Genomic DNA, 144,179 nt, shown 5'->3' with positions numbered 1-144,179 from the left:
CGCTCAAAGTGACTGCATGGAGCGCTGTTCACACTGGAGGAGTCATCGTGGATTTTTTTTCGATAACGACTACAATGGACGGTGCCGGCTATAAGACCAATTAGGACTGGAGGACATTTGGTTCCAAAAGGACGGAGCGATGGCACACACTGCGCGAGCCACAACCGATATTCTGAAGGCGGCGTTTCCGGGTCGCCTCATCTCTTATTTTGGCGATTTGCACTGGCCCTCAAGATCGCCCGATTTAGTCGTTCCAGACTTTTTTGTGGGGTTTTTTGAAGTCCCAGGTTTACGTGAACAAGCTCGAGACCCTCAAGAACAACATTTGACACGACTGCAAGAATCTGTCGCCCGAAGTTCTTGCCGAAGTGATGAAAAATGCCATAAAACGAGCCCGTAAGGCAATCAATTGTGACGGCGCCCATTTGGCCGATATCATCTTTTCGACTTGACCAATAAAATTCGAAAGGTTCAAATAAAGATAATCAAAAAACAGAGTCGAAGTTTTTCATTTAGAAAAAAAATGAGAGCCAAACAACATCGGATGACTTCTTTTAGCCCACCTTGTACGTCGACATTGTGCAAACTAACAAGTGTTGCAGTCAGATACTCGCATTGTATAGACTATAGACAGACGTACGAGTTACGAGTGCCTTCTCGCGGAGAGGTGTACGTGCCGGGCGCGGCCGCTCCGGGTTGTCAAAGTTTTCAAATCAATCCGTAATGTAATAGAGGCCCCGGCGCCTTGGGACTTTCAAGAACTTTTCACGATATTTATCTAATTGTTTACGATTGTTCCAGGTTGTTCCGCTATCGGATTCAATTGTGAATTTAATGGGAGAAAATCTGAAGGCATTGGAGCAATAAACACAGAGATCGGTAAATGAATTGACGGGCCATGTCCATGCCCCATGCCCATGCCCATGCCAATGCCTCGGTGCACAGCGGCCGGTCTAGGTGCTTGAGCTTATCGTGAACAATCTGACCGCCGGACACTCCGGGTTTCATTTAAGTCGCTTTTAATTAAAATTATCTCCGCGCTACATCATTTCAGTAATTTAGATATTTCTTCAAGTCGTTTCATTTTAATTAAAAATTCTTAATCCTTGTTTTTACGCGCTCCGGGTTAAATACTTCATCATAAATGAAATTAAATTGATTGCAGCTTAGACATAGTCATCGCCGACTGGGGGCGTAATGCACGTCGCGATGTCTATGGGCTCTGGTACTCAGTACCTAGTAGCTCACTTAACGTCAAGTGGCCCACCTAAAGCAACAATAAAAAAACCTATAGAAATATGCGCCGGAGATGCCGTCATGTTCTCTGCTGGCGGTACCGGTGGTAATTCGAAGATCTGAAGAACTGTTCTATGATCTTACGAAACTTAAGGAGCTTACAATAAATATATTGAGGCGATCTACTAGGAGTAATTGGGTGTCGTCGTCCGACTTCTCGGAGGTTGAACCCGCACCTGCCAACTTTTTGGTAGTGGAAGAAGGACCAGCGGACGCTGCGTCGTCACCCGACAAAGAACGCGGACGTGGACAAGTTTTTACGGTGATCTATCGCGATCCCGCTGTCACCACCTCGATCCGGACGGGGGCCTCCCGTTGCAGAAATGCAGGTCTGATGAGGGAAGATGAGGTTGAACGAGTGACCCGCTCCCAACCCGCCAGCCTTAGACGCCAAGCACCATTACAGCCCGCGAAACCTGAGACTGCTACTTTTGGCCCACTCCAGCTTGCGAATGCAGGGCCCGGCAGGATCCGCGTCAAAAAGAAGCGAAGTGTGAACGCCGCTAGGACGGTGCAGACCCCCAAGCCCCGCCCATTACCTCCTGACCCGTCCAACATGGACAAGGCCTGGACGACGGTGGTGAGGTGGAGTCGAAGGAAGGCGCAAGCAGAGCCAACCATCGGAACAGCCCCTGCGGTCGCCTCCTCGAACAGTAGGTCGAGTGATGAACGGGAGAAAGAGAACAGGGCGCAAGACGAGGAAACCGTGCGCTAATCGTGTTAGAGCTGCTGCGGGTCGCCAAGGAAAAGAGCCTCCCTTATATGGAGGTGATGGCCCGGGCGCTCGGTAGCGTCGACGTTGGTGCCATAGGCGGAGTCCAGCTGTTGGAATATCCTGGTGCCGATTCCAGCGCGATCGCAGACAGACTGGTAGCCCGGCTCCGAGAAATCCTTCCGGACCCGGAAGTGGTGCGAATTAACAGGCCCGTCGAGCCGAGCTCAAAGTGACGGGCTAGCTCATGAAAATGTAATATTTTTATGAGACGTCCCAGGAATACGTTCTATACGTTTATCTAAAGGGCGCCGTGTTCTTACACTTGCAGGTGAGCTTGCAGTCAAGACGGCCTAGAGCCGACTGTCGCAGGGGCCAGCAACGAAGCACACGTAATAGATAGTGATTATGAATGATTATTGATCACCAGAGAGGCTCTTTTTGTTAAGCAGTTTCTTTTGATAGTTAGAGGAACCCTAAAACCAACGCGGATAAAATATTATAGAGAAAGTTGAAATTCAAAGATTTTGCCTGCGTGCGTGTGTGTGTACCCGTAAATTGAAATAGTTGGCAAAAAATATGGGATCTACATGATTAACGAGGGGAGTTAGCGTGGAGAGATGTGTTATACGCTGTTAGGATGTGAGCGGGGTTGTCTTATATGATTTAGGATAACTTGTTATAGGCAGCGGAAAATTAAAAAGATTGCGGGAAGAATTTTCTAAGAAATTTTATTTACACGTTACAATTGTGAGTGACGCATCGCGCTCTACATACTCGTATTAGAGTACATCATATAGTCATTGTTTTAATTCTGTAGTCCAGCGAGGGCGGGACACGCACACCGCGCCGAGCACGGGGCTCCAGCCGGGCCGGGCGCGCGCTCTCCGCGGACGGTCACGGTCACAAGGAGTTCTACTCCCGTGATGCGAAGCACCTCGCCCAGCAAACGCAAGCAAGCTGTGGTATATGCATCGGCGACGTCTAAGAAACCTTTTTGTATTGAATAATTACATTGTTACATCTCCCTATTCCCTGAAATTGTTTTTTTATGAGGCTGTGGCATTACTCGATGCAAGTTGGTGACCGCAGCTCATAGGGCGTGCGGAGCAATGCGTTTGAAGAAAATAATGTCTTTTTATTTTACGCTTTTTACTATGTTGACACATCCACTTATACCGCAACCGGCGTTCCAACTGTGAGTTCCACACTAAGTATATAACTATCTAGAACTGAAAACCCCGGACCCCCACGCCGCGACTTCTCCCCTGAGCAACTGTCCCTTGTAGAATTGCTGTTGATAGAGCGCATAGATACGATTTCAATATCTGATTTACGATCTTTTATCTTCATCGCGATCAAAGGTAGTTCAAGGAAGACGTACTACATTGCGTAGCGGTTCATAAAATCCCTTTGAGCCCTTGTCAAAGGAAAAACGTACAATAAAATATTTGATTTGTATGTTTGATATTGTACTTTTATTTTTCATTTGTACATTTCTTTATTTGTTGTTCTTTGTTAATTAATATAAATTGGAGAACGTTGGCGAACGCTTTGTGAGTTCATTTACCTTTATTAAAATACTATGGAAAAACTTGTAACATCATATTTTCAAAACGATATCTTTTTAATAATTGAACCACTCTTTTGAGGGTACGAGCTCTCACAAGTCAAGAAGAGTCTTACAAGTCAAGTCAAGAAGTCGTAGAACGGAGTGCAAATATGTGGTTAGTTTATTTTGGTACGTGTTTTGAATACCACTAGTTTATTTTTATTCAGTAAATAGGTTTTATTATTTTTTATTGCCTATGTGTGTGGACGAGCTCACAGCCCACCTGGTGCTAAGTGGTTACTGAAACCCATAGACATCTACAACGTAAATGCGCCACACACAGTATTACTACAAAAAATGTGATTGGGAAATGTTTAGGTTCTCCGTCTAGTGGATTTGCGTATTTAACTCGGCATGTATGAGTCTACGTGAATATGCTCACTATGTGCTCACGTGAGCACGTGCATGTGCTCGTATGCGTTTATAAATAATTAATGCATAAGCGTATGTATACGTGACGTGTAATATTGTGTGTGTGTACGAGTATGTTCATAATCAATAAAATACTGTACATACTTTAATTAATTTATTACTTTCTCAGACAATTAAAAAAATATCTGAAAATGTTCCACTGCGTAATCTACCTTCCGAAGTCTGGAAGAGATCGCCGTTAGCGATAAGCGACGAGGCCGCCCATTGTACTTTAATGTTAGAAAATTTCTGTAATTTTATTTATTGTGCTGCAAAATATTGAACAATTTTACTCTTTCTTTGAACGTCATATCTTATTTAAACATTTTTGAAAAACACATTTCTCGGCCCCTTGCGGCGTAATGGTCGGGGCCCGCAGCCACACATATACACACATACATATATTGTGTATTGGTCCTTGAAGTGGCGGACCTGTACCAAGGACCAGACTATCTGCCCGGTCGCGGTTATTTGTTGAAGCGGTGCTGATTGTGTCTAAAACAAAAACGTAAATAAACAAGCGTCGTCACCCCCGCCCTCGCCGCACCGCCGCATCGACACGCGCTGCCCTGCTCATTTGTTGTATATACAAGGTGGGCCAAAAGAAATCACCCTATTGGAAGATGCTCTTATTTTTGCAAATGGCCGCCAATGTCAAATCTGTTTTGACATTTGTGGACTAGATAGGTGTAGAATACAAGTTAGCAAACTATGGAGCTGTACACTCCCGAAGAACGCAGAATAATCGTGTCTATTTAATTGTATAGCAATTCGTGCCTCGCAATTAGCCGTCAGCCGGTCGTCCCTAAGGCGAATTTTTGTTAAAGACCTGCGCATGTTCCTATACAAAGTCTAGTCCGTGCATCAGCTGCTGGTTGTCGACCGCCAAACGCGTGTAGCCTACGCCCAAGCCATCCTCAATCTCGAGGACGAAGTGGACGATTTTTCGACCAAAATCATATTGAGCGCTGAGGTTCATTTCCACCTCAGCGGGTACGTAAACAAGCAGAACTATCGCTTTTGGGGCACAGAAGACCCACGAGTGATGCACGAGAAGCCGCTCAAAGTGACTGCATGGAGCGCTGTTCACACTGGAGGAGTCATCGTGGATTTTTTTTCGATAACGACTACAATGGACGGTGCCGGCTATAAGACCAATTAGGACTGGAGGACATTTGGTTCCAAAAGGACGGAGCGATGGCACACACTGCGCGAGCCACAACCGATATTCTGAAGGCGGCGTTTCCGGGTCGCCTCATCTCTTATTTTGGCGATTTGCACTGGCCCTCAAGATCGCCCGATTTAGTCGTTCCAGACTTTTTTGTGGGGTTTTTTGAAGTCCCAGGTTTACGTGAACAAGCTCGAGACCCTCAAGAACAACATTTGACACGACTGCAAGAATCTGTCGCCCGAAGTTCTTGCCGAAGTGATGAAAAATGCCATAAAACGAGCCCGTAAGGCAATCAATTGTGACGGCGCCCATTTGGCCGATATCATCTTTTCGACTTGACCAATAAAATTCGAAAGGTTCAAATAAAGATAATCAAAAAACAGAGTCGAAGTTTTTCATTTAGAAAAAAAATGAGAGCCAAACAACATCGGATGACTTCTTTTAGCCCACCTTGTACGTCGACATTGTGCAAACTAACAAGTGTTGCAGTCAGATACTCGCATTGTATAGACTATAGACAGACGTACGAGTTACGAGTGCCTTCTCGCGGAGAGGTGTACGTGCCGGGCGCGGCCGCTCCGGGTTGTCAAAGTTTTCAAATCAATCCGTAATGTAATAGAGGCCCCGGCGCCTTGGGACTTTCAAGAACTTTTCACGATATTTATCTAATTGTTTACGATTGTTCCAGGTTGTTCCGCTATCGGATTCAATTGTGAATTTAATGGGAGAAAATCTGAAGGCATTGGAGCAATAAACACAGAGATCGGTAAATGAATTGACGGGCCATGTCCATGCCCCATGCCCATGCCCATGCCAATGCCTCGGTGCACAGCGGCCGGTCTAGGTGCTTGAGCTTATCGTGAACAATCTGACCGCCGGACACTCCGGGTTTCATTTAAGTCGCTTTTAATTAAAATTATCTCCGCGCTACATCATTTCAGTAATTTAGATATTTCTTCAAGTCGTTTCATTTTAATTAAAAATTCTTAATCCTTGTTTTTACGCGCTCCGGGTTAAATACTTCATCATAAATGAAATTAAATTGATTGCAGCTTAGACATAGTCATCGCCGACTGGGGGCGTAATGCACGTCGCGATGTCTATGGGCTCTGGTACTCAGTACCTAGTAGCTCACTTAACGTCAAGTGGCCCACCTAAAGCAACAATAAAAAAACCTATAGAAATATGCGCCGGAGATGCCGTCATGTTCTCTGCTGGCGGTACCGGTGGTAATTCGAAGATCTGAAGAACTGTTCTATGATCTTACGAAACTTAAGGAGCTTACAATAAATATATTGAGGCGATCTACTAGGAGTAATTGGGTGTCGTCGTCCGACTTCTCGGAGGTTGAACCCGCACCTGCCAACTTTTTGGTAGTGGAAGAAGGACCAGCGGACGCTGCGTCGTCACCCGACAAAGAACGCGGACGTGGACAAGTTTTTACGGTGATCTATCGCGATCCCGCTGTCACCACCTCGATCCGGACGGGGGCCTCCCGTTGCAGAAATGCAGGTCTGATGAGGGAAGATGAGGTTGAACGAGTGACCCGCTCCCAACCCGCCAGCCTTAGACGCCAAGCACCATTACAGCCCGCGAAACCTGAGACTGCTACTTTTGGCCCACTCCAGCTTGCGAATGCAGGGCCCGGCAGGATCCGCGTCAAAAAGAAGCGAAGTGTGAACGCCGCTAGGACGGTGCAGACCCCCAAGCCCCGCCCATTACCTCCTGACCCGTCCAACATGGACAAGGCCTGGACGACGGTGGTGAGGTGGAGTCGAAGGAAGGCGCAAGCAGAGCCAACCATCGGAACAGCCCCTGCGGTCGCCTCCTCGAACAGTAGGTCGAGTGATGAACGGGAGAAAGAGAACAGGGCGCAAGACGAGGAAACCGTGCGCTAATCGTGTTAGAGCTGCTGCGGGTCGCCAAGGAAAAGAGCCTCCCTTATATGGAGGTGATGGCCCGGGCGCTCGGTAGCGTCGACGTTGGTGCCATAGGCGGAGTCCAGCTGTTGGAATATCCTGGTGCCGATTCCAGCGCGATCGCAGACAGACTGGTAGCCCGGCTCCGAGAAATCCTTCCGGACCCGGAAGTGGTGCGAATTAACAGGCCCGTCGAGCCGAGCTCAAAGTGACGGGCTAGCTCATGAAAATGTAATATTTTTATGAGACGTCCCAGGAATACGTTCTATACGTTTATCTAAAGGGCGCCGTGTTCTTACACTTGCAGGTGAGCTTGCAGTCAAGACGGCCTAGAGCCGACTGTCGCAGGGGCCAGCAACGAAGCACACGTAATAGATAGTGATTATGAATGATTATTGATCACCAGAGAGGCTCTTTTTGTTAAGCAGTTTCTTTTGATAGTTAGAGGAACCCTAAAACCAACGCGGATAAAATATTATAGAGAAAGTTGAAATTCAAAGATTTTGCCTGCGTGCGTGTGTGTGTACCCGTAAATTGAAATAGTTGGCAAAAAATATGGGATCTACATGATTAACGAGGGGAGTTAGCGTGGAGAGATGTGTTATACGCTGTTAGGATGTGAGCGGGGTTGTCTTATATGATTTAGGATAACTTGTTATAGGCAGCGGAAAATTAAAAAGATTGCGGGAAGAATTTTCTAAGAAATTTTATTTACACGTTACAATTGTGAGTGACGCATCGCGCTCTACATACTCGTATTAGAGTACATCATATAGTCATTGTTTTAATTCTGTAGTCCAGCGAGGGCGGGACACGCACACCGCGCCGAGCACGGGGCTCCAGCCGGGCCGGGCGCGCGCTCTCCGCGGACGGTCACGGTCACAAGGAGTTCTACTCCCGTGATGCGAAGCACCTCGCCCAGCAAACGCAAGCAAGCTGTGGTATATGCATCGGCGACGTCTAAGAAACCTTTTTGTATTGAATAATTACATTGTTACATCTCCCTATTCCCTGAAATTGTTTTTTTATGAGGCTGTGGCATTACTCGATGCAAGTTGGTGACCGCAGCTCATAGGGCGTGCGGAGCAATGCGTTTGAAGAAAATAATGTCTTTTTATTTTACGCTTTTTACTATGTTGACACATCCACTTATACCGCAACCGGCGTTCCAACTGTGAGTTCCACACTAAGTATATAACTATCTAGAACTGAAAACCCCGGACCCCCACGCCGCGACTTCTCCCCTGAGCAACTGTCCCTTGTAGAATTGCTGTTGATAGAGCGCATAGATACGATTTCAATATCTGATTTACGATCTTTTATCTTCATCGCGATCAAAGGTAGTTCAAGGAAGACGTACTACATTGCGTAGCGGTTCATAAAATCCCTTTGAGCCCTTGTCAAAGGAAAAACGTACAATAAAATATTTGATTTGTATGTTTGATATTGTACTTTTATTTTTCATTTGTACATTTCTTTATTTGTTGTTCTTTGTTAATTAATATAAATTGGAGAACGTTGGCGAACGCTTTGTGAGTTCATTTACCTTTATTAAAATACTATGGAAAAACTTGTAACATCATATTTTCAAAACGATATCTTTTTAATAATTGAACCACTCTTTTGAGGGTACGAGCTCTCACAAGTCAAGAAGAGTCTTACAAGTCAAGTCAAGAAGTCGTAGAACGGAGTGCAAATATGTGGTTAGTTTATTTTGGTACGTGTTTTGAATACCACTAGTTTATTTTTATTCAGTAAATAGGTTTTATTATTTTTTATTGCCTATGTGTGTGGACGAGCTCACAGCCCACCTGGTGCTAAGTGGTTACTGAAACCCATAGACATCTACAACGTAAATGCGCCACACACCTTGAGATATAAGTTCTAAGGTCTCAGTATAGTTACAACGGCTACCCCACCCTTCAAACCGAAACGCATTATTGCTTCACGGCAGAAATAGGCGGAGCGGTTGTACCTACCCGTGCGGACGCACAAGAGGTCCTACCACCAGTAATAGTGGTAGTAGATAGGTCCTTGACGAGGCTTGATGCCAACGCGACTTTAGAAGAACTCACTGCACACAGACCACTTCGGGTAGAAATAATCAAGTAGGGCAGGCAATTTGACCGAAAATTTGGGTGAGACAGTCATTATACTAGACAACTGAGACTTCGACTCAGATTCTGAAGATTTCGACCATACATCCCAAGGTGAGAGCCGCCTCTTGCGAGTCACATTGTGATGTGTGTGAGCTCCAGCAACCGCTCAGCACCAGATTAACTGAAGATTTGTTCTCAATTTGTACCAGAAATGAAAAATACATTTTTTTAATATCCGATCAGTGATTGCAAGATGATCTACGTGTTGCGAGAGAAGATCTGAAGTTGTAATGCATGGAACACGCTCTCCGAATCGAAACAATTCCCAACTATGGACACAGCGCTGGGACGACATTGAATAATTCATGGCATCACAGTGCACCACACAGGGCGGCAGTAGCTACATGTTGGTTCGCGTGAACTTCCTTACATCGTCATGAACGATGGAAGGTTCCGAACTGATCACATAGCGCTAGTTGCAGTTTAGTCTGAAGGTGTTGAGGAGTACTCGAGCATGACAGACGTCTAGACTCTTCTAGATCTTATGTAGGGAGATACTGGTAATACTAGTGCTAAGGTATCTTGTGAGTCTGCACGGGAAGGTACCAACACCCTCCCTTTTTCAGCCGTGAAGCAGTACTGCGTTTCGGTTTGAAGGGTGAGGCTGCTGTTGTACTGTAGAAACTAACACTCAAAACTCGTCGCAAGGTGAATGATGGCATTTACGTTGTTGATGTCTATGGGCTCCAGTGACCACTTAACACGAAGTGGGCCGGGAGGTCGTCCACGCTCCGCGCGATACGAGTACGCTGTCGGGACGGGCGTCCTGGGCCTCGACGATGTTAACTGTTCTTATTGCATAAAAATTAATCATATAGGACTACCGCCTGAAGAATTTCCTTCCGCCCGAGACCAAGACAATGCTTGTTCAAACTTTGGTCTTCCCCATGATCGACTATGGTGATGTGTGCTACTTTGACCTGAATGCAGATCTACTCAATAAACTTAACCGGCTTCTCAATAACTGCATTCGATTTATTTATAATCTTCGGAAATACGATCACGTATCTTCTTATCGCTCCCAACTCAAATGGCTCCCCATTCGTCAACGCCGTAGCTTGCGTGCTCTCAGTACTCTTTACTCTTTGTTGCACTCCCCAAATCCACCTGCTTATTTAACTAATTCCTTTCAATACTTAGTGTCTGACCACAGCCGAAATCTTCGTTCATCTCACAATCTTCTTCTTCTCTGTCCTCCACATAGTTCTGACTTTTTACATTCTTCATTCACAATTCAGTCTATTCTTCTATGGAATGCGCTCCCACTCAAAATAAGGTCGGCCACTACACGTGAAGCGTTTAAGACGAAGGTTCGAGAACTGTTTCTCATAGAGTTAGCAGAGTCATCTAATTGATAATATTTGTTTATACCTATATGTTTTTATATGTATATATTTATATATATATATATCTACATATTTATGTATATGTATTTATTTAAGTACTGTGTATTATGTATGTTATATATACACATAATATATGTTTAAGTAATATCCCCTTCATACTACACCTGCCAAGCTTCATCTCTGCACTCCCCTAAGGTAGACTGTTAGAGAATGCCTATGGCATTAAGTCCGCCTTTATACTTTCTAGTATAAGAAGTTATAAATAAATAAATAAATAAATAAACTACCTCCTATCATTTTTATATGTTGTTTGGAGTTGTAATGCTGACATATAAGTTACTATGGCGGCTTCTTTCTGCGAGAATAAAACGTCCAACAACCACCGGTACGTGATTAAACTTAAAGAAATATTATTTGCACTGTTAGATTGAGTGTTCCTGTACCCTCGATACGCGGTACCCTCAGTCTCTCTACTTGTGATCTCATAGTGATGCATGATAACCGAGGTCCACCCGGACGACGATGCTGAAGCACAGTGGAACACGCTCAGTACTACTTACTGCCTATCGACTCGAGTCTTCGTACGGAGCTACTGTAGCTATTGTCGGAACCGATGACAACAACATAGTAGCGGACAATGGACGAAATTATGGGGTTCGTTCTTCTTTTAGCAGAATCCAGAAAAACTTCACTATTAAGTCTATATACTTAGTCTGGCCATAAATACTGTTACAATTAAAATTAAACAAAATATTAGATTTGAATTTGGAATCTGTCATTTTTATATGATTGCTCATTGAGTTTTCTCATTTTGGCGCCAATACATTGTACAATATTTTGCGATATTAAAATGCAGTGGGGTGATAAAGAGAACCGAATCGCTGTGATTGCATTACACAAAGTAGGTATGGAGCCAAATGCAATTTTTAAAACTCGGACTTCATCAGAGCTGAAGACTGGTCGTCATCTAGTCCCGATCTTAATCCGCTCGATTATGATTTATGGTCAGTTTTAGAGAGTACGGCTTGCTCTAAACGCCATGATAATTTGGAGTCCCTAAAACAATCCGTACGATTGGCAGTGAAAAATTTTCCCATGGAAAGAGTGCGTGCTTCTATTGATAACTGGCCTCAACGTTTAAAGGACTGTATTGCAGCCAATGGAGACCACTTCGAATAAGCTTTTTATACTTTAAATTGTTTTATATTTATGTATTAAACTAACACACTGTAAAAGTAATAAATGTTATTTGCAATAGATTTTTTTTTGTTTTCCTTTGCAACAGTATTTATGGCCAGACTAAGTATATTCACTACTAAGTCTCCGCATTCCAGGGACGGGTCGGTTCCCCCGGACACGGCGTGATCCTGTCCGGTGAAGTGATGTAGTTTTTCACAGAACCAGTTCACAGAGTTGTACTCGCTCTAAATCAATAACAATCGCCGGTCCAATAGTTACGTACGATCCCAAACAACCAAACAAGCTTAATGTGTTCGCCTTGTGCGTGCGTGTGTGTGCATGTGCTTCGGTAAGTGGATAAGGCTCCTGATGTAATCGAATTTGTAAACTTGAGAAAGGTCGGAAATAAATGTTGGCTGCAGATCAGATCTGCTCAGTAAATACTCTGAAGGCTGTGTTTTATACATATAACCCGACGAGTGGAAACACAGGTCATGCGGAGCGGCTATAGCAGCCCACGAACACGACAAAGAGAGAGAGAGAGTTATAGTTTGAGTTACATGACGGTGATCCATTCACACGTGAGCGCCCTTTATTCGCTCCTCAGAACGAGGAAGGCTTTTATCCAAGACGAGGGATTAGTGTCCCTTCAACTGACGATACAAACATGATGTTCGAATACAGTGTGAGTGCTCCGCGCGCTCTGTACTCTGTAGCGAGGTCTACACGGGTAGCTACGGTATGAACATCGATGTCAGCTGTCTGTTCACAACTATTTAGAATTGATTATACCATCGTTATCGTTATCCTTATCGGTAAGAATAAATTGTGTTAACAAGAGATCGCTCGTTGAATAGAGTTCCTTTATGTATTCAGTTTTATATTTGTTGTTTGTTTCATATCTTAGACGGATAAACGGATTCACGGATCACCTGGTGTCAAGTGGATAGTGGAATCACATCGCTCGATGCGAGTGCACCGGGCGTCTTGCCCTTTAGACCGCGAAGACTCATAATTGTGTACCTGAATCAAAACAGAAACAAACATTAGAATTAAAAAGGGTTGAATATAATAAAAAATAGTATTTGTAATGCAAATAAGTTTAAAATCCCGACTCACATCTCACAGTAAACAAGACTAATGTCGTTATTTATAGTGTCTGCTCAATCGCAACGGATTTAAGCAAGTTTTGAATCCAGTATCTTAATATTTAGATATTTTACGGCTTTATCGCTTTATTTTGTGAGAAAGAGCTAGTAACCGCTACTCCACCGGTTTCACAGTACAGTCGCCGGTCAACGAGCCAGCGGCCCGTGTGGTTCTACCGCCAGATGAGTACCGGCACCAGCCCGCGCCGACAGCGCACTACCAGCTCGCTGCCTGCTGAATAGTTCATTTCAAGCCGCGATTCAAGAGGTACCTATAGCTGTGTCACTGCCCAGATAACGTGACTTATCAGTCCACAAGATCATTTAAAGTATTGTAATACATAAACAATGAAATTTTAACCTCGAACTGAAATTCCCGAGACAATAATGTAAATTCATTAAATCGAAACCCAAAACTAAGCGTGGCCGCCGGCCGGAGCACGCGATGAATATTGATGCGGTGCCGCGGTGTGGCTAGCGGTGTAGCGGTGTAGCGGTGTAGTCGTGTAGTCGTGTAGTCGTGTAGTTGTGTAGTTGTGTAGCGGGAGGAGTCCGCCGAACACAGAGCTCGGGAATAATTAATTTGTACTGCAAATGTATCACTGCGATTTGTGTATCACTAAATTCCGTTACAAATTGCACAGTCATTATAGCACGAGGCTGAGGTATCACAGCGCACAGCGCACAGCACACAGCACACATCTCACAGCGCACAGCACACAGCACACAGCACACATCTCACAGCGCACAGCACATAGCACACAGCACACATCTCACAGCGCACAGCACGCAGCACGCAGGCGTGCAACTCGTGTCGTAGTACAGCCTGATTTTTTTTTTATTGTTTATATGGGTGGACGAGCTCCCAGCCCACCTAGTGTACTGGAGCCCATAGACATATACAACGTTAATGCGCCATCCACCGCGAGATATAAGTTCTAAGGTCTCAGTATAGTTACAACGGCTACCCCGCCCTTAAAACCGAAACGCATTACTGCTTCACGACAGAAATAGGCAGGGTGGTGGTACCTACCTGCGCGGACTCACAAGAGGTCCTACCACCAGTAGAAACCACCACTAGCTACTGCCACTAGCTATAAAAACAAGACTTGCGAATAATGTACTGTAGTGAACTACAGTTGACTGACACTACCTCCATGCCTATGGGCTCCCTGAGCACTAAGCACCAGGTGGCCGTGGCACGTTGTTCATCGTTTAAATAAATAAACTAGATGATGACCGAGCATTACTCGTTTTTTTTTATTACGCCATCTTGTTGTGTCCATAGATTATACACTTAATATGGTTGTGTCGTTAAAGCAGTAAAAATAGTATTATTATTCGCCAATAGATGTCGGGAAGAGTCATAAAGTTGATTATCGATAAAGTTGATTATTGAAAACACGAATAAAATAATATTTTCTGAAAATAAATCGTAGCTAGATCGATTTATCGCCCCCGAAATCCCCTGTATACTAAATTTTATGAAAATCGTTGGAGCCGCTTCCGAGATACAGATTATATATATGTATATACAAGAATTGCTCGTTTAAAGGTATAAGATAAACAAAGTGTAGTAGTGAGTGCGACGGCGAGGGCCCGGCTGCCCTACAATAGAGCTTGTCCCTCCCAGAGCCGCAGTGTGCTGAATGTACACGGCCCTTAGCAACTCCGGGTAACTTAGTGTTTCAGCACATGTTCACATTTTTCAGTTCTATTAGACGGTCGGAGCCGGGGGAATACTGATGAGCACCCTCGTCACTCCGCAGGCGAGGAAACTAATATTCCACGCGCACTCACGCGTGTACAGGTGGCTTTTAACAATTCGTCAGCATACAGTTTGCTTCTATACTTAATTATAAAAACTGTAAAAAATAATGCCTTTTTTTACAAGTACAATTAATTTTTTTTATTGTTTGTATAGGGCATATGAGTCGTCTATTATCAAAGGTGGCAATCTGTGCATTTGGACAAAAAAAATTTATTGATATGTCAATACAGATTGATTTGAATATAATCGTCTCCTTCAAAGAATACGGTTCAAAACCTGCATTAAATAAAGGTTAATAGTTAACCTGTTATTTATCTAAGATGTCGTTCCGAAGAGTTTTGTGACTGCCAATGAAATACAAAGTCAATAATTCGTTTTTCTGATTTACCAATCATTGTCCAAAAGTCAGATTGCCGGCTTTGATAATAGACGACTCATATGGTGTCCCAAAGCTAACGCAGAATTTGAATTTGCTGTCTTTTTTACAACAAAGTATTGGCAACCCTGAAAAGAGAAAAAATTTGACTACCTATATTAGTAATTGGACAATATTTCAAAACTAGTGAAAGTTTTAAGCAAAATCATTCTTAGCGATAAAGCATATATTCACCTTGAAGGCCTTGTTAATCATCAAAATTGCCGTGGTTGGGTTTCGAGGCACTCTAGGAACAAATGCAGTCACAACGTGTCACTGTTTGGTGCGGAGTTTGTGCAGGAAATGCCTCCATCACATTAGAACATATTTTTATAAAAATGAGTCTGGCCAAGCAGCAACCGTTACTCGCAACATGATAACACAGCTCTTTCTACTGAAAGTGGATGCTCTTGATGTGTCCGATGCGTGGTGTAACAAGACGGTGCCGCTTGCCAGACAGCAATTGCAACAATTACTGCACGAGACATTTCCTTGTCATGTACATGTCATTGTTTCGGTGATGAGAACTGCCCCACTAGATCGTGTGACTTAACTCCATTAGATTTCTTCTTATCGGGTTATTTCAAGTCAAAGGTCTACTTCAACAAGTCCTCATGGAACGCTTCAAAAACGAAATTAAACCACAATTATGCCGAAAGGCCATGAATTTTTGCGACTAAGTGTGTGTGTGTGCCCGCAGAGCCATGGAGACTATTTACCCGATGTGTTATTCTATAAATAAGCATATTCTATGTACTCTAAGATTCAATAAAAAATAACAATCTAAAGAAAAAAGACACTGTTTTCTTTTTAATTCAATACTTAATGCGACACTTTTGGGACACCCTATAGGTATAGATTATCATTAACCTTTATATACTCTGCCACTATATAATATGTAAGTATCAGTTTATTTCAGACAGGCATGTTTTACCGATAAATATGTTTTCAAATATCCAAACATCAATCCTGCGTGTCACGGTGTCGACACAAGAAAACAAATTCCACAAAACAAAAAGTGCTGAAACAGCAAGTGTCCCTTACTATACTATAATTTGCTTAATGACTTTAATTACTTAAACTAAAATTTTAAAATATATGTACACATTCTGCACTAAGGCCCTAAGGTCGGGTCGTTGACTGATATTCGATACTAAGACTGTGTGGCGTCGACCTGCAACAGCACCACCTCCCTGTCCGATCCCGTGCTTGTAACTGAAAACCGCTTCAGGATCCACCGGAGAAAAGACGTCAGCGTTCTCTGAGTATTGCACCAATGTACCGCGATCGACAACCGGCAGGAGGCTCGTTTACTGGTGGTAGGGCGTAGTGTAGTTCTACTCTTTAATACTTCGACCTCATGTCTCAAGGTGGGTGACGGCATCCACGGTGCGATGTGTATGGGCTGCGGTAACCACTCAACATCAGGCGAGTCGTGAGCTGTTCCACCTGTACGCAATAAACATATATAAGAATGATTTATGAAAATTAAAATGGAACTTAAATCTTTAGGCTACTCCAACCACTCTGGCCTCTCTGGCCGCTGACGTAACTGCGCTACGCACGGTACACTACGCTCGCTCAGAGAATCAAAGCAAGCTCATAAACAATGCACAATGACGCCTTCAAACGGACGCCTTCATTATCTATGTCGCGGGTAAACTTTAAGGCGTATCAAATTTTAAAGTGCCTAGATTTTTTCAAAAGCAGTTACTTTAGAAGAAATAAAATGTTATTGTTTGCTAATTGCCGATCATAGACATAAACTATTGACTAAGATTTCACCCTCATCTTAAAATGTTCAGCAACACATAAATTTCACACTCCACTAAAACGTCACTTCCATTATGACATTCATACGAGTATATGTATATAATTGAATTATTTAATTCGTTTACACAGGTTCTCCATAAACTAATTGTAGGAAAATCACATAGACAGAATTCTAATAAAACATACGCAACATTAATCTGTAAAAAAGTGATATTAATTTTAACAAAGGAACTTTCTATTTGTCGCTCGGTTATTACACATTTTGTAAAATACTCAATTACAACATCACCTACGACATGTATAAATAAAATGCTACAGTAACGTGTGTTGTCCAAATATTTACGTGTTTAGAACGGTGATGGGCAGCTATAGCCACTTGACCTTCCTTACTAGTGAGAATTAGAAATAAACTGTATTCGTAATGAGCAATACGTAGTTTAATGATTAGGAAAACGTTGTTTGCAGCGGGATCTATCGGGAAATGTCGGAAGATGTAAGAAATCCGTGATAAGGCTCAATCGCGGACGGAATCGATTAAAGAAATGTGTCACTCTGTACAAGGATAATGACTTGTCCTGATCATCTGACTCAGTCATCGACGCAGAGCTCAATCCGCTGGGACTACAAGCCTGAAACTTTGGCAGTTCATGACTTTACTGACGTGGCCATAAAATAAGGCAGGATTTCTGGAAATTTCACCCCTATAGGGGTCAGCATAAGGAACAAACTGTTGTATGAAAGTACGTCATTTTCAACACTAGGAAGCACCAAATCTCAAATATTAGCCTTTGATTAGAAATAGATGTTTATGTTATTGTATACATATATGGTGGGGAGTGACTTAGTAGTGCAGTATTAGCGCCGCTGAGTGTTGCGCCGAGGGTGGTGGGTTCGATTCCCACACCGGGCAAACACTCGTGGGACAAACAGGTTTGTTTGTTCTTTGTCCGGATGTCTATTATCTATATACTATAGGTCCCGCAGTAGTCGAAATTCGACTATAATTAATTGGAATTGTATAATAAGTTTGTACACTATTATGATTGTCTATACTAATATTATAAAGAGAAAAAATTTGTTTGTTTGTTTGTTTCGAATAGGCTCCGAAACTACTGGACCGATTTGAAAAATTATTTTTCCATTAGAAGCCGACATTGTCCCTGATGAACATAGGCTACTTTTTTTTTTTTTTTGGTTTCATGTGTGTTTTAATGTTTCCGAAGCGAAGCGAGGGCGGGTCGCTAGTATTTTATACTTCTATAATCACAAATTTCGCCAAGGCTACACTATAAAAAAATATTAACAAAGACAAACAATATTTAATCTATTTTCAATTTAACCACAGACGTCAAGAACAAAAGTTTGACAATAAATAGTATGCATGCGTCAGTGCGTCAAATACATGGTATGTGTGTGTAATGTTTTCTTTATTGACTTAATGTATCTTTTACGCATTATTTAAAAAAATATTAGCATTGTGCAGTTCTTCTCTATATTCTCTATAAGTGAGGAAAAATTCATACTCCTCCGTCCGCGCAATTTTCGTAAAAAGGGATCCAAAGTTTTTGCTTCACGTATTAATATATAGATGTATACATTTAAAACTCATATAAGTATGTATATATAACGACGAAAGGAAGATCTTCCCTCGAGCGGTTGATATTGCTCGGTAGACCGACGGTCCGAATGTTGTTGTTCGGACTTTTATATAATTATGCACGCAAGTACCTATGTTGAAAATGTCGTAAGCGAGATTCAGGCATCTGTCAGTTATCTTGTATTGTATGATGGCTACCCGCCACAAGTATACATATCAGTCTCTAGTACCCATAACACAGATAATCCTAATTTAGGGCCGGAAGACGGTGTAATAAAAATGAAAATTACATTACGAAATTACAGCTTAGTGAACAGAAATTTATATTAATATTTTTGTAAATATTTTTTTTTTGTTTCTATCAACCATTGTATCGGTGCACCTTTGGCACCGTAGCGATCATATCTCAATAACCTTCCTGGAGAAGTTACGTGTGCGAGAACCAACAAACTTTTAAAAGCATTTTTTGGAAAAAGTTGAACTTTGTCGGCGCTATATCTGTTGATTACAGTGTATGACACAAAACGTCCAACCCTAGAAGTTAATTTCATCAAAATGTTCATGTCGGAAGCGTTGAAACCAATAACGGGTCGTGCGTGCGTTTGTAATGTCCCCGCCGCCGCGCCGCGCACCTCATTAATATCGAGAGCCATTTGTGCGGCATTACTACCGCATACGAACTCGTATTCTTATCCTGGCCAAATGATGTCCTGATGAAAAACATACAAATGTAATGAAAACAAAACACTAATCAATAAACTAATGACTTGTAATTTTTAAACTTTCACTATAATTTACAATGGATTGCAGCCATACATACACTACGTTACAAATGACCAGTATGTACAACGGCAACTAAGAATTGTGAGGCAATCTTAAACGTCGCAATATTATTATAATTAACCAAAGAGATATTTAATTTTCATTTTACTTCGAATAAAGAGGTTCATTAAAATTCAATTAAAACAGGGAATAAACGGTTTCTGTAAGCTCTCGTGAGCTTTGAAAAGCTGCATTGATCGATCTCGGGTCATCGGGTCGAAGGTGACGGCAGTTTCGGTGATGAGGGACTAATGCTGTCAATTTCAGCAGTTTTCGGAGCGCGGGGTTAACGCGGGAAGACGTGGCCTGTCAGACTTCCATTTATGTTGTGAGGTAACAGAGCTAATTAAATGTACTCCAGAATTTATTCGCACGTGAGTAATTGAATAAAACAATTAAAAAAAATGAGTATTATCGTATCAAATAATGATTAATTTTCAGAGTAGCGGACATATCATAAGCATGCTCATTGCTTTACTTCACTTCAGTCTATAGCGAAGTTTCAAGCACTTTACAATCGTTCCCGTGCTCACAGCGGACCAAGCTGCAACAATGTTCGGAGCGCGAACCCTGCGCTGTTGTATTACTCTAAAGTTCATGTTGTTTAACACCTGACTTTACATTACATATTTACATATAGTGCAAATGTGTAAGTGAGACCCTAGAAGCAGAACCTCGCCTCAACTTATAACTATTCCGATTTCCAGGAGGGGGCATGTGAGACAGATAGCAGATAGTCGTAAGTCAAGTCAAACATCGATGTGTATACAAATTGCGACAACTGCCGGCCCGTCTAGTTAGGTCGCGCGTACAAAGATGTACAAGTTTAACTCACGCAAAACAACGGTATTACTGGATTAAGAGAGACATATATCCGGCCAGGATTACGACTCGGACCCTCGCATTAATAACCTCGATAATACATACTGCAGTACTCGCGATGTTAATTGCGTCGCTTATTATAGTCTGGTCACATGTTGTTTTATGGCGACTTACACTCAATCATGTTTTTTTTTTCATAAGTGCTCGTAGACGATAATGATTCCGGAGTTGACAGCTCACACAAGCGGCGGGCAGCGTCAGCCCACCTTGGGACTTTTGCTTGAAGAGGCACACCACAAACACGGCGCTGTTTATTCCAATTCCAATATATAATATATTACTAAAGATATAATATAATGAAATAATAATAATATCTAATATATAAAATTCTCGTGTCACGGTGTGCGTGATTGAACTCCTCCAAAACGGCTCGACCGATTTTCGTGAATCTTAACGTGCATATCGGCCAGGGTGGAGAATCGGACAACATCTATTTTTCATACCGATCAACTATCAATCGATCAGTTATCCCCGCCAAGTGTCACCACTCATCCAGCAAACATCACGTAGTAGGGATGAGGACGAAGCCGGTCTCCTGTCTTACTCACTATACATTTTTCAGCCATGCTTTTTTGGTTTTATTTGTGTATCAATAGTATGTTCAGTAGGTCTGAGAATCGGCTACTATCTATTTTTCATACCCCTAAGTGATAAGGGTTGTCCACCCCAAAAATTTATATTTATTATTATTATATTTTGGATACATTTTTATTTTTTGGTTATATTGAGGTATTATGTGGTTGAATGAGGTTTTTTTTTCTACAATGGAATTTCCCTAGAAATCTTATTTAAGGCAACACAACGTTTCTCGGGTCAGCTAGTAAAGTATAATAATTCATAAATAGAGTCTGTGAAGTCCACAATGGCTGAGTTACTTTTATTTTACAAGCTCGTCTGCCTCAGTAAAGAAGAATGAAGAACCATTCTGGGCCATTCAGGACGATTCTCTTCATTACAATTTCAAAAAGTATTACATTTTCTTGAAACAGGATTATAATTAAAAATTCAGTCACGGCTGGTCCACTGCACGGCGGACGCTTCAGATTGGACATTTTAATAAAAATGCTAATGAGATGGCACTATGTGTAAGTCAGCATGCGTGCACCGACCCTCAACAGATCTGTTTTGATATGACGTGTACTACAGGAACAATCCGATGGTTTTAAGTGACAGGAAATACATTCTGTGTCTCACTGTATGGTATTGTATTTGCGGGGTTTTAAAAATCTGTCAAATTGGTAATGTGCGATCACAGCTCGAGCCACACCCAGTCTCAAACTGTTACTGGAGTACTGGACTCCTTACACGTTTCAAAATGAATACCAGTACCAACTTGACAAAAAATTTGATACCGTTTAAGTTTGATAACAATTATTTTTGTCTATTTCATCATTTTGTCCATTTCATTGAGGACTACGTACTGCCTACGTAGATACATAATGTTTGTAGGAATTGAAAAAAGAGGGACGTTCAATGGAGCAACCATAGACCGACGCTCCGATTTGTATGCAAAATTATCATGTTAATATCGTTAGCGCCATTCATTTGTCAAATAGGTTATGTGTTCTACGTTAACTAGCACAACAAATAGAATATTTTTTTTCTGGTAGTCACACGTGTCAAATGAATGACGCGCCAAATTCTAAACAACTTCGAGATTTGAAGGAAAATTTCCCTAAAAATAAATGGCGCATACGGCACGATAATAGTCTTTGTGTTTCCAAATGAGTTGTTGCCGCGAGGTAAACGGGAGGAGAGAACAAGCCGCTCCTTGCCGGTACATTGTTAGGCTTTCTCGAAATGGACTGACATCCACTCGCGAGATGTTTCGATGGTGTCTGAACACATTCCTATCTTAGTCTTGCAGAGGGATGGTCCAGTCATGCATCAGCCCAGGGCTGGGCGGGGATGCAGCTCAGGGCAGGGAAGGGATGGTACTAAAGCAACAAAGAAAAAATACAACAACAAACACACCTGAGTTTTAAATTTGAATGACGCATTGACCTCGAAGGATCAATTTCTCTCATACTATTTCCTGAAAAGTTGTACGAGCTTTATCATCCTTACCCACATTTGCTCTTCTCGGGGTACTACCTACGATATAGGCATTCTTTCACCGAGGGGATATCGCTGAACTACAAGCATGGTTCAACGATGATGTTTTAGTCTTCCAGAATAGATATATAAAATAGCATCGCATCGCGTAGCTGTTAAAGTATAGTAATGATTTTATTTCTACATCAAACGCTGAACGCGATAGACGAACCGCCACTCAAATAATTTCCTTTCGTCCCTACATTTCATTACGAATTTCTCATAATTAACTCGGGAAATTAATGTCTGCATATTACGGAGGTACTGTGTTCAATATATTATGAGACTTGTACATTTCTATACGCCGCATGTAACGCGAACGTTAGGTATGAGAGATTCACAAAAGGAAAATAGACTGTATATTAATGTGATGCTAGAGGATAGGGCTGGGTACATACAACGTGGCACCGAGCGGCGAAATGATAGGAAATTGTGGAACAGATCTAAGAGCGGCCGGAGACTGCCTGCTTCACCCATGTGGCACCCATCAGCAGATCCCAGAGCGAGGAACCACATACCACCTCCACTTCTGAGGGGAATGTACTATGCCCAGAGTACTATGACAGATAAGAATGGGGATTGGAATGGGACTTTAGTATTGTAAAATTTTACAATCTGATATAAAATTACCCTGCGACGCCTCCGAATGGCCACTTTGGGTAATATGGATAACACCACAGAACCAGATAGTTGCATTCAAGGGTGAAATCTATACATACCTTCAAACATTTACCGTTTGTACAGACTGACGTCAGGACCAGCCTTTAAAAGTGGCTCGATTCCAGGTAAAGTATGATATTGAACATAATCCACTTAGGATTGTGTAGGTCTATATCTGTGTTGTGTAATATATAAGTTTATTAGTGACACACCAATTAAAATTTATATTCGATTTATGATTTACACGACGCGTATATGAACGTACAGAAAAACGAATAAAAGTTCTTGTGATATGCAGATAGATAAATGTTTTTTGTTAGATATAGTGATCACACTTCAGATCAAAATACCTATTGTACTCGTATTATTGAGACTCGCGAGTAGCTCGTTTCATTGTGGGTCTGTCAACGGTCTCTTGATCCAGGTCTAATTGATAAAGAGACGTCAGCGGTCCCTCTGCGGTGACGTCATCTGGACGGTCTCCATTGCCTCGAGGATTTTCAATTCATCACAATTGACGGAAGATGCGGAATTCAAATGTACATTTCATTGAAATAAATGATTATAACATACCACTAATAGGACCGATAGGAATAGGACATGGTGGACGCCTCCTTCCTGTGTGTTCAGCTAGCTGTGTGATCGAGTGTCGGAACCGGTGACTGTTCGGACCATATAAATATATTATGTTGCACTGGGACACAACAAACGAAGCGAAAGCGCGCCACCTAGGGGATGCGAGCCGCAACTGCTCGTCAAACATCGGCTCAGTTCGGGTGGTGTGCTTCGGCAGGGTCGAGGTGTCATCGCTCCAGTGGAATAGAGACAGACACATTCGTTGGAAGGAACACTTAGGAAAAGTGAAGACGTCTTGGAACTGGCATCGTTTTCTTGCTGCTCAACCTCTTTGCACGATTGCCATTCTGAGACAAATACATAAACGCGATGTTGCCGGAACACGCCATGCTCTGTATGAGCAGTTCCCCCTGAGTCCTTGGAACAAACACAACTTTATCTCCAACACTCAACACTTTTAGCAAACAACTTTAGTACAAACTATGCATTCCGGTTAGAATGGTAAAATAATGATTTTCTTAAAGCAATTCTGATTTTAACCTCTTATCCTTCCCAGGTCGGTGTCCCTCCGTTGCAACACGGTCAATGCGGGAGCACGTCAAAATATTCGAGGAACTTCAAAAAAATCACAAATATTCATATATTGTAGAGGAATGTCTAGTTATTTTATAAATCAAATTTATTCGAGACATCGCACATTATGTACGCTAATAGTACGAGTAGTGTACGGACTGTGAAGAGTCCTCTCTGTTACGGAGCACACAGGGTCGGACAGAAGACGGAATCTCCGTATATTTGTTTAGGGTTTTGTTGACCCGGCACAACGTGTCAAAAGATCGCCATTGATACGAGCAACAACGCCCTGATGATTTTTGCTACGAAAAAAAAACGTGAACGAGGGATTGGATAAAGGAGTGTACGTACAGCGGCCTACGGTGCGGTGCGGTGCGTATTTATTTTTATTTCGAGTTCTAGTTCGATCTCGATCTCGATTTAGTGATTATGTACTAATACATATAACCGCGTCGAGCGCCGCTTCCCTCCGCGCATTGCGGTTATATGTATTAGTACATAATCACTAAAAATATTATAATCTGGCCCGAGCTGCCGGTGCCGCCGCCGGTCTCTCTCTGCCGCGAAACGTTTATGTGTTGGGCTGAAATACTATTTATTTTTCAAAAATACAGGCTAGTCTATGTAGCCCTAGACGCGTTATACGAGTGCCAATGTAACTGAGACTTCCTATTTCAACGTGGACGCGCGGTCGGTGGCATTCGGTTCGTTGTTACTATTAGCTGACAGCTGGGACAGGGTTACAGCTTTTTTTTTTTTTTTTCCACAGGAGAAAATCGCCGGATCCCCACCCGCGCGGCAGGTGGGGTATGTGGGAGTTGAACCTCACTAAAAACTCCTGCCGCTCACGACCGGCGCCCTACCTCGGACCGGGCCGGAGCCCAGTCGGGGCTATTGAAACGGCGGGACAGGGTTGACGCAGAGCACATTACATCCATCCCACCGTCCCACGGACGCCGGACCGGTGGCCGCCAGCGACACGACCACCGGTTCCCTCGTTCAGCGGGCCGAGAGCCCGATTTAATGGCGCCGCGTTACACCTTCCCCCAGAGCGGTCGGGGGAACGCGGTCTACCATCACCCGGCTTCCTATTGCGGGTGAGCGTGCAAAGCACGCCACCCCACGTCTGGGTCTCTCCCCGCACAAAACGGGTGGGACCCCTAGCTCTTAGGGGGCCAGGTCACGGATACGACCCCGGTCCCGACCCCCTGCTCGGCGGCGGCGGGTTTCTGCGTAGTGAGGAGAGCTTTACCTCACTCGCCCCGCCGCCTCCTTCTGCGAGATGGTGCACTCGCAGAAGCTGAGCATAGCCTTCCATGACTCATCGCTGCCAAGCATCGACGCCACGACGCCAGGCAGCGACAAGTCTGGTCCTATCTTTGCGACCAGGACACGGCGCTGCACCTCCCAAGCGGGGCAGACAGCGAGCGTATGCTCCGCCGTGTCCAGGTCGTGTCCACAATGGTGACACCTCGTCGTCGGCTCAGCCCCTATCCGGCGCAGGTACTTCCTAGGGTGACAGCTTAACACAAGTTGGGCCGTTAACTTGATTATTAAGCAAGTATTTACACGACTAACAATCTAATTATAAATTACTTGCTAATTCCACTTGACAATTGAATTATTACAATCGACGCTTGAAAGGCAAACGTGACTAAGCGACAATGCGTGAACTTTACAGTAGACCAATTTAAAGTTGGAATACCTGGAAACAGAATTTATTTTAACGAATCTAGCTAGTAGCTGTAGGATTGAAATGATTTTAATAGACCTAGAAATATTTGAAGTGAAACTTCTTTATCGGCGTTGGAAAAAAATTTACCGTCACATTTTTCGGTTACGCGTCACATTTTTCCGTTACGCGCCATCTTTTTCTTCACCATTCATTGTTGCCGTACACAAGTGAAGGTGCCTCTTTACTCGGTAACAATAATTATAAAATACCGATGATTTTAAGTGGAGATTTTAATGTAAATTTTGCATCGGAAAATTCTTTGAAGCTAGTTGAATTTCTGAAAGATAAATTGAATTTATCCATGAAAAACAGTCCTCAAACGTCAACAACAAGATCTGGCACTACAATTGATGGAGTTTTTACTCGGTCACTAAATTTCGTGGAATGTAAACCATATATTTCATATTTCAGTTACCATAAGCCATTAATTACAAAAATATATAATGACAATGACAATGATAGTAATAATTCTATTACAATTAATGAAATGCTGTAATAATCTTAGTAGCAAAAAGGTAAAGTGAAATAATTGTATTATTTGTATTCATGTCTATGATAATAAAATCCTTTTGTTTAAACTTTATCTAATTTAACTTTATTTAACCAATTTCTAGAAAGTTGCATGTAGATCATTTTTCGAAAAATAAGGCCATAAACAAGTTTCACTTCTTACGTGTGTACACTAGTACACGCACACATTTTTTTTTTTTTTTGTGCATCGAATACGGTTATTGCCTATCATTTATGTACAAAGCAGTTATTGTCGCTTAGTCACGTTTGCTTTTCAAGCCTCGAATTATGTTTATCATCGAGACAAAACTGAATAATCTTCATTTTATGCTCTCTCATAATCTTCATGCGCTGCCTATGTGAAGCATCACATAGCCTTCTCATAGGCGGCCTCTCAGAGCATAAATTGGAAGACTTGTCGGATGTCTCTCGAGATAATCTTCGAAGACAGAATGCAAGACCTACATATTATTATGTAAATCTTTGTCTGTTTGTTTGTTTTTAAGGTAAGGAAGGTCGGAAGTAATCGCCTTAGACCGACTTCGTAACCCAATGCTACCCGTACCTACCGTACAACACACACTTATCAATATGTGGGTATTGGATTGAGAAGTTGAATGGCATCGGGCTTATTAAAAATATTGTTATGCCTGTAATAGTAACGCCATCCATCGCCGAATAGTCGAACGAATATCGAATGATCTAGTAGCATCTAGAACGCTCGAGAACTATAACGCCATCTATTGTCAGAATGCGGAAACACAGTACTCGGCTTTTGTGGAATATTCTCGAAGATTCTAGGGATTTCGTCTCGACTATAAAAGCGTTGCAAGGATAGCACGCAGTCAGTTAGTAATCGGAACTACTTAAAGCGAAACAGCGAACGGATCACCTGAAGCGAAGTGGAAGAAGCGAATTGAGAGTTTTAAAGTGTTTGTCGAGTGTTTTAAGTGTTGAATAAAGTGTTAAGTGATATAAGGATCAATTTGTTACTACCAAATAAATTATCAATGCGTTACAAATAAATTATCAATTTTTATCGTATTTATGGTTCACTATTCTACCGATAATGGGTTACACATAAAAAATAGATATATATTGCCGCAGACTTTTTTGTAGGACTATTTAAGATAAGCATTTCCATTATCTATACTAATATTATAAAGAGGAAAGGTTTGTTTGTTTGTATTGAATAGGCTCCGAAGCTACTGAACCGATTTAAAAAATTCTTTCACTGTTTGGAAGCTACACTATTCCCGAGTGACATAGTGACATAGACTATAATCTTTTTTGAAAAAACTTATGGATCCTTACTAAAACTCCAATAATGTAACCCAAGATGTAAAAAAATTACCTAAAATATTCTTTATATCGCGTGCCCTGCGAAAACTATTGATGATAGAATAAAATAATGCACTACGACTTTGTAGAATACATTATTATTTACAAAAAGTGTCACGACAGCATATGTCTATGTCTAACTATTATACTTATGCCGCAATAAGTGTTCTTTTATTTTAAAAAATAAAACAACGTCATATATCGTTGAAATTTTTTGTTAAAGACCCGAGCGGAGCCGGAGCGGGTCGCTAATACCCCATACTCGTAACTCCCAACGATTTTTGCAGCGCACGCCAGAATAGCTCGCAAATGTCTGATTTTTTCCTACTTACTTGACACTTATCGTTACATTTGGGGTAATTCCCACTATAGCTTTATAAATTATAGCTGACCCGGCAGACTTCGTAGTGCCTCAATCGATAAATAAAAGACCTAAACTTTATTTAATTCCGATCATTTTCATATTTATACATACATTTTAAACCTTCCCTCGATTTCCACAAATAATTCAAGACCAAAATTAGCCAAATCGGTTCAGCCGTTCTCGAGTTTTAGCGAGACTAACGAACAGCAATTCATTAATATATATATAGATAGATAGCTTATTTGTTATTCTGATGTGTAAGCTATATTATTGTAAAGTTCCATCAAAATTCATTAGTAGTTTTGGTGTGAAAGAGTAACAAACAAACATCCATACATTCTTACAAACTTTCACATTTATAATATTAGTAAGATAGCATAATTATTTATTAAAATCAAATGTATTATACATTATTATGTATTTTTAACATTTATATTAATTACATTTTCCCTGTGGATAAAGACACGAAAAAAGTATCGATACTTTAAAGTATCGAGTACATTTCCATTCGATACCGATACTTTTGCATTCGATGATTTTACCCAATGAGTACTTTTTGGCAGGTATCGTATCGATCGATTAAGAAATTAGGGTAATTTGGTAGCCGCAATGCGAAGTCAAAAGAATAACCTGTTTTTCACAAATTATTATCTAAAGTATGCTATTATAATTAATAAAAATTCACATAAGAATTTATTAAATTTAGATGCATCTAGGGTGACTCCCAGGTACTTGACCTTACTGGCCCAGGGCCGAAGAGGGTGATCGGGGGTGTGATATTTCTCTTCCTAGTGCGGGAGGAAATAAGCGGTGAGTTTCCCCTTTGAAATAACACTGCTGTGCTTTTCGCTGGGTTGATGTCTATGCGCCATTTTCGGAACCACTGTCCAAGGGTCAACGCTGCGCTTTGGAGCTTACTCGCAATTAGGGACTTATTTCTACTTGAGTAGTAAACGGTTGTGTCGTCAGCAAATAAGGCTAGCTGGGTCGGCGGCGACCGGGGAATATCATTAGTAAATAAACTAAATAGGAGCGGAGAGAGAACAGAGCCTTGCGGGACTCCAGCCGTGAGTGGACGCGGGGAGGAGCGGGTTCCCTCCACTCGATATCGAAAAGAGCGGTTCGACAAGAAGTCCCATATGATGAGCACGAGACTGTCCGGCACGCCCATGTTGAATAGTTTGAAAATCAAACCGTTGTGCCAGACTTTGTCGAACGCTTTTGCGACGTCGAAGAAGAGGGCTCCCGTGTAGATTGGTTTTGGTCGGTTAAGTCCTACGAGAATGTGCTCCGTGAGGCGGTGCACCTGTTGTACGCATGAGTGATTTGCACGGAATCCGAATTGTTCATCGATGAGAATGCCCTTGGATGAGACGAAGTCTCTGAGGCGTTTGTAGAGCAGACGCTCATACAGTTTGCCTAGAGACATGAGTATCGAGCTGTCAACTTGATGTTATATCGTGAATTCTTCGAGTTGATTTTTTAAAAAGTTAATGTTTTTGAATTGATGAATATAACAAATATTATTTATATTTATTAATGTTTAATATATTTTAATTGTCATACACCGTTTACACGTTTTTTAAAAAACTAGTTATTATTTGAACTTGGCGCCTGGGGCGGAGCCGTCATTTTTCCCCTAGTAAATGGAGGAGGATAGAGGACAGTGTATTCGATAAACAACAAGAGATAAGCTACATGTCAATTTTTTTTTTAATATGAAGTAATTTTGATGTTACAGTTGTTGTTGTGTTTTTGTGTACCAATACCGTTTGTTTTTTCATGTCCTGCTCTAATGAAGTTAAATTGCCGTTATTTATTGGCTGATACTATGCTCTATGCGCATTAAGTCTTAGAAAAGTACTCGACACCTTGTAGTATCGATACTTTTGTGAGTGAGTATAATAAATATATTAAAATATTTATAAAATATTTATATGGTGATTTAATCCGATGAGTTTTATAGTGTAAGTTGGTGTACAAAATAATATGTAGGTACGTATTGTGGTGCTTTTATTTTTTTGAAATTTAAATTTCTAAATTTCTCTTCTCTGTCACTCCCTACTTATATGTGATTTTGATTATGGAAACATATTCGGTTATTGTTTTAGCTATATTTTTTAAGATATTAAATGTTTGTTTCCCAAATAATTAAATAAATTAATAAAAATAATATTATTTTTTCGATACTACTCAATACTCATGAGTACAGTTTCGATACCGTGTCCTTAACTCCCTTCCCTACAATCCCTACCGAACAACAATTTACAACAATAACAAACTACATAAATTGAATGATTCATGTTATTTCACATTGGGAAAACACCAACTGTCAAATTCCTCGCCCTGCGACCGTTAGACAGTATTGACACGCCTCGCGTTACAGCAGGCACCAAAAATTGGCGATATTAGCCGATTATCTAATATCTTGTTTGTTTGTTCGTAAAATTGATACATGCATCACAAAGTATTTGTATTTCAACAAGACACACATCCATAGCGCGATTCACTAAAACACTCAGCGCCATCTATCGATAACAAATGAAAATAAAATTCATCTGACACCTTTTGATTTTGAAATCAAATTATTCATATAGTAACTTTTTTTCATATTTATATCGCAGGTTCACACCTCCTTTTATATATTCTTAGCATGTTGTAGTATTTCAGTCGAGAAGGCGGCCAGCATGCGGCCCTGCGGTCCATTCTCAGTCGAGAGTATGTTATTATTGTAACGAGGTGAAGTTTCAATTGTATCGGACAACGAGCGGCCCGCCCTCCGGCCCGGAAGGAGTAACAGTTTGGCAGCAGGTAACAGGTGGAAGCTGGTTTCCTTGTTTTCATCAATTATTTCAGGATCTGGAACAAGGAAGAAGGCTGAAGAAACGCCACATTGTATTCATTTAAATGAAAACAAAAACATTTAGTGGCCTCCACTTCGTTATGTAAGTATCTGCAGCGAGCACGAGAGCGTATCTTCGGGAAACGAAAGCGACGCGGCGCAACCACCCTTATCGCATCCTCCTCGAGCTACGTTCCCGCTCGGGACGACGGAGCACCACGCAGCCGCCGGCGCCGTAAGCGTGTCACGCGCCGGGTGCCAATCCATCCACTCTCGGTGCTTTCTAGCCTCCAAGCACCCATCACAATGCTTGTCGAAGAGTTCGACGTGCCACATGTAACCCATAGATATCAACCACTGGGTTTCTCGCTGAAACTTCTCAGTGGGTAGCGATTCCGATCCAATGGCAGAAGCACTACTTTTGCTATGGTCATTGTTAACTAGTTTTTCTCGGGCTAAAGAACCCCGTGAGCTGGAGAAATTGCTGGAATTGCCCATCAGTTAGGTAGGGCAAACAGGAATAAAATATAGGGAAAACGCATTCACGTGGTCAAATATAAATAATGTTCCCGTCACGGTTTCATTTGATTTTATTAAGTCGTAGATTGCTATATTGACTCAGCCGACGTGAAGCGACCTACGGAGCTTATAGGCACTAATAGAGAGTGCCACCATGTATTTTAAGATTAAATAAATTTCAATAAGTCAAGGGCAAGGCGGGCCCTACTCCGCGAGGCGCGACCTCGCGATCCAGTTTGAGACTCCGCTTCACCGCAGAACTAGGTCGGCACGCGGCACACGCACCAGCAGTGCTGCTCCACTCATTTCATCGATTATGAACAATTAATTATACAATAAAAGCAGAAGTTGAGTCGTATCACTTTTAGTTAGCGATAGAAGACGCAACAAGTATGTTTCACAATGCTTGTTCAGGAATACTAAACGATAAGACGCTCTTGTCCTGGTGTCCACTAGGTCTCAAGGGATGTGCATATGTTGGTCTTTGAATATTGTCTTTTTTTTTCTTCTTTTTTTTTCTTTTTTTCCTACCTAAGCTGATAGCCTTAAGAGGCTATTTCAGCGGAACCTTAATTAGTGAGCTCACGGGGCTCAAACCTGACGACGTTGCTAACACGAACCCTAGCAAGAGCCGTGCTTCGCAGAATCTACCACCGGATCAGAAACGCGGCCCACTGAGAAGATCCGGCGAGAAACTCATTGGGCTGTGTCTGAGGGTTAATTTACTCGTCGAGCCCTTCGTCGCAAGCGACGGGTTCGACAAGAACGGTGACCGGTGCTTGAGGTACCTAAAAGCACAGAAACAATGCAGTTGTTTCTGTGGTGTGAAGAGAAGCGGGCATTATCCATTAGTCTGGTATTCGGTAATCTTACAGATGACCAATTGAGGTTTCGCACTAAATACTCGTTCGTACAAGAAGGTGCACCGCTTAGAGAAGCAAGAAGGGCTTAACCGACCCAAACTACTGTGCACGGGAACCCTCTCCTTAGACATCGCAAGAGCGTTGGACAATGACTGGCACAACGGTTTCATTTTCAAACTAAAATTTGGGCGTGCTGAGCAGACCACGGCGCATTTATTCTCAGCAGACGTCTTGGCGTCGGAACGACACTTCGATAAGGCGATGCATAATGAAATCGCCTCATCGCGGCCGCCGCAGATTACTCTCCGGCTTCGACTCACGCAAGAGCCAGTCACCATTTATGCCCTAGAGATGTCCTTACGGATCCATTCGTTCGACTAAGATAGATATTTGCAGCTCTAGCATCAAGAGCAGGTACATATATGTACATATATAAAATGCTATATGTGTATACAAACACAATCAAACCTGCCAAGCAGCGTTCCAGGCACTGCTGTTATATCGGGTATGCATAATAAATGACAAAACGCCGTCACAGGATTAAAGATTAAATCGATTTTCCAAGGTGATTATAATTCCCGCGAGAGATCACAGCCGGGTCGCGCCGGATGTCTTGTACACCCGAGCCCGGTCCTTCTGAGCACGGATTATAATATTAAGTAGATTGGAACGTGGAAAATTTTCTGATTTTTCCGGAGCCTCCGGAGACTCTTGTTCTCTCTATATTTTGTACTGCATGGTCCACGCGGAGTGTTGGAATCGGTTGACATGATTCCGTGAGCTTCTTTGTACCGAAGCCGCTAGGTTAGTCCAAAACACAGTTTCAATCCGGTTTTAAAATTAACTTGCCTAAACCCTTCATTTTGTAAATTAAAGTGGTGTGTTAATTATCATTATTTTATTGTCAGCGAACAGTTTCCACCCTTATTTTTAAGGCAACAACTGGCTGCAAGGGGTGGGAACCGTTTGTGCTTGAAAATACACTTTTACCCTGCTAATCCTCTCTGGAATATTTCGTACGTGCAACTCTCACGAGTTGTTAGTTGTCTTTTATGTTGCTTTCCGTACTGAAGAGTGAAACATCGCTTAAATTATATTATATGTGCGATGTACGATTGAGACTTCAACCTTATTCTTTAGAGTGGATGGCAGTTTTTTTTTTCGTATCTCAGCTGATAGCCTTGAGAGGCTATATCAGCGTAACCCTAACTAGTAGGTGAGCTCACGGGGCTCAAACCGGAGTGTTGCTAACACTGACCCTAGCAAGAGCAGTGCTTCGCAGAATCTACCACCGGATCGGAAACGCGACCCACTGAGAAGATCCGACGAGAAACTCAGTGGGCTGTGTCTGTGAGTTAATTCGCTCGCCTAGCCCTTCGTCGCAAGCGACGGGTTCGACGAGGACAGTGACTGGATGGCGGATATTAGAGTTTGCCATTTATGGGAACTTACCACCAGATGAACATTTAGTTCATCTTGGCCCAAAGCATCGAAGTCTCTCGTTTCGAAATACTCAAAATATGTATTTTATCAATTTTGCTGACAATTTTCCTACTTCAATCACTTATGCTAAATACCTATCCACAATAAAGGTATTTTGAATATCGACGACACGCGAAAACCTATTAAATACTACGCGAGGAGTAAACTTCACTAAATAACATATTAAGAATTCAGAGAGCGAGTCCAGCGGGGCCACTTGTGTTCTGAATGTTTAATGTACAGCTTTGCTCCGCTCATTCCGACAAGAGCTCATTACAACTACTGCCACTTTGTCCCCCGGTTTATACGTCCATGCGGCTACACTACACAATGAAATAGTAATCATTTACGACGCACTGCCAATTACCTATACGCGGTGTAATACATTTTATAAAGAAACTTTGTAATGTGAATGTGACTACTCATTGGACGAGCGATATTTATTGTGTCTTTAGTGTGCTCGCATATAGTACGTTAATCAGTGGAGCTGTTTACTCTGAAGGGCGACGCTCGGTCGCGTCAATACACGCTCCAGCTACATACAACTGCACCACGCCGCTGCCGCCGTGTCCAGATGACAACATTAACACCTTCAAGTATACTCATAAACTTGTACAAATTCGAGTTTGTGAAGAGAACGAGTCTACTGTACGATTGATCCAATTTTAGTTTATCTCCGATGTTTTAACGAAAGCGGTCTTGGGTCTGATGTGTTCGGTGGATTCAAAAAGTATTTTCTCGGTATAAAGATATGAGCGTCGTTCGGTTTAAACACAAGCACAAACAAGTTGGTTTTCAACTGAAATGACATTTTATTGGTTCACTAATGAAACGCTGATAGGAACACACAGATAATTGTTTTTTAAAATGATAATCAACCAGCGATGCGCCCCGGCTTCGCACCAGGTTGATATCGAATATGAAACAGAGTTGTATTGTGCACTGCGGAATATATACCTAGATGGAGTTAATGTCTTTGGTATTCGGGGTGTAATGTTTATTTGATATCTATCAATCCATATACATATTATATAAAAGTCTGTGTATTTATATATGTTCCGTATAGACTCCGAAACTCCTGGACCGGTTTCGATGAAAATTTCAGCAAAACTTCAGATTGGTCTAACTGTACTTAATCTTTAAATGGACTATGGATTATCTTCCTCAGTTAAAAAATCCACAATTCTCTCTCCAATAGCTATAGAAACAGATGCTGTGTTTCCTCTTATAATATTTTTCAGTACACTCAAATCGGCCACTCTTAAGTTCTTTACACCATACACACGGAGTTGTTCATCTACCACCCTGGTCAGCGCACAGGTCCCTACAGCATGGTATCCAGAATAAGTCATATGTCTGGCGTAGCATCTCCAATACTCTACCCTTCCACATTTATAGGCTGGACATCCAGGTAGATTCAAATGTAAGATTGAGGCTTTGTGTTTTTTGAAGATCTGAGTTTTCATCAGGTGCTCCAAGAAAGTGATAGATTTTACCATTTGTTCGACGTCTCGTTCATCTCCAAGATAATTAGCGAAGATTGCTGGTGGTTGCAGTGGATCAATACTGGCGAGGCGGACGGTGCCACGAGAATATGGCTGCAGAACCATAGGCGAGAAAACAATCAAGCCATGGTTCTCGTTCGCCTTCTCAATTTGGTCTAAGACTTGGTCATTGAAACCAATAGCCTGCTTAACCAAAGGCTTTGCTAAAGCCACCAATCCTTTGTCTATGTACGACTGAATAATCTGCATATCAGCGAGCTCGCACCGACTACTATTACCTGAATACTGACGAAGATCAAAATCGTAACAGTTAGTGTTTATCAATGTCACTATATCTTGTAGGCTATTAGATGCTAGTGGTCCGCTCCTGGAGGCCAAGTACTGTAATACTTGGGGTGCTTTAGAAGTCAGTCCAACGAGGCTGTCTACTATTCCTCCGTGGTCTACTTTGACGATGACTACTGGTAGCTGATGGTCACTCATATCATTACCGACGGGAAGGTTTGATCGTACTGATATGCCCATTTCTTGTAAGTGGTCAGCTGGACCGACACCTGACTGCATCAATATCTGAGGGGTTCCAATCGCTCCAGCACTAAGTATAATTTCGATTCTTGCATATATTGTAACTTTTTGTAGATTTTGGACAACTGTCACTCCTCGAGCAATATTGTCGTCATCAATAACTACTTCAGTACAAAAAGCATTCTTTGCAACTTTAAGATTTTTCTTAACATCATTCCTTGCTAGGTAGCCCCGCGCGGTACTCATCCTCTCTCCTTTATATACATAACCAGCTACTTTTGTAACTCCTATTTGATACTCTCCGTTCAAATCCTTATTATAAGGTATATTTAGCTGCTTTAACCCCTCAACAGTTCTCATGTGCCATGGGTTACGCGGATCATCAAAATACTCCAATTTCATAGTACCATTACTATTATGATATTTCCTTGAACTGGCTGGATACTGGTCTAAAATTTGAAGACCTTCGTATCGAAGGAAATACGGCTCTAAGTCCTTCCATGTCCACCCTGAGATGTTCATTCTGTCGTAATCATATCTATTTCCTCTTATGTACAGCATGTGATTGATAGCGGTGGTTCCTCCTAAGCTCTTTCCACGACTGAATCTACACTGTTCACCAATTGAAGAGAGACAGGATATGTTGTTTGGAATAGTCTTGTACTGCCAATCCAGTGAGGAGCCAAGGAGACCCAACGACGCCATCGGTATCTGAAATAAGAAAGTATTTACGGCTCAATCAAGATCATTGAATGTTGAATACAACACAGTTGAATAAACTCATTACAAAGCTGTTAAACTAAAAAATACTTTAAAAATATTTGAAAATAGATATCAATGATTAGCAGCGTATTCTGCCAGTAGAATTTGTAGCGAACTCACAAGACTTGTGTGGGAAGAGCTACATCGACTAGTGCACGCGCAGAGCTTGACCAATTAAACGAAATTTTGCCACATAAAGTTCAAGAACAAGGATTCTGATGGAATCATTTTGAAGACTGATTGATTACCGTAGATAGGAAGCTTGGATCGCCTCCGGCTTCTATAAGCATAACATCGAAACCTTTCAATGCTAACCTAGAGGCGGCCGCGGCGCCCGCAGCCCCAGCTCCTACCACCACGTAATCATACGCGGCTCCATCTGAAAGAAGTAGTTCATTATAAAAATTTCACTTTACTTCATTCGGTGTGTTAATCATCCTGATCTCATTTTCCAGTTCTTTTTTTTTTTATTGCCCTTGTAGGCAGACGAGCATATGGCCCACCTGATGGTGAGTGGTTACCGTCGCCCATGGACTTCAGCAATGCCAGGGGCAGAGCCAAGCCGCTGCCTACCGCTTAATACTCTCCACAAGCCTCGTTTGAAGAAGAACATGTCATAGCGCTCGGGAAACACCGTGGAGGGGAGCTCATTCTATAGCCGGATGGTACGTGGCAAAAAAAGATCTCTGGAAACGCACTGTGGATGACCGCAGTGGCTCCAGGTAGTATGGATGAACTCTACTCCGGTGGCGGGCGGTGCGATGGTAAAAACGAGATGCCGGTATCATCTCGAACAATTCCTCAGAGCACTCCCCATGGAACATACGGTACAAAATACAGAGGGAACCGAAGTCCCTTCGCAGACCCAGAGGTTCCAAACGATCCGTATTACAAGTATTAAGCGGTAGGCAGCGGCTTGGCTCTACCTCTGGCATTGCTGACGTCCATGAGCGACGGTAACCACTTACCATCAGGTGGGCCGTATGCTCGCCTGTCTGATCGGGCTATAACAAAAAAAAAATTATTTTTTAGATTTGTCAATATTTTGTCTCGCTATCCCTCTCACTCTTGTTTATTTTTCTGAAATTTCATATGCACTTAATACCAGGTAGATGTGTGTTGAGTAAGGGGAGATCGGAATGCTACCTTCACCGGCCCTATTGTTAACCCCACCTGCACGCGCCGGATGGCGGCGGCGACCAACAGGTTGCTGTGGTGCTCCCTGCTAGAAAACCAACGGGGCAATGGCGACCGAGCAGTGGCGGTATAACCATACACACCCGTCAGGGCAACCTGTACGGAAGAGGCGTCAGAAACCTTGGGGATCAAATACCCCCTAAAGTGCTGGTGCAGAAGGCAACGGGAAACCACTGCACTAATTTCCCACGAGAGTCATGAGCAGGTCTTATAAGAGTAAAAGTGTGCGTTGCGATCCGAGTAGCGACCGGCGCCCTAAGTTGTCCGGGAACCGGGGTGTGAAATTGGTTACCGGCCATGGGGGAGCAGGCGACCAGGCACCTCATGGAAATTATGCCACTGGAAAAAGAACAACAAAACTCAGCGACAGGATCATCACCATGAAACTCAGTGCTTCACCATGTGCACTGAATATCATTCAGGTCGACGCCCCTACTAGCGCCGCTACTGAGGAAAAAATTGAGAACTTCTATAATCAACTCGAGGCTTGTATAAACAACATCCCAAAAAGAGAGATACTGATGATTATCGGCGACTTACACGCAAAGGTTGGAACCACTGTTTTGGATGTAGGGTTACGAAATATCTTGGGTCACTACGGTCTTGATTGCAGGAACAGTAGAGGAGAACGGTTGATTCAGTTTGCGGCAGATAATAACTTAACAATAATGAATACAGCCTTCAAACACCACCCCAGAAGACTGTATACTTGGACCTCCCCAAACGGAGAGCACCGCAACCAAATAGACTATATACTGATCAAGACAAGATGGAGAAGCTCAATAACCAACGCTCATACACTACCGGGAGCTGATGTCACGTCGGATCACCAGCTACTAATATGCAATATGAGGATCAGACTGCGTAGACCTATAATTAGAAAAACTGTCAAACGCCTAGAAGTCATTGATAGAAACTCGTTTGTCCAGTCTCTTCAGGATATGGAACAGTGCTGGTACGAAAACTGCAGCAAGGAAGTGAGCGTTGATCACCTCTGGCAATCTACCGTGCAATTTATAAAAGACGTCGTGCACGAATCACAGCCCAAAAAGAAATCCAAGAAAAGGCAGCATTGGATGGAAGACCTGGGACTTAATTGAGAAGCCTAGAGAGCTTAAGGCTGGCGGTGCCAGAATGCAGGAGTTGAACGTCCTGAGTTCCGCCATACAGGCTGCTTGCCGTCATGACCGAAACACAGCGCTATAATCAATATGTGAAGAGGTTCAAAGGCATTCTCAAAATTTTGAAACCAAAGATTTACACATGAAAATCCGACTTATAACTCGTCAATTTAAGCCAAAGACTTGGGCTATTGAGAATGCGTCTGGAGATACTGTCACTGAGATCAAAAAGATTGTTAGCGCTTGGAAAGACTATTGCAAGTCTCTGTTTACTGACACCACAACAAAGATCTCAATGACCTACAGTGAACCCTCGGAACTGGAGCCGATGCCTCTAAAAGACGAGGTGCGAGCAGCTATCAACCACCTTAAACGGAATAAGGCTGTAGGTTTTGATGAAATCCCCATCGAGACAATAAAAGCCATGGGGGAAATCGGAGTGGATATACTGCACATCATCTGTTGTCGAATTTGGGTCACTGGAGTTTGGCCGAGCGATTGGTCACATTCGATATTCATTCCACTTCACAAAAAGGGATCAACGAAGAAGTGCAATAACTACAGACTAATTTCTCTCGTATCCCACGCCAGTAAAGTCATGCTGCACATAATTAACATGAGGCTCCAAGATTACTTGTCCCGAGAGATCGCCCTCGAGCAAGCAGGTTTTGTAAAAGGTCGAGCCACAAGAGAGCAACTACTCGTAATGCGGCAAATTGTAGAAAAGGCCAGAGAATTTAATATTAGCCTATATGTGTGCTTCGTTAATTTCCGAAAGGCTTTTGATACCGTCAAGTGGTGGAAGCTGTGGTTGGTACTGACGGAAATGGGAGTACCGCAACATCTTGTACACACCCTCAGACGTCTGTACGAAGATGGCACGGCCGCTGTTCGTATTGACAGTATTGACTCCGAACGCTTCAGCACACAGGCAGGCGTTAGGCAGGGCGGCATACTATCTCCTCTTTTATTTAATATATACACAGAGTATATAATGCGAATAGTTCTTAAAGATTGGGATAAAGGAAAATCCGTTGGTGGTCGGAAAATATCAAACTTGAGATACGCCGATGATACTACCCTCTTGGCGTAAACCAGAGACGAAATCGAGGTGCTTCTTCGCCGGCTGGAGACTACAGCGTTGGATTTTGGACTTGCGATCAATCGTGATAAGACCAAAATGATGATCGTAGATCGTGCTAACATCAACCAACCGGAAGTCCAACATATAGCGGGATGCGAGGTAGTTAATAGCTATGTATATCTAGGCTCCACTATCACCAACGCTGGAGGCTGCGAAGATGAGATCCGAAGACGTTGCGCCGTGACAAGATCCTTAGTTGAGAGGCTAACAAAGATTTGGAGAGACCGCAGAATAACCAAAAACACAAAAGTTCGGTTAATGAGATGCCTGGTCTTTCCAACATTTCTGTATGGGGCTGAGACGTGGACGCTGAGGATGCAAGACCGTCGTAAGATTGACGCACTGAAAATGTGGTATTGGAGACGTCTCCTCAGAATTCCGTGTACCGCGCACCGTACCAACATTTCGATCCTGAAAGAGCTCAACATCAAGGAGAGACTATCGTCAACAGTCCACTTACAAATCCTCAAGTTCTTCGGGCACATCACTCGTAATGAGGACTCTATTGAGCGGTTGGTGGTGCAAGGGAAAGTCGAGGGCAAAAGATCTCGCGGACGATCTCCAACACGATGGACCGACCTCATAAAATCTGTGACTCACTCCAACATAAATGTTTGCTCTCACTCTGCGAAATATCGTGCCACATGGCGTCGCATCGCGAGAGCATCAGTATCGCAGGATCCGACTGATGCATGACCACGACCACTCTGTCAAGAGTGTACGAATAGGAAGGAAGTGTGTTGAGTGAAACGTTAGGATCTAATATTCACCTTCTAGCTGAATTCCAGTAGGGTACGTATAGGGAAGGTCTTGCAAGAAATTCTCAAAGAAAAAGGCCTCCACTGCGCCAGCACTGCATGCCAATAGCAGTCGAAACATGAACCTGAAGATACATAATTAAAATATTTAAACAAAGTTTGTAGACAAGAGAATTTTGTTTCTTTTTGTGATGCAGTCAGACCGGTGAACCCCTATGGGCTTACAATAGGTAGGGCTAGCACCTTTATAATTTCGGACCGGGGATCAAACCTCAAGGGGCGCTCTCGGCATATGGTCTGAGTGGTCGGTAATGGTCCAGGCCGAAGCCCATCTGCCGGGCAGCGATGGCAACGATGGCAGCGATGGCAGTACGTCTCATTCATTTTACATCACTTTTAAACGTACATTTCATTAATAATTTATTCATTTTTGATATATAAAGTAGTAATAAATACTATAATTATAAATTGATATTTTATAGGTATATTCTGTTTTCAAGCACTATGTACGCCGTAGTTAGTTTCTATCCTCAGATGATATGTATTCATCTGATGGTTGTCTGAAAGAGATCGCTCTCAATGATAAGACCACCCATTGTACTTTTGTATTTAATATTTTGCATTTGTACTCATTTTATATTGGTGTACACTAAAGCATGCTCTAATTACGTTGGCGTAATACTCCGAGAACGCCGATGTGTCTTCTTCGGTGAACCCTATAGTGGCCTTCCTTCCTTGGACTACAACCTTAGACTACAAGCACGGGATCAAATGGGGTGATGATACTCTAGGCCGAGACCACCCAGCTTTAATATCGAATATCAGTCCGCGAACTGACCTTAAGGAAAATGTTACATCAACGTTGCAGAATTATATCAGTTAAAGCAATATTAGAAAACAAATATACTAGTTGAAGGTAAAGCATACACAATAATTGTGTAGAAAGTGAAAATTAACGGAGTTTGAAATCATTAAGTTTATTAAGCGTTTACGCGAATTAAAGTATAGCAATTAGAACAAGTAAATTTGAGGCCAAAAAAAAATTTATCGTACCTGTTTTACTTTAAGAATTAATTAATTAGCGAAGAAACCAATGACAACTAGTTACAGAGGCAACTGTGTCCACATTGTTACATCTAAGACGTCACCTAATTATTCATTACTATTTTGAAGTTAGAGCATGTCAAGATAAAATAACTAGTTTAATGATAGTATTAACGTTTGTATTTTAATTTATTTCAATTTTAATTTGAAAAATGTTCCTGTGAACGTTTTAATTTTTGTATTTGTTTCTCTTTATTATTCTTTTTTGTGTTAATTATAATAGGAATTAATTATAATTGGATTTTGTATACATCATTATGTTAATTGTAAATTTAAAAAAATGGCAAGGCCTTCGGTGTGTATTCTGCACTGCGGCCTTTACCTACCTACCTAACTAGGCAGTCATACAATCCGGCTTGAAAAGCAGCGTTTGCAATGTTTGCATCAAACCAAATTGCGAGTCCAGACTCAAGCCGAACCACTGTCTCTGTGAAGCGGACAAGTCCACTGATGCTAAGTGACTATCGTCGCTCATAGACATAATCACAGCGAACTGTTGCCTGCTGGAAATACTCTTTTCAAACTTAGCTTAAAGATCTTTGTGTAGACCGCGTTTTTTTCCCTTAGCAAGTGCACACAAAAGTCACCTCAGGTGTTTGAAATTGTAACTGTTCTATAAGAATATACTGTCTCAACGTAGCCGGAAGCTAGGCTAGCTATGAAACAAATGTAATAACGCAATATTGGGCGCAGGGAACAGCTGACAAACTCGTTGCATCTTAAAGTATACAGCTAAAGATGCTGACTACGTTGCGATAGTCTTCAAAACAGAACGATTTATGGACGAGCAGTACAGAGCGGCGGTCTGGGCTCGCGCTTATCGGGTGCAAGAATCGAAAGGACATTAAAGTCGTCGTGGTCTAAAGGATAAGACGTCCGGTGCTTTCGTATATAACGATGCAGCAGGGTTCGAATCCCGCAGATAAGTACATTTTTTTAATGAAATGCACACTTAATAAATGTTCACGATTGACTTCGGCGGTGAGGGAAAAACGTCGAGTAATAAAAACCAAACCGGCAAAATTATAATTTGCGTAATTACTGGTGGTAGGACCTCTTGTGAGTCCGCACTGGTAGGTACCACCACCCCGCTTATTTCTGTCGTTAAGCAGTAATGCGCTTCGGTTCGAAGGGTGGGGCAACCGAGGTTTTGTAAAACTGAGATTTTGCAACTCTTGTCTCAAAGTGGTTGGCGGAATTTATGTTGTAGATGTGTAAGTTATCGCAGCCCATCTGCGGTAACCACTTAACACCAGGTAAGCTCGTCCGCCCATCTAAACAATAAAAAACAAACAACGCTAAATAAATACTTTGTACTGGTGGTAGGACCTCTTGTGAGTCCGCGCGGGTGGGTACCACCACCCTGCCTATTTCTGCCGTGAAGCAGTAATGCGTTTCGGTTTGAAGGATGGGGCAGCCGTTGTAACTTTAGACCTTAGAACTTATATCTCAAGGTAGGTGGCGCATTTGCGTTCTAGATGTCTATGGGCTCCAGTAACCACTTAACACCAGGTAGGCTGTGAGCTTTACACCCATCTAAGTAATAAAAAATAAATAAATAAAAAACAAAGTAAACGAAACTTACCGTCCCCAGTTCATTCTTCATTCAAATTATTCTCCGTACACAGTACTGCTGCCCGCTCACGGTCATGTTACGAAGAAGGATGCCAGAGAATATCACCAGCGGTTAGTTGTTAAAGGTGCTCTGAGCCTCGGCCGGCGTCCTCCGAAGTCACTCCTTTACTGAAACGATAATAGCCAAAATAGTGTGTGTGCGTGTGTGCGTATTTAAAACTACGTAATCTAAATTGTTTACTTACCATTTTATGCAAATATGTGTACGTTCCACATGATATTATGTGATCACTATTCAAAAAAATATGGACTTACTCAAATGATAAATAAAGGTTGGGGAAAAAGTTTCTTCGCATTTTTTAAGAAAATTCACAACATTTTTTAATGTTGTTTATTTACATTTAACTAAAGTATGTAGGTACCATTTTGTTCGATAACTTTTTGCCATCTTATAGGTAGGGACATGATCCCATTGCTATAGAAATTTTGGGGCTTCTGATCAAAATACCGCGACTATTGGTTTTGGCAGTCCTCTCGTAATGTTAACCTGACACTGCCTAAAGAATTCTGAACAGACCGAAACAGGTGGAAATCTGAAGGTGCAAGGTCAGGACTATATGGCGGATGCATTAACACCTCCCAGCCAAGCTCTCTAAATTTTTGCTGAGTGGCTAAAGATGTGTGAGATCTAGCGTTACATGATGAAAAATCACACCCCTTCTGTTGATTAATTCCGGCTGCTTTCTCTCAACTTCTTACTTTAATCTCATCAGTTGTTCGCAGTAGATTTCAGAATCGATGGTCCTGCCTGGTTGTAACAGCTCATAATGAATAATGCCCTTCCAATCCCACCACACACACAGCATTACTTTGTTGCGAGTTAACCCGGGTTTCGCCACAATCTGTGAAGCTTGACCGGCCTTTGACCACGACCTTTTTCACACGTTCTTGTCGTACGTGATCCACTTTTCATCACTAGTTATCAGCTTCTTCAAAAATGGTTCGGTTTCATTACGACGTAATAATAAATCACAAATGAGTACACGGTTCATTAGGTTTCTTTCAGTGAGTTCGTGAGGTTTTTTTTTTATTGCTTAGATGGGTGGACGACCTCACAGCCCACCTGGTGTTAAGTAGTTACTGGAGCCCATAGACATCCACGATGTAAATGCGCCACCCACCTTGAGATATAAGTTCTAAGGTCTCAGTATAGTTACAACGGCTGCCCCACCCTTCAAACCGAAACGCATTACAGCTTCACGGTAGAAATAGGCAGGGTGATGGTACCCACCCGCGCGGACTCTCAAGAGGTCCTACCACCAGTAATTACGCAAATTATAATTTTGCGGTTTGATTTTTATTACACGATATTATTCCTTCACCGTGGAAGTCAATCGTGAACATTTGTTGAGTATGTATTTCATTAGAAAAATTGGTGCCCGCCTGCGGGATTCGAACACCGGTGCATCATAAAGATCACACATTTTCCTACTTTGAATTTGGAATTATCTAATATATAAATTTCTCTTGTCACGGTGTGCGTGATTAAACTCCTCCGAAACGGCTCGACCGATTTTCGTGAATCTTAGCGTGCATATTGGCCAGGGTGGAGAATCGAACAACATTTATTTTTCATCCCCCTAAATATTAAGGGTGGTCCGCCCCTAAATTTAATTTTTTATTTTTTAGACAAAATTTTATGTTTTTATTTTTTTATGATAGAGCATACAAAAATACATACAACTCTAAATTTTCACCTCTCTACGATCAACCCTTATTTTTTATTTGTTAATTAAAAACTTTAATTAGTTTGGCAAAATTTTCATTTTTATTTTTATTTTGTCATGAATTAAAATAAAAAATCTGATGTTACTCTAAATTTTTCATCCCTCTATGATCAACCCCTATTTTTTATTTGTTAATTATAAACTTTAATTTTTTTGGCAAGATTTTTATTTATTTTGTGTTGACTCATAATTTAAAAAAACTCATATTACTCTCAATTTTCACTCTTATACGACCAACCCCTATGTTTCCATCCCTATTTTAATTTTTTTTATTCTATGCAGAGATCCGCAATAAGGTTGCAAGATGACAATCAAATATTATAATTCATATCATCAACAGCCCACAGTCGTCCACTGCTGGACATTCCACACCATTGAGCCCGGTCTGCGGCTCTCCTCAACCACTTCTTGCCGGCCACCGTGCGAAGGTCATCGCACCACCTAGCCAGGGGGCGTCCCACGTTACGTCTTCCGCTGCGCGGCCTCCACTCGAGAACCCGTCTGCTCCAGTGATCGTCAGGCATATATGGCCAGCCCACTACATTATAATTGTTTACCTACAATATATATACCACAATATTATAATTGTAGTACGATAAATTCTTATTCAGAGTTTATAATTTCAAGTTCCTTTAATTATGATTTTTTTTTAAATTCAATTTGATCTCCCGCCCGCGCCGGTCGACTACTGATCAACTATTAATCGATCAGTTATCCCCGCCAAGTGTCACCACTCATCCAGCAAACATCACGTAGTAGGGATGAGGACGAAGCCGGTCTCCTGTCTTACTCACTATACATTTTTCAGCCATGCTTTTTTGGTTTTATTTGTGTATCAATCGTAGCAGTGACTGTTATACCTATTATTTTAATTTTTCTGTGTAACTCTCATGTTATCGGGGTCGGGGTGCAGTTGAAGTACCTCGGCCTCATTCTGGACAGTCGTTGGACCTTCCGTGTTCACTTTCAGAACCTGGTCCCTCGTTTGTTGGGGGTGGCCGGCGCTTTAAGCCGGCTTCTTCCCAACATCGGGGGGCCTGACCAGGTGACGCGCCGTCTCTATACGGAGGTGGTGCGGTCAATGGCCTTATACGGGGCGCCCGTGTGGGGCCAGTCCCTGGCCATGGGGGTAGCGAAGTTGCTGCAACGGCCGCAACGCACTGTTATAACCCTAGTATGAATACTATTTGGCTGACAGCCCTAACCAAGCTGCACGATCAGCATCCCCGAGCTCTCCTGTTCCGTCCGCCCCGCAAACGGACAGTCTTGTACAATCTTTCGACCCGAGCGGTCAAGTCTTCTACAACCTCTCGACCTGAACGGTCAAGTCTTCTCCTATCCTCCTAAATCAGTGCGCGTGACTGTCGTCGGACCTCCATAACTTCGTATTTTATTTTTTTAAATCTACGTAGCGAATCCCGCTATAACAGCACCATCGCGGTCAGGGTCATCCGTGGTTATCGCACCATCTCTTTCGAGGCGGCGTGTGTACTGGTTGGGACGCCGCCTTGGGTCCTGGAGGCGGAGGCGCTCGCCGCTGACTATCAGTGGCGGGCTAACCTTCGTGCCCGGGGCGTGGTGCGTCCCAGCCCCAGTGTGGTCAGAGCGCGGAGGGCCCAATCTCGGCGATCCGTGCTGGAGGCATGGGCCAGGCGGCTGGCCGATCCTTCGGCTGGTCGTAGGACCGACGAGGCGATTCGCCCGGTTCTTGTGAATTGGGTGAATCGTGACAGAGGACGCCTCACTTTCCGGCTCACGCAGGTACTCACTGGGCATGGTTGCTTCGGTGAGTTCCTGCACCGGATCGGAGCCGAGCCGACGGCAGAGTGCCACCATTGTGGTTGCGACTTGGACACGGCAGAGCATACGCTCGTTGCCTGCCCCGCACGGGAGGGGTGGCGCCGTGTCCTCGTCGCAAAAATAGGAAACGACTTGTCGTTGCCGAGTGTTGTGGTATCGATGCTCGGTGACGACGAGTCGTGGAAGGCGATGCTCGACTTCTGCGAGTGCACCATCTCGCGGAAGGAGCACCATCTCGCGGCGGGCCTATGCGTCTCTCACGCGCCCCGCCGCCGTCGAGCGGGGGCCAGGGAGGCGGATCTCGCCCAAGCCCTGGCCCTCTAAGTGTTTCGGGTCTCCCTCACATGTCGGCCTGGGGACCGGCGAAGGGGGCCCAAGAAGACGACGTGCAAGCTGCTCTGCACGCGTTTTATGCATCAGCATCCGGGTGATGGAAGGCCGGCTATCCTCAACCCACGCTGGTTCTGACCCAGCGGAGTATTCCGTAGGATAGACCATTCTAACCGGCGCCATCTAGGCGGGCTTCGGACAGCCTGCCGACCGAGAGAGCTGGTGGTCGTGGCGCCGACGACCGCCAGTCCGGCGTCCCGAGGGGGAGGGTGATGGGAGAGATGTGCACTAAACGCTTCACTTTCCCCCTTTTGCCTTTTCATGAGCTCTGTCTCATGCGAGGTTTGGATGCTGGTTGTTGAGCTTCGACTCCGACATGCCCCGCCCTCCATCCCCAGTGAAGGGCGAAAGTCCGGCGATTTCATCTTGACAAAAAAAAAAAAAACTCTCATGTTAATTTTACTGTCATCGTAAAATTATCATTAATTTCCAGTGCAATAATTAATTATTGTAAATAAAAATTTATTAATCTGACAAAGTAAATAAGTAATAAGTAAGTAAGTAATAAGTAAATACGTGTTGTAAGCTCCTGTACCTGTATATATAGGTATTGTACTTAACATTTTTTGGGAATTGTTTTCAATCAAAACGAAAACTTGTACGTGGTTAATAAATATACCTGTTTTATTATTGTGAAAGGTAAGTCAAATAATAAGCAAATGAAAACAACACAATATTAAGTCACTGTTTTCTATCAATACACTAATAGAAGGATTTATTAACTATTAATAATTTATTTAATTTATTATAGAAATAACATACATGGCAAAACAACGTTTGCTGGGTCAGCTAGTCTTTTTTTTTATTGCTTAGCTGGGTGGACGAGCTCACAGCCCACCTGGTGTTAAGTGGTTACTGGAGCCCATAGACATCTAAAACGTAAATGCGCCACCCACCTTGGGATATAAGTTCTAAAATCTCAGTTTAGTTACAACGGCTGCCCTACCCTTCAGACCGAAACGCATTACTGCTTCACGGCAGAAATAGGCAGAGCGGTGGTACCTACCCGCGCGGACTCACAAGAGGTCCTACCACCAGTCAAGAGTCTTCTTTAAAATTTAAACTTTTAATGATACCAAAACCAGCCAGATACAAATATGTAGTAGGTATACCCAAGAGGTTTTTATTACAAGTTAATACATACTATATGGATACTATGGATTATATGCATATTATATATGAGTCGTCTATTATCAAAGGTGGCAATCTGTGCATTTGGACAAATTTTTTTATTGATATGTCAATACAGATTGATTTGAATATAATTGTCTCCTTCAAAGAATACGGTTCAAAACCTGCATTAAATAAAGGTTAATAGTTAACCTGTTATTTATCTAAGATGTCGTTCAGAAGAGTTTTGTGACTGCCAATGGAATACAAAGTCAATAATTCGTTTTTCTGATTTACCAATCATTGTCCAAAAGTCAGATTGCCGGCTTTGATAATAGTCGACTCATATATTGGATGTATATAATTACTATTCCACTCAATATGCTTAGCGGCATAAATAGGTAGCCGGACGACACGCAGGGGTAGGGGCTTAAAATGTGCTTTACATTTAGCGGTACTCAGGGGCAAAGGCTAAAATTGAGCAAAGACGAAATAGTTGAGTACCTTGCTCCACTGTTTGCTTATTTAGATGCTTTTGAGGAACTTTAACATTAACAATCAAACTATTTTGATTAGTTTTTTCTTACTCAAAGAAGACGGAGCAGCAGCACGCCTCCTGAGCACCACCGATACAGTTTGGACAGCTCATAGCTGACGGCGGGCTGCTCCACCGTTAGCTTACCCTCTTAGGCACTAAAGGAAGTGACAATATCGGCTTTCTTCGCGCTGTTCGCATGCTGTACCCGGTATTTACAACTGATGCATCGTTTAATAACTAAGAGCTCATCGAGGATAGTGCAATTCCTTCCTCCCTCCCCCTGTGCTATTGCGCCTTTTACGCATTTTCATTTCATTTTCATACCTGTCTCACCGGACGTTGATAGAAAAAAATATTATATGTTTGATCATGGAATCAAAAGCATCAAATTGTGCAATCTCGTAAAAAATACTTATTGTGACGCCAATTATTGGTTCGTTTCCTGGCTATGTTCTCGATCTGTTCAACCTCAATCTTCACAACCTAATTGTCACTCCGAATTCGCAAGCTCAGAGATGGTCCAGTGCCCCGCTCCGTGTGGTCGCATGGCCGACCGTAGCGGCTTTCTCTAACAATGATCCATTCCTTTCTTTTGTGTATTTTACACGTTCACTTAATTACATAGCTTGAGACGCCCTCACCACACAGGTAGCATACGCTTTAACAATGATTAATGTTAACATATAATTTAATATAAAGTAATAATTTATTGAAATAAAACAAATTTTGATTATTATTATTTTTAATGAAGTCATTTATAGCTTTTCCCTATAATCAGGTGCGCAGTATTATTTAGCCCTAGGACAACACTTCGTCTTCTTATTCAAGTCGTCCACGATGAGATCAACTAGTCTCTCGCCGATAGCTACTGATACTGCCTCTGTATTGCCCCTAACTAGTTTCTTCATTACGCTCAAATCGGCAACTCTTAAATTCTTCACGCCATACACTTGAAGCTTTTCATTAACCACTCTTTGCAGCGCACATGTCCCCACGGCGTGATAGACGGCATAAGTCATACTCCTTGCATAGCATCTCCAATATTTTACTCTAGATTTTTCATAAGATGGACATTCAGGTAGGTTTAGATGCAGGATTGAGGCATTCTGTTTCTTAAAGGTCGGCGCTTCCACCAGATGCTCTAAAACTATTATGTGTTTCAGCATTTGATCGACATCTCGGGAATCTCCTAAGTAGTTAGCGAATATCGCGGGTTGTTCGGTAGGATCAGCACTAGCGAGACGGATATTACCACGAGAATACGGTTTCAATACGACCGGTGATAAAATTATTAAAGCGTAATCCTCGTTCGCTTTACTTATCTGTTCAACAACGTCGTCGTTGAGACCTATCGCGTGCTTGAACAATGGTTTCGCGACTGTCACCAAGCTCCTGTCGACGTAGGCGGCAATGATCTGCAAGTCTGCGTATTCACATTTAGTACTATTATTATACAGTTTACGATTTTTGTAATCATAGCAATCGCTGTTCATTAAGGTAACAATATCCGTAATGCCATTAGAAGCTAGGGGTCCATCTCCAGCCACGAGGAATTGCCCAAGTTGTGCTGCTCTCCCAATAAGTGGTGATAATTTTTGAGGTATGCTGTGTCCTTTATCCACTTTAACTATTATCAGCGGTAGGACGTGGTCACTCATATCGTCACCGACTGTCAGATTTTTCCGCACTTTAATTCCCAAACTTTTTAAATGATAATCTGGTCCTATGCCTGATAACATAAGAATCTGTGGAGTTCCAACTGCGCCTGCACTCAAGATTACTTCTTTCCGCGCTAACACGGTTACATTCAGCAGACCTTGAATGACTGTTACGCCCCTTGCGACATTATTGTCATCTATGATGACACCGGTACAAAAAGCATTCTTGGCTACGTTTAAGGCTTTCTTAACATCGTCTCTAGACAGGTACGCACGAGCGGTGCTCATGCGCTCACCCTTGTACACATAGCCCGCCACCTTTGACACGCCGATTTGGTTCTTTCCATTCAAATCTTTATTGAATGGCACATTTAAATCCTTCATTCCAGTGACGAGCCGGAATTGCCACGGATTTCGGGGATCATCGAAATACTCAATTTTCAAAATGCCGGATGTGTTGTGGTAGATCCTTGAAGATGGTGGGTAATTTTTTGCGATTTGAAGTCCTTCGTAACGGAGGAAATATGGTTTCAAATCCTTCCATCTCCAGCCAGGAATGTTCATTTCATCATAATCAAGTCGGTTTCCTCTGGTGTACAGCATATAGTTAATAGAAGTTGAGCCTCCGAGACACTTTCCGCGTGCAAACCTGCACTGTTTACCCTGAAAGGAGAGACAGGATACGTTGTTGGATATGGTCTTGTATTGCCAGTCGATAGGTGATCCGAGGAGCCCCATTGCAGCCATTGGGATCTGAAATTAGGAATTAAAACTTGTTAATTTTAGTCCGTCTGGCCATTCTTTGGACGATGGACGGTGTGCGACTGCAACTTTGTCCAGCTACTATTTCTTCTCCGTCATCCATCTGTAGTTTTATTATTATATCTTCACTTTATATTTTCTTATCCAAGTTCCCTTAGCTAATTTAATTACTACTAATTAATTAATATCTTGGGCTAATTCCGTTTACGTGTAGGAAGATCACATTTCTCCAAACTAGTTCTCAGTAATATGAATATTGTTATTTCGGTAAGAGTGACGCCGTTTGTCATCAAATAGCAGAAATGAATATCAAAAGAATGAAAAAAAAACGAGAAGGTTCGAGAAGTGTAAGGGCATCTATTATCAAAGAGCGAAAACACAAACGAAACGACTAGTACTACTGGAAATGTTCTCGATAATTGTGGACTTGTCGTATCGACTATAAAAGCATTGCAAAAATGATACGAAGGGAGTTAGTAATCGGTTCTACTCGAAGCGAAGCAGCAAACGGATCACCTGAAGCGAAGCTAGGAAGGTAATTGCGAATTCTGAAGTGTTCTAAGTGTTATATAGAGTTTTAATTTGTACTTCGGTGAAAGTTTTGTTTAACCCGAGCCCCAGCGCTTAACAATATATGTACTTTAGTTGGATATTAACAGTGAAGACATAATATTCATAATTACTTTAAGCATAAATCAAGATACAAATGTAAGGGGCATTTACTTTAGAAAGTGCGTCAGGATCACCACCGGCTTCTATGAGTACAACACTGAACCCCTTCAGCGCCAGTCGAGAAGCGGCCGCAGCACCAGCCGCCCCCGCCCCGACCACAACGTAGTCATATTCTGCTCCGTCTGAAATATCATTGTTACAAAATAATACCAATTATATATTAAAACCAACAAGTTGCATATTTCTGTGATGAGTGCTCGTAAGGGGTATGTGAGCTCGCACAGGTACGTATCATAACCTACATACATACATTCATGCACACACGCACACACACACACACACACGCACACGCACGCACGCACGAACAGGCACACACACGCACACACACATATATATATATATACAGTCAAACCTGGATAAGCGAGAGTTCAAAGAAACACAATCTCATTTTAGCTTATAGAGGTTTCTCACTAACCCGAGTTTCTCGCTAATGCACCTTCTGAATTTCATTTCGCGATTTTCCGGATTCAAACGCATTCACTATTTTAAGTTTATCACTTAATGACAGTACTTTAATTTTCCGTTTTGACATGATGCAGAACAAAACTTTCCTTCGCAATTGATTAACGATAAACTGAGTAAGTCCGACAAACAGGACGGTACACAGGCACACGTGTCCATTCGAAAAGATTGCGATAAAATAACAACGTTATTTAGTTCCACGAAATGAATAGGTTCAATATTGACGAGAAAACAATACAAAAACAATGGTAGGAAGTTTCACGAAAGTTAAGAATGAGTCATAAAATAGCAGATGTTAAATGTAATTTGTTTTGTCATTTGTTCCTCCTAAATAATATAAATAAATAAAGCTCGACTGTCGCTTATAGAGGTATAGATAAGTAGCAATCTCACTTACGGAGGTCCATGAGGGAAAAACGACTCTCTCTGACAAAGGTTTCTGTTTCTCGCTAATTGAGGTTTTGGGAGATTAAAATTACGGGTCCTGGCTATTACTCTCACTTATAGAGTTTTCTCACTTATCCAATTCTCACTTACCCAGGTTTTACTGTATATTGAAGTCCTACCGCGAACCGAACCGAACAGAAAATATAACCGAGGGATACAAACTTCAAATAGCATCAGTACCTTTCAGAATAATTCCAGGTGGGTATTGGTATAGTGTGTCATACACCACGTCATCAAGGAGCAATGAACTTGCAGATGCCGACCCGATCACCAGCGCCATGGCAGCACACCATAAGGACCTAATAATAAAAAGCCGTTCGGATTACCAGTGAGAAAGAATTAAAGAGCGCCAGATGTGTATATTAATATTACATACACACATGAGTCACTATAAGAACAAAGCAAAATGAGCTAAGCTCTCACAACCTACACCCCGGCTTTTCTAAGCATAATGGAAATAAAAATGGTTAAGATTACCAATCTCAGTCTCATATCTCCATCTAAAATATTCCGTGTGGACCAGCTTTTCTAGAATTAGCTAATTCTATGCAGAAATAAAAAATATATATACTAGAACAATGAATCTAAAACTAAAAACCTTAAATATAATATAATGACTAAAATATATTATTAAAAGGAGCCCCTTTAGGGAAGGTTGCGAACAAACTGGCAGCATTCCCTCTCTAAATAGCTACACTAATTCTTTGTCCGAAGTAGCTGCCAGCTCTTCGGTCTCCTGTGATGTCGACTAACTTTTTTGCTATTTAATTCTATGTGAATATTGTATTAGTATAATTAAAAAAAAAACTTTGTAAATAAGCTGGTGTTGAAGAAATTAAGACAGACATTTTACCAGTCTGATATATAACTTCTCAAACGCTGTTTTTTTTCTTATAAAACTTTCAAGCTCTCAGAGGGAAATTGAAAATATTTAAGATTATAAATGTTGAAGAGGCGCTCAAGGAATTTTTTTTAGAAATGTGATATTTTCGATACCGCGCTCTCATAATGTGTACATACAATCTGCAGTTGTGTAGCAAAAATAATTTGCTTTTATATTTTATATTTTTATACTTTGCTCTTTTAATTTATCTTATGTGTAGTTTTCAAAAGTTAAATTAATATTTATATGTAAAGAAAGTGGACTTCCCTTAATGTTAACTTTTTCCGCGCTTCCGTTGTTCGAGGATTAGTTCGCAATTAATGTGTAACGTCAATCATAAAACAGTGATGACAAAGATTAAAAAATATGAAGATATAAAATTAATTTCTCCGTAAAATTGTAAGCGAACGTACTATGAAATAGACTTTAAATGTCGTTTCTTTATTTTAACAGAGCAAAATATTGAAGTCTTATTTAAAATTATGTTAATAAGTATAATTGGAAGTTCATAGACCTTATATATATTTAAAAACACGTGAAGACCAAATAAATATTTTATTATCCAAATGACTTCGCAATGTTTCCATGCGAATTACAACTGTAGTTAAATGAGAAGAAAATAGAGCGCAATGGAGCACTTTTACTTAACCAAGAGAGTTGGTTATCAGTAACGCACTCTGATTTATAGAAGAAGACTTTCTCAAAACATACTGCACAAGAAACGCGACATCGCTTGTTTGCACCAGCCAAGAGTATAATAATTAGTTCCGACCGAAGCACCCGTCGCGTGTGGACGTGCTCATCGACCGCTCGATCGCCCGACCTCGGCTTGTGGCACATTTGCCACAGTGTGCGACCGAGTGTTTCCCGGAAGTGTTTACCCGCACTAACTGCATCGCATCGCCACCTCTGATCAATCGGACCGCCTAAGTTCGCAGAACTCATTCGGCAACTTAGTGGCCTCCTTGTGATCAGTCGATCTGTGTGACGTAATTATAAAATGTCATTGACTGCGCGCGTTTGAGTCCCGGGGACGCCCCCGTGGACACACAGCAATTGAACCGACCAACGCTTTGTTCGCGGAATTCCTCCCGAACACTACCCGTCGATCTCATCAGATTTTTTGCTTACAAAGCTAAATGCGCCACAAGCTCTTACGCGGCCTCTCCCACCCCAACTCGCGCCCTCCCAACGATCTTACCACCGTTTAGCTCGGACTCTCATATTGGAGATGACCCCCTCCCCCCGTAGGACTCTCAGGCCGACTCAAGACGTACGATGACGACAAAAAATCAAAACTGCCGGTGGATACATTGCAAGCCCAGTGCACCCTCCACATTCAATTCGCGGACCCCGTACATATAGAATTAGTAGACATTGAGATTGAGTGCAGAGCCTCCTTGCCACCCTGAGACGCATCGTACGATCCGTTACCCCGATGAAAGTTAAAGACCTGATCAAAGACCTACGTCCTCGGAAGGCTCCCGGTTCAGACGGTATATCTACGACATATATTTTCAATCCCACTATGACAAACTGTATCTTTCCCGCGGTGTGGAAAGAAGCGGTCGTTATCGGCATACATACATAAATCCGGTAAACCAAAAAATAATTCGACGAGCTACCGCTACTATTTAATTTATTTAGTCATTACGACATTTCCCGGTCGCCGCCGACCCAGTTAGCCTTAGCCTTATTCGCTGACGACAAAACCGTTTACTACTCGAGTAGAAACAAGTCCTTAATCGCGAATCTCAAGAGCGCAGCCGTAACCCTCGGACAGTGGTTCCGAAAATGGCGCATAGACATCAACCCAGCGAAAAGCACAGTGGTGCTATTTCAAAGGGGAAACTTTAGACGGATTTCCTCCTGTATTAGGAGGAGAAATATCTTAGCCTCGATCACCCTCTTTAGCAAACCTATTCCCAGGGCCAGGAAGGTCAAGTACCTGGGAGTCACCCTGGATGCATCCGTGACATTCCGCCCACAGTAAATATAATATCAGTCCGCGAACGTGCTGAATTTATTCTCGGCAGACCCTACCCCATGAAAAGTAAGCGGAATAAAATGTCCCATCGGAACAAGGTGACACTTTACCAAACTTTCATAAGACCCGTCATGCCTTACGCAAATGCAGTGTTCGCTCACGCGGTCCGCACACACATAGACACCCTCCAATCCCTACAATCCCGTTTTTGCAGGTTAGCCGTCGGAGCACCGTGGTCCGTGAGGAACGTTGACCTACACGACAACCTTGACCTCGAATCGATACGAAAACACATGAAGCCAGCGTCGGAACTTTACTTAGTTAAGGCTATGCTCTTGAGTAGTTAGGTCTCTTTTGGAGGCGCTCGGACAGTTGTTAGCAAATCCCACCCCTCCTGGCTGAACCTTTGCTCGCCGACGTCTCCTGGTGAGGCTGAAAAGCATGATGACGCAAGCGATGAACAATTAGAAGCGGACTGATTTGTTTTCTGTGTTAGTTTCCAGGGACTGTGAAAACTAGAGAAAAGTGAACAGAATAGAAGACTAAAATGTAATAAAGACTTCGTCTGTGTCCACAGCGATCAGGCCCGTCAGTCCTGCAGGTTGCCAGATTAGCCAAGCTAACAAATTTTAATAAACTAGCTAATAAATACCCACCTTTTCATATTTCGACGATAACTTCGTGAATTGAACGTATGTACACTATTGATTATTTATTACACAGCTATTTGAACAAGTGTTGACGAACCTCTAAGTTCGCGATTAATACTCGCACTGAGAGAATATTTTTATATTCTGATACGCTATAAGTTTCGTGTAATAAATTTAAATTAATGATCATCATATAATTGATTCACAGATACGAGTCATAAAAACCTGAAAGCGCCGATCACGCCCTGCAGCGTTCTTCTAGAACAAAATAAAAACCATTTAAATTCATGAAACCGAAGTAGCATTTTGATGTGAGGCAAAAATCAGGAGGACGTCGGTTCGGCTGGCGCTAGGCGCTAGGGACTGTTCTCATACAAATGTCAAGTCCGGACAATTCTTTAACCTCTATTTTGTTTTAGGACTGCTTTCCCAATCTTCAAAACATACAAACAACCACACGATTGCTTCGCGCCAGAAACAGACGAACTGGTGACACCAGCCCCGGCGAGCTCTTGTTGTTAGATCATCTTTTCAAAATATTTATTTAATAAATAAGTAAATAACCAAATTCCATTACAATACCATCAATATTCCCAAACTCATTTATATTTGGAACGTCTCAATAAAACCACTGAATGTCGTATTGAAAGCAATATTTATGTGGATACAAAATATTTCTTCATACAAGCGATAATAGTCGTTATCGGTGTGGAGTAAGAGCCAAGTGTTTTCGGAAATCATTTCATATAATTTTGAGGGAGACATGCGTCGATCGGGTTTCACGGGACACGGAACAATTCGCTTCGATTTGAGGATCGTTTAGATTCTAAGATTTATCACTAAGTAGCATAAAAACCATTTATTATATTTCATCTGTAAATCGTGCTGCTTAAATATACGATTTTCACTACATATACGCAATTATACATATACTCTTATAGTATAGGTAAATTATACAAGTTTAATTCAGCTAGTCATATTTGGCGTCTCATCTTGTATTGGTCGCGGTTACCCCTTCTACCTCTTGCGGGCCGTGTCTCCGGCAGAGATGGGACGCTCGAGCAAATGGAGTCATCTAGTGAGTGTCTTCGGCCATCCCAGATATCACGGGGGCACATTCCGATCCAAGCACTCGCCGCGTGCTGACGTGCTCATTGTTCGTTCGATCGCCCGACCTCGGTTCGTGGCACATCTGGCGTCCAAGTGTTTTCTCGGAAGTGACTACCTGTGCTAATTGCGTCGCACCGCCGTTTGTGAACGGGCGGACCCCTAAATTCCTGGAATTCGTTCGGCAACTTAGTGGCCCGTTTGTGAACGGACGGTTGTGTGCCGTAATTAATCGTGATTATTATAGTTTTGGGGTCTCGCCGTAAGGCGAGTGTGTTTAAAGTCCCGGGGTAGCCCCCCCTGGGCACGTGACAGTTACAATGGAGTCCACGATCGATCTGTTCGCGGAATTCCTCCGTCTGAGGTACCCGACATTATCGGCCGAATTTTTAGAATTTAAGGCCAATCACGCCGCGAACTCAGAAGCGGTCTCCGTCGCGCCCGCCGCTCCCGTGTCCCCAATACTCGCGAGCAAAGCTCCCGCGTCGATCGCTGCGGTCTCGGTTCCAGCCCTGCGCTCATCCGCAGCACACGTCGCGTCCACGCGTTCATCCGCGGCCTCCATCGCGCCCGCGCCGTCCTCTGCCCCCGAGCGATTGTCCGTGGCCTCCGTCGCGACCGTCAACCCCGCGCCCTCTAAAACGCCCGCCTGCGGGTCGCCCGCGCCCTCCTCTTCATCCGACTCGGAGTCGGACATGGAGGTCGATCTTTCCCCCGCCCCCTCGACTGATGGATTCACAGTAGTCCAAAAAGGTAAGAGGCGCGCTGCGGAAGCCCGAGCTCCCGCGGCCGCCAAAGTAAGCAGAGCCGCGAACGCGTCGCGCCTCCGTCCACCGACCCCCGTTGCTCCCCCTGCCCGTGCTACACCGTCGCCGCGCCCGGTAGTACAAAAGAAAATCCAAGCCCCTCCCCCGGTAATCCTTCAAGAGAAGGCAGCCTGGGAACGAGTTTCCCTGGCCCTTAAGGCCAAAAATATTAATTTCACGAATGCCCGTAACCTCGCGAACGGCATTCAAATTAAGGTTCAAACACCCGACGACCATAGGGCCCTCTCTTCTTACCTCCGTAAGGAGCGTATAAGTTTCCATACGTATACGCTCCAGGAGGAGCGCGAACTTCGTGCCGTCATACGTGGCATCCCTAAAGAGTTGGATGCCGAACTCGTCAAGGCCGACCTTCTGGAACAAGGCCTACCAGTAAATTCAGTGCACCGCATGCACACCGGCCGCGGTAGGGAGCCATATAATATGGTTCTAGTCGCCCTCCAGCCTACCCCCGAGGGTAAGCAAATTTTTAACATACGTACCGTCTGTAGGCTCTCCGGTATCGCCGTCGAAGCCCCCCATAAAAAAGGCACTCCTAGCCAGTGCCATAACTGTCAACTGTACGGGCATTCTTCCCGTAACTGTCACGCGCGCCCCCGATGCGTCAAGTGTCTAGGCGATCACGCTACGGCCCTTTGCACTCGCGATCAAAAAACCGCGACGGAACCGCCTAGCTGCGTCCTGTGTCGAACACAGGGTCACCCCGCAAATTACCGCGGATGCCCCCGAGCCCCGAAAATAAATCGCCGCGTCGCCCGCCAAAACCGCCTCCGAGCTTCCCACCCAGACATCAAAGCCTCGGCACCCTCTGTGTCGCAGGCTAAGCCAGCATTCGTTCCGGCGCCGGTGCCCAGTGGCTCGGCCTGGGCGAAACCGCTGCCGTACACGAACACGGCTACAACTCCCTCCTCCGCGATTCGTCCCGCCCCCGCGATACGCCCCTCCCCCGCGAATTGCCCTCCGACAGCGTCCGACAATCTTGCTCTAGCGATCGACTTCTTTCAATCGATTAACTTTGAGCGCGTTAACGCTTTAGGTGACGCCATCCGCGCCGCCTCCACTGCACAGCACTTCATCGCCGTTGTGCAAGAATACGCCGACGTATACGCGTCGTTAAATACGTACGTCCTCCCCTCACTCCGCCGGTAATCAATGGCGTAGAAAAGTAGGCTGAAACCCCTATCCGTAACAATAGGATTTTTTAACGCATACGGTCTCGCAAATCAACGTGATCAGGTTTGTGATTTTTTGCGTGACCATCAAATTGACATATTTTTAGCACAGGAGACTCTACTTAAGCCCGCGCGCCGCGACCCTAAAATCGCGAACTATAACATGGTTAGGAACGACAGGCTCACTGCTCGTGGTGGTGGTACCGTCATCTACTACAGAAGAGCCTTGCACTGCATCCCGCTCGATCCCCCCGCGCTCGTTAACATCGAAGCATCAGTATGCCGAATCTCACTGACGGGACACGCGCCGATCGTTATCGCGTCCGTTTATCTTCCACCGGATAAGATTGTTCTAAGCAGTGATATCGAGGCGCTGCTCAGCATGGGAAGCTCTGTCATTCTGGCGGGCGACCTAAATTGTAAACACATCAGGTGGAATTCTCACACCACAACCCCTAATGGCAGGCGGCTCGACGCGCTAGTTGATGATCTCGCCTTCGATATCATCGCTCCGCTAACCCCGACTCACTACCCGCTAAATATCGCGCATCGCCCGGATATACTCGACATAGCGTTATTAAAAAACGTAGCTCTGCGCTTACACTCGATCGAAGTAGTTTCAGAGTTAGATTCAGACCACCGTCCCGTCGTTATGAAACTCGGTCGCGCTCCCGATTCCGTTCCCGTCACGAGGACTGTGGTGGATTGGCACACGCTGGGCATCAGCCTGGCTGAATCTGATCCACCATCGCTCCCGTTTAGCCCGGACTCTACCCCGTCTCCTCAGGATACCGCTGAAGCCATAGACATCGTAACCTCACACATCACCTCGACATTAGATAGGTCATCGAAGCAAGCTGTAGCGGAGGACTTCCTTCACCGCTTCAATTTGCGCGACGATGTTAGGGAACTCCTTAGAGCTAAGAATGCGTCGATCCGCGCATTTGATACCTATCGTATGCGCGAATCGACGCGTTCTTACCTATCCTACCGTGGAAAATCGAATTCGAATGTGTGCCCTACAATGCGACGTAAAGTCTCGCATCGCCGAAGTCCGAGATGCCAGATGGTCTGATTTCTTAGAAGGACTCGCACCCTCGCAACGGTCTTACTACCGCTTAGCTCGTACTCTCAAATCGGATACGGTAGTAACTATGCCCCCCCTCGTAGACGCCTCAGGCCGACTCACGGCATTCGATGATGATGAAAAAGCAGAGCTGCTGGTCGATACATTACAAACCCAGTGCACGCCCAGCACTCAGTCCGTGGACCCTGTTCATGTAGAATTAGTAGACAGTGAGGTAGAACGCAGAACATCCTTGCCACCCTCGGATGCGTTACCACCCGTCACCCCAATGGAAGTTAAAGACCTGATCAAAGACCTACGTCCTCGCAAGGCTCCCGGTTCCGACGGTATATCTAACCGCGTTATTAAACTTCTACCCATCCAACTCATCGTGATGTTGGCATCTATTTTCAATGCCGCTATGGCGAACTGTATCTTTCCCGCGGTGTGGAAAGAAGCAGACGTTATCGGCATACATAAACCCGGTAAACCAAAAAATCATCCGACGAGTTACCGCCCGATTAGCCTCCTCATGTCTCTGGGCAAACTGTATGAGCGTTTGCTCTACAAACGCCTCAGAGACTTCGTCTCATCAAAGGGCATTCTCATCGATGAACAATTCGGATTCCGTGCAAATCACTCATGCGTACAACAGGTGCACCGCCTCACGGAGCACATTCTTGTAGGACTTAACCGACCAAAACCGATCTATACGGGAGCCCTCTTCTTCGACGTCGCAAAAGCGTTCGACAAAGTCTGGCACAACGGTTTGATTTTCAAACTTTTCAACATGGGCGTACCGGATAGTCTCGTGCTCATCATACGAGACTTCTTGTCTAACCGCTCTTTTCGATATCGAGTAGAGGGAACCCGCTCCTCCCCGCGACCACTCACGGCTGGAGTCCCGCAAGGCTCCGTTCTCTCTCCGCTCCTATTTAGTTTATTTATTAACGATATTCCCCGGTCGCCGCCGACTCAGCTAGCCTTATTCGCTGACGACACAACCGTTTACTACTCAAGTAGAAACAAGTCCCTAATCGCGAGTAAGCTCCAGAGTGCAGCGTTAACCCTCGGACAGTGGTTCCGAAAATGGCGCATAGACATCAACCCAGCGAAAAGCACAGCAGTGTTATTTCAAAGGGGAAACTCACCGCTTATTTCCTCCCGCATTAGGAGGAGAAATATCACACCCCCGATCACCCTCTTCGGCCAACCTATACCCTGGGCTAGGAAGGTCAAGTACCTGGGAGTCACCCTGGATGCATCCATGACATTCCGCCCGCATATAAAAACAGTCCGCGATCGTGCCGCATTTATTCTCGGCAGACTCTATCCCATGATCTGTAAGCGGAGTAAAATGTCCCTTCGGAACAAGGTGACACTTTACAAAACTTGCATAAGGCCCGTCATGACTTACGCGAGTGTGGTGTTCGCTCACGCGGCCCGCACACACATAGACACCCTCCAATCCCTACAATCCCGCTTTTGCAGGTTAGCCGTCGGGGCTCCGTGGTTCGTGAGGAACGTCGACCTACACGACGACCTGGGCCTCGAATCGATCCGCAAACACATGAAGTCAGTGTCGGAACGTTACTTCGATAAGGCTATGCGTCATGATAATCGCCTTATCGTTGCTGCCGCTGACTACTCCCCGAATCCTGATCACGCAGGAGCAAGTCACCGTCGTCGCCCTAGACACGTCCTTACGGATCCATCAGATCCAATAACTCTTGCATTAGATACCTTCAGCTCTAACACTAGGAGCAGGCTGAGGAACCCCGGTAACCGTACGCGTCGAACTCGACAAAGAGGTCGACGTGCAGCCTAACCCATGCATCAGCCCGCTGAGTTTCTCGCCGGATCTTCTCAGTGGGTCGCGATTCCGATCCGGTAGTAGATTCATTCGCGAAGCAACTGCTCTTGAGTTGTTAGGTCTCCTTCGGAGGCGCTCGGGCAGTTGTTAGCAAATCCCACCCCTCCTGGCTGAGCATTTGCTCGCCCACCTGTCCTGGTGAAGCTGGAAAGGCCACAGGGCCACCAGTAATCCTTCAATCATAAAAAAAAAAAAAAAAAAAAAAATATCACGGGGGCTCATTCGGCACAGGGATCTCGTAAGCAGGTACGGGCTCAATTCCCAAAACAAAAGAAAACAGTTAAAATAAACTAGGTATTATCGCATTAAGGTACGGCCACCCGGCCTGTATTTCTAGCAGAGCAAGCGTTTCGGGTAACGTTGTATGACTCCCAGTCCACCGAGCAGCTGTGCAAAAGGCTGACGCGGCGTCTCGGTTCCCTTTTTATTTTGATTTTGATTTTAATACAAATTACTTTAAGGCAGTCAGATTTAGTTCAAACAGTCTACAAGAAATAGCGGCCGGAGACGCTTGAATCGGAGTTGGATTGTTTGCGTACGTTTGCCGCTAGGGGCGCTGTTTCAACTGCATACAAATTTGAGTTAACTTTTACGCTATCGAGAACGTTAAAAAACTGGCACAAAGCACACTGACCCCTGACGACGATCGGAGGTCGAGTAAGAGAGTGCAAGGGATGAGAGGATGCGGTAGGGCCCCAAAAATATTCTTGGGCCCGCGGTCTGCTCCCAACAACGGCAGACAGTCAAGTCCCACATACACCGCGTGGCCCCTCGGAGGCAGTTCGATCCCCTATCCGAATAACAAAAAAATAGATTTAGTTGTTAGACAATTACGTCGTGACCAATATATTGAGTAAAAAAAAATCCGTCTTTTATAAACTCCAAACACACGAACTTGCCGCAACCTGAGTAGGTACTATCAGCAACGGTTACAAATTCACTCGTGCGAAGCCGAGGGAAGTCGCTATTGTTTGCAATAAATAGTTTAGGTATCTGCCATCATTTTAATTTTAAATTATATGTTTTTATGATATCAGCGTGGTTGTGGCTCAATATAATAAATTATAATAATTAAAAACTATTTCAGGACGGGTCATGTGCGAACAAACGTCGAGCGTTATCGCGAAAACGTGCAAACATTAAATTTAGATAAAATAGCAGTTAACACAAATAAAGTAACATTCAAATTCAACTCGTAAATGTTTGGAAAATATTTAAAGACTTACTACGAGTAAAAAGGGACGTCATGTTGTGCGGAGATCTGACAAAACCTCAACGAATTGTTCTTGTAACTTTGCCAAGTGCTTTAGTTACCTATAGTAAAAAATACTTGACAGCCTATATCAAATTCTCCTAGTCAGCCGCGCGCCAATCTCAAGCTAATTACTCAGTCTGTATAATATGTCCCAAATCTCTGGTCAGCAACCGATACGTGTTGTTTCGCACCAAATATATAAATTTCACGTCAAACTTTTACGATTTTGATAGTAATATAGGAAGTAGGATTTGTATTCTAATAAAACATAAATTATTATTGGTTAAATATTAATAGCACGCTGTGTATGTAACTTCTATCTAATGATTAAAGCTGCAAATATTGTTCGTAGGGTGCGGAGACCGTTCTCAAAACTACATCGATTATAATTGATTGACCGAAAATTAGTACTTTTACTTTTTTGTAGTTACTTTATTTGACACAAAAAGAAAACCACATTTAAATCTTATCTCTTAGAGGCCCACAATCAATTGACCCACTCTTCCATTTTTCTCTACCTAATTGCTGGAAGCCTCAGGGGTTATTCCAGCTACGCTCAGACCCGTGGGTGAAGTCACGGGCACAACCTGAGAGAATTTCTAACACTAGCCCTGGCAAGAGCGATGCTCCCTGAATCTAATACTAGATCGGAATCGCGACCCACTAGAAGAATCGGCGAGAAACTCACTGGGCGGTGTCTATGGTCACCGTTCTCGCCGAACTAGTGGAATACAACGACAAATTCGACAAGAAATGTGAGCAGTGCGTGGAAAGCGACCCAACACAGTGAACTTTCTGTCCAATCCAAGTTGCAGCCACTCCGGCCGCGTTGCATCAGTAAGAAGAGAATTTTTTTGATTAGCGTGCTGCAGGTTTTTGCCAAGTTTTTTCTGTTCCCTGATTCTGATAGTTAGCCGCAGACAAAGCCAAAGGACGATCTAGTATTTAAGAATTAAATGGAATCGAATCATTTAAAATTTAAACTACTTTTATAGCTTAAGTAATTTACCATATATATTTTTTACGACTTGAATTTTTTTTTATTCATGCCAGCGAACCGTGTCGTTCTTAAATATATAATTGTAGGTATACAATTGTGTTCTATGAATGCTTTCTTGGCTGACGTATGCTGACAAATTACTTCCAGGACAATAGCGGCATCTTATTTAAATCGTCCATGGCATGGTTGATACCGTCTCTAGCATTTTTGGTGTTATTGAGCGATGGAGACCACATCCCAATTTCGTTATCGCCACACAATGTAGACCCATCACGCCTATATCTACAGTCCATATTGAAAAATAGGAATGCCACTGTTGAAATACATTCAAAGTTTGAAGCTCGTGGCCCAAAACGAAATCTCAGAGATGTTTTTTTTTCACCATTTTTACAAATTCTTAATGTAGATTATCGAAAGATTTATGTAAAATTAAAGTCATGATTTTTATGAAACAAGGGAACCTTTGTTTTTATGCCTTTGTTTTTGAATATTTACTTAACAGATTTCCTTTATTAATTATAAAATTTAGCCAAAGGAAATATACAAAAGGAAACCTTTTCTAATTCAAACAAAACTGAAGGTAACAGTGTGAATGCCTTCCATTCCCGGCCATTGTAAGTTTGTTCAAAGAATTCACAAAAAAAACCTTGTGCTAAATTGTTATTCAACGCAATTTACTATCTTTTGAAGTCAATTTTCAAAAGTTTTCCCCTTTCCAAGAATATTCTGGTATCTAAAAATGTGGTTATGTTGAAAATATTAAAATTCTGGGAAAAGTTCATTGCTGTTTAATTACAAAAAAAGTGTTACAAAAAGTAGTAAGACTATTGGCATCTGTGAGGAATCTCAACCTACTTACACTATTTACTTTAAACTAAATTCCTGAATATACACAACGACTTTAAAAATTTACTTGAAGTCGTCGTGGCCTAAAGGATAAGACGTCCGGTGCATCCGTGTTGAGCGATGCAACGGTGTTCGAATCTCAGGCGAGTACCAATTTTTCTAATGAAATATGTACTCAACAATTGTTCACGATTGACTTCCACGGTGAAAGAATAACATCGTGTAATAAAAATCAAACCCGCAAATTTATAATTTGCGTAATTGCTGGTGGTAATACCTCTTGTGAGTCCGCACAGGTAGTTACCACCACCCTGCCTATTTCTGCCGTGAAGCAGTAATGCGTTTCAGTTTGAAGGATGGGGCAGCCGTTGTAACTATACTTGAGACCTTAGAACTTATATCACAAGGTGGGTGGCGCATTTACGTTGTAGATGTCTATGGGCTCCAGGAACCACTTAACACCAGATGGGCTGTGAGCTCGTCCACCCATCTAAGCAATAAAAAAAACTTCTCAGTGTAAGCCATAATTTAAAAAAAACTATCCCGCATGAATCTAGCATGTTTTCGAATTAAAAATCCAGATTGATTGGACATGAAATTCCAGTCGCAAGCATTACTAACAATAAATAGGTACTGAAAAAATAAGAAGCTCAATGAATTCGTATTGAGTGATAAGACTGTACCAAGACTCCGAGCATGGACCTGTTTTTCTTAATAAATACCTACCTAACGTAAAATGGGGGGAATCGGGACACTTTTTAAGTTCGACATTGATTTTTATCTTTTTTTTTTGTAGTTATAGTAATAAAACGGAGATCATAATGGTTCAGGTAGTTTAAATTTTCATTAATAATGCATTAAGATATAGTTTTTTTAAAGAATAATCATAAAAAGTTACGAAAACTCACATGTTCCTATTCACCCAGTCATTGGGTGAATCGGGTCTCTTAAGGGGTTAATAGAGTTTTTCGCTAGGGCCGGCAGTATTTAGTTGTTAGGTGGGTACCTATGTTCAGGTAATTAATTTATTAATATATTTAAATGAGTTACAAAACTTTGATGACTAAATTAAACTATTTAATATTCTAAAACATCAAATAAGTGATTTTTATTTCAACAAAGTTAAATCTCTGACAACTCAACAAAAGTATTGTGACATCCCAGATTTGTCCCTATTCTACCTCTAGTCCCTAATCCCCCCAATCTAGTGTACTCGTGACGTGTTCGCGGACGACTACCACACTGATGGAATAACATTGGACATATAATTTCTGTATCAAAAAACTGAATTTTGGTCTTCTGCAATTCAAGCTACACTTAGTAGAGAGACCAATGTGAATTTTCAGTTAAATCATAAGGAATTACCATAGACCTATATAGTAGGGACACGACATATTGTTCTATACGTACAATTGCTTATATAAATAGCACCCATTTTGAAGGCACATACGTAAACATATATCTATCTCGTTCTTACTCAGCACTTTAACTCGCAGGAAAACAATATAACAGTATTTCAGTGCGTACATAAAATGAAACATGAATATACGTAAATATCTCCGTCTCCGTCCAATGAGGCCGAAAATCCGCCATGTTTAGCGCGCCAAATGTCATTGTCACGTCAGTTCGGCCGTCTGTTTTGGGTTGTACATTATTTATTGACTTTGATATCGATTTAATATGATTGATTATATAAAATTTCATAATTTATCATGCTTAAAACATACAAAAATAATAATTAAAACGTATTTTATAGGATCTCAAGAAAGTCGATGCCCTAAAACTATATCTATATGTATTTAAATTCATTATGGAGCCCTCATCCGAAAAATCCATTTTTCGGTCGGAATCTATTGATCATGACACTAATCATAAATACCACTTTAAAATATGTCATCAAAACATATTTAGACGTTCTGTTTAGATATTTCGGGAAAAAGGCTACCGACAAAATCTCTTCGGAACTATTTAAATAAAATAGTTTTATTCCGCAGTGAGCAAAACACTATTGTAAATTTGTTAAATATTTAATAATTAAGTGATTTTAGAGAGGAAGTCACAAGGAATGACGTTTGTAATTAATGAATAAATGTTCTGTAGGTGTTTTTTTTTCACGCGGTCCCTTGATAAGTTTAAAATTTGAATCACTCTCAAGCGAAAGTGATCCAAATGGTGCGGCGCACCTTCCTTGGGGTGCGCTGCGGTAGTATGTTACGGACTTTAGAGTCAGCAAAACAATTAAAATAGATTGTAATAGTCTAAGAAAAACACGTACTCAAAATACGATAACATTTAGCATGCTAGAAATGGGCTGATGGCTTTGAACTACGCCATATCTTTATGTTTTGCGACAAACGACAACTTTATGAAATCAGTGTAGCAACTTTTAAAAATCATCATATCGTTTACTTGGCAAATTCGAAGGACGAACTTGTCTTAGATTTCACCCATCTAAATCATATCATATTTGCACATAACAATATACCTACTTACTTCCCATTAAAGTATAAATTCTACAAATAAATAATACTCAACAATATTTAAAATAAAATGAGCCAAGAACGTTTATCGATAAAACCTGATAACATTGAAATCTTTTGTACAGCACTAAAGCCGCCATGTTTTGTGGCCAGATGACGTCACACTGGCACGAAATCTTGGTTGACGTTTCATTTCCATAGGTTTCCTACTTCATTGGGAATTACATGTTTAATAAAATAAAATAAAATATAATAGTTCGGAAGATAAAAAATTTGCTAATTACAGTTGATAAGACGCGCAAGGCGTGTAGGGAGCAGAAGTAGAGCAATGATATCTGTGAGCTCCAGTAACTACCAGATCATACGTATCAGAAGAAACGTGACCCAGTTCCATATCTACCTGTTCTTATCATAAATATCCAAAGAACTCGAGCTTTTGATAAATCCAGCAACACTACGAGCGGGTCCAGTTTTACATAATCCAATATTTGAGGAGAAACGTCTTCGGAACGTCCCCCCCCCCGGCGCCCCTCGGGACCGTTTTGTGTTCATTTAAATTGAATCCGTCAAACTGTTTACTTCTTATCTTGTGTCGGTTTGATCAGATTACTGTGATTCAACAATGTTTGGTATACTGATGTTGCTCTCTATTTGCGAAGTTAAAAAGACGTGCTTACCGTCCGTGCGGTGCTAAGTGGTTACCAGAACATATAGCCGCCATCCACATTGAAACACAAGGTGGAAGCCTCAATTAAGTACATCGTATTTTTATTCAGTAGGTAGATGTTCGAGCTCACGGCCGCGGCCATGGTCACCGGATGCCATCACTAAGAGCTAGCTGCTACTCATCCTGAGTCATGAGGCCGACGTCTCAATTGTACAGTATCAACAGTACAATGGTACCGTACAGCAGAGAGAGGCGGGATGTAGGTACCTACCCGAGCGAGATCACAATTTTATTTTCGTTGCATTGATGAATGAATGAGCTCACGGCCCACCTGATATTAAGTAGTTATCGGAGCCCATAGACATCTACAACGTAAATGCTGCCACCCACCTTGTGATATAAGTTCTAAGGTCTCAGTATAGTTACAACGGCTGCCCATCCTTCAAACCGAAACGTATTACTGCTTCACGATTATATAGACAACAGGGCGGTACCTCTTTAAAAAAAGGGTCTGTCTACAATGATAATATTATTAATTAATATTAATAATGATAATAAAATTATCATTGTAGACAGACGAGTATACGGCCCACCAGATGGTGAGTGATTACTGTCGCTCATGAACGTCAGCAATGGCAGGGACAGAGCCAAGCCGCTGTCTACCGCTGATTTACTTGCTGCAAGCCTCCTTTGAAGAAGGACAAGGAGGTTGAATTCTCGCCTGCTACGAAGGCCGAAGGATTTACCTCCCTTCTGCCAAAGGAAAAAGCGCGTCGCGGGGTCCCGTACTCTCGCGGCCGGGGTCGAGTATCGCCTAATTCATCGTTGTTGACTTTACGACGTTGTTTTGCGGGCGACCACGGGTTTCATTATATTAGTTCAAAATTTCCATGTCAGGAAGTTTTAAATAAATTTCACTATAATTTAGAAAGTATTACAGCCATACATACAATACGTTACAGATGGCCAGTATTTTACAGCGGCAACTTCACAGGAAACGAGACCACTGTTATTACGAATATTAACTTCTCAAACTAGCAATCATATAATAGTAATATAATTATCTAAATAATAAATAGCTGGAAACAAATCTAACAAACTAAATACGAGGTTGTAAAAGTTCTGATATATGTAGTGAATAGTGATTCCGAATTAAACAACAATATCATTTCCTTTTTTGGGAAGACATTTGGGATACTTAAAGGACTTATTTTCTTAAAACAAATGACTCACCTGTGATGCACGTCGCCCCACGGAACAGTCAAGTGTGAACCACCGGTGGGGCACGCCGGCGTGAACGTGTTAAATACGTTGATAAACACCCAGACAAAAAGAGCAAACAAACCTGTTCATCATACAATGTTTGCCTGATGTGGGAATCGAACCCGTGAACCTTGGCGCAACAGTCTGGGGCGCTATTTACCGCGCCACAAAGTCAGTCATAGATGTGATTAGTTAATTCATAAATATCATGTCCCACGGAATGGCTTTCAAACTGAAGTCCTCGGTAGAGACCTGGCATCTCGAGCATGGGCGTGTGTAAAATTTATTTAAAAATAAAACATTATTTTTTCTTCTACTAGTATATTGGGTACGTTTACAACATACAAAACATACGATAACAATATTATTATAAGGTAATTAATATATTATGTCCGTATTGTATATTTACGTTTCATTTGGGTATAGGTATTATGTTATATTAATATTGCACCTTTCATTTTCATGTTAAGTCTATTAAGTCTTAGTTAATGAAGTGTGGCCGTGCGTCTACCTTGACCGCTGAAAGTCACAGATGGCACTTTTTTTATTGATCAAACAATTGACAAGTGTTGAGAGTGCACGTGCAACTTAACTGTCAGTTAAGCAGTTGTGAGGCGGCTCCAATTAGTCAATAGTTTGCGAATTACATAAAATATTGTGCGCTCAAATCAAATTAATTCAAATACAAATGTATTGATCAATTCGCTAAAAATACTTTCATCTATGTTTTAGTTCGACCTACGACCACTGGATACGGAATGACAAGTGCCCCAGTCTATATGTATATATTTGTGCCCGTTTCATTTGACTAAAGATTACGTATTATTGCCATTATTTAATATGTATTTGCACATCTGTTTAAAGCCACGCTTATCGCACGTAACACGTTTTAGTAGCCTGAAGCTATAACAGCCAGAGGTGAACTCTACAACGGATCTATGAACAAGAAATGCACAAAGCTGGCGTGAAACATGAACAATATTTATTGCTACCAAATAATAAGTCTACAATCAGTATCTACATTTGAAATGATACTTTTCGTTACCAATTTTAATTATAAAATCTGATTTATTTGAAATAAACATCTGTGCAATGATTCTATTGGACTGGACCTTAGAGATCACATCTCAGCTCAGTCAGTACGACGTGATTGTTTGTGCAACCGGGAGAGGACGAGGGGCGTGGCGGAGGGGGCGCGGCGGAGAGGGCGCGGAGGGGGCGCGAATTGCGTAGGGATGCAGCTTCAAATATCTTTTTACTATACTTTACTATATTTATAATTATTGTTTCTTATTGTTTACCTGCCTTTAAAAATTTATACTATAAAAGTTGATTACACAGATCTGTAAATTTTAACTTTTATTTTCCCCTTTTGGATTTGAATGCTGATCTCGGGGTAATTTGGTGCTAAGATTACAACTATGTACTGTTTGTTTGAAAAATCCTTTGGTATGAATTCGTAAAAAGAAGTTTATGTAAATTGTGAATGATGATAAAAACATCGATATATCGTTCATGAAGATCGTGGTTTTAATCGATGTTTCACTTTTGAAAACATCGATAACCTAACATCGATGTTTTTATGAGCAATGTAGCATCCCTAGGGGTGCGGGGGTGCGGCGGAGGGAGGCGCGAAAGGTCACGTGTGCGTTAAACGCCTGTCCAATAGGAGTGGGTGATATAAATCGTATATAGATTCAATATCTATATATCGCAGCAATATCGTTGAATCCGATATAGATTTCGTGCGGGGCGACCGCACGAAATCTATATATCGATATCAGCCGATACACGATATTGCTCGATGTGATGCGCATCGCCATATCGGACCGATTCGTGAATCGAAATCTATATTTCGATATCAGCCGATACACGATATTGCTCGATGTGATGCGCATCGCCATATCGGACCGATTCGTGAATCGAAATCTATATTTCGATATCAGCCGATACACGATATTGCTCGATGTGATGCGCATCGGCATATCGTACCGATTCGTTAATATCAGCAATATTCGTTTGGTTCGTATCGAATCGGCCAGAGTGAGTGAGCGCACGATAGGGATATCATGTGATGAATGAAACAGAAACAGGCATTATCCATACAATTGTAAACCTTATATTTAAGTCCATATGTCTGTAGATTATTCTTAGCGTATCAGCAGGATACAATTAAGGAAAGAAGTTTCAACTTTCGACCCTAACTTGAATGCAGTCTAGCCTATTTGCATCGTTGAATTTAATTTCACGCGCTTTGACCTTGAACTAGAATTTTTGGACAAGTGTTTATAAATACTTAAAAGTTTTTTGTGTTTGATTTTTAAAGTATACATTTTTCTATTTTTAGTTGAATCCAAATAATTGAGTTTATTTCTTGTGTTTGTATTAAACTTTTGAAATCTACACTCTTTTGGTATATTTTGTAATTTTAAATTAAGACACAAAATACTAAAAACTGAAAATAATGTAGCCAGTCCTAAGCCTGGTAGCATGAAGGAAAGTTTTTTTGATATTTTTATTTTCATGTTCTTTTTATTACTTTAAGATCATATTATAAATTGATATCAGAAAACCAACCGTATAACGTTGACTTAAATCTATATCTACTACGATATTATATCAGCGTATCGTTTCAAATCTCAAATATCATGAATCGAGAAAATCTACTAGCATCCATCAATATATAGATTCAGAAAATATATAGATTCAATATCCGATATTGATCCTCGATATATAGATACGATTCGATACGCGGCAAAACCGATATTACCCACTCCTACTGTCCAATTGGTTATTTGTGCAGACAGGTAATGGCCTGTGAGTCCTATAGTTTGATCACGCGAACTTCAAGTCGCAAACACAATGAAGATCAAAGCTTTAATCCTTTAAATTTCGCATAATTTACTAATATTCTACTACATTAGCGTTTTTGTACAAGCAACTTCAAAGCCTAATACAATAGCTATTGAAAAGTTAATAAGATGAAAATATTAAGTTAAATAGTTGATGACAAGTCTGAACGAATCTATGACTAGACTTCCACGGGCTGAAGGCGGCGAGGGGAGCACGCGGCCGGCGCGCAATGGAACGCGCGAGGGCAACGACCCCTCGTGAGGCAGCTCGGTGCAGGTACATTGAGAATTCATGAAATATTTATTTATGAGAGGACCAGTATTAGTTCGGTTGTGAAGCAAGGGAACTCTGCTGGGTGATTGGTGAATGTCGCTGGAAACTCCAGACTTGCTTATTTACTAAGTCTTTGGTTACAAATCGTTACCGCTACACAGACAAAACGATTTTATATTAACAAAAAAAATAACAATATTTTAGTCCTCAGGCTCGGCTCGCAGCGCCCAGGAGGCGGCCCCCGGACTACACTTAACTATTTCAATTCCGTTCTGCTCACTGCCGGACCCGCTCAGGGACATATCCCATTAATATTAAATACAATAAATATTTAGCGCAACAGAGCAGGGGTCGGTCTGGACTCGGCGTGTCGGGGCCCGGATCCACTTACAATATTTAGCGGGTTTGGTCACTGTTACCATTTTGTCTGCACGTTCTTCAGGATTCGGTATGAACCTTCAGCAAGTAGCAGGCGCGGCGGTCCCCTACACTTGTGCTCTATAAAATAATCTAAAAATAAATGCATCATTGAATATACACGTGGAGCACGCGGGCGCCGCTCGACAGGATCGCATTGTCACTTAGTGTTCTTCTCGTATTAGATTATTTCAAAGCAAAATATACAGTTAGCTTATCAAAAAATACGCCCGGTCTAAGCTTATCCAATGTCGATGCGAATGTGATGGGAGTGTCGGCGCCACCGCACACTGAAACCAGAAATAATATGTTGTTTTAGTTTGTTAGCATCTTGTTGCACGAGAATATACATAGTGTAGAACGAGTCCACGGACCACAGCACAAAAAACACATGTTGTGCGACGGACAGAGACAGCGCGCTCGATTCCGATACTTATCCGTGAACTAGACCTCAAGCTTCCACATTCAATAGCTCCAAGAGAGACCTGCGCTATGGGTGCTGGACATTTTTATTACTGGTGGTAGGACCTCATGTGAGTCCGCACGGGTAGGTACCACCACCGCCCTATTTCTGTCGTGAAGCAGCAATACGTTTCGGTTTGAAGAGTGGGGCCGCCGTTATAACTATACTTGAGACCTCAGAGCTTATATCTCAAGGTAAGTGGCGCATTTACGTTATAAATATCTATGGGCTCCAGTAACCATTTGACACCAGGTGGGCTCTGAGCTCGTCCACCCATCTAAGCAAAAAAAAAAAAAAAGTCCAGAGGTACACACGGGATGAGTGATGTAATACGGCGCAGCACGCGGTCGCGTCATACGTACAAGCAGAGGTCGGTCTGTTCAGAGGAGGCAGCACTTCCCGAACTTGTGTCTGCGGCGTTGCTTGTCCTCCTGCTGCGGGTGGTTGCGGATGAGCCGGACCAGCTCGTGGAAGGCGGCGTCGATGTTGAGCGGCGGCTCCTTGGCGCTGGTCTCCAGGTAGGGGGCGTGCAGCGCGCGGGCGGCCAGGCGCGCGGCGGCCGGCGGCACCACGCGCGCGTGCACCAGGTCCACCTTGTTGCCCACCACCACCATCGGATACGAGTCTCTGACAACCACACGGGACAACGTACTCATATAGCAGCCTCTGCAATACTCGCTACACACGTCTAGCACAAGAGATCCGTGCGGCTTGCAGAACGCATGCGCACAGCGAACGTCGAGGTTGCTCCAACATTGATACAATTTTTTTTTATTGCTATGTGTGGTGCACGACCTCACGTCCCACCTAATCACCGGAGCCCATAAATATCAACCACGTTAAGGCCCGCGGGATTCGAGTACAGGCTGAGCCACAACGCTCGATACGAATGTACCGGGCCCAGTATCCGTTAGACCACAATCTTCACTTCAAAACTTATTTGTTCACATAGTTCACAATAACTACGATGACAAAATGATTACGATGATGAAGATTATGATGTTGCTAACATGAACCCCTAGAACCTAGAACCTTAGCCGTGCTTCGCAGAATCTACCACCGGATCGGAAACGCGACCCACTGAGAAGATCCGGCGAGAAACTCAGTGGGCTGCATTATGCTAAAGCTACCATGTAATCTTTAAGGAGAGAACAGCCCCCACGATTATTGTAAGTCAATTTTTTTTTTACGGACAGTTGCTAGGGATATCAGTGCTTTAAAGTGATAATCCTGGTATGTGCTTTCTCAATGAACAACTTGTTACATAACCTTGATCTACATCCCAAATAACAATAACAAATACTTAATAAAATAAGTTGATACCTGTCCTTAACCCTGAGGATCTGGGTGTGGAAGTGACGAATGTTCTCGAAGCTCTGCTTGTCCGTCACTGAGAACACGATGAGGAAGCCGTCGCCCTTCCGCATGTACTGCTCGCGCATCGCACTGAACTCTTCCTGTCCAGCTGTATCCAATACTGCAATCAACGAAATATATTTTATTTCGGAACAAAAATAAGATTCCCTGAAGACCAATAAAATTATATAGAACTTACAAAACATCTAGACGTATAAACAACTAAGAAAACGTCTTTTTATTCCTAGACTTGGTATAAAAAAAGGGAAGATATTCGAAGTCCAGCCTCAACTTCAACTTGTCGCCCCTTTACGGCCTGGCCACGGGGATCGGCGGTGCGAACAGCGAAGCGGTGGGCGAGGCGACCATTCGCGCAGCACCGTTTGCAGGCCACGGGTACTCACGTTCGCCGCCGCGACTAGTAAGGAAGTCCGACAGCGAAATGTCTATATCGAAATTATCTCGATATTGCTTACAAATTAATAGTTTTTTGGTTCAGGACCTATTATTTGGAAAAGATTGTGAAGTACATGATGTGAATAAGAATCGGAGTATACCTATAGATGGAGAATTCCACAAGAAGTACGAGAAATACTTTGGGTGGCTAGACTTCCAAATAGCTGGTCTAGCTAGTATTTCAGCTATTTTACTTTTTTATTGCTTAGATGGGTGGACGAGCTCACAGCCCACCTTGTGTTAAGTGGTTACTGGAGCCCATAGACATCCACAACGTAAATGCGCCACCCACCTTGAGATATAAGTTCTAAGGTCTCAAGTATAGTTATAATGGCTGCCTCACCCTTCAAACCGAAACGCATTACTACTTCACGGCAGAAATAGGCAGGGTGGTAGTACCCACCCGTGTAGACTCACAAGAGGTCCTACCACCAGTAATTACGCAAATTATTATTTTGAAGATTTCATTTTTATCACACGATGTTATTCCTTCACCGTGGAAATCAATCGTGAACGTTGAGTGTTGTTGAGTACGTATTTCATTACAAAAATTGGTACCCGCCTGATATTCGAACACCGGTGCATCGCTCAACACGATTGCACCGGACGTCCGTTAGGCCACGACGACTTTAAAAATATAAAATAAAAAATAAATAAAAAATATAAAAATTTCGGCGTTAATTTTTCGCGGCGAAAACAACTAAACTCATTTAATCACTGCACTATTCGCCGCGACTACCGCTCGACTCCGTGGCTCGCGCCGTCCGTATTCATGCATTTGTTTTGCTCGCCCGCCGCATCGCGCGATTCGCTCGGTACATTTCGCCGGTCGCTTCGCCGGTCGCCGGTGCGCGTGGCTTGTTAGGTACATTTCTATGCGCTTGTTTTAGTCGCTAGACGCTTCGCCGTTCGCACCGCGCGAATATTCGCATCGGCGAATGTCCCGTGGCCAGGCTGTTACGGACGCGATCTTCGAATCGCCTTATGTCTATACTGGTATTCACAGGTTGTAGGTAGATATTTTGATCTAGGAGTACATAATATGTACTAAATTAGTTACTTACCATCAAGAATGCACCACTGACCATCCACTTCTGTATGCTGTATGTAAGAGTCCTCAATAGTAGGATCATAATCTGTCACAAACAACTTCTGGAAGAACTGGATGGTGATCGCACTCTTACCTACTCCACCATCACCTACTACCACCAGTTTCACCTGCAACATCAATACAAAGACCGACTTAGTTACGTGGCAAATCAAAGTCTTCATTGCCCAAAGAATAATATATCAGAAAGCAATTATAACAAGGATACAGGTAAGAAAATAGTTTAATTTATTGAGACAAAGAAGTGTGATGAAGTTAAAAATTTTATATTAAATATTTTCTAACAACTCTGGGTTTTAACAGTCATAGTATTAATATAATTATCGAAAAGTTTGTAGGATATTAATATGTAATTTATATTAGAAAACAGGTACTTAAAAGTGCTAGTGCCTCTAATTCATTATTAATTAATATTAACGCAATTCTAATTAGTAATTATTTAATTTTTATTAATAATAAAATTTCAATACTTTTATTATTTGAGTTTGAGAAAAAAACAATCTATAGGCCAAAAAGAGTTCCAATACCACTTTTTACAAGTAATTTTTATATAATTATTTTTCATTGTCATTTTATAATCAGGAAGGCCTACTAATATTTTCAAGTGCATAACTTGTTACAATTGGGGCTTATCCTAAAACTCTCCTTGTGTAAATCCTCTTGCAGGATTACATATCATAGGTAAAACTTTTAATGCTGCGTCTCTCTGTTTCTACTTGTATTGTTTATGCTCTCTGTTAATCATTTATAAAAAAATATTAATTGTATAAAATCAAACATACATTGTCACAATCTTTGAATAAAGACATTCTTCACGCTTACATTTAATAATTAGTTATGTTGAAAATATTATTACACCATTATCACCTTCAGTGATATTTATTAAAGTTTCGGCCAAAAATTTAATTCTGATGTAGTCATGATTTACAATGTGATGAGATGTCCTTGCTGCATAATTTATATTAATTTGCACCCCTTTATGCAATGAACTTTTTTATTAAATAAAAATTTTATACTATTGCAATTAAAACTACCATAACTGAGAAAGGCACTGTTTAATGTTACAACATATCATGTTCAAATACTTCTAGTTTTGATTTACATCTCTTTAAAAAAACTAGATTCTGGAGGTTGCATCTAATCCTATATTAGCTGATTGCTAACAGCTAATCAAAGTTTTAATATCTTGTGAGACAGGTTAATTATCTTCCATAGCCATTTATGATTGAAAACCTTTTTATGACAATAACAAGGTAAATTTTTACAAAGGTACATTACTCTTTCACGTTTTTCTGTAACACCTACTTATACTTCAACTATCCAAAATAATAAAATAAGCAAGCATTGAAAATCATATTTTATGTGCATTACTAATATCTATGACTGTTGAAAGTCTCTAAATATACTTTAATTATAGTGTATTTAAAAGTAGGTACTGAACATATTAAAGTATCAATTGTCAAATGTTGTTATTGACATCATAGGAAGTGAGAATCCTTCTAGGCTTACTTGTCTAGCACACCTTTTTTAACATTTAGTAGAACATAGTCTTATAACAATCTTGTTCTGTAATGTTTTTAGCAGATATTTTCTTCTTTATTTCATACTTAATAGATATTATTGCCAATATATTTCTATTTATAGTTCTGTTCTGTTAATATTATTATGTTTAATAACATTAAATTCAAAATAATCCAAACCCAGGCACATAAAAAAAGATAAGCAGACAGATAGTCTAGACAAACATTTAGTCCTATTTCCTTCAATCTGAGGCTAATAATATTTAAACATTTTCTCTTTTTTGTTTGGGTACATTATTTAATGACTCACGGTAGGAAGATTCTCGTTGGGTGGCCCCGGCCGAGTCATTTTTCAAGCCAGAATTCGTCCCTCCACACCACTAATAACGACTTAGTCTCCCCCACACGCATTAGCCTCAATATAACCTGAAATCACTGCCTCAATGACTATTGACTACACAAGATTAATTAATCTGTTGTCTGCGAATTCTACTATGTTCACACATCTGAATGTTGGCAGTCATTTTCTAACACCCATACATTCCAATCCGTCTTCAATTTGTCTATTAGATAAAACAATACCTTTTGATGGCATGGGTCTTATTAATGTGTTTCAATTAATAGAAACACAAAATTAAATAAGGTGCATCATAAAAGCAGTATGCTCTTCTAATCATTTAGTTTAGCTTTGTTTATTTGATCAAAATTTCCGCGACATTAAGTAGATAGGAACCTAGTTCAAGTTGATTTCAAACATTTGACAATTGACATTTTGGGCAGTGAGTGAAATGTGTCAATGACAAAAGTAGAACAGTGTTGTGCCGATATGGAGGTAATAGAACTAAAGGATATAACTGATGGAGCAATAACAGGCGATACCGGTAAGTTTTATGGTCTTTGCTTGGAACTGAGACAGAACATTTAGGGCTTTGCGTTTGTAAAATCTCGAAACCATGACGCACATACTCTGTTAGTGCAATGATCCTAAAAAAAAAGACTTGAACGTTTTGGCGACACCGCTAGGAGCGAAGTCCCGTGAATTGTTTTAGTTTATTAGTTTGGTATTATTTCAAAATTAAATATATAATAATAATAGCTTATTGACCGCTTAGTATATGTGAAAGTAAAAGTATAATATAAGTTAAAGTATAAGAATGGGAAAATGAAATAAAATCTCTGGATGAAACCTATCTTGTTCATCCAAGAATATCTCTAAAGTCTTACTGGCTATACGTCTTTTACTGAAACATTTTATATCTTCGATGTCTTATCATTCCATTCAATTTCATTCATCCCCATCGAAACAACAACTTCATGTCATTCCGCTCCATTTCATTATTCATGCCGCAAAGCATACGAATGTATACCTTTTTTTTCCTACCTAAGCTGAGAGCCTTGAGAGGCTATATCAGCGTAGCCTTAACTAGTAGGTGACCTCACGGGGCTCAAAGCGGACGACGTTGCTAACACGAACCCTAGTAAGAGCCGTGCTTCGCAAAATTAAAATTCAAAATTCAAAATCATTTATTTCAACTTAGATGTCAGTATGACACACTTGTTGAATGTCAAAATACAAATAACAATGTTAACTCTACCACCGGTTCCAAAAAAAAGCCACAGTCCTGAGAAGAACCGGCGAAACAAACTCAGCGGGCTTTTTTTTTTATTTTTTCTCAAATATTTTCTTTTTTTTTAAATAAATAGAAATATTCACAATAAAAGAAAAAACAAGTCAAAAAAATACAATAAAAATAATAATAATAATAATGAAAAATGAAAAGGCCAGGAGCGAGCGCCTCATTCCCACGTAGTGCCATCTAGTAAATAATCCTTAACTTTATAATACGCCTTGTTGCACAAACGTTCCTTAACAGTTTTCTTAAATCTATGAACAGGTTCTACCATCGGATCGGAAACGCGACCCACTGAGAAGATCCGACGAGAAACTCAGTGGGCTGTGTCTGAGGGTTAATTTAGTCGTCGAGCCCTTCGTCGCAAGCGACGGGTTCGATTAGGTGCTCGTCCTATGTATATGGTGGGAGTGAAAGGGTGGCGAACCTTACCCGCGCGAGCTCACAAGGTGCCCTACCACCAGTAGTTACGTAAATTATAATTTTTGTAGGTTTGACTTTTATTACACAATCCTCCTTCATCCTGGAAGTCATTTGGAGAATTTGTTAAGATATTTCAGTAGAAAAAATGGTATGTGCGGGATTCAAACCCCGACACAGTAGCATCGCTCAATACGGATGCACCCGGCGGCTTATTCATTATGCCAAGATCATTTTACATGCATCAGGTACCATGCAACATAAGTGCCACCAAAAATGTATTGTATATTACTAATCCTCCATCTATTAGGTTTCAAAATTGAAAATCCACACACTGCTGGAACTTCAGAGTGATTCCTGACTGATAGACGTAAGAGAACAATTTTTATTATTGAAGAAATGTAATATAAAACCTTTTACCCCACAACATTTTTAAATATTCTATATGTGCTGCTCACCAAATTTTTATATTGACTGCAAGTGCCTGCAAGCCTTTTTTATATTACTTAAGGCTTCAAATTATAGTCATTTTCACAACAGTCAAATAAATTATTTAGACCTTAACCGTTTGAGCGCGTACCGTCGATAGATCGACTCTGTATTAATGCGTATAAAGTGCGGAAAGTGTGGGATCTGAAAACCGACTATTGCGCCGTTTGATTATAGATATTAGGTATCGACCTGTACGGACGTTTCTTGACGTGCGCACATATAACGTTTTTAACAAGTTAATAATATTTCTAAATAACCATTTAAAATTATTTTGCAGTGATTTAGTATTTAGAATTTTTTTTTTTTTCAAAAATCCTGTAATATTTCTGCATAATATGTGAAAATAATCTAATAATATTCTACTTAATACAACACTACGTAGGTAATGTATCATCATTTTAACAAAGATGTTGTAAGTTATTAACTCCATGGTTGTAAGTTTTAGGTAAATAAACACTTAATGTGATATCCCAAGCGAAAGTAGGTATAATTCAAGTATAAATAAAAAACTGAATTTTTTTATAATTGAAAGATTACTGGTGGCCCGTAGGCCTTTCCAGTTTCACCAGGACAGGTGGGCGAGCAAAGGCTCAGCCAGGAGGGGTGGGATTTGCTAACAACTGCCCGAGCGCCTCCGAAGGAGACCTAACAACTCAAGAAAATTGCTTCGCGAATGAATCTACTACCGGATCGAAATCACGACCCGCTGAGAAGATCCGGCGAGAAACTCAGCGGGTTAGAGGGGTGCATGGGTTAGAGAAAAACGGAGTTAAGTACGATATTTAAGTAGAGGTGTATATTTTATCAGACTAACAACTACAAAGACATATTAGAAAATAGCCTATTCATGATTTGCTTATATACAGGGAAACGTAAGCGTGATAACAGCAAATGTAGGTGTAATATTATTGAACATAACTAAATCATATAAAAAAAAATTATTTCCACAATACAAAAATAAATGTTTGTTGGCACCAATGAACTTTAAAGTAACCGTATCACAGTTGATAGATAACCTTCTAGAACTAAACGCGAAATAAAACTGAAACAAATCTGAGTTCCTCATTCGTTGTTCGATTCACAGCTCATTGAACCACAAAGTGTTCAGTGACCAGAATTTTGCAATCAATCAATCGTGACATGAATTCACCATGACCGATGTGTCCATAGGTCCAGGTGTAGACATATGAACTGACCACGGGTCAAATTATTCGTCGTAGCGTAGCCAAACATTACAGCGCTTAGTTTTTTAATTGTGAAAACATACATTCTTGCTTTGGGCTGTTAGCAACGAGCATACCAACAATAGAATTTTATTTGAAACTGGGGGTGATGTTCGTGTGCTACTCCAGTCAGCTCTAAAATAACAGCGCGATTTAGATTTTCATCAGATATCTTCTGGTTCATGATAGCATCTTCTTTTACTACCTATTCTGGTGACCGCGAGGGGTCATGCTAGAATCACCGAGCGAGTAGGTGAGCTCACGGGGCTCTAACTTGATGATTGCTAACACTAGCCCTAGCAAGAGCAGTACTTCGTTGTATCTACCACTTGATTGGAAACGCGACCCACTGAGAAGATCCGACGAGAAACTCAGTGGGCTGTATCTGTGGGTTAATTTACTCGCCGAACCCTTCGGTTCAAGCGACGGGTTCGACGAGAACAGTGACTGATGCTTGAGGTACCCAAGAGCACCTTTAGTGGATCGGGAGGATCCGGTCAGGGCGACTGTTTACCGTTCAGTCCGCAGAATCGCTCGTTTGTGTGCGACCAGCATCACGCTGGATCGGGATAACGTTTATTAAAGATAAACGACCGTACCAAGTCTCATTAGGGTTGAGCATTGTTTTATTTAATTCATTTAAACTATATCCTTTATTTAAATTCAATTAAGGTGGATGTGACCAAACAGCCCTCCTGGTTTTAAGTTGCTCCTAGAGTCGATAGATATTACAACGTTAAAATATGCGGCAGAAATATATAGGAAAGTTACTAGTTAAACTTACAAATAATCATGTGAAGACAGAAATAAATAACCAGTTGAAAAATAAAACGTAGAGGTAGGTAATGCTTGATCAATATTCAATTATTGCGAGCCACGTGATTCGGGATCGCTATGAAAAATCAAACGTGACAATACTGTTATGAGCACAACGGTTCGGTAGCGCCGAAAGTATCAAACGCAGTCCCAAATTCCAAATCGCTAAACGCTATTTCAAATTCATTTTGAGATTGTTTTACGGCCCTAAATTCATCCAGTTTAAGTGTTACCAATTGAGTAAATCAATAATTCGGATAATTTCCGTTATACTAAAATGAAAATCTGCTAGAGTACTCCACCTAAAAAGCTGTAATGTCAAAATTCGGAAGGAAGTGCATAGGAAAAGCCGAAAACCAACTCACAAATATACATTGAGAAAAGACATGTCCGGCAGTGAACAACTGTGAGCTGACGACGATGATGAACAAGAAAGATTTAAATTTACTAATTGTAGATTCAAAAGAGCTGGCACAATGACACGCACTCACGAACTGCGTGATCTGGACGTTGGGCAGGAATTTGTGTACTTGGAGTCATTAATATCCAGTGACGGTGATTGTGACAGGGAGGTGGTCAGGGGGGCCCAGATGTCAAAATCGGCCGTGAAGCGATTGGAGAAGATTTGGAGAAATCGCAGCATAAACAAAAAAACTAAGACACCATATTCTTGTACGCTTCTGAGACGTGGACCCTCAAGGCCCGTACCCGATCGAGAATTGACGCATTTGAAATGTGGTGTTGGCGCAAAATGTTGGGCGTATCATGGACGGAGCGCCGAACAAATGTGTCAATTTTCTCGGAGCTAAACGTCAAGACCCGTCTATCTACGATCTGTATGCAGCGTCTCTTCAAGTATTTCGGACACGTGGCCTGACGAAATCCTGACAACTTGGAAAAATTAATAGTTGTAGGTCACGTGGAAGGAAAGAGAAGTCGAGGAAGATTGCCAACCAGGTGGACGGACATTGTCAAGGAGGCCACAAACACCAGCGTCCCAGGCGCCATTAAGCAGGCCGAATGCAGGCAACATTGGAGGAAGCTAGTGCAAAAACTGGACCAAGGTGGTCACAACCCTCAGTAATGAGGAAGCGACAAAGAAGAAGAAGAAGATTCAAAAGTACACTGTTCAAATTTCAAGCAGCAATGATGAGTTGTACCGGCTAATGATATAAATAAAATGTATGCCGTTGTTAACTGAAATTGAGTTAAATCATAATTAGTAAAATTAATAATGTCATAAAACTGGCTGACATTTTCCCGGAAAACAGCCTTCCGGAGCTTGGAAACAGGAACATTGGCAACATTGCGTCAGTGCGTGGCGCAATTTGGAAGGGGATACACGCGCGGCGCTCTTAGCGCTTCCCGGTTCAACGCACTCATTTGTAAAAACAATAGATTCTTTATAGGAATAAACGCACAATTGTATACATAACATAAATATTAATATTTACGGTTGAAATTGTGTAGTGAAATGACTGTGGGGTTGTAAAAAGGATATTTCATGATCGGTAAGTGGCTAACCCTTGGCAAATTTTCCATAGAGGTTTTGGGAAACGTTTAGGGAAGATTTCTTACCAAAATATTCAAATAAAAATTCGATTACAATACAATACTTTTTATACGCTAGCTGTTCTTTTTAAGATTTTTACAATGACTTGTAGATGCATTTTAAGTTAATCCATATTGTAACTCAATCCTGGCAGAGTAAAACAATATTTACACACAGATACTACGTATTTCCTTTCTGCGTTCCTAATTCTTAAAATCTAATTACAACATTTGCAGCTAATCTCCATCGCTACTGTTGTTTTATTTCATTTTTTTCAAGAATCTTCTGAGTATAGCAAATTAATTGACTACATATTAGAAGTGAATTAAGGAAGTGTGACCACTGCGGAAGGACAAGTGCCCAGTCCCAGTCCGGCTCGGAATTTCGTATATTTTCTGATTGATCAGCAGTCCAGTATTATCATTCATGAGCTTTTGATTAAGGCACGCGAAATTCATATTAGCACAGCCATCGAGTTGCAGGGAAAGGAGTCCTAAAGGAGGAAAAGGAGTCGGCACCTTGTTCCATTGCCCGCTGAGTTTCTCGCCATTCACAGTAGTCCAAAAAGGTAAGAGGCGCGCTGCGGAAGCCCGAGCTCCCGCGGCCGCCAAAGTAAGCAGAGCCGCGAACGCGTCGCGCCTCCGTCCACCGACCCCCGTTGCTCCCCCTGCCCGTGCTACACCGTCGCCGCGCCCGGTAGTACAAAAGAAAATCCAAGCCCCTCCCCCGGTAATCCTTCAAGAGAAGGCAGCCTGGGAACGAGTTTCCCTGGCCCTTAAGGCCAAAAATATTAATTTCACGAATGCCCGTAACCTCGCGAACGGCATTCAAATTAAGGTTCAAACACCCGACGACCATAGGGCCCTCTCTTCTTACCTCCGTAAGGAGCGTATAAGTTTCCATACGTATACGCTCCAGGAGGAGCGCGAACTTCGTGCCGTCATACGTGGCATCCCTAAAGAGTTGGATGCCGAACTCGTCAAGGCCGACCTTCTGGAACAAGGCCTACCAGTAAATTCAGTGCACCGCATGCACACCGGCCGCGGTAGGGAGCCATATAATATGGTTCTAGTCGCCCTCCAGCCTACCCCCGAGGGTAAGCAAATTTTTAACATACGTACCGTCTGTAGGCTCTCCGGTATCGCCGTCGAAGCCCCCCATAAAAAAGGCACTCCTAGCCAGTGCCATAACTGTCAACTGTACGGGCATTCTTCCCGTAACTGTCACGCGCGCCCCCGATGCGTCAAGTGTCTAGGCGATCACGCTACGGCCCTTTGCACTCGCGATCAAAAAACCGCGACGGAACCGCCTAGCTGCGTCCTGTGTCGAACACAGGGTCACCCCGCAAATTACCGCGGATGCCCCCGAGCCCCGAAAATAAATCGCCGCGTCGCCCGCCAAAACCGCCTCCGAGCTTCCCACCCAGACATCAAAGCCTCGGCACCCTCTGTGTCGCAGGCTAAGCCAGCATTCGTTCCGGCGCCGGTGCCCAGTGGCTCGGCCTGGGCGAAACCGCTGCCGTACACGAACACGGCTACAACTCCCTCCTCCGCGATTCGTCCCGCCCCCGCGATACGCCCCTCCCCCGCGAATTGCCCTCCGACAGCGTCCGACAATCTTGCTCTAGCGATCGACTTCTTTCAATCGATTAACTTTGAGCGCGTTAACGCTTTAGGTGACGCCATCCGCGCCGCCTCCACTGCACAGCACTTCATCGCCGTTGTGCAAAAATACGCCGACGTATACGCGTCGTTAAATACGTACGTCCTCCCCTCACTCCGCCGGTAATCAATGGCGTACAAAAGTAGGCTGAAACCCCTATCCGTAACAATAGGATTTTTTAACGCATACGGTCTCGCAAATCAACGTGATCAGGTTTGTGATTTTTTGCGTGACCATCAAATTGACATATTTTTAGTACAGGAGACTCTACTTAAGCCCGCGCGCCGCGACCCTAAAATCGCGAACTATAACATGGTTAGGAACGACAGGCTCACTGCTCGTGGTGGTGGTACCGTCATCTACTACAGAAGAGCCTTGCACTGCATCCCGCTCGATCCCCCCGCGCTCGTTAACATCGAAGCATCAGTATGCCGAATCTCACTGACGGGACACGCGCCGATCGTTATCGCGTCCGTTTATCTTCCACCGGATAAGATTGTTCTAAGCAGTGATATCGAGGCGCTGCTCAGCATGGGAAGCTCTGTCATTCTGGCGGGCGACCTAAATTGTAAACACATCAGGTGGAATTCTCACACCACAACCCCTAATGGCAGGCGGCTCGACGCGCTAGTTGATGATCTCGCCTTCGATATCATCGCTCCGCTAACCCCGACTCACTACCCGCTAAATATCGCGCATCGCCCGGATATACTCGACATAGCGTTATTAAAAAACGTAGCTCTGCGCTTACACTCGATCGAAGTAGTTTCAGAGTTAGATTCAGACCACCGTCCCGTCGTTATGAAACTCGGTCGCGCTCCCGATTCCGTTCCCGTCACGAGGACTGTGGTGGATTGGCACACGCTGGGCATCAGCCTGGCTGAATCTGATCCACCATCGCTCCCGTTTAGCCCGGACTCTACCCCGTCTCTTCAGGATACCGCTGAAGCCATAGACATCCTAACGTCACACATTACCTCGACATTAGATAGGTCATCGAAGCAAGTTGTAGCGGAGGACTTCCTTCACCGCTTCGAATTGCCCGACGATATTAGGGAACTCCTTAGAGCTAAGAACGCTTCGATCCGCGCCTACGATAGGTATCCTACCATGGAAAATCGTATTCGAATGCGTGCCCTACAACGCGACGTAAAGTCTCGCATCGCCGAAATCCGAGATGCTAGGTGGTCTGATTTCTTAGAAGGACTCGCGCCCTCTCAAAGGTCTTACTACCGTTTAGCTCGTACTCTCAAATCGGATACGGTTGTAACTATGCCCCCCCTCGTAGGCCCCTCAGGTCGACTCGCGGCGTTTGATGATGACGAAAAAGCAGAGCTGCTGGCCGATACATTGCAAACCCAGTGCACGCCCAGCATTCAATCCGCGGACCCTGTTCATGTAGAATTAGTAGACAGTGAGGTAGAACGCAGAGCCTCCTTGCCACCCTCGGATGCGTTACCACCCGTCACCCCAATGGAAGTTAAAGACCTGATCAAAGACCTACGTCCTCGCAAGGCTCCCGGTTCCGACGGTATATCTAACCGCGTTATTAAACTTCTACCCATCCAACTCATCGTGATGTTGGCATCTATTTTCAATGCCGCTATGGCGAACTGTATCTTTCCCGCGGTGTGGAAAGAAGCAGACGTTATCGGCATACATAAACCCGGTAAACCAAAAAATCATCCGACGAGTTACCGCCCGATTAGCCTCCTCATGTCTCTGGGCAAACTGTATGAGCGTTTGCTCTACAAACGCCTCAGAGACTTCGTCTCATCAAAGGGCATTCTCATCGATGAACAATTCGGATTCCGTGCAAATCACTCATGCGTACAACAGGTGCACCGCCTCACGGAGCACATTCTTGTAGGACTTAACCGACCAAAACCGATCTATACGGGAGCCCTCTTCTTCGACGTCGCAAAAGCGTTCGACAAAGTCTGGCACAACGGTTTGATTTTCAAACTTTTCAACATGGGCGTACCGGATAGTCTCGTGCTCATCATACGAGACTTCTTGTCTAACCGCTCTTTTCGATATCGAGTAGAGGGAACCCGCTCCTCCCCGCGACCACTCACGGCTGGAGTCCCGCAAGGCTCCGTTCTCTCTCCGCTCCTATTTAGTTTATTTATTAACGATATTCCCCGGTCGCCGCCGACTCAGCTAGCCTTATTCGCTGACGACACAACCGTTTACTACTCAAGTAGAAACAAGTCCCTAATCGCGAGTAAGCTCCAGAGTGCAGCGTTAACCCTCGGACAGTGGTTCCGAAAATGGCGCATAGACATCAACCCAGCGAAAAGCACAGCAGTGTTATTTCAAAGGGGAAACTCACCGCTTATTTCCTCCCGCATTAGGAGGAGAAATATCACACCCCCGATCACCCTCTTCGGCCAACCTATACCCTGGGCTAGGAAGGTCAAGTACCTGGGAGTCACCCTGGATGCATCCATGACATTCCGCCCGCATATAAAAACAGTCCGCGATCGTGCCGCATTTATTCTCGGCAGACTCTATCCCATGATCTGTAAGCGGAGTAAAATGTCCCTTCGGAACAAGGTGACACTTTACAAAACTTGCATAAGGCCCGTCATGACTTACGCGAGTGTGGTGTTCGCTCACGCGGCCCGCACACACATAGACACCCTCCAATCCCTACAATCCCGCTTTTGCAGGTTAGCCGTCGGGGCTCCGTGGTTCGTGAGGAACGTCGACCTACACGACGACCTGGGCCTCGAATCGATCCGCAAACACATGAAGTCAGTGTCGGAACGTTACTTCGATAAGGCTATGCGTCATGATAATCGCCTTATCGTTGCTGCCGCTGACTACTCCCCGAATCCTGATCACGCAGGAGCAAGTCACCGTCGTCGCCCTAGACACGTCCTTACGGATCCATCAGATCCAATAACTCTTGCATTAGATACCTTCAGCTCTAACACTAGGAGCAGGCTGAGGAACCCCGGTAACCGTACGCGTCGAACTCGACAAAGAGGTCGACGTGCAGCCTAACCCATGCATCAGCCCGCTGAGTTTCTCGCCGGATCTTCTCAGTGGGTCGCGATTCCGATCCGGTAGTAGATTCATTCGCGAAGCAACTGCTCTTGAGTTGTTAGGTCTCCTTCGGAGGCGCTCGGGCAGTTGTTAGCAAATCCCACCCCTCCTGGCTGAGCATTTGCTCGCCCACCTGTCCTGGTGAAGCTGGAAAGGCCTCCGGGCCACCAGTAATCCTTCAATCATAAAAAAAAAAAAAAAAAAAAAAAAGTTTCTCGCCGGATCTCTCCAGGAGGTCGCAATTCCGATCCAGTAGTAGATTCTGCGAAGCACTGCCCTTGCTAGGGCTAGTGTTAGCAAATTCTCTAAGGTTGAACCCGTGAGCTCACCTACACACGCTAGGGAAAGCTGATATAGCCTCTCAAGGCTATCAGCATAGGCAGAAAAAAAAATAAAAAAACAAGATCGACTTTTGTTTATCTTTCCTATTGTTGGTAAGATCATAAAATTTCAATGTTTTCTTGTGAATGAGGTTACAGCGCAAGGCGATGAAGAGATTTCTCTGGTTACAATCCTGACAGGTTCGGGCCTTTTTCCTTCCTAGTGCCAGTTTCAAAACAATCGGTATCATAGTTACTGACATCTGAATATTTCGAGTTAATGCGTTTTCCAGGTCCAATTAGATGCGACGTCACTTCATCTGTCTTTTTATCGCATTCACAAATCGGTTAGTGATGAGTAGACACTTCATTTCATTTATAAAAACCTCGTTAAAACTAAAGTACTTAACTTCAAGTTTGGTTATCACTATAGTACAATGAAGGTCAGTCGTTCCGCATTGTTATAATACATTAGAACATCGGTCTTTGACCTGTAACCTCGCGGGGTTAAAGTCCTATGCTATGCTATTTTATAAAGCATGTACAGAATTCCGTGTGTTACGGTATTGGCACCCAACGTGGTGGCGTGTAGAGATGCCCGATGCATGATATCGAAATACCGCAACACGACACAAAGTATCGATAGTTATTGTCATTATAAAGTTTTCTTGGAATTCTATCTTAATTTTTTTATTATTGCTTACTTGGGCTCACGGACCACCTGGTCTTAAGTGGTTACTGGAGCCCATAGATATCTACAACGTAAATGCCGCCACCTACCACCTAGCCTAGCTAGGTCCTACCACCAGTAACTACGCTAATTATAATTTTGCGGGTTTGATTTTTACGATGATCTATTGCTACATTTACACGATTGGCCCATTGTAGTAGTAGGAATCTCCCTTAAATTCCTGTTATAACTTCTTAATTCCGGTCTGAGTGTAAGGTACGTTGTAAACTTACATTCGTGCGGTATAGCTACCATTAACTAGCAATATCGATATATCATAGATATTTTATTGGTGAAGCTGTAGTGCGTATCTTCTTCGGAAATGAATAAATGAATTCAATCGATGTGTTATATTGTAATTGTTGATAATTCCACTAGTAAATTTCTTTCCAAAAGTCCATGTTTTTACATAACTGTAGATTGGTAAATGGAACTCCGCATCCAACTAGACATGTGGTACCTGATCTTTATATCAAAAGGGGGGAGCATGGGTCTATTTGCCCCGACCTTCACTACACTAAGACTAAAAAATAGTTTGCCCAGTCTCAAACTTGTTAGTTTATTGAGAGGAACATATGAACCTGTAAATTCGCTTATAATTAATGAATATAACATCACACTTCCTGACCCGTCAGTTAACATTGTCAGCTGCATTGCAAAAGTCCTCTTGGTCGTTTGTAGGTTTTTAATTTTTTTTTATTGCTTAGATGGGTTACTCCCAAACGGTGCTTTGATGTCACACCTTACGCATGAGCGAACCCATTGCCGCTGAGGGACCGTTCACCTTGAAAATTAATGTACTGTATATTTAATCATTACGAGCGTTAGATACAGCTTTATTGTCAAGGGCATTAGATTCATATTACACCGTTTACGTTTTTGTTATGGAAGTGACCGAATAGACGAGACATCTGGTCTGGTCTGTCGAAGTAACCGTATGTGGTTCAATCTTGAAGGAAGTTACATTGTTTTTTTATGTAATTCTCTGCTACATCGATTGCATACACAAGTACGACAAATTCCCCATAAAAAAGACCTGTTTTTTTAAATAGTTGCACCCACACAGGCTAAAAATACTCCAGCTAGAAATATTGAAAAGCTGTTATTCAGATGATTTTATGTGAGTTTACGAATACGACGGTTGCCTTGTTTTTGAGATACTTTGAAAGTTCGATTACCCAACGCGGCACCCCCGCATGGGAGGGGTGGCGCCGTGTCCTCGTCGCAAAAACAGGAAACGACTTGTCGTTGCCGAGTGTCGTGGCATCGATGCTCGGCGACGACGAGTCGTGGAAGGCGATGCTCGACTTCTGCGAGTGCACCATCTCGCAGAAGGAGGCGGCGGGGCGCGTGAGAGACGCACAATCCCGCCGCCGTCGAGCGGGGGCCAGGGAGGCGGATCTCGCCCAAGCCCTGGCCCTCTAAGTGTTTCGGGTCCCCCTCACATGTCGGTCTGGGGACCGGCGAGGGGGGCCTAAGAAGACGACGTGCAAGCTGCTCTGCACGCGTTTTACGCAAGAGCATCCGGGTGATGGAAGGCCGGCTATCCTCGACTCACGCTGGTTCTGGTCCAGCGGGGTATTCCGTAGGATAGCTCACTCTAACCGGCGCCATCTAGGCGGGCTTCGGATAGCCTGCCGACCGAGAGGCCGACGACCGCCGGTCCGGCGTCCCGAGGGGGAGGGTGATGGGAGAGATGTGCTCCGCACTAAACGCTTCACTTTCCCCCCTCTGCCTCTTCATGAGTTCTGTCTCATGCGAGGTTTGGACGTTGGTTGTTGAGCGACAGGAGGTTTTAGTCAGTTCGACTCTGACATGCCCCGCCCTCCATCCCCAGTGGAGGGCGGAAGTCCGGCGATTTCCTCCTGACAAAAAAAAAAAAAAACCCAACGCGGCACAACAATTATCTTATCCACGAAACCTGAACCCATGATTATGTCAAGCTGCAAATTCCTAACCAGACTTAAGAAACAAACTAGTATCTGTGTAGGAAAATGTGAGGATACTGCTGCACTTGTGGGATGGTAGGGAAGTAATGACAGCAATGAAGCGTGAGGAGCCAGGAGTCTCAAGCCCGTTTCTTTTATTGAAAATCCGGACAGACTATCTCGAATGCATTCTTTAGATTTTTTTAGTATTAAAAAAATATGGAGCAAAAAATCTATTGTAGTTATCGTTTATTTTGTTGCACTCGACCCAATATTACTTTGGATTCGAGACCGCTCGCAGCGTCTCCCAATTACCTTCGCTAGTTCATGAAATAAATGTATTTCTGCTCAGCTCGGGGTTTGCATATTGTTTTTTTTACATTGCTATAGTTTTCGTTTATTAACAATCCGGTCTTTTTTGTCTAACAACTTGTATGCGTACTAATGTAAATTTATATAATAAAATAAAAAAAAATTGATAATAAATATTTTTCGTAATTTAACGATTTACTAAAATATGTGAAAGTGATTATCGATGACGTGACCAAAACACTAGCTATATTTCGCTTGAAGCAAAGTACTAAGGTAAAAAGGTAAGGTAAAAATAGTACGAATAACACAAGAAGAGCCATCAACTTGATGTAAACAAAACGCATGTGTATGTTATGATCGCAACCATCGCAACCCTATAGTACCTTTAGGGGTGAACGACCCCCGCACCCTCAGCGCGCGCCGTTATGCAACTGCCAGAAATTAATCGAGACTTATGATTTAACCCTTAACTATTTATATGTACTTAGCCTTCTACATGAACCATATGTAATAAATACATTAATGTAATGTTATCAGCGTAGCTCTGATCGCCCCGGCAGCGCGGCCTGCGTGCATCATGTTAGGTATCTAAGAATTTAAAAATGTATTTAGTATCGATGGCTTCATAGGGTTTCATTTGCCAATCTACAGATTATCGTGTATCAAGGCCTGACACCTATTTACCAAGAGTAGCTTAGAATTTTGTATTAATATCAAATTGTAATTGGACATTATTGTAATGAGATCAATAAACGAAAACGGAGCTCTTCAAGAAGTCAAAAGTATTTAGATCGCTAGATAAGAAGACGCGGTCCACTGTACTGGTACTCGCGCTCAAAGACTTCACAAATAGAATGCCACCTACCATCAGGAATGAATTCTACCATAGGTATAGCGGCAGTTCCACCCGTGCAATAAATAAAAGCTTTCTGAGGAAATAGACTGAAAACACTTGAGCTTCGGCGAGCTGGCAACCGAGTAAGTAGGACAACCTTGCGATTAGTCAATGTCAGCGCTCTTGAAAAAAACCTTTTGCCTCCGCTTGTGAAAAGCTAAAGTGGAATGACATTTTTTTTTCAAATAACCTTAGATTTAAATTTATATTTCCGACGAATAAACAAAACAGATTCTACTAGGACAAAGCTAGTTTTAAATTTAAATATGTAGATTTAGACTTGTAAATAACTAGATAGGAATATGTTTTACGAATGTATTCCTTCATCTCCTTCTTACTATTACACCTCCCGCTACCAGAGCAGAGTAGATAGACTAGATAGTCATCCATCCAGGAATCTGGAATCGCTGCGTACATTCACAGTACGTTTCCAGAGTTCATTTTAGCCACGTATCGTCCGGCTTTGGAATGAACTCCCCACCACGTCGTTTGCCGAGCGCTATGTTATATCTTTCTCAAAACGAAGCTTGCGGAGAGCTCTCAACAGTAAATAGCGGCTTCCCTGTGCTCCTACCATTTCTGACGTCAATAGGCCACGATGAAAACTAACCACAGGTGGACCCTACATTCGTATGTCTGAAAAAGCAATTTAAATAAATAAAACATTCAACGTAGCATTACGTTATTAATTAAAATAAATATTCCAATATATTTTCAAAATGACTCTATTATGCTTTATTTTCTAAAAGGACTTTCACGGTTACATCCATATGGATAAATCTACGATCGAACCGCGGAATGTATAAATATTCGACTCCCGTCGGTCTGTTCGCTTATATGAGTTAAAAGTTTAAACAATACTGTACCTTATTTACTGAGAGTCACGACTAATATTTCCTTAAACGAGACTCGAGCCTTGCAGCGGCAGCAGAGCATCTGCTCCTCACATCGATCTCGATATTCGCCTGTAATTTTAACTAAATTGTAATGAATACTCTATTAGCAATTAACACTATAAAAAAATACAGTCCAATTGAGACTTTTTGGAAGTCGGTTGAAAACTATACCAACAACCCACACGTTATTCTTTATTAACAATATACTTGTCCTAGTGGTGGCGTCGCGCGTGAGCCTACTCATACTACAATTATAATTTGATTTCAGTTTATTTATTAGCAATTTTTATTAGTAAGACCCGATATACCTAACTACTACGGACAGAGCATGTGCGAGCAGTGTTAGCTCAACGACTACGAACTCGTACACCAGGAAGATGTTAGATTAACGACAAACAGTCCATTAACGTGTTTGATCTTCCTGCAATAAAATGATCAAACATACATCAACAAATAACAAAACACATATTATACTCCTAGATGTAAACAGCTCGAACTTGATATGCAATTAAGGTAGCCCCGCAGAGGGGCGCAACCCTCTGTCTGAACACTGTATGTCTACAATATAAATAATATAGTTATTTAATACTAGCTTTTACCCGCGGCGTCAACCGCGTGGTCAAGGAAAAGGGTCAATAATATTTTTGTAATGTGTCCCGGATTTTTTGTACACATAATAAAAGTGTTTCCCGTGGGAAGGAGATTTTTTCCAGGATCATATAAATTCGTTGCTTTGTTTCGTGCAGAAACAAGAACAAACAAACAAAACACTTTTACATTTATTAAATATAATATTAAAGTATGGATCTTTTGGTCGTAATATAGAAGTACTTTATATGATATTTTATTATCCGTGGGTACCACGGCCATAGGATATTATCCATCTATACCTAAAAGCTCCATTCATCCTTCTCAATATTCAATCATAAGATGACGAAGGCAGATTAGAGATAAAACTCAGCAAAATGAACTCGACAGACCAATAATAATACCCTGTCTTAATGAATCTAATGAATTTTTGCCACCTTACAAAGTGCTAACACAGCTATCCTATAGTCCCAGACCCACCCTCGACAGCCACCCTGAAACCACCTCCTCTAACAGGACTGGACTCAGGCATGATTACAAATTACATTCAACAAAAGTACAGAACATTGTTCAACTGATTTACATCGAACATGACTACTGGCAATACCATTGTATTTGCAACACACTGTAGACTTATAAGAAGATAAGAAGCTAAGTTAACAGGTGCCTTTATTCCTAAGGTAAAATTCTTAGAGAATTTTGAATTCAAGCAAAAAAGCCATCTGATACATATTCTTGACAGAATTCCATGATGAAGAAATAGCAACTTACATAGTATCTGTAGCGTGTGCCGATAAGACGAATAATGACGAAGATATCAGTCAGTAAAGGTGCATTTATCGACGGCGAAGTAGTCGGGAAGAACAAAGGTTATTAAGGTTAGAAGGCGTCAGAACAATATAAATGAGTCTTCGCCAAAGGTGGTGTTAGCTATAAGAAAAATTCACCTACACCGATTATTTAATCTCTAGATACAGCTCAGTGTCACTTACATATATTTGAGTTTTGTATGGTGCAGATTTGCCAGCTATACGTCCAAGATAAGTTATGTACGCGGCATCATATTTCGAGCAAAAACCACAGCGCTATGCTGTGCCTGGCATGGTTTTTTGGTTGATATTGGTGGGCAAATAGCCTCGTTTGTTCCAGTCAAATATTACAGTATTTCTCTTATGAAGAGATCTGACTGAAAGCTGCAAAACCTTTATAATAAGCTTTCTTAAGCTATAACTGAACAGAGAAGCTTATGGTTCGTCTCAGTTCGGTACGGGCTCAAAAAAGTCCATCTTCTCCTCGTAGTGATTACCCGTTAGCCAAAGTTAGACTTTAGCTTAAAATAACGATGTATTATTTTATTAGTATCCAGTTAGGTACTGCATCTAGTATATATTTGCTTCTAATATTAACTTCATTAGAAAAGAAATTCAATTTGAATTTGTTCGCTCTATAAGGCGTCAGAATAATGTTAATGACTTAAGCGAACATTAAAGACTCTTCTACATACACGAGTATTAAAACAGCTCTATTGTAACTCTAGCTTCCGAACCTTGAGCTTTAGAAAGTGACAATACACTAATTTCTCCTTCAATAGGACATAAAAGGGTCGTCTATCTTTTAAATTTGTGCTCCAACGAAAGATATTACTTTATCTAAGTTGTATGGGACAAACGGCTGTGCTGCAGACGACGACCTGAATGGGTTCATTCTTAAAGAAAGCAACAGAGCACGCCTTGTTATTGTCGACGAGACATTAGAGATGACAGAGCTTGCTGCCAATCTCCACGATTTGTGTCTTTTTGTCTCTTGTCTCATGCTATATTTATAATTCTTAATTTCTGGATACGTATAATTTTGCGTGGACTGTAACTTATTGTTCACCACATTCGTGATTGTAATCAAACCAGTATTGTGGTTGCAGTCCAAAAATAAAAAGGTCCCTCCCGCGTCCCTTCATTTTAGTTTTTTCAGCGTAAAAGGGTGACAAGCCCAGACACGAGGGACCTAAGTTAATTTGTCACTTGACAAAGGGTTGCGTTGATTACGGGGGGATGTTTTTGAATATTTAATCAGCCATTACGAGTATGGTTAGTTAGTCGCACGAGGCTTCAAGCGCTTCACTCAATGGAGAAATCGTTGAGCCGTGTTGAGTGTATGTTGCATACTCAATATATTTTTTAATACGTTGTCGAATTTTGTTAGTAATATCCATTATATAGCTCCAGTTGTGATACAAGTACATTATAAGCTCTATTTAACTTGCGGCAGTTCGGAGTGCTTCCTCACAATTTTACACAAAGCTAGAATCGACAAAATAAAATACTAAGTCTGTAACGTATGTAAGTACAACAATATGTGTCCAATGACCATTACCCCTAAAACGCTTACAGTAAGATATGGGAAAAACAGATTCACCAAGTCCTATTAAAGTTGCATTTTTAATTATCCAAGTATTCTTTTAGGGCAGAAATTTTTAGGAAAACAATTAGTATCATCTATGAAGTTTTTTTATTGTTACGCAACGCTTGTCCACGGCATTGACTCACACACTTTATCGATCAAATAAACACTTTTTTCCTGTCCTTGAAATCAGATCAGCGAGTTTTGCGATAATCAAATTGGATCATAAAATTGCGTGCAGTGCAAAAACATTTGCATACAACAAACAAAGTACATTAGTCTGATGCCGAATTTGTTATTTAGGTGTCGCCCACCCGAGACTAGATCCATGGACTGGATAATGTACACTTAAAATTTCGAACCATTAAAATTTCGTGGTTGACAATAAATGACGATATTATTTAACCAACAATTGATTCGTCATAGAATAATAAGTTAGGAAACAGCAAGAACATGTTTCGTGTCTTCCAATATTTACAAGTCGACGACAACTCATGTACAGGGGACTCGTCAGGAGGGCTGTTTCTAATAAGTAATACTTATGCAGTTGCGTCGCGGTAGGGCTGGTTGTAGTGCCAAAATATACGTCACCAAATATTTAGCCGACTGTGTCAAAAGAGCGTTACATATAAACGTAATCATGTAAATGTTATGTTTGTATGGACCCTGTCGGTAGACCGCCTGATAGTGATCACCAGACCCTATGGCCGTGGACCAACCATTAACGAGCCAAGCAGCTACTTATAAATAATATATTTTTGTTTTATTAATTCATGGTATTTATTTGTAATCGCCTACCTATCCAAATAAATCTGTTGAGAATATTGTTGTTAAGGAGGGTAACAGCAGAGGAAGCCGGGTGAAGTAACCGAATCCGTGATTTATAACCATAACCTAACAAAATACGATCATGTTAGATGTCCTGCCCCGTACTAGAATTTATTCAATGGGTTTTTACCACGATTTTCTTCTGTGTTAATTCTTATTGCTTTTATTGAGTTCTCAATATTTCGCTGTTGCAAGGGCACTGACCACATGTAGGTAAACTAATTACTGTAGATAATAAACAAAGAAAAAGAGAATATAGAAAAACCGATACTGGATATATGTATCTACAATACAGTATAATCTCTTTATTCGCGGGGAGTATGTTCTTTGAATATGCCGCGAATACAGAAACCGTGAATATGGAATAGTAATATACATACATATATGGGATTATATGGGGATACTTCCCTAGGTGACAAAATAAAAACATAGTCTAGGCATAGCAGTAATAAAGTCTATTTTACTTTTTTACTAGTCCTTTTGACGCCGCGTTTACTAAGGACATTTGATTGGATTGGAATCCCTTTTAACAACGTGTATGTACCTAGTCAGGTCATAAATTCTGTTACATGTTTAATGTAAAATAATTGAAACAAGTTTATTCATTATGTAACCATTCATATACCAAAATGAACTTAACAAAACATAGATTCTTATGACACTAAAGTTTATTCAAAATGACCTCCGTGATTTTGAATACAGGCCTTCAATCTGCGCGGCCAGTCGTCTATCGCAGCACGAACGAGGTCCATGTCAATATCGGCGGCTGCCTTAATCAAGGATGTCTTGAGTGACTCCAAATTGGGATGAGGCTTTGAGCACGCCTTTTCCTCCAAGTGTTGCTATATCTTGTAATCTAACAGATTCAAATCTGGACTGGAGGAGGGCCAGTCTTCGTGCCGGATGAAGTCGATTTCACGCGCCGCCAGCCAGTCTTGTGTGCTCTTCGCTCTATGAGCTGGCGCCGAATCTTGTTGGAATACCCAGTGCCTGTTATTGAGCATGGTATGAGAAACAGGTTCCACAAGGTTCGTCAGGACTGTATTTTGACATACAACTGCATTCGTTTTTACACCTTTCTCACAAAAATGTACCTCTGTTAAGCCCCAATAAGAAACTCCCAACCATACCATGAGCGAGGATGGAAAATGACCTTGTTGGACACGCGGAATACGGTTGCTCGCTTCTTCACTACTGTGTGCGTACACCTTATCATTTTGTTTGTTGTAGCTCTCTTCTACGGTAAAAAATTTTTCATCCGAAAAAAGAATTTCCCGATATTTTTTTCCCGCGTACCGCTTCAACAAAGCGCGGCATCTCTTCAGTCTCAGGTCCATTAGACGAGCATTCAAACGATGTCCTCTTTTTCTTCGATATGCCCGAAGCCCTAAGTCTTCATTTAACACCCTTTTCACCGTGGTTCTGCTTAACCCCATCTGAAGGGCCAACAGTTTCTGCTTACGTTTGGGATTTCTTTGAATTCGCGCCTTCACAGCTTTTATCACTGCTGGAGTCCTAACAGACCGAGGGCGACCACTTCTTGACCTGTCATCTACACTAGAGTCTTCACTGTATCGTTTGATGGTACGATAAACGAATCTTTTGGTTATATTCAAATTTTTCAGTATGTTAAAAATTTTAATTGGCGCGTAACCGCAACGATGCAACGCAATAACTGCAACACGGTCTTCTTTAAGCGTCCACTCCATATTTAAAAATGAGTAAAATTCTAAAAGTATACATTTTTATTTTCATGAACAATTCGAAATTCGAATTCAATAAACTTTTTTGTGGCCAACATTCTAAAAGAAAAGTTTTTACTGTGTGACAATACTTATGGCCTGACTAGGTATATGATTAGATCCGCCAATAAACAAATCTTAATCGGTCGCATTTCTTAAATCCGCGAGTACGCGATTGAAGGAAGCGCGAATAAAGAGCTTTTACTGAATTTAAAAATGAAAATTTACCTACCACAAGATATTTGATCCATAATCCTTTGTAAAAGCTTAGCTTTCTAGTAAGCAAAACTTTACTAATTCGTTCATTTAGTAAAGGGGTCTAGAGACCATTCCCGCAGAAAATACTTCATGTTACTGGCGCTGCTTCAGATAATATACTGTCGAACTTTATTATAATGTAATGTTTTATATGCAGACCAGAATACAGGATTTCTGCGCGATATAAATAAGTCTCCTCATACTTTCTACAAAATTTGTACACTCGATAATTATACTTATGCGGTTTCAACCCTACAAACAAAAAAATGTGTCCCCAAACATGCCTTAAGGGATACGGGAGCATTTCATTTACCCCTCGCTCGGGGTTGTTGGAGATATCAACAAGACTAGGGGGAGAAATTGTGAATTTCTAGAGGGAAAACCTTTGAAGTCGAAATATTTGTGATTACAGCCGGGCGCAGTGAGGGTCGACACCACATTACCGCGTCTGTCTGCGTGAGCCTCCGAAATATGACAGTATAAATAATAACAATTTAATGAATTTTGACTTTAATGCTGTGTATTCCGAGATTTTGGCGAGCCGTGCACGGGTTGAACACATTTTACAATTTAATCTCGCGTTCATATCGGCTGCTCTGTCCGCGGCTCACTGACGTGCATACTTTTATCTAAATTCACCGGAAATTGTAAATAAAAATTACCAAACAAAATTAACCCGTAAAATGGATATTAAGATAATCTAAGATTATGTGCCTCTCATTGGAAACGAGGACTCGGAAGTGGGCACGAAACACTATTAACTTAAATACCTTAAATAATAAAACTATCCATGATATTAACAATGTTAATACAATACTTACGTACAATACAATAACAAAAATCGTAGGCACACGTAAATTTCGCATTGTGTAAAGAATATCTAAAGAGAGCATAATCTTCTTTTTTATGTATAAAAATGAATTGCTGTTCGTTAGTTTCGCTAAAACTCGAGAACGGCTGGACCGATTTGGCAATTTTGGTCTTGAATTATTTGTCGAAGTCCTGAAAAGGTTTAAAAGGTAGATAAATATGAAAAACCTCGGAATTAAATAAATTTAACAATTTTGTTTTCCCTTTCATGTGTTGTCCCCCGTCATCCCCCATCGGACGGATTCCTTTTGTTTCTTTTAAGTTTATTTTATACAAAAGTTTAGGTCTTTTATTTGTCGATTAAGCCACTGCAAAGTCGCCGGGTCAGCCGGGTCAGCTAGTAATAATAATAAAATAAAGAGAGTTATGCTAACGTGACGCATGACATGACTTGCGCCACAAATAAAAGTCAAACTACCTACAGCCAACAGCCCAAGCTAGGACCTCAAACTTAGTCCCAGGGGCCCTGAGGTCACGACTAATCAGCAGGCCAATGAGCCGACCGAACTGAAATGTTTCTTGAATTAAAATCTAATATTTTTTTAGATGAGATGTGGAGCCTGGTCGACAGTGGAGGAGCGGACGGCAAGTCTGCGCCGTGCTCCCGCGGCAAGCACTCCGCGACCTTACTAGGGGGCTTCGTGTACGTGCTGGGGGGGCGAGGGTCTGGAGGTTCCGTGCCGCTCAGAGATTTCTGGAGATATAGTCTTAGTAAGTATTTGATGAGGCTGATACATACGATGTAGACCAATGTAGAGCGTTTCCATGAACAGTCCAAGCTCTCCCGAACGATCTCAATGAGATGTTCGTGATGTTGACATTCTGTGTGCTCTGTTATAAAAAAAAGTCTTCCACAAAGTTGCACTAAAAATAGGCCTAATTTTTGTCGCAAAGCAAAAATCCCATACTAAAGTCAGCACAGAGATCGCAAAGCGCCATTGAAAGTTCACAGCAGCTTTTGAAATGAGCATCTCCGGGGAAAATGTTCCATTGAAACTCGAAGTCAGCACGAACCGACACTCGTGAGACACTTCAGACGAATCACGTTCCCGAGCTAATTGGGTCAAGAACTGGTCGAAGTCGAATGGTCTTTTATTGACCCTTATGATGTAAGTGGCGTTATTGTTTCAACACAAATAGGAATATAGGTGAGGACACGCGGTGTCAGCGCGGAGGGAAGTCACGGTATACCAGTGTCGCTCGATCAGTAAGTAGAATGTGTGTTCATTCAGATCTTCTCACAAAAAAAGTGTTTCAGCCAAAATAATTCCACATCGAAAATTATTTAAAAACTCATCTTTAATTTTATTCCAACTCATAACTTTAACTAGGTTTTCTTGATTCATTAATTTTTTTCTTATTTTCTATTTTTATCTTCTGAATCTGTGGCTTGGCCTTCAGTCTTAAATTTCCTGTTTTCATAATAACCATCAGAAATTTCTCATTGTTCAAGTCAGTATTTGTTATTAGTTCAATAAATTTTGTTTCTTTTAACTGTTATATTATTATGCATTTCGCTATTAAGTTTGTGGTAACGTCGTTTGTGTGACCCGTCAAATGATTATAATCAAAACCCTTAGACGTGAAATGAAAGCGGCTCCGTCCGTTTGATATAAAAAAAACATCCAACATTTTTCGAAGAAGAACTCATTAAAATAAAAAACAGACACATATCAGAGTACATGCAGATTCCGGGTTCTTAAGTACCTTCCACAAAAGTACTGCCTCCGACTAGGAATCTACCCGTTGCTCATGGTACAGTAGACCGACGAGACGGTCTACTATTATAATATTATGAGGCAACAATATTAATCCTCTTGAATTTTTATTTCCAGCAACAGGAAACTGGGAGAAGTTGGACTGTCGTGGAGAGCATCCTCCGTCTCTCCAAGAGCACACGGCGACCGCGCACGGGCACAGGATCTACGTGTTCGGCGGCGAGGCGGGGGCGCTCACCAACGAGACCCCGCTGTGGATATACGATACAGAGGTATTTCTTTATGATTAAAGGTTTACTGGTGGCCTGGAGCCCTTTCTAGTTTCACCAGGACTGGTGGACGAGCAAAGGCTCAGCCAAAAGAGTTGGGATTAGCTAACAGCTGCCCGAACGCCTCCGAAGGAGACCTAACAACTCGAGAGCAGCTGCTTCGCGAATAAATCCGCTAACGGATCGGAATCGCGACCCGCTGAGATGATCCGGCGAGAAACTCAGTGGGCTAATGCATGGGTTGGATCAGTGAGGGGCAAAGCACGGCCCACCGGCCAATTCCGGCCCGCGGAAGTATTTAATCCGGCCCGCCGAGAGTCCATTGATCCTAAATATTCTAGTCAGCATTTTAGCGCGTAAAATTTTTAATGAAAGCTCCAATTCGTCAGGGGTGTTTTGAGCTTTCACTATCTCATAATTAACTTTCCATCATTATAATCTCGGCAGTCTGTCACAGGTATTAGCTTATTTATTAGAAAACAACCACTAGTTTCACCTATCTATCGCACGTCTCACGTCTCACACGCCTAACAAGGCGTAATACTAAAATGTATTTTGTTTATTAAAAAGTTTTAATACAAAATGCATTTTTTCTATAATTCTGGCCCTCCTTTAGAATTTCTTAAACTTTATGGCCCACCACTGGGTTAGACGATCCGAGATACGTTCAACTGTCATATTGCAGTTTTACAATCTACTTACATCTATCGCTTGCATCAGAGAGGCGAAACACAGCACAGCTTAGTGCTTTTCATAATAATTTTTTAGTAGACACTATAACAAAATGTTCTGACATATGACCATATTCCAATTTCCCAAATCCACGAAATTGCGTATTTGCCCTCAGACACAAATCTGGCGCAAGCTTCCCGGCCAAGTGAACTACACTTCCTCCGTGCGTCGTCGCGCAAGGGACCCTCGTGGCGCTGTCAGTGGACCTCGAGGTCGGAGGGGACACACAGCTCATGCCCTTAAGGACTGTCTCCTCATTTATGGAGGGTACCAGGATTTGAAGGGGTCCACTAATGAACTCTGGGCGTTCCACTATGGTAAGAGTTTTTCACCTGAGATATTAAGGATATAAAGAAAGTGCGTGCTGCCTATATTTTAAAGAAGCGGTCGTCTCGTGATTACTTCAAACCAGAAATATGCAAACTAATAAACGAGCTGTGCAAGCGGGTCCGCGAATTATTTTATTGCATATTGATACTGCGGTTACATTATGCAGGTTAACTTGCAACATTCCTCCATTCAGACGGGAGCATTTGCGTCATGGGTTTCTATAATCTCCGTACATTAGAGTTCATCGGCAATAACACGATTTGTTACAGAATCCGAGTCGTGGCACCAAGTCCGGACGTGGAACTCCGGGCCGGCGCGCCACCGCCACGCCGCCGCGCTGCACGACGAGCGCCTGTACGTGCACGGCGGACAGTGCGACCTGCGGGACTGCGCCGACCTGTGGTTCTACGACACCAGTGAGTAGGCCTGTACCTCTATATACTTCATCTGTTTAAATACTTTGCTTAAAAAAGAAGCTACCTTTTTGATACGGTGACGCCATCTTATTTTATGCCTCCGTCACCTAAATCAGTGCTAGATTTTAAATATCATTCTAACGTTGATTTGAGACCCTGTTAGTCGTTCTTAATTATTGTTATTAAATGTAACATGAAATAAGTACTGCACAAACCGCAACCGGTCACAAGTATTGATGCGTTACAACTTTGGCTTGAGTTAGACGTTCCAATAAATAGTACATCTATGAGTCGTGCGTTGACCGAACGGGCGGCGAGCCCTATAACCACATGCACGTGACGCACAACGCGGCGCTGTGCGTGACGTGCCGCGGCGATGTACCGCGTGGTGCCGCAGTGTCGCGCGTGTGGCGGGAGGTGCGCGCGCGTGCGGGCCCGGCGCCGCGCAGTGGGCACGCGGCGGCGCGCGCTCGCGCTCACCTCTACATCTTCGGGGGAGACTCACATTCACACCCGCACAACGACCTGTGGCGGTTTCATTTTGGTAAATAGCACTTCTTTAAATCTCAAACTTATTTATTTCTTGCTCGTCATAAATATGACGTTAATTAACAAAAAAAACTCCCTATCCCCCCTTAAACTGCATATTACGAGGGCGGCACTGAAAATTTCGGGAATTAACGAACGTGACACAACATTACTATTTAAAAATGTATTTATTGCTTTTCGAAGTATTCTCCGCGAAATTTGACACACTTTTCCATACGATGGAACCAATCATTGAAGCAACCATTCCATTCGGAAGTTGGGGTCTCCAAAATGGCCGTTTTGTAGGCGTCCACAGCTTCTTCAGGTGATGAAAATCTCTGTCCACGCAATTTATTCTTTATTTTAGGGAAAGTATAGAAATCATTAGGGCTTAGGTCGGGGCTGTACGGCGGATGGTCTAATAATTCTATACCTATTTTCTTGCTCTAAAAACTCTTTTGTTCTGTGCGCGGTGTGAGAACTCGCATTGTCGTGATGGAGGATGATGCGGCGGTTGCAGTTCTCTTTACGGAGTTCAGAAACGACCTGTGGCAAACAAATGCTAGCATACCATTCTGCATTAACCGTTCTTTGTCCCTCTAGAGGGATTGCTCGGTAGACCGACGGTCCGAATGTTGTTGTTCGGAACTTGTATATATGTGCTTTATCTTGAAAATGTCGTAAGCGAGATTCAGGCATCTGTCAATTATCTTGCGTTGTATGATGGCTACCCGCCACATGCATTAACCGTTCTTTGTCCCTCAGGAGGAATAGTCGTAACATGGCCGGTTTTGGAGACAAACGTGGCCACCATTTTTTTTGCAACACTCCGTGAACGAACAATTTTTGTTGGCTTTAACTCATTTTCGAACACCCAAACTCGTGACTGGTTTTTTGTTTCGGGTTCGTACGCGTATATCCAGGATTCGTCACCTGATACAATGTTGTATACAGCATTTGACGATCCTGCGTGGAATCTTTCGAGAGTTCTGACGCACCAAGTAACGCGAGCCGCTTTTTGCTCTTCACAGAGCGAATTCGGTATCCATCGGGAAAACAACTTTTTTGCATCTAATTGTTCATGCAAGATTATTTGTATTTGACTCATGCCAATGTCTAAAGTTGCCTGAATTTCGCGGTATGTCACATGTCGATCTTCCTCAGTCAGCTTACGCACAGCATCAACGTTTTCTTGGGTGACTGCAGTTTTTGGACGACCTTGACGGGGATCATCACTGAGCTTGACACGTCCACGTTGAAACTCAGCAAGGCAGCGATAAATTGTGGTTTTGGATGGGGCTTCATCACCAAATGCAGAAATCATCCGGTCAACACACTGTTTTTGTGTTAAACCACTTCGAAAGTCATAATAAATCATCGCTCTTGAATTTTCTCGAGTCAATTCCATTTTCTCAACGACTAAACAAGTTTGACAAAACCTCGTGACAAGACCGAGAATCTTTTTTTAAATAAATAAATGGTATTCGATTTTTAAAACCAAGGAGTTTTCAATTAAAAAGATTTTAATATGACAGGAACAGTGGAAATATTCCATTCCCGATACTTTTAGTGCAGCCTAGTATGTACATTACAAGAGCTCCATCTTACGGATCCATACGATCCAATAACCTTTGCATTACACGCCTTCAGCTCTAACACTGAAGCAGGCTTAGGGACCCCGGTAACCATACTCGTCGAAACTAACAGATTTCGACGTGCAACCTAACCCATACATCAGCCCGCTGAGTTTCTCGCCGGACCTTCTTTGCGGGTCGCGATTCCGATCCGGTAGTAGATTAATTCGCGAAGCAGTTGCTCTTGGTTTGTTAGGCCACCTTCGGAGTCGCTCGGGCAGCTGTTAACAAATCCCACCCCTCCTGGCTGCGTCTCTGTTCGTCCATTTGTTCTGGAGAAACTGGAAACGCGTCCGGGCCACCAGTAATCCCTCAATCACTTAATTTTGATTTAATTTTATATCTATAACAATTAATACCATCTATGTTTCTTCGAAATCGGACTGGGAATCTATGCACTGCACATGTAGATAAAACTCAATTTTACGAAGGAGTAATTTTTATTTTTTTCCCAGCAACAGAAACATGGGAGCACATTCCTAATACAGTAAAGTGGCCCTCCCCTCGCACCGACACGTGCGCCATCCTCCTCCCGCGACGACCGCCTCGCGCTCCTCCCCGGTCCCCCCCGCTCGCCCACCCGACCCTGGCGCGGCCTCCTCCCCCACCTGGGAACATCCTTCGTGAAATCTCCAAGCTGTCTGCCTTTCACATCCGTCGCGCCGCTCGCTGCTCCTACACTGCCCTCGCCGGGAACAAGGACTCTACTGAAAGCTTAGTTCCATCCGAATCGACGCTTCCGAAGTCACAATCTGCCTTCCACATGGAGCGGCGCGGACAGTGCAGCCCGCGGGAAGGGGATGTACCCGACCTCACGCGTGACCCACTCTCCGTGCCCGACTTCGCGGACATGGTCACAACCCCCACTCGAACCACCAAGCTCGTCTACCTGGACTCTGAAGATGAAGCAAACGGGAAGAGAGACGTCACTGTTAAAATGGACAGCGAGACCACCGTGGTCATGCCCAAGTCAGCTTCTGTCCGGTTCACCAAAACTGTGACCATTACAGACGAAGAGGACACCGAGATGTCCACTTCAGACTACGCCAGCGCCGAGAAAGTGAACAGAATATCGGGAAACGGTTTCAGTAATCCTCACTACTTGGGTCCAGATGTGAGGAACTTGAACCTGGCTCTGACCCCCGACTCGGGAGTTGCGCCTGGAGACATAGAGCTGCAAGACATGAACGTCGGTCGGCGGGCGGCCAGGCCCGGGGACACGCCACTGTACCTGCTCATCGTGGGCGGGAAGGAAACCCCGCACGTGGCCTTGATGCAGAGCCCTCTGTCTATGTGGGCTTATAGACTTCACTAAAATTGTATATTTTTTTAAAGCACAAATGTTAATACAGTAATAAATTACGAATTGTCATTAGAAGCATAACTAATACAATGACATTTTTTAGTAAGTGGTAAAACTGTTTAGTAAGAAATTTAAAAGAATTTCATAAAAAATGTAGTATTTTGCAATCATAATAGACGCTCCTGGCAACCCTGCCGCGCCCGCCACGCCGCCGCCACGTCGCGGGCGAGTGGCGGGCGACGTTGCGTGACCGTCAAATGTAACATAGTTTAAAAGTTTTATTATCTATCAACTCTATTGACAAAATTGGCTTTTGTTTTATTCTGAGCAGTATTAACCTAATAAATGTTGCCAAAACATAAGATTGTCAAACGTGAAGCATTTAAATTAAACAATCTGATACACGAAAATAAAACCACCGACATTCGCAAGACAAATCATAAATTATTTAGAAAGGGGTCTTAAATTAAATTTCAAACTGATTACATTATTGTAGTGTATTTATAAATTATTATTAGTATTTCATAGTTTTGATGTCCATTCATTACTTAAAAGCTTTAGTTTTAATAACATTCTCTTAAACTAAGTCCAAACTTTAGTTAGATATCCGCCTTACCGAACTTTAGACGGAATATTTGAAAATATTGTAGGCATTTTTTTTCATGAATTTCCATATAATGCCGTTATTAAATTGTAATAGTTAAATGTACAGATGCTAACTTATAGTAATTTACAATTCTCGGATAGATGTTTTTATCTTATTACTAAGTAGTTAATTAAGTACTTAATTAGTGTCAAAAGCACAAAGTTCGTCCAATATTTCACTAAGCGGTTTCTTAAATGATGCAGTTAGGTGGTATACAGTATTTAGCCTAAGTATAAAGTCCATTAAGTCCTTTCAATGTAAATATGCGAGTCGTGCGACCGTCCTGCGCCAATCCACCCACATCGACAGTCAACCCGTGCAGCGGCCACGGGAATCCCCTTTATGTTTTACCATTTGTCTAATAATTCAAATAGTACCAAAGTCTGGTAGTTCCTCGTGCGACCTCACTTGGCCCTCTGCGGTACCAGTGTGCTTAGTGCGAGTTTTTGAACGTTCTCGATAGCGTAAAAGTTAGCTCATATTTGTATGGAATGTGATCGTTTGCCTACGTTGGTCGCTAGGGGCGCTGTTCCAACTGCATGCAAAATTGGGCTAACTTTTACGCTATCGAGAACGTTAAGAAACTCGCACTAAGCACACAGCTGTATGTACACTGCGGTCTCGCAGCCTCGGCCCGGCTGCCTTCTGCCAGTATCTCCGACGATCAGAACATAAACTACCGAAATAGTTATTAATTGAATCCTTTGTAAAATTAACGTTGTAATATTCTGAACATTTTGTGTTTAAGAATACAACCATATTGTTTTTTCGTGTATTATATAAGATGACGGCCATTGAAATAAGTGTTTCTAGGGTAAAAAGTAAAACCATTTATTTATTTTACTGTTGTTATTTAATTTATTGTTTTGTATGTCATGTTATTGTTTGTACTTTAAGCTCAATTGTAGGCACTCGGGAGACAGCGATGATGGACGTGTCATTTAAACATTATCGCGGATTCAAAACCAGACACGCAATTTGAATGTTCTAATATTAATGTTAATCATACAGTTCAACAGTGCTCAGGATTGACCTGTTGTTAACGCTGTCAGTTGCATGTGCGATAACTGAATTTAACACGGCCCGCTCGTCTACCAGCCTAAATCACAAGTGCAATAATTAATTTATTTTTAAACTGTTTTTCTCATTAATAAAATCGGACAAAGAATTTTACGATGTGTAAAAATGATTTATTTTTACATTACGTACTTAATTTCTGTAGCTGTGGATAAAATTACTTAGTGTGTTAAGACTGAGTAGCGTAGACATTTTGTAAGTGCATTTTAGTTTTGCCTTATATATCACCAACGGAGATTCACGATACAAAACAAATTAACAATAACGAGGGAAGAATAGCGAACGACGTCACAAAACTATTACTGAACTATGTTTCCAAACGCCAGAATACACTCAAGTCATGAGGTGAGTCCGCTCCTCATGCAGACAGGCCTCACCGTGTTTCTTGTGACCGTCGCGGAATAGATGTTCCGCTATAACGGGTTAGTTGCAGGCACGGTAGATACCGTTAAGACTTGGGCCTCGTGTTTCCGAGGTGGCGTCGTACACGTTGGCGCTGCTTATAGGCTCTGGTAATCGCATAACACCAGCCGAGTCGTGAGCTCGATAACCCAGCTAGGCTCCTCGAGGGAGACGTGGGCGCGCGATATTCTTATAGGTATCAGACATTTGTAATGTTACTTTTGCTTTGCATATTAATGTTTGTTACTTTCGCCGTAAGCAAGTAGATCGCTGCGTGTATTTCGCTGATTCTTCTCTTTGATATTTTCGTTTCAATTTTAATATTTTGATTTTTAGTTTTTTTATTCGTGGATTCTGATCGAGTGGAATGTAACATTTCTTGTCTACTTGTACCACGTAAACGTCACAATGTACAATGCGTTGAGGGAGTCTTAAAACAAGTAAAAGTATTTAGTTGAATCTGTGTTTTTATTTAATTGCTACGAGCCCCGGTTTCATCACAATCTGAACGCCGCCACCCACCCTTCGATCCGGGAACGCTATTACTGCTTCGCGACAAACACAGGCCGGGTGGCGGTACCTACCTGTGTGGGCTTACAACACGCCTTACCACCAGCAAAACGCACGGATTTTACCAGTAAATCTAGAACGGCAGAATAATCTGTCATAGTTCTTTATTGCATGGAGCCCGACGGCCCCCTACCGAGCAGTCAGAAGGGACGTTACTGCCGAATGTTCTAGTGTTGTAGTGTGAAGGCTGCCGCCCTACCGAGAGTTGCACACGGTGTGTTGTGTTGTTTAACAGACTAAAAATTATGGGAAAGGAAAAAGAAAAAAACTCATTAACTGCTCTGTATATTTATTCCGTTCAAAACATATTGTTTCTCTTTCGTATAAATGATTTGATGACTGCCGCAGTTATAATGTTGCTAGTGTCAAAAATTAAAACTTACTAAAAGATACAGATTATCATTTTCATATACTTAATTTATATAAGCATCTAGTTTTGTGGCTACGCATACGATTTAAAATATGATACTATATATGTAAAATAGATTTTAATTTTGTAGTCAGTAAAGTAATACTGATTACTGTACGATCACATGATGACGAGCCAGTTGCCCTACTTCAATAAGTCTATCATTTAGTTTTGTACCGACAGTTTGTTGTGTCGATCGCGACATCAGAAAGCGTTCGAGCTATACTTGGAACTGAGCGCTGCTTGCGATGGTCTCGAGGGTATTTTTGTTGTTTCCTTTGGGACTCAGACCTTCTCGTTGACGCGGCAACTATATCCTTGCCGCCTTTAGTAACAGATTGTGTTACCCATGCTACATTATTAACAATAGACACGAAACTAAGTTCGTATGTTGCGTCTTAACGTCTCAACTACTCGATCAATCATCATAAAATTTTGCGAAACTCCCTGGCAAGTATACCTAGCAGCCTGTGTTGCCACTTTGCTTAACTAATTTGCATTAAATTAAAAATCATCCAGATTGTAAATAGTTGTGAAGTCCATAGCAACTCTACATGACTTCGGGTTGGCTCGTTGAATTTTATAGAGCCGGCAACTAGGTTCCACAGAATTTATGTAATTCCGAGTGTGGGCCGGCGTCTCTGCAGTCTCTCTCGTTGAAATATCAAAATACATATTTAAATTTGTGTCAAAATAAATCAGTTTTTTTGTATCGCTTAACAGTACTCTTAATCATTACTCTTTAAATAGATCTAATAGTTTTGGAGATTGTTTCCCTACGAGTCACACAGACATACAAGTCTCACCTCTATGAGAGTGTATGAACATCAGTTTAATGTTCATCAAACATACTTAAGTACTAATGTAAAGCAATTTCAGTAACGCGCCAAGCGGTAAGCTGTCGTCGATGTTTTTAAAACAACTTTTGAAATCTTATTCTTAAATAGCCATCAACAAAAACTGTGGAGTGTTAACGTGAAATGGTTTTTGTATTAAATTATAAAAGTAAAGGACATTGGAGAGTGTTTAGTGCTCTGCCGTCGTGGGACCGGCCGGTGTCGGCTCGTGTCGGCTCGCGTCGGCTCGTGTAGCCTCGTGTCGGCCGGTGTCGGCTCGCGTCGGCCGGTGTCGGCTAGTGTCGCGGTGTGTTCTCGCTGTGTCTGTCGGCGAACTCCACCCCGAAGAGCGTCTCGCAGGCGACGCGGGCGGCGGCCTTGCGGGCCTCGCGCTTGTTGGGCGCTGGAAGCCACACCACGACACCGCGCGTCAGGACAACTCTAGATTTTTATCATGTAGATGGTCGAGCTGGTATTAGGTGGTTAGTGGTGGGCCCATAGACATCTACAACGTAAATGCCGCCACCTGCCGTGAGACATGAGTTCTAAGGCTCAGTTTTTACAGTACAACGGCTAGTAATTATGCTTTGCAGTGGTGATTTTTATTACCCGATATTCCTTCGCGGTGGTCGCGGTGGTCAATCGTGAACATGAGTTACGTACATATTTCATTACAAAAATTAGTCCCCCACCCTTAAGTGCTAAAACGTACGACGTAGTTACCTTTCCCGACGTAAGTTTTACCATCGACCACGAGTCCGATGGTGAACATCATGTTCTGGGGCTTGTCGCCGTCCACGGCCAGCTCGCGGTACTCCTGGGCCGGCTTCATGTAGGCCAGCAGCATGCAGGGGTGCATGGTGCTGGCGTTGGAGGGCAGAGTCTTGATCTTGGCGGGCTTGCTGGGCTTGTGCTCGACCGCGCCCGCCGTGGCGCCGCCCACCGGCCCCGACTGCGTGCTCTCCGAGTCCTGCCGACACGCGCCCTGGGTCAGTCACCCCGCGAGCCCCGGGCCTGGGTACCGGCCAAGCCCGGGGCGGCCGCGGCTGCTAACTCTGACATCCGTATTTCTTCACTTCAACTTCGTTCAATAAGGAAAGTACCAAATAAAAGTCGGTACCAAAAAAATATAAGGGCTAGACGCCACTGATTCATCACACAGACATAAGTCGACACAAGACATTAAAGTGACCGTAGCGGTGCTGTCGGTGCCGCGTTGCTGCGAGCGACGAGACTGTAGAGTAGAGTTACCGACACACTGGCGGCGGCGGGGCGGAGCAGGGGCACTTTGTATCCCTCCCCCTCCCACTCCGAGAACAGCTTGTGTAGAGCGAAGGACGCCAGCTGGATCATGGGCAGCGGCTCCTCTTCGGCGGGCTCGGTGCTGCCTGGAACATCACGTGACGTCATTATGTAGGCGGGGTGATCGCGTCCCCCCGCGCCCCCGCGCCCCCGCACCCCCGGGCGGACACCCGCACTTACTCTCAGCACATTTCTTGATCTTTTTGATGATGATGTCTCTGACGGCTTGCTCGGCGGCCGCGCTGCGGGCTAGCAGCTTGTTCTCACCTAAACATAATTACTTACTTATAGTCATCGTTCTATTGTCGTGCAAACGACGGAACTAAAGCTGCTCAGAATCTACTGATACAAGTAGGTAAATAAAATTGTAGTGTTTGTCAACTTTTTTTTAAGGTAACGTCCTCACCGTATCCTTGGTACACGGTGCCGTCAATGGTGAGGTCTGCGCAGTACGTGGGGGTCGTTTGCTTGAAGTGCTTGTTCGGGTTTGGCTCCACTTTGAAATTCTGAAACATTGGACCCGGCGTCAGCGTCGGTCAGGACCAGAGCGCCCTCACGCATATGGCAAGATCGCGTGTGCAGCGACGTGTACGAGTCAATAGTGTCGGAGCTCACATTGGCAATCTGCTCCTTAGGAATCATTTCGTTGATCACCATGACTGCATTCTTGGGCGTGAGGAGTCGCCTGAGGTGCTGGTTCTGTCTGCGGCGACGTTCCTTGTTTGTCACTTTCTTCACTGTAACAAAAATCTAAATAGTACATCTAAGTAAACATATCCGGGGTCCTTCCTGTCAGCCAACTCCTGAACACATTACGTACATTGTATGCGACTTACAGAAAAGCATAGTGTTACATGTCCGCGGCCTTAGACGCGACCAGATCTAGAAAGAGAAATTACCTCCCGGTAGTTTACTTTTCATCCACGAAGGCAGTTCTTCCTTGGAGCCAGCCAATTTCTTTTCTTCGATTCCCTCCATACCATTCGTCTGGGTAACAAGTTTTTCAAATATTTTATTATGTGAGACTGTTTTAAAATGAATTCGTTCCGTTTTACAAGAAAAGCGGAACTAGCTTTTTAAGCAACTATTACGGGCAATAAAGCTCACTCATTTCACTTCGTTTCGATAACAGAACTCCGCTTCTTCGAAACCCACGTCTTTCTCTTTGACACTTAATCTAATATATTTAAACATAAAATGTGTATCACTTATTAAGAAAATTACTATCGTATTTTAACATTATTTTCCATTGTGCTTATACAGGGTGTCCGGTGACAGAATTAAGATTTAAAATTTAAATAAAAAAGTAAGGCTAAAAACATAAGGAAAAAAAATCAATTATTATTACAAAGGTGACAAGTGCGGGTAATTAATACTTAAAATTCTTTTCATAATGTTTGTTGTTCCCTTCGGACGCTCTCCTGAAACTTGGCGTCAATGTTTGGTGCCAACCGCGATGTAGGGACAGAATTTTGTTTCAGTGCTAAGAGGGTCGCTGGTTTTGTTTCATAGACTTTACTTTTTAGATACCCGCACAGAAAAAAGTATGTATAACTGTTTACTAGTTGTTGATGGCAGTAATGGACGATTCAAGGTTGGACTTACGTCAAACTGAAGTGGTGCATTGTCTTGTCCGACGCAGGCTGCATCCTCGGCGACATCACGCGGCTGAAGACATTATGCCGTGTGGGTCATGTGTTTCACCTCTCACACACACTCGCACATCTCAACATTCGCACATACACACAACTCTAGCCAAAAACTACTTAAAGACCATGGCCTCAGTATATTTCCCTGGCCGGGTAGAGCTCTAATCAACAAAAACCACACTCTTGTCAATAATAGTGTGACGAAATGGCTAACAAATAAATAAATTTTAATATTAGATAATTATTCAACCGTACAGTGGCACCTACCGAATGCTTTATTCTTTCAAAGTATTGAATAAATTCTTGAACGGATATATTTGAGCTCATAAACAATTCTCAATATTATCAATAGAAACAATTATCATGTAGCCTGAACAACGATATCAGATATAACAATTATAACAGCACACATACAAGCACATACTCACAGTGAAGGTGCAAACACATCATCCATCAAACTCTACCAACCTCTCATGTATGCCGCCCAGTGAAATTGCAACTTTAACACCTTCATTTAAAATCCTACCCTACAGAACTGAGAATCCAAGTTACAATCCAAGAGGGTCCATATATGGAAGGCTGGCGAGCAGCTAATGTCTAGTTAGGTCTAGAGTGATGTGTATGAATGCTGATCATGCCTTCATACAGCATCCTCATCTACTAGGTTGCTCTCGGAGAGGCTTGAGTTAATTGTATACTCGGTCAGTTATCGTTAAAGGCTTCTAAAGATAAGCATACTCTATGATATCATAGAAAGATACATTGCGATAATAATAAATTTTGTTATAAGAAATTTTAATATTATTTGTGTCAATTGAGCTCAAATGGAAAATCAACAGTGGCAAACTGAAAAAATAGAAAGTAAGCTAGAAAATTAAAAAAAGTGTCAAGAAACTAAGAATGACATGTTTAGTTGATAGGGATGTATTTATTGCAAAGTAAAGCATATCGGTTGTTCGCGGGGTATATCAAGCCGAAACTAGATAAAACTCATATTAGGATAATCGCAACGCAAAAAAAAACTCAATTAAATAGTTTCGGAATGAATTTTCCTTGAACATAAGCCAACTATTCATCTGCTCAACCCTCGAATTGTGTTTTACATAAGGTAACGTACAATATGTTTGGTGGTGACAGATAAGGCTGGCCACATATCAAAAGATGCGAAATTGAGGTTTTTTTTTGAAAATCCCACCAACTTCGGGTTTCTTTATGATATCGGAGGTTACACGAAAACGCAGCAGACTCGATAACTCGACAGGCCTGATTGAGCGGGTTCTCCGAAATAAAAAAGGTACACATGATTTCAGCTAATTGAAACACACATACACTCCTCCGACGCCGGTAATCGTCCGTAACGTAAGATCTTTATTAGTAATGCACACAGTGTACGACTGACTTTGTAATGACGTACAAATTAGTAATGCACACAATGTACGACTTAACTTTGTAATAACGTACAAAAAATAACATAATTTTTTTCATTCATTGACCACGATCTCAGAGCGTTCGTTTGTGCAATACACTAACTCTTATGCAAACAACCGTGAATGAAGTGTACCACAAAAAGTTCGCACGCTACCGAATGACCCATGGGTTGTTGCGAAACCTCCAGTTTTATTTTCTTTGTACCTCTAATTGTATTTAAAATTAATATTTTTATAATAAGGAACTTCGTTCCTATCCGGTGTCCCACGACACCACACTTTTTTTTTTTCGTATTCGTTGTTTCTTATGTGTTAAACGAATTTGTCCTCGTTCTGAGGCATTGAGCTGAATGAACGGCCTAACGGTACTTTTATTGCTTATATTTAGGGCTGTCATCAAACAGTTGAAACAATAAATATATTAGTTTTTGTATGAAGTTCCGTTGTAGCATTTATTAATTATAACTAAGTTTTTTTTACATTTTAACGTGATATATATTATTGATAGCTGACCCGGCAGACTTCGTAGTGCCTCAATCGATAAATAAAAGACCTAAACTTTTGTATAAAATAAACTTAAAACAAACAAAAGGAAGGGGAAATCAAAATTATTATTTTTATTTAATTCTGAGCATTTTCCTTGTTATCCACCTATAACCTTCTCTGGACTTCCACAAATAATTCAAGACCAAAATTAGCCAAATCGGTCCAGCCGTTCTCGAGTTTTAGCGAGACTAACGAACACCAATTCCTTTTTATATGAGGCCTATAAAATCAAAGGCAGCTAAATCCAAGTCTGTCAAATATTCAGGTAAACTACAAAAATCAGCCCTAAACACGTCTTTACGGATCCTCCCGATCCATCGAAGTACTGCTCTTGCTAGGACAAGTGTTAGAAACACTCCCGGTTTGAGAAGCTGAAATAACTGTGTTCGGATAGCTACGATATTCTTTATTTTAAAGCAGATGTATAAAGAATGAGAATATTACTAATAATCTGAATTTTAAATGATAAATCTTCGTTTATTAGTACTTAGTACGGAGTAAAAATAAATTTTTTGAACTGAATTTGTTAGAGATTTAGCTGCATTTGTTATAACATGAAAACACTAAAGCGTGTCCAACTAACTAAGCAAGATAGCGCTATTGTTAATCAATTTTACGAAATTAAGGCGTTTAGCTGCCTTTGATTTTATAGGCCTCATATGATCTTCATATCATATAGATAGAAGAAGAAGATAGAAGATAGTCAAGTTTCGGGTTGATATACGCATTATGACATACACAACCGCTATGTAAAAATGCTTCAAACTGCTACTGTGTACTGAAATAAATTCTTAATTTTACTGAAGCAATAACACAACTGTCCAGTTCAGCCATGTCGTTAACAAGTACATAATATGTACATTATTAACAACATGTTGTACAATTAACCCCCGCACAATCAGAGAGCAACCATTGCCTTCATATCTTCAGTAGAACTCACCACACATGAAGCTGTAGTAATAAATTATTTTGTCACTTAATGTTTAGCATTGTTTTTGTTCAAAATCTTATGTAGTATATAATATATAGAGAAAAAGGGTTTTAGATGGGTATTACTGTAATATGTATATATGTTAAATGATTAATACGAACATTTAAAAAATGTCCCTTAGTCAACATTTTATTTTTAATAAAAAATATTTTCTTTTGTAATGTAAAGCATTATATTTTTCAAATTATTTTAATTTTAATTGACCTATGATAGCATCTTGTTATAATTAACTTACTTGATCATAAAAAGACATGAAAAAAAATATAGATTTTTTTCAAACAAAGAAGTGTTTTAACCCTTCTTTGTTTACTCCTATACAAGCCTATTTATATCGTTCACTAATTTCCAGATGAAATTTGGCAAAACTTATATTAAATATGTGTCATTTTGTTGGAGTGGTTGCAAGTAAAGTTTAAATTGTTATGACTTGCCAATTTTCATCATCATACATCATACATTCTATGATTATATGTTACAGGTAACCTATACACATCACTGATAATAATCTCTGGATATCAGTATGAAACCAAAAAAAAAAGTTTAATTCTTATTAACAATGATTCAAACTTCTTTCACAGTATGTAATCACAAACTTTCATTATTCTTTCCTGCTTCTTGTCAAGACTTTTTCATTTTTTCATTGATAGTTATTTCATTATGAAAGTAACTATAAGGTAAGGTAATAATACTCTGGTGGTGTCCTAGACAATACTATAGCTTCTAACATAGCTCTTATTTTGCACCGTAAGCAATAACATAAATTATGAGATCTAATATTCTGAGTCATATTTTCTAGATTTACCTCATCAGATACTGCAGAATCCATCTCGAGGTTGAAATGATTGGCGGCCCGACCCTTGTCTGTAGAAATAAATAGAAAATTCAACACATTTTTTAAGGATATATAAATAGGTAATTTTACACTGTAGTTCTTAGTTTTTGTGTTTTTTTAACATTTATAATCAATTCTTAAAATTAATTGTGTAGACTTTTTCACATTATGTAATGTATTCCTATTCCTTGTCATATCACTCTTGTCAGAGCAGTTGTGATAGTCATTCAGTATCATTGCTGTGAGCAGATGTTATGCACCTCATGAGCAATCCCCACTTCTCCTGGTTTGTGATGAGCCTGGTGCTCATGTAAACAACACATTTTTTGACATATCTCCAGGCAAGTAACACCTATATTATTATATTATATTATTATACATTGTTAATAATATGACTTTTCCAACAAACATAATGTCAACAATGGTATTCATAATTTTATATCACTCAGTTTGAACAATCCATTTAATGACCAGATTTAATATTTGTACAACATTTTGTTGTCCTATTATACAACATTTTGCAAATCAGTGTTACTTAAAAGAAATGAAAAGCATCAAGTGTGACAAGTAGACCTTAAGATCATTATATTTCTCATTTTTCATTTTATAGTGGTCCATTGTTAGTTTGGATGATCATCAAAGTAATTTACAGACAAGAGATTTGATCACTATTTGGTAACCTCTAAGCAGCTCACTCGAATGGAATCAATCATAAGTTTCGAGCGGTTTCATAAAGCTTCGGAAGCTCGTCTCACGCCACTCGTTCTGGTCATAAATATCGCATTAATTCGCGTTGGACACTAATGTACAAAGGACCAGTAAATTATCGATGAGTAAATGATTAATTAGAAAGTTAAGTTCACGTAAATTACTCAATGTAATGAGATAAAGTATGTTGTTATCATAATGTCATTTTGTCAATTGTAATTTCGTCTTAATAGCTGTGTACGATTTAAAATGAAATGTGTTATTCATACTGTCAACAAAAATATCTGATCTACCTACTTACGTTGTAAAAACGCCATAACGAGATATCATAGACCTATTAGGTTTCCTACTTCATTGCGAGATATGTGTGATTTTTTTTCAATAGTATGCATGTATCAATGTTTGTGTATCTGCAATTCGATGCAGGTACGAACGAACTTCGATGCAGGTACTTTTTAAAACATTAAAATGTGACTTGGATTCTGCAGATTCTGCACATATTTGATTAAAATTGATCGATGCTTTATTTTAATTTGGTGGTTCAATTAAAGATGCAAAAGAAACTTCGCTCATACGGTCAAGACTCTGGCTGTGACAACTTCAATTTACTATTTTCGTTTTCAGACTTTTTTCCCTACCTAAGCAATTAGGTATGAAAAAACCGTGGGCTTTCAACAGCTTTGGGTAGGCCAACGGGGCTCACCAATCGTCATAACGTTATTGGAATAGCCATAGGTTATTGGAATAGGGATAGGTTGAGCACACTCACGGGCTCGAGAGAATCTCGGACATTAACACTAACGCTAGCACGAATACTCCTTCGGCTTTTGAAATATACAAGACTGTCAAATCATTGACAGTATTCGACAGCGTCAGGGCTATGAAGCTATGTTGAAACTGGTACATAGGTACAGAATTGCAACGATTTTATTTAATCTTTAAAATTAGTGACTTAGAACAAAAATGTTACTTAATTCAGGAAATAGTACACTCAATTCAACATTTAGTATCACTTTAAAAGCAATTTTGATGTAAATGAATTTGGGTATGTTTGAGAAATATGAATAGAAAATGACCAGTAGCGATTGTGAAACAAACAAACAAATTGGTTTAGCATTCCTGTAGCTTTCTTCGTTATCTTAATTTTGAATTTATTGCTCTATTGAGATCATAATTTTCAAATGTGGAACTGGACCTGTAAGTATAAAATATTGTAATATTTTTCAGTAAGAAAGTGTATTAAATTGTTTATCAACATAATTTTAAAGCAAAATTTATTGGAATACAATAAATAATCCAACTGCATACATGAAGTCTTCGTCGCGTAATAAATGAACTGCCTAATGTATTTTTACACCAGTACCAATTATTATAAGGAAATACTTAATGCATGTTCACGAACAACTTCTTAATGAAGGAATATCATTCCAGAACTTTAACTTCTCTAGTAGTGTCTTCATATGCACTCATGGTATTAACATGCCATTTTGACTATTTTATTGTATCATTTAAAATATTTAAAAGACTATATGAGTCGTCTATTATCAAAGGCGGCAATCTGTACATTTGGACAAAAAATTTTTATTGATATGTCAATACAGATTTATTTGAATATAATCGTCTCCTTCAAAGAATACGGTTCAAAACCTGCATTAAATAAAGGTTAATAGTTAACCTGTTATTTATCTAAGATGTCGTTCCGAAGAGTTTTGTGACTGCCAATGGAATACAAAGTCAATAATTCGTTTTTCTGATTTACCAATCATTGTCCAAAAGTCAGATTGCCACCTTTGATAATAGTCGACTCATATAGTACATATGATACTGTTTCCTTCTTAGGTACGAAACTTGTTTGATCTAATGACAGTAATCAGCTAACTATATTCATAACTAATCAATATTTGTATGTTAAATTGTTAATTGATTGGAATGGGGTTTTTATATTTAACAATTATATTTAATTATATACATTGATTTTGCTTTTGGTTCAGTTTTATAAAATTATTTTTTTGGATTTCTAGTCAACATGGAATGAACAATGTCTTCAGTCCACTGCGTTGTAGTATGGGAGTGGCAGTCAAATGGTCAATGGTTACCACACACGCCAAGTGTTACAAGGACCCTAGAAAGGGCTCATGCTAAGAAGTTAACCAGGGTGGTATTGGCTGATGCTGATCCAGCATTGAAGGGATATTATGTTAACTTGCTGACCCTGACACAGAGTAATGAGACGCCTGGTAATTACACATTTACATAAACCTGAGTTCAATTGCTATTATATTATTTATTCCTTTACTGTGACTGACTCTGCTAAACACCCAAAACACTAATAACATAACATAATAACAGTACAATTAAACTTCTAGCCATGAGTACCGATTAATAACAAATTATTTATAGGAGTATGCCATGCATACACTTATACAGGTGCTATTAAGGTTATATTAAGCTGAAAATTTTAGTTAGCGTTCAATTAGAATAACCATTTTGATATAAAAATATGTTTTCAAGTAAATATTTTTGGAATAAAAAGCACTTAAACATTAAGAAAAAAGAAATTACCTGGAGACCCTTTAATTATATTTTAGAGAAGGGACTGTAATATGAATTCTATTAAATAATAAGGCTGATTACATATCAAAAGATGTGAATTTCTGTCAGAAGTAAACATATTAAAATATTTTTCTCTACCAAATAGGTACTGTCCTCGTGGTTTTTATTAGGCCCTATTTGATAAACAATCTGTATCTTCTAGGTCAAGGTCACTAACTTTTAATTTACAAATATTTATGCCTGTAAACCAAGATGTACTCATGAAATGCTAAAAATCTATTTAATTTAATAATTTCAACAACTTTCGAATGCTTTCAGAAGTTACAAGAAACATAGCATATGTGACACAAGCACACACTTCCGTCTGTCGTGGTACTTATTTATTTAGTAGAAATCAAACCCCAGTTGGAGTAGATACGTACATTGCGTCAAATGATAGTTAGGAAACAATAGTTGGTTGTTTTATTCAAGTTTTGATATCCATGATAACTACTTAACTACTAAACTACTTAAATTATTCAAAATGTTGAAAACAATAAAATTAAAATAATAAATGTGAGATTAAATCGTAAAAGTCATTTTTATAAGGTCTAGAACTTGTGAAAACTACCGGAACTTACTTACTACTACTTGTGTAAATGAAAAATTACCGGTCATTAAGGATTGTAGAAATTAGTCCAGTGATTGGGACTTAATTGGTCACTGAGCTATCCCAAATGACAACCTGAATAGCCCAATTTATAATTTGTATTTAAAGAAAACATTTTGATTATAGATGGTGGAATATTAGAGTGTGGTGTGCGTAGATCATGCTACAGTGTGCAGTCCGTAGCCGGACGGGGCTGGTGCTGGGAATGGGCTCGGTTTATGCCTCCTCCTGGCGCTGGAGAGCTACTCTATGACCCTCTGCCGCTTGATGTAAATATAAACAAATTTCCAATTATCTATTGATATAAAACAACAAAAACTAATTCAATTAATAATCCCTGAAGCGCTCACTAATTGGTAAGAAGAGTTCTTATTTCTTAGTTTAGTCGTTTGAGATAGCCAGCTCAGTGGGCTGTGTCTATGAATTATAATCTCTACCATCCTACAGAAAATGATAAGAAAACTTTTAAAAGATACCCCAAACGTTTTCAGAAACAATGCCATCTAGAAGAGTCTTGGTCTCGGGGGATAGAAGTCGTAACATTGGACAATTGGGTGGTGTCGCTCTCCTGCATGACGGGGCGGAGCGGGGCGGCGGTGAGGCTGCTCCGGCGCGCGCCCCACCCCCCCTACCCGCTCACCCTCACCCCGCAGCCGCCCCCGCCGCCCAACCTGCAGAGACAGCTTGACGGTAGGCATTTGAAAAGTAGTGAAAGTATTTTTAGGTATTTGGTAAAAAAAAAAATATTTCATCTGTTTTATCTATTTCTAGACTAAAACTTTTTTGTTATTGCCCCTGTAGGCAGATGAGCATCCGGCCCACCTGATGGTGAGTGGTAACTGTCACCCATGGACTTAGTAATTAGTAATGCCAGAGTCAGAGCTAAGCTGATACCTACCGTACCTAAACTAATAATGCAATCATAGTTAAATGTAAAAATATTCATGAAAATGTTTTTTACTGTCTTGTAACATCTCACGAAGTGAAGCATTCCAACAGCAAGGCTCCGGAGCTTGTTGCATCCGTGCCTGCTCTATGATCTATTAACTATCTAACCTTCACTATCGGAATCGAAACTACCAAACAGGAGTAGGAATTTTCTATGACTACAGAACAATATTGAAAGTTAATGTATTTCCATGACAGTTCGCAAAAGTCGCATCCCGCAGCAGCACACGGGGGCCAGCTGCCACTCCGCCCACTCCGCGCCGCCCGCCCTCCCCGCGCCCCCCGCCCCGCCCCGGAGTGCGTCGCCGAAGGACAGGAAGCCGGGCATAGCGAGGCAGATATTGCACAACTTGAATATATTTAGTGAGTTACAATCAGCGGCGGCAGTTTCCTTTCCTCTATACACCGTTAATACTATATGTTCTGTGACGACAGGCAACAACAACAAGAGTCCGGGGGGCGGCGCGCGCGACTCGGAGTGCACCAGCACGGGCTCCGGCGGCGGCAGGAGGCACAGCGTGGACACCGTGTCCACCTACCTCAGCCACGAGAGCAAGGACAGTTTGCAGGTGCCGCCCCACCCACCACACTTGCTTCCTTTTGGAAATCCTATTGTTTCCTAAACGTCAGTAGCGCCGCCGTCTCGTTGCAGCAGGCGGCCGTGGGCGAGCTGCTCAACTGCAGCGGCGGCAGCGACGACGTGTTCGAGTCCCCGGCGCCCTCCGCCGACGAACTCGACCTCTCCGACGAGACTGTCGACGGTAAATGGAAATATTTCATAACTACCTCTCAACGTTACTGCCACTGCCATTTTACTGAATTGTCGATAAATAAATAAAACATTATATGTGAATACTCGCGGATCCAGACGAACATAAACTAAAGTGCAACCGGCGATCGGCACACTGAGGCCGACCGTAAGAATGAGATAGCGATATATTGTAGTCCCCTCTACTCCCGCAGACCCTACAATAGGTATTATTGGTGTCTGAAGGTATTTTTGTCTCCTCATAAAACAGACGATTTGTAATATAACGTTTTTACCTTACCTTTATTCTTTATTGTCGTTATTACATTTAATGGCCATCAGCTCAGTAAGTAAGAAGTCCTGTCCCCTCTGTCCGCAGAGTCGTGGTGGGCGGCGGTGCGCGAGTGGACGCGGCGCGGCGCCCCCCGCGGCCCGTGCGCGCTGTGTGACGTCACGGTGCAGGGCGGGCGCGCGCTGGCTCGCTGCGGGCACGCGCTGCACGCCGCCTGCCTCGCGCGCCGTCTGCGGGCCCTGGCGCGGGCCGGGGTGCGTACACCCCTGCACTAGTCAATAAACTAATTACTCAATTGAAAATAATATTCTCTATTCTTTAGACTACATTTATTATAATTTTATTAAAGTGTATTGCAGCCTTATGTACATTACGTTTCAAATGGCTGGTATTAAACAACGGCAACTTCACAACATATTATAAGCCGCGCCACCCTCGCGGTCCCCCGTCGACTGGAGTGCGTCCACCGCGGGTCCGTGAGGGTGTGGGATGGAATGTCGCAGGAACCTCTGCACGTGGAGTGCGGCGCGTGCGGACACTCGTACGGGGCGCCCGGGCCTCCGCCTCGCGCCGCGCCGCGCCCCCCCCTGTGCAGCGGCGCGCAGCCCCGGGGCAGCATGTCGTGGCGCCTGCAGCCGGTCTCCCTGCCGCAATTTGAATACAGCTCGTCCATACTCGTCACATACAAGTAAGCGTTCTGTCGCGGCGGTTGCGGGGTCGACCTTAGCGCCCCCCTCCCGCTGGACGTGTACCGAGTGTCCCGTGTTGCAGCTTCCAATCCGGCACGCAGGGCGCCGCGCACCCCGCGCCGGGCTCGCCCTACTACGCCGTGGGCTTCCCGCGACATTCGCTGCTGCCCGACACGCAGCTGGGGCGCCAGGTGAGTCCCCGCCGCCACCCCGGGGGCGGACGTCGTTAACTAATAGAGTGCTAAGGTCATCACAGATTTAACCGCGGGCCGCGCCGGCAGGTGGTGGTGTCGCTGCGGCTGGCGTGGGAGCGCGGCCTGCTGTTCGTAGTGCGCACTTCGCGCACGACGGGCCGCGAGCACGTGGTGGCGTGGAGCTGCCCGCCCCCGCCGCCCTCCCGCGCCGCGCACTACCGCCCCCCCGCGCGCCCCGCCGACCTGCTGGCCGACCTGCTGCAGCGCCTGCACCGCCTCGCGCACCCCGCGCACCCCGCGCACCCCGCACACCCCGCACACCACCCTACTGCACCGTAGCAATACCTCCGGTCTCCGGTTTATTCTGTGAGCAGACTCGCTGTCCGTGTGCGCGTTGCATTAAACTGATGTTGACGTTATTGTTGTTGATAATAAAATTGAATATGAGCATATGTCATGAAACTACAAAGTAATATAAGTACGTTACGTAGTCTTCCACAATTAGCAATTATGTGAAATACTAGGTCTTCCATTAAATTTTCTGTATATATTATCCTATGTTAAATTACATTACAATCTATAGAAATGCTAGGTATATTGTTAATCTATGTTAATATTATTATATTTAAGACAAATTGGGCTCCATATAAAATGAGAGCTTGTGACCGCACTGCGCACCTCAGGAGTCGAGGAGGAGGGAGGGGGGGGTGTTAATGTGGAAGAACTAAATTGTACAGACAATTAACAGCCAGGCCTGTGTCCGTGTCCCACTAGGACCACCTCGCTCCAGGTGTCACAGGGTCCCAGCAATGACAGTAGCTCGTGGGTGTTCTTATCTCCGCTGCTGATTGATTGGTCCAAGTCGATGTTGCCGTCGTAGTGTGTAGTCTTGCCAGTGGGTGCCTTCAATAATAAATAAAAATACATTATTGCCATAATCGTCTTCCTAAGTAAATATTTAACTATATTATGTAAACTACGATAAAAAAATTTTATTAAACTATGTTATAATTGTATAATTTTTAGATTTTATTTTTAATAGATGTTGCATTATTTTTTGTAATTTTAAAGGTAATTAAATATAAATTCAATTTATTATATTTATTTAATCCTCAAATAAATTGATTTTGAATTAAATGCTATTTTATTGAAAAGATATTCCCCGCTCGTCCGTGGGCGCCGGTCGAGCAGTGGTGCGGCCCCGGGACAGCGCCGTCCGGTCCTACTGATTCATGTTAATATTGTTTTAATACACGAGGATCGTATAGTGTACGCCATCTATTTTTCTTTACCAATCTACACGTTATTTTACGCACCACCCTTGGTTGACTCATGCAGAATGCCATAGACACTAAGTCGGCCAATATACACGTATAGTCCACGTATAACATTTTATTAAATAAATAATTGTGCTTAATTTAATTTTGGCAATTAAATCCAATAGCTTCAACAGATTGTTTTATGAATCTTTATATTAGTGATGTTTTGTTTTTAATAAATATTTGTAATTGTATTTTTAGGAGCGAATGAATATCTTGTCTTTTAATTATATAAACGACTCGAACGTCTTAAACCAGTGTCACTCAAACTTTAAATTTAAATATATAATTGGATACTGCTTTGTTCATTTCATTCGTATTGTTTGATATAATTTGATTTGCTCAGACTTTTATTCTAGAATTTTCTTTTTTAGGTCCATCTTTCTTTCGAAGAGCCGTCACGCTCTGTAACTTTACGGTTGGCAGTAGCTTGGGTGTAGAACTAAGTGACCGCTGGAACAAATATTAATCATTCCTTTTCTAATGTATATAGTCCGGTGGATGGTGGTGGAATCACGAAGTGATTTTTATTTTTATTTGTGTGCTAAGGATTTTTCCTCTCCTCGATCGAGAATCGAGCTCGGATCTCATGCTACAGTAATCAATCACTGACCTTTAATTCAACTAGCCGATTAATCTTATTATTAATCTAAATTTAGATTTAATGAAAACAAATTTGGATAATTTAATCTAAATATTATATAAACAATATTTCGAAGTCCTCTTCAACTTAATTATTAATTATTCATGCCAAACCCTAAATTATTAATATTATTCATATTAGCTGGAGCATGTCATAACTGCAACAATTTGAATGCCACTGTAAAACAAACAAAATCAAATGTCATTTATCTTTTCGTGCACGATAGCGTATGTACGTTGTAATACATATTTGCTACCTGTCACAATAGAAGCATAAGAAATTATGATATTTGTTCTAGTACTTACCTAAGTATACTCGTATTATCATTAGAATCACTTTAGTAAAAAATCGCACAGGCGTCGCGGCGTCGGTTGTACACTAATTAATGATTTGAACAGTAAATGATTGATTGACTAGATGTATTTTGATTCTTAATCTGCACTGTCCGAAGTGACAATATTAGATATTTTGACGATAAGTCTGCTGAAGTGAACATTTTTATTATTTAAATTGATTTAGTATGCGTTTCGGTTTGAAGGGTGGGGCAGCCGTTGTAGCTATGCACGAGACCTTGGAACTTGTATCTCAAGGTGGGTGGCGCATTTACGTTGTGGATGTCTATGGGCTCCAGTAACCACTTAACACCAGGTGGGCTGTGAGCTCGTCCACATCTAAGCAATAAAAAAATAAAAACAAAATTAAGCATGACTTACTCTGTTACTCTAAACTTGAAAAAAAAAAGACTGAAAAGATTACATGTTAGGCTCTCTCCACGTTTCGTTAAAGATTATAGAACACTAAACATGACACAAAAAAGTTAAAGAGATCTAATCTCAGTCTCCCAATGAGAAACAGAATGTCGAGTGAGATAAAAGGAGTTTACTACCAGTTCTGACTCTGTAAGTACCAATTCAACGCAAAACTTTCACAAAAAACTAAATTTAATAATGAAGAGCCCGACCAGGAAGAAAAAAAAAACAAATTAGTGGAGATTAAAATGTGTTTGAAAAGTTATAAGTATATGATAATGGGCTTTAGTAACCAGTAAGTAGCGTTTTGAGGAGCGTTTTGGAAACGCCAGTGCGAATCTACTTCTACTAGAAATTCATGAAACAATGAACGAGATCTCTGTGTCTATTTATAAATTAGATAATAAATTAATTAACTTATAAAGCCCCACATCCACAGCTCGGACGGATCTCAAGTCGGCACAATGGTTGGCACTAACAATTTGCGAAGCAATCTAAGCGACGTGTTCAGTGAAAAGCAATTAAGTCAAATAGTCAAATCATCAGTGGGCGAGGGTGGGAAAGTGATTGATGGGTACGTCAAACCTGTCGCTGATGGCATAGCAGGATTCCTCGGTGATCATTTTAAAGTGACTTTAGAAGTACAAGTGAGTGGACAAGTTACATGTTTGCATTTATTCGTGAAACGATTGCCTGTTAACAATAAACCGAAGGCTGAGTTCATCGACAGTCAGCACTTTTTTAGAAGAGAGCGGTTAATTTTTGAACTTTTTGAAGAATTTGAGGACGTCGGAGGTAAGCATTTTTATTATTAGCCTCTAAGGCAAACATCCGCACGGCCCTCAGAGGAGTGGTCACAATTACCCTTGGCCACCAACATCTCCAGAAGCACAAATTTAAGTGAATGTAGGTAAATACAATTAGCGGCGAGTCTTCCAAGGTTCGATTCCTCTATAAATTTATTTTTTACACAATTAAATTCGCAAATATAATCCTCTTAATCGGCTACTAACATTTACGATTTGGACATTCCAGATCCGAATCCATGGAACGTCAAAGCATACCTATACTCCGACAGCATGCTGGTCCTGCCCGACTTGGACATCCAGGGCTATCGTTCTCGGCACCACCTGGATACCTTCGACCTACCACACGCGACAGTCACCATTACGTCCATCGCTCGTTTCCACGCAACCTTCGCTAATTACGAGACTAAGAATATCCTCAACGGAAGAAGTGAATACAATTTTTACAAACAACACGAACACTTATTAAACGAACCCACTTTTAAGGACTGCCCTTGGCTTCGTGCGGCCGCAAAATGTATTTCAGACATCCTAAACACTTTCTCCGCAAAATACGTTGGCTTGCCAGAATTAGAAAATAGTATTGTAAAATTGTTTATAGAAGCTTGTGATAGTTTGACTGTAGTTAAAGATGGATTCAATGTATTGATACACAAAGACTTATGGGCTAATAACATCATGTTTAAATACGAGGACTGCAATCCTAATAATGCTGTTATCATAGATTACCAATGTATAAGATACTCGGCACCGACGTTTGATGTCATGACCTTTCTGTACCTGACGACATCGAAGAGTTTCCGGCAGCAGCACGAAACAGGAATCTTCGAGCACTACTATACAATTTTTTCCAAGCATCTAAATGAAAATACCAAATTGAGATTGAAAAGAATCGGCTACAACTGGGAGGAATTTTTGAAGAGTTGCGAAAACTCTAGAATGTTTGGTATTTTTCAAGCTTTGGGTATATGTCCTTATATCTTATTAGATCCGAAGACTGCTGCAGCTACTTTTGACGATCCGGAAACCTTTCAGAAGCATAACTTCGAAGATAGGTCTGCCCCTTTAATACGCTACGCGAGGACCTGCAATGTATACCGGGAGAGACTGGTAGAATTGTCTGAGGAATTCGTGGAAAGATATTTATTGAAAAAATAAACAAATGATTTATCAGAAATAAATATTTATATATTATGTTTTTATTTTATTTTACAGAAACATCTATATCGTACGTAAGACAAAAACTTTGTACCCCTTTTTACGAAAATTGCGCGGACGGAGGAGCATGAAATTTCCCACACTTATAGAGAATATAGAGAAGGAGTGCAGGATCCTAATATTTTTTCTTAAATTATGCATAAAAGATACATTAAAACAACAAAAAATATGACACACACTACCATGTATTCGACACAACACATCTTTGCTTATTGTCAAGCTTTTGTTATTGTTTAAAGTCTGTGGTCAAATTAAGAATAGATTATTATTGTTTGTCTTTAATATTATTTGTCTACAATGTAATCTTGGCGAAATCTGTCGAATTTCGACTACTGGGGGACCACTAGTTGATCTAATTTTACGTACACACCATCTTGACCTACTTAATTGTACTACTGGCTTTGCCCGTACGCCACTCCTTTTCTTGAGCAATGGTTGCAGGGTGTGTTGGAGGTCGCAATCCAGTCTGAGGATAGGGGTACAAATGAAGAGATAAAAGAAGCGGTAGAAGAATAGACAAGTTAAAAAAACAAATGAACAGAGTTGAGAGTTTCAATACATTTTTATTGCGTTTTTTTTACCTTTGTAGGCAGACCTAATGGTATGTGGTTACCGACGCTCATGAACGACAGCAATACCAGGGATACAGCCAAGTCGCTGCCGACCATTGTTATTTGATATTACCTACGCCTGTCGCTCCTAACGTACTGTTAGGATTTAAGATAAATTATTAAAAACACTTAATCACATTAGGACTTAAACCAGTGTGCCAACTGAACCAATGAAGTGATTTCGTAAACTGAGCCACTGGTCGTGATACCTATGATTTATATCTTATATTGTTGAAATAAATATTGCGCCATTCATTATAGTTATAATACGCCCTTCTATTAAAATGCCCGATGTATAATACCGCGAATGATTTGTAGCAGAAAGAGATAGGATAATGATATCCATCCATCCATGCTAAGCTACAAAACTTTCTACTAACTATTAAAAGGAAACAAAGTAAGCACTATAAGACGTTTTCGTCAAACGATATTTTATGCAATTCTTTGGAGGCAGCGGTTGGGCTGGGCTTCGCTTCGTTAAACGAGTAATTAGGAGCCTGATTACTGAAACATGGCGCGAGGGTTCGATTTCCTGTCGGAGCAAATGCTCTTATAGATATAATTAAAGCAACCTATATCATTTAATCTCGCCTGTGTGTGGTAGACAGCTCATCCTAACCGGCCTCTCTTCCACTGCCGTTACGTACAGCTGCTGTTATGCAGCGTGCTAGAGTGTTAGCCTCGCCTCCTCAAGTCCTAGACCAATTCGTCTCTCAACACTTCAATTCAAAATTTTAAAGTTACAAAACTAAAACTTTCGCGCTTATTTAATAACAAGCTCGGTGAGTACTCCGAATAAGGTAACCTCTCTAAGTACTGGTTAAACTGACACAGTTAGCTGTGACCATACCGAGGCGTACATATGGTCGGCCATATGGTCACACCTTGATGGATCTCTGCAGCGCATGTTACGTAAACTATGAGAAGTGCTGTTTTTATATTGGCACGTTAAAATCGTTGCCCGAGGGATACTCAATACATTGTTTCTTTTTAAATTGCGTACATGGTAAACAAGGTACAAGGTGAGCTCACAGCCCATCTGGTGTCAAGTGGTTCCAGATTATTACGAAACCGGGTGGTAAGTACAATTGTAAGAGATGGCGGGATTACCTCAGATAATGTTTCAGAGAACGATACAAAATACAGAAAGAAGCAATGTCTGATCGTAGAACCAGATGATCAAAGCGGCCCGTGAGATCTTGGTATGATGCGTTCTGCGATTCGCTTGGGCCACAAGTTAATCGCATTAATATTGTTAATATTACCATAGTGGTGCAGTAGTACTGTCACGGTTCGCGTGTCTAAGGTCACCGAGTTACATCTGGTCAAACCTGAGTCTCCCTCATCCGAGCGAAACTTCTGACGTTAGCTGACACGTGAAGCTCTGTGTGAATATCCAGAGAACGTAAATATTTCTAGTTTAAATAAGATATAACACCGAAAACTTATTGGGTAGACGGTGAACTCATTCGTGAACATGCATTAGGTATTTGGTCTGAAGCACCGGTTGTCTTATCCTGTAGACCATGACCACTCATGGGCTTACCAATACTTACAGCTTTAAGTTGTTAAAGTGATACCCAGTAAATATATTCATATTTACATATGTTTCAATAATACGGAATTACTCGGCGATTAAATAAATGAAACTGCTCTGTAAGAAATATCTAATAACATCTAAAACCCGGCTGCAATCTAAGATTTTCTGTTGTGTTCCGTAAGATACATATAACATGTAGATAAAAACGAAATTACGTTTAACAAGGGTATCAACTCTAAAATATAGATAATTTAGAAATTAACTTGAAGACTACAACTGTTTGCTGAATTCTATTTGCTTTGAAAAAAACATCTCATTTAAGAAGTAAGTCCGTCCTGGCACGAGTGTCCACGTCAATGATACACACATACATATTTACAATTACTTCTTTAGTATTAAATTCAATTATAATTATAACATACCTAAATATAAACTCCGTTTAATAACAGACATTATTGAAAACAATAAATTGTTTGTTTGCGTGTGCACACAGAACTCATTGTCATTTGTGGGACGTATTTGTTTTATGATTAATTTTGTAGGTATTTACTTGCGATGCTAATAAAGCGGGTTACAGCATTACGCGCTGGCGTGCTCCTCAGTTAGTCTCGATCTCTTAGTAAGCCTAACAAAACAAGTTACTTACGTTACAGCAAGTTAGTTATTTAACTGAATGTTTATGAGTATTCACAGTTGGAAAACGGCACACGTAGCAATGTTATCTGAGAATTGGAGACAATGGACTCCACAGAATATTGCTGCAAGGCTTATTTTCTTTCGATTTATTATAGGACGAGCGAGGGGAGGTCCTAGCGTTCCGGTCGATGTAAAACATGTGTCGAGACGAGAACAAACCTCCACATGAGAATTGGTAAGCAGCCAGTTCCTCTACGGTAGACTGAAACGACCATACTGAGCCTCTTAGCTATCACGCGTGTTAAAAGTTCCCTTCACTGTTGAGAAACATTTTCTACAATTTATGCGCAAGAGAGACATCAGCCCTCATTGATTAATGGCTTAAGGTGATTCACAACAAGATTGTCTGCAGGGTTGTAGCCACTTACTCGGAATTGTATATTATGATTATATTTTCGTGTATGTAAATGAAGGATTTCATGGCTAATTGTGTAAATGTTTGATATGAGATCGAAATCTCAATTGCATAACGGCCGCCCCTTCCGACTGGAACACGTGACTGCTTTGCCGAAAAAAAACCAACCAAGACGATTTTTCCTAAACCCGGAAGCTCACAATAAACAATAGCTTTAGCAAAAGTCTGCGTGCGTTACCAATAGCTGTTGACCAGTACGTTTTGTCATAAACCATTTATTTGATTACACGTAAATGTAAATATCATTATGCTTATAAATTTCGAGAATAAGATATGTCGACTTTTTTTGAACATTATGACGATTTCTTAGTCGACGGAGTCAGCCCTGCTCACCCCAATATCGGAGTGGAACGAGGGCGTCGAGTCTACCATAAACGGCGCTCCAATGCTGTACATTACATTTTAACTTATTTCTTCTGTCTGGTAACACTTATTACGCAAGATTCGACAATCGTATAGTAAGTTATGTTTTACTTCTCCACAGCTGAATGACACCAGGTTTGTACTATTGGTAAGCTTGGCACGTTCATTCGATCGATTCTAGGTGGCTATTTATCCGTAATTAATAATTATTGTACGCCAAATATAAAGAAGCAATTTCCGAAAGCGCTATAGTTGGCACTGTGCTTAGTAAATCAAATTGTTTTCCGCATAAGTTAGGTAAATAAATGAAGTAGTAATACTGCGCAGTCTGGCCATAGATATGATTACAATAGCAATACACCAAGATTACATTTCTATTTAGAACTTGTCATCCTCATTGTATTTTCACGTTTCTGCGCCAATCTCTGTTACACATATTCTTATGGTTTTAAAATGGTGTGATTCGATGCAGATAATAGAAAATTTGCGACAGTATTAAACACAGCCGGTAGTAGCGAATTTTTTTAATTGAATTAGTTTTGACTGAGATTCACATTTTTAAAATGCTATTAAATGTTTATATAAAGTAAAGCGTTATAAACGTTTAATGTTATGGAATAAAAATAAAGTTTTCCTTGTACTTGTGTATATCGACTCATCCGCAGAATATAGTCCTATCTGTAGGATTGATAGTTTTCAGTAGAGGTTAAAGAAGTTGTTGACTTGTGTAACTTTTAAACGGTGCGACTTGTTGTTTAAATTTTTTGGTATGTTGTTATTACGTCTCAGCTTTGTTAAATACTGTGTAGTTTATAACTGTAATTCATTTATTTCTGGAGATAGTGAGTTCTATATTAACATAAGACGTTTTATGGCAAAACAGCGAGGGTCCTTAGTGAACGTTACACGTTGTTTTATGGACACATGTAAATTAAATGACGTTCTATATTAACATGAGTCGGTTTTCTTTGGAATTACTAACTACTAATGAGTCCTACGTAAATAACAACCTTGAAATATTTAAACATAACGTTCCTCATATCATCACTGCCCTCCTATATAACTAAATAAAAAAGATAGTAATTATTTAAAATCGTTTATTAAGTGAAAAAATCTCAAAACTGGTATAAAGAATCATCATAAACAGCAATCATAACACTAAAAATTACAAAAAAACTTACAGGTTCATGTATCAATTAGAACATTGCAGGACGCAGACGCGGACGAAGATAATAAAACTTTTTTTTTTTTATAATAACAACATTAAAATCAGCAGTCTCAAAGTTTTTTTTATTGCTTAGATGGGTGGACGAGCTCACAGCCCACCTGGTGTTAAGTGATTACTGGAGCCCATAGACATCTACAACGTAAATGCGCCACCCACCTTGAGATATAAGTTCTAAGATCTCAGTATAGTTACAACGGCTGCCCCACCCTTCAAACCGAAACGCATTACTGCTTCACGACAGAAATAGGCGGGGTGGTGGTACCTACCCGTGCGGACTCACAAGAGGTCCTACCACCATTAAACTATCTACTCACTAATCGTAGAACTAATCTACTAATCACTAATCTATAATAATCAGCCTTCATAATTAATCAATCAGTCTTACATAGTAACCTAGACTTATAACAGGTGCACATACTTAATAGCAATGAAATGGCATGTAGACAAACATTAAATATTATAATTAACATTGCTTCGCTAAATTAGTAGGAAGAATTCAGCTCTAAAAAGAGGAAGCAGACACTAGATAAAATTATTCCGATAGATTATCATCCGATTCTTCAGAAACAGTAACAGTTATGTGATGTGGCAAAGAGTTAAAGTATGGAGTTCCTCTAAGGGCATAAGTTCTGAGCGGCACATATCCATTAAATCTTTATACTTCGCAGCAGGAATCATAATAGGTCCAGAATATGCAGCTTTTAGTTCAGCTTGTACCGAGTTCCTCGTATTACTACGAATTACTAAAATATTATAATCAGATTGAGTTAGATCATATTTAAAAAACAAATTTGTTGGGATGTTATTCCAGTTAATCTTCTTGCCCTTAATGTCTTTGATCCAAACCTTAATATTAACAAGACTTTTAAAGTCGAATACGTCATCCTGGGTTACGTTTCGAACAACATAGGGTTCTCCTTCATTCTTGGCCCATCTTACTAATAAACGCCATTAATGAGGGGTATATATAGTTTTGGTTTGAGAAGCTCTCTTGATGACAGAGTGGATACTGTCCCCTCATTTTGGGTATGCCCTTTCTGTAAAAACCGGTGTGTAATGTATATGTTGAACTTTTTGCGGTATAAATGTATAATGAATATACAAAGCGATTACAATTTTGGCCAGCACAATTGTCTGACCAAAAGCGGAACTCCTTGGTCCCTTGTTCAACATTAGTCTGTATAAAATTTAAGAGGCAACTGCTTACCTCGTTTGCTCCACGTTTTTCCACAGATTCATCCCACAAATAGCAAATGGCCTTCTTTTTACCCATATCAAAAACCGTAAAGTTAAAAGAAGATAGCTTTCTGTTATAGTAAAATATATTTATATTGCTTAGAGGACACTGTAAAACTTTTCAAAATCAAACAGCAGTAGCCATGTTTCCGTTTGACTCCTCAGCATCTTTTTTATCTAGGCTTTTTAAATGCCTTGCCTTCTTATTTGTCTGGTGTTATTGAAAAGCTTCTTTCTCTTGGTCAGTTGGATTTTTATTCAATCGAAAAACGTGACATTCCTCGCACTAATCCTTTTTGGGAGTATGAAAACCTAGATTGAAGTTTGAGTTGACAATGTCACGATACTGGCGTTCTTTTATGGCTTTAGTGTTGTATTTTTCATGGTCATGATACATGATTAGGGCAGAATACGGTGTTGCAGATCGAATGGATATTAGTAGGAGATTGCATGAGTGCTGGTACTGACAGTTCCCAATTGAACGGAGTACATCTCTGGTGATCTTCTAAATCTTCAAGCTGTATATGTGTTAAATTTTCGTAACTTAAAGGCACTTTCAAAGAAAATATACTAGGTTGGTTGCTGTAAGCATCCAAGGCAGATACATCAGGCACGAGATTAGGTACTGAGCTGTCGCAGGTAATTTCCTTGGTCCCACTATCTTCATGTAGCATTTTTCCAATACATCAGCTAGTACCTGACTGATGTCTACTGGACCAGGAGGCAAAGGTGACGTTTGTATGTCTTACAGGTATCATCATCATTTACAACTTAAAATTTAAAAAAACTCATATTTTTATGACAATTTATAAAATACTATTCATATTTATGTGTTTTGCAAAACAATTTAATTATTCAGAAATAATTTAACAAAATTTAAATAAAAAATCGTTATATTTAACAACTTTTTTACGCGATTAACGTCCTAACTGATTTCATTATCCCAGTAACAACGTCTCATCTTACTAACGAACCAACAAATCGCGTCACAGAGTTCGAAAAAAAATGTCCCATATTCACATAGACCGCTTAGAGGTTCAATAGTGTTCGTAAAATATCGTCCTAATATTTCATAACGCTTTTATTTTTAACAGTTAATTATTATAGAAAGATTGATTACTCCTGTGAATATGCATTACGCCAATTGTGTTTTTGCATTAAAAATGCGTTTCATTACCTATTCGTCAAAAAACGTCTTATAAAAACATCGATCGACTACAAGCACTTATTGAAACAAAAAAGCAATATAGACAATATTTTTAAATTTAGAACTTAATAGCGTGTGAATTATGAAATAATACAACTGAAAAGTTGGCAACTTAATATTATTTATATGTTTCTCCATATGAACAGCGGCTACATTAGAAAATGATGAACTAAGGTCAGGGTCTTCTGTATCAGCCTTAAGTATATTCAACATTTTCCGTGATCGTGACATGTCTAAAAATATTGTTTATCGAGCAAAATACGTGTTACATTATTAATTTAAAATCAAACAGTAAAAACCTAAGCGCTTGACACAAAGACGCCCTCTCTCCAACAAGTCCAACGAACAGCGGCCGGACTGACGAACGAACAGTGCGGCCGCTCCGTGCGGGCCGGCGCTTGATCACTCCGTACGTTTTTATGCGGAGCTAACGACAGATAGAACGTTATTCAATTATATATTTCCGAAACTAAATGAGATACAAAAATTCCAAAAACACACGTCCGTAGAGTTCGTATCCCTTATTGCGCCTAGCTATATAACTCGTTTTTGCTCTATGATCACATCGGACTTTGTTCTGCGGATGAGTCGATATATTTATGGCAAGACTAGGTAATATTCCCGGTTCGACTTTCGGAACAGTCTCGACGCGCTCTTGTATGTTTCATGGCTGCTTTATGGACTACACGCTTGTCGAACGATCACTTTTGTCCTTATATATTTTTGTTTCTAGCGTTGGGTACGATGGTAAGTAGTGTCTTATTAAGATCGAACAGATTAGCTGTGGATGGCGGTCTCACCGGTGAACTATAAATAACTCTGCGACAACCGCCTCCTGGACTAGACGATATCTGTAAAACAAAGACGGGGTCAGTACTCCGCGAAGCCGAATCTGTGCTTTATGAAGCACAAGTCTTTGCCTAGGCTTGAAGTATTGCCTCGCTCTGTTTTTTTATGAATGAGGGATTACTGGTGGCTCGTAGGCCTCTCCAGTTTCACCAGGACAGGCGGGCGAGCAGAGACTCAATCAGAAGGGGTGGGATTTGCTAACAGCTGCCCGAGCGCCTCCAAAACGAGACCTAACAACTCAAGGGCAGTTGCTTCGCGAATGAATCTATTACCGATCGGAATCGCGACCCGCTGAGAAGATCCGGCGATAAACTCAGGGGGTTTATGTTAAGGTTAGGTTGCACGACGAATTCTTTACCGAGTTCGACGAGTACGGTTACCGTTACCGGGGTCCCTACTCCTAGTGTTAGAGCTGCAGGCGTCCAATGCAAGGGTTATTGATTATCGAAGTAACGTTCCGACGCTAACTTCATGTCTTTTCGGATCGATACGAGGTTCAGGTCGTTGTGTACGTCCAAGTTCCTCACGAACCACGTAGCTCCAACGGCTAACCTGCAAAAGCGAGATTGTAGGGTGTCTATGTGTATGCGGGCCGCGTGAGCGAACACCACACCCGCGTAAGTCTCGACGGGCCTTATGCAAGTTTTGTAAAGGTCACCTTGATCCGAAGGGACATTTTACTCCGCTTACAGATCATGGTACAGATCATGATAGAGTCTTCCGAGAATAAACGCAGCACGGTCGCGGACTGATTTTATATGTGGGCGGAATGTCATGGATACATCCAGAGTGACACCCAGGTACTTGACCTTCCTGGCTCAGGGTATCAGTTGGCCGAATAGAGTGATCGGGGGTGTGAGATTCCTCCTCCTAATCCGGGAGGAAATCCGTGTGGAGTTTCCCCTTTGAAATAGCACCGCAGTGCTTTTCAATGGGTTGATGTTTGTGCGCCATTTTTGGAACCACTGTCCTAAGGTTACGACTGCACTCTGGAGTTTCCTCGCGATTAGGGACTTGTTTCTACTCGAGTAGTAAACGGTTGTGTCATCAGCGAATAAGGCTAACTGTGCCGACACAGTCAATTAAACTAAATAGGAGTGGCGAGAGGACAGGACTCCAGCCGTGAGAGGTCGTAGGGAGGAGCAGGTTCCTTCGATATCGAAAAAAGCGGTTCGACAAGAAGTCCCGTATGATCAACACGAAACTGTCTGGCACGCCCATGTTGAATACTTTGAAAATCAAATCGTTGTACCAGACTTTGTCAAACGCTTTTGCGACGTCGAAGTAGAGAGCTCCCATGTAGAGCGGTTTTGGTCAGTCAGACCTACGAGAATGAGCTTCGTGAGGCGTGCACCTATTGTACGCATGAATGATTTGCGCGGAATCCGAATTGTTCATCGATGAGAATGCCCTTAGATGAGACGAAGTCTCTGAGGTGTTTATAGAACAGACGCTCATACAGTTTGCCTAGAGACATGAGGAGGCTAATCGGGCGGTAACTCGTCGGATGATTTTTGGGTTTACCGGGCTTATGTATGCCGATAACGTCCGTTTCTTTCCACACCGCGGGAGAGATACAGTTCATCATCATAGCGGCACTGAAAATAGACGCCAACATCATGATGAGTTGGGCGGTTAGATATACCGTCGGAAACCTCGCTCTCTTGCTGCTCTCCCAACACTATAGAACCCAACTCAAACTAAATTACTCCAATGTTGATATGAACGCGCTTGAAATATGAACCCTAAGAATTCCAATACTCTCTCTAAGAAAGATATACCTACTTTAAAATTACGGCGATGACAAAGCTTCCTTCAAAGGATTCAACAAAACTTAATTAAGTTAAGCCCTGATTCCGTGAACCAGCAATGCAGCGCTAAAGCTGGCGGCGCAATGCTTCTGGATCCCAAGTTATATTTTATTTTGTTTGTGTAAAGGAAAATAATTCAGCTCTTCACAAATAATTAATTTTTTTTGCTACTGCACGTCTCTATTCGAATCACATCACTATCAAATGTGTTGGTGCTCAAGAATGGTACCATTGGGCTTTCTATCTCTCTGTGTCTGTGCATTGATAATTAATTCTTATGTCCGCTCCAAAATTACTTAATGAATCAGAGTTTCATATTAAATTATTTCTTATTAGGTCCTCATTTGTAGCAACGTTTTTGTTTGCCATATCTGACGATGTGAATACTGAATGTTTTAAATATGTTACCTAATTGAGACAACAGCTCCCTCAAAGGAAGCCTGATCAATGCGCTGGCTGGAGACAGACAGATGTTGTCATAGTCTCCTTACCAAAGACGATCAATTCTATAATAAAATATGAATACATACATATTTGCCTCCAATTTTCTAATATTAACTTATTTGCTACACCACAAACCGGTACTACTGGTAAGGGAGTAGTACTACAGTCACCACCACGTTGTTAATACAACCCGAAGGATTGCGAGGTTCATGTGACAGTGGAGTGGCACTTTGCTCGTAGAACATCTGGGCCGGAAATGGTCTCGAGTGACGACCGGGACAACGTGGGTAAGCTTCCCGCGAGGTGGACCACCGACCTGCAGAATATCGCGGGAATCCCGTAGATGCAGGCAGCGTTGACGAGTCATTATGACGAAGCTTATGCAAGTGTAAGTTGATGTACGTAATAATATGTGCGTATTGTGTTGCTTTTGTTATTTTGTGTAAACTTAAATTTCTAAATTTCCCTTTTTTTTCTTTCTTTGTTCATTTTCTACATATTTGCAATTTGGAGTGGGGAAACATGTTTGATTATTGTTTTAGCTGTATTTTAAAACATTATATGTTTGTATTGTGCTATTGGTTCATAAATTAATAAAAAAGGACTATGACCGACAGCGTATATCGAATCACACTTTTTCATAAAAAAGTTGTTATATATTACCAAAATAGTGCTAAAGGAGCTGTTACCAATACGAAGGAATACATTTTTAGCGGTTTTTATCGCTATTTTTCATACCAATGAAATAAAATTACAATCAGCGAACGTTAGGCCATCGATCTCATGATCCGCGAGAGGATTTACCCTCGCTGTTATTTTATTTGAGATATTTTTATCATTGCTGTGGTTCAATATATAAGCATGACTGGTAGCGTTTAAAGACACACCCGTAACAAGTAATTCTAAGTTTGATACAAAATGTGGCACGTACAACAGGAAAATATTAATTTTCATAAATGTGTATAAATACAATTCTGAAAACAATCCGAGTTAATTATAAAATTGATTAAACTGAACTGTTTGTTACAATTTGACCCCAATTGTCATTGCAGATTATATTTATACCTGAATTATTATAATTAATTAACGTCTTAGGAATATTTTGTGAAACTTACAATTGAAGTGCTCACGCTTATAAAGAAACATTTTGTTCAAGCACGAAAAACGTCATTTCCACCAGCTGCCGAGCAAAGTAACCACTTGGGGGAATATACGACAAAGGGAAGATCTTCCACCGAGCGGGTGATATTGCTCGGTAGACCGACGGTCCGAATGTTGTTGTTTAGAACTTGTATATATGCGCTTTATCTTGAAAATGTCGTAAGCGAGATTCAGGCATCTGTCAATTATCTTGAGTTGTATGATGGCTACCCGCCACAAGTACCAGATGGGTCGAGGGCTGCCCGCGTAAATCATTAAAAAAGCCTCTTCAGTATGCCAATTTGGAAGTCACTGTAATCACCTTCGCGTATTGCCCACAAACTTGACTTCCCTCAGTGACCATGCGAGTTATTCAGATTACAACTTGGGGACAAACACCTATGGTGACATACGAGTAACATTAATACATCAATAAATCTATATATATAGACCTACAACACCTAGACTATGAGCCCCAGCTCTCACATAACACCACTACTGTATTTATAACAGTTGTTTTAGACGTTCGTCGTTATAGTTTCAACCGATAACTCGTTCGACAAACAAGTGGATAAACACAATTATTTAATTCTATTCGACGAATTAGTCTACTTGGCATGCCCGTATCTGTTTGTGTAAAAATTTACTAATAAACTTTGGTGGACTTCAAAATAATAATAACTAACAGAGTAAAAAATAAAAAATAAACATACTAAATTGAGTTATGTTGAAAGTAATCTGTGTGTTAGTAACTAAACAATGTTACAGTTTCAACTACTAACTGTTCAACCATATTATGCAGACGCCCAGTAGGGAGCAGCCATGGGATGAGGTGTGAGGTGGGTCGATTGAGCAGCTGATGGTGAGGTGAGCTGAACGGTGGAGGAGGAAGTGACACACGCTGCTTGGAAACCCATGCGTATTATAGTTACAAAACGCCTTGCCACAACTATTAATCATAGAACCGATAATATCAAATCATTTACATATGAAAAATAATCAATCTAAACATGTATGCATGCATATATCTTTATAGTTGACTCCCGTATCAACAACAAGTTTTGTTATGTGTTTAAAAACGAATAGTAATAATCCTAGCAATCGAATACAAAAGTGAGCCATTCAATAAATTTATCATCAAGTCGTGATTCGACGAAGTAGATACATTTCACTCTCACCGCCAGAGATCATGGCTTTCCGCGAACTATTATGCGCTCATAGAGTACGAACCACTGAATGTGATTAGTTAATCGATAACGATATTATCGGTCTCAATAACAAAAGCGGAAGGAAAGGCGGTTCGGGGCAGCACAAGACTAAGTGACGCGACTTGTCAGAAAAGTAATTGTAAAAGTGTAAAACAGAAGTCCGCTATATTTATACCCCAAAAGTAATAGTAAGTAATTATAGTTAATTATAGAAATTAGAGTAATAAGTAATTATAGAAATTAATACAAGTATGTACCTGTGTTGGGAATGAGTTGCTCGCTCCGGGCATTTCAATATTGTAATAATTGTTACGTTATAATACTCATTGTAAAAATGGATATTTAAAAAAAATGTAATTTAAAAAAAAAAACTTATATATTTAAATAAATAAAAAAAGACATGCCCGCTGAGTTTCTTGCCAATTCTTCTCAGGACGGAGGCTAGTTTTTGTGAATTGGCGGTTGTTCTTTTGACGTTCAATAAGTGTGTACTTTCATTTATGTTGAATAATTTTTTTTGATTTCATTTGATTTGATGATTTATACACATCTAATTATTATTCGCTAAAATTGGCTAGGGTGAAAATGATGTAGTTTATTATATGATCGGTCTGATTACGTCAACTATACATTTTACTACCATCTCGTAAATTCCGTTAATCAGAAAAATAAAAACACATCAAAACACTTGGGACTGTTTTGAGATTTTTAAATAAAATCAAAAAACTATTCTGATAGTAGGAAGTTACCGTCTTATTGTCAGGCCGTTGAGATAAGTTCTTAGGAAGGCCATTCCCGTGTGGTTAGGTATACGAGAGGAGTACTGGTGTGTTCTACTGGATGTCTCTGTCCTCTTGCTGATGTTCTGTTGAGAGATACAGAAGGTTTATGTGGGTAAAAATATATCCAATCTATCAAGAGACGGGATGGTATAAGGCTTTCTTTTCCTAAAAATACTTCGGGTAACCATCGCATCAGTAGAAGAGTTCTGTGAGGATCGCCGGGCTGTTATCTTA

At 41.5% G+C, this 144,179-nt stretch overlaps 7 protein-coding genes and 1 long non-coding RNA gene across 22 annotated transcripts; 3 read left to right on the top strand and 5 right to left on the bottom strand.

Moving 5' to 3' along the window:
* Positions 1–34,564: 34,564 nt before the first annotated feature.
* On the bottom strand, positions 34,565–43,688 carry LOC101745752 (glucose dehydrogenase [FAD, quinone]). 4 transcript variants are annotated; one of them, XM_012697983.4, is made up of 4 exons: positions 43,474–43,688; positions 40,797–40,909; positions 36,813–36,943; positions 34,565–36,513 (listed from the first exon to the last, which is right to left on the bottom strand). In XM_012697983.4, the coding sequence occupies exons 1-4, from the start codon at positions 43,485–43,487 to the stop codon at positions 34,921–34,923; spliced, it is 1,851 nt and encodes a 616-aa protein (XP_012553437.1). In that variant the 5' UTR covers positions 43,488–43,688; the 3' UTR covers positions 34,565–34,920. The 4 variants fall into 4 exon arrangements, with proteins under 4 accessions (XP_012553437.1, XP_004923716.2, XP_012553438.1 ...); XM_004923659.5 differs by lacking the exon at positions 40,797–40,909 and having other exon boundaries at positions 43,474–43,635; XM_012697984.4 differs by lacking the exon at positions 40,797–40,909 and having other exon boundaries at positions 36,880–36,943; positions 43,474–43,635.
* A 6,124-nt stretch (positions 43,689–49,812) lies between these two features.
* Positions 49,813–70,264, bottom strand: LOC101745602 (ecdysone oxidase-like). The gene is made up of 4 exons (XM_021346310.3): positions 70,193–70,264; positions 53,330–53,448; positions 52,232–52,362; positions 49,813–51,499 (listed from the first exon to the last, which is right to left on the bottom strand). The coding sequence occupies exons 2-4, from the start codon at positions 53,427–53,429 to the stop codon at positions 49,877–49,879; spliced, it is 1,854 nt and encodes a 617-aa protein (XP_021201985.1). The 5' UTR covers positions 53,430–53,448; positions 70,193–70,264; the 3' UTR covers positions 49,813–49,876.
* A 259-nt stretch (positions 70,265–70,523) lies between these two features.
* Positions 70,524–79,391, bottom strand: LOC101741618 (ras-related protein M-Ras). Of its 3 annotated transcripts, none has more exons than XM_062669918.1 (6): positions 79,251–79,391; positions 78,979–79,103; positions 77,105–77,258; positions 75,552–75,705; positions 74,591–74,855; positions 70,524–74,055 (listed from the first exon to the last, which is right to left on the bottom strand). In XM_062669918.1, the coding sequence occupies exons 2-5, from the start codon at positions 79,015–79,017 to the stop codon at positions 74,609–74,611; spliced, it is 594 nt and encodes a 197-aa protein (XP_062525902.1). In that variant the 5' UTR covers positions 79,018–79,103; positions 79,251–79,391; the 3' UTR covers positions 70,524–74,055; positions 74,591–74,608. The 3 variants fall into 3 exon arrangements, with proteins under 3 accessions (XP_062525902.1, XP_004923689.2, XP_062525903.1); XM_004923632.5 differs by having other exon boundaries at positions 78,979–79,094; positions 79,251–79,390; XM_062669919.1 differs by lacking the exon at positions 79,251–79,391 and having other exon boundaries at positions 78,979–79,240.
* Positions 79,392–79,410: 19 nt separating this feature from the next.
* On the top strand, positions 79,411–110,796 carry LOC101745460 (F-box only protein 42). Of its 3 annotated transcripts, none has more exons than XM_012697971.4 (7): positions 79,411–79,549; positions 101,829–101,993; positions 103,118–103,272; positions 104,117–104,318; positions 104,601–104,747; positions 105,145–105,291; positions 107,365–110,796. In XM_012697971.4, exons 1-7 carry the CDS (start codon positions 79,465–79,467, stop codon positions 108,222–108,224), a joined length of 1,761 nt encoding a protein of 586 aa, XP_012553425.1. In that variant the 5' UTR covers positions 79,411–79,464; the 3' UTR covers positions 108,225–110,796. The 3 variants fall into 3 exon arrangements, with proteins under 3 accessions (XP_012553425.1, XP_021201980.1, XP_012553426.1); XM_012697972.4 differs by lacking the exon at positions 79,411–79,549 and adding an exon at positions 84,359–84,761; XM_021346305.3 differs by lacking the exon at positions 105,145–105,291.
* On the bottom strand, positions 94,369–97,811 carry LOC134199214 (uncharacterized). Its single transcript, XR_009973593.1, has 2 exons — positions 96,180–97,811; positions 94,369–94,668 (listed from the first exon to the last, which is right to left on the bottom strand). It is a non-coding gene; the product is annotated as an uncharacterized LOC134199214 (long non-coding RNA).
* Positions 110,797–111,179: 383 nt separating the features above from the next.
* LOC101741377 (uncharacterized) lies at positions 111,180–120,186 on the bottom strand. Of its 6 annotated transcripts, XM_062669917.1 has the most exons (12): positions 119,966–120,143; positions 119,909–119,932; positions 118,870–118,928; positions 115,060–115,122; positions 114,354–114,441; positions 114,070–114,191; positions 113,861–113,960; positions 113,635–113,721; positions 113,404–113,540; positions 112,876–113,122; positions 112,440–112,555; positions 111,180–112,399 (listed from the first exon to the last, which is right to left on the bottom strand). In XM_062669917.1, exons 1-11 carry the CDS (start codon positions 119,997–119,999, stop codon positions 112,449–112,451), a joined length of 1,068 nt encoding a protein of 355 aa, XP_062525901.1. In that variant the 5' UTR covers positions 120,000–120,143; the 3' UTR covers positions 111,180–112,399; positions 112,440–112,448. The 6 variants fall into 6 exon arrangements, with proteins under 6 accessions (XP_062525901.1, XP_012553413.1, XP_037868589.1 ...); XM_012697959.4 differs by having other exon boundaries at positions 111,180–112,555; positions 119,966–120,141; XM_038012661.2 differs by having other exon boundaries at positions 111,180–112,555; positions 119,909–119,934; positions 119,973–120,088.
* A 140-nt stretch (positions 120,187–120,326) lies between these two features.
* Positions 120,327–126,817, top strand: LOC101745320 (protein deltex). 3 transcript variants are annotated; one of them, XM_038012659.2, is made up of 11 exons: positions 120,327–120,515; positions 121,629–121,844; positions 122,936–123,078; positions 123,301–123,499; positions 123,956–124,120; positions 124,193–124,326; positions 124,410–124,518; positions 124,885–125,051; positions 125,301–125,485; positions 125,569–125,677; positions 125,768–126,817. In XM_038012659.2, exons 2-11 carry the CDS (start codon positions 121,646–121,648, stop codon positions 126,017–126,019), a joined length of 1,662 nt encoding a protein of 553 aa, XP_037868587.1. In that variant the 5' UTR covers positions 120,327–120,515; positions 121,629–121,645; the 3' UTR covers positions 126,020–126,817. The 3 variants fall into 3 exon arrangements, with proteins under 3 accessions (XP_037868587.1, XP_037868588.1, XP_037868586.1); XM_038012660.2 differs by having other exon boundaries at positions 120,327–120,804; positions 124,413–124,518; XM_038012658.2 differs by having other exon boundaries at positions 120,327–120,804.
* Positions 126,818–128,797: 1,980 nt separating this feature from the next.
* LOC101741239 (uncharacterized) lies at positions 128,798–130,391 on the top strand. The gene is made up of 2 exons (XM_004923629.3): positions 128,798–129,186; positions 129,427–130,391. The coding sequence occupies exons 1-2, from the start codon at positions 128,856–128,858 to the stop codon at positions 130,353–130,355; spliced, it is 1,260 nt and encodes a 419-aa protein (XP_004923686.1). The 5' UTR covers positions 128,798–128,855; the 3' UTR covers positions 130,356–130,391.
* The last annotated feature ends 13,788 nt before the right edge of the window (positions 130,392–144,179 follow it).

Source organism: Bombyx mori, chromosome 8 (assembly GCF_030269925.1).
Source record: "Bombyx mori chromosome 8, ASM3026992v2".
In the NCBI taxonomy this organism is placed as follows: domain Eukaryota; kingdom Metazoa; phylum Arthropoda; class Insecta; order Lepidoptera; family Bombycidae; genus Bombyx; species Bombyx mori.
The sequence above is the reverse complement of the archived record's forward strand: the minus strand, read 5'-3'. Positions and strand labels throughout refer to the sequence as shown.

Bases quoted from the DNA above. Each gene is read 5' to 3' on its own strand.
- LOC101745752 (XM_012697983.4), bottom strand. The intron at 36,944-40,796 runs GTGAATATTAGA...TACTTCTTTCAG, and splicing joins TACTGGAATTCAGCTAGAAG to ATGGAGCCGCGTATGATTAC. The intron at 36,514-36,812 runs GTAATCAATCAG...TTCTTATTTCAG, and splicing joins ATCCAAGCTTCCTATCTACG to ATACCGATGGCGTCGTTGGG.
- LOC101745602 (XM_021346310.3), bottom strand. From the start codon at position 53,429: ATGGCGCTGGTGATCGGGTCGGCATCTGCAAGTTCATTGCTCCTTGAT. The intron at 52,363-53,329 runs GTACTGATGCTA...ATGATATTTCAG, and splicing joins ACCTGGAATTATTCTGAAAG to ACGGAGCAGAATATGACTAC. The intron at 51,500-52,231 runs GTAAATGCCCCT...TCCTAATTTCAG, and splicing joins ATCCTGACGCACTTTCTAAA to ATCCCAATGGCTGCAATGGG.
- LOC101741618 (XM_062669918.1), bottom strand. From the start codon at position 79,017: ATGACTCGGCCGGGGCCACCCAACGAGAATCTTCCTACC. The intron at 77,259-78,978 runs GTGAGTCATTAA...TTGATGTTGCAG, and splicing joins CCAACGAGAATCTTCCTACC to GTGAAACTGGTGGTAGTAGG. The intron at 75,706-77,104 runs GTAAGTAACTAA...CGTTGATTGCAG, and splicing joins TCAGTGGTGCATTCTTGATG to TATTGGATACAGCTGGACAG.
- LOC101745460 (XM_012697971.4), top strand. From the start codon at position 79,465: ATGACAAAAGTAGAACAGTGTTGTGCCGATATGGAGGTAATAGAACTA. The intron at 101,994-103,117 runs GTAAGTATTTGA...TTTTATTTCCAG, and splicing joins TTTCTGGAGATATAGTCTTA to CAACAGGAAACTGGGAGAAG. The intron at 104,319-104,600 runs GTAAGAGTTTTT...GATTTGTTACAG, and splicing joins ACTCTGGGCGTTCCACTATG to AATCCGAGTCGTGGCACCAA.
- LOC101741377 (XM_062669917.1), bottom strand. From the start codon at position 119,999: ATGCATACTATTGAAAAAAAATCACACATATCTC. The intron at 119,933-119,965 runs GCAATGAAGTAG...TAGGTCTATGAT, and splicing joins AAAAAAATCACACATATCTC to ATCTCGTTATGGCGTTTTTA. The intron at 115,123-118,869 runs GTAAATCTAGAA...TAATGTCTTCAG, and splicing joins ATTCTGCAGTATCTGATGAG to CCGCGTGATGTCGCCGAGGA.
- LOC101745320 (XM_038012659.2), top strand. From the start codon at position 121,646: ATGTCTTCAGTCCACTGCGTTGTAGTATGGGAGTGGCAGTCAAATGGT. The intron at 121,845-122,935 runs GTAATTACACAT...TTTTGATTATAG, and splicing joins ACAGAGTAATGAGACGCCTG to ATGGTGGAATATTAGAGTGT. The intron at 125,052-125,300 runs GTGCGTACACCC...GGAATGTCGCAG, and splicing joins GGGCCCTGGCGCGGGCCGGG to GAACCTCTGCACGTGGAGTG.
- LOC101741239 (XM_004923629.3), top strand. From the start codon at position 128,856: ATGGTTGGCACTAACAATTTGCGAAGCAATCTAAGCGACGTGTTCAGT. The intron at 129,187-129,426 runs GTAAGCATTTTT...TGGACATTCCAG, and splicing joins AGAATTTGAGGACGTCGGAG to ATCCGAATCCATGGAACGTC.